The sequence below is a fragment of the Haemaphysalis longicornis genome, unplaced genomic scaffold, assembly GCF_048455015.1.
Source record: "Haemaphysalis longicornis isolate Haplotype H1 unplaced genomic scaffold, Haemaphysalis longicornis Haplotype H1 scaffold_2, whole genome shotgun sequence".
NCBI lineage: Eukaryota > Metazoa > Arthropoda > Arachnida > Ixodida > Ixodidae > Haemaphysalis > Haemaphysalis longicornis.
Window position 1 is genome coordinate 24334899 of NW_027526295.1, and position 144179 is coordinate 24479077.

At 46.7% G+C, this 144179-nt stretch overlaps 1 long non-coding RNA gene and 1 pseudogene across 1 annotated transcript; both read right to left on the reverse strand.

The window, feature by feature from the left end:
• Positions 1-23950: 23950 nt before the first annotated feature.
• On the reverse strand, positions 23951-27087 carry LOC144167019 (uncharacterized). The gene is made up of 3 exons (XR_013321818.1): positions 27041-27087; positions 25019-25140; positions 23951-24004 (listed from the first exon to the last, which is right to left on the reverse strand). It is a non-coding gene; the product is annotated as an uncharacterized LOC144167019 (long non-coding RNA).
• A 26038-nt stretch (positions 27088-53125) lies between these two features.
• Positions 53126-53264, reverse strand: LOC144171248 (small nucleolar RNA U3; annotated as a pseudogene).
• Between the last annotated feature and the right edge of the window lie 90915 nt (positions 53265-144179).

A 144179-nucleotide genomic window follows, 5' to 3' on the forward strand; every position in this document is an offset into this window, starting at 1 on the left:
AGCATCTTCCTCTTTAAAGCGATCAGCTGTAGTAAAAAACGCACAATGGTGATATCTGTAGAGAGGGGCATCCTTGAAGAACTATTTCCCGGCAAACTAGCTATTTGGTTTCGTTCTCAAATTGCAAGAAGAATTTTGGGTAATGTCCTAACTTTTAAAAAGATCGAAACATGAAATAAAATTGCTGGTCTACAAAATGTACATCAGGCTTATCAACGACCACGCATCTGTCGTCTCGGATCCGAGACCTAAAATGTTCATCGTGTAAGTAAGCGCGAAATGAACAAGGACGAACAAAGTGAACGGGACACGACGCTGTGTCCCGTTCACTTCGTTCGTTCTTGTTCATTTCGCGCTTACTTACACGATGAATGACCAACTCGCCTAAGAAACCACTCTGCTGAAATGTTCAACAGAAACCAGCAACATTCATGCACAAATGCTACAGCTGGAAAATATCTTGTAGTCCTTTTTTGCAAGGTGGTGAATTATACAGCCTTCAACTGAAACGATATCATGAGAGACATAAATAATTCTATTCATTGTAACATGGCAAAATAAAAGCCACCCAAAGCGAGGATTTTAGCACATCACGCGGTGATTCAGGTCCGCGCGCAGCAATCTAAAAAGAATGAGAGAATACTCGTGTGGAGGTGAGGCTTTAAAACATTGATTCTTTGGTTGATTGTGGGGTTTAACGCACCGACGCAACGCAGGCGATGAGGGGGGCTCCGGATGAATTTGGGCCAGCTGGGGATGTTTAACGTGCACTGAAATCTTGTACACACGGGCGTTTTTCCTTTCCGCCTGCATCAGAAAAGCGGCAAAAAAAAAAAACCATTTATTCTTGCTACGTACAATCCACGAATGAAATTGACTGCTTGCGGAGGTTGTGGAGCCTGATAATGTTGTTCTTTGGGACAATAATCAAGGGACACACGCAATCCGGCAGCCCCCCCTCGCCCCCCTTCCCCCTCAGTGGTTGTTACATCTTTCGTTCAGTGATTTGCAGTGTGTGCTAAATGACCGTGGCTTTTTAGTACGCAAGCGGCTGCTACGGTGGTATTGCGGCGGCGATGGTGAAGCCATCGTAACCAAGCGAGCGAAGGCAAAAAGAACACGGCGGAGGAAAGTGGGGCGAAAGGGTGAGGGAGAGGACAGTATGCTGAGCAATGGCTGAGCCCGCACGAGATGGTCGTTGGAGCGTGTGGCTAAATTGTCTGGGGGTGGACGGCAGGCGCTGCTGTATGGTCATCTCTTCGTTGCCCCCACTTAGTGACTCTCGTTCAGCAATCCTAAGCTACGCCAACAACAACGTGTCTGAGAGTGCTGTGAGGTTGTGCGGTGCCCTACCCCCCAGAACTGTGACCACAACGGTAAAATGGTTCCCAGCGCACATGGGACTTCTCCACTCAACCAAGGGACACAGCAACCGCAATGAGGAGGCGGACCAGGCGGCGCGTGCGCTAACCGGTCGAGACGCGTCGGGATGTCCGGATTCTCCATCTGCGGAACAGGAGCCCGACGAAGATTCAACGATCAACACGTACAGTGGGGTCCTCGAATGGTATCGATCCAGCCGTAGGACCATGCCCCCGCCACATCCAAGACTTACAAGACAAGAAGCAGTGACCTACAGACAACTGCAAACGAACTCGTTACTTACTCCAGTGCTCGCTAGACACATGTGTCCGAAAGTGTACGCAAGTGATAAGTGCAAGTGGTGTGCTAGTGAAAGAGCTACTACGGCTCATATCCTATGGGACTGTAGAACTCATCCAACCGAAGCAAAAGAAAAAGGGATCCCACCGCAGTTCATAACTGCTACTCGGAGTTGCGATTACAACACTCAACTCCTGCCGTCCAGCTGGTGACGGAGGCCCTGGATAACCAGAGGCCTGAAAGTGACCCATCAGATGGGTTACGAGTAAGCCCTGGCTAGGGCCGCTCGGTCACGACGTGAGAGGCCACGTCCCCAAACAGCCGGTGTCTAATAAAGTTGTTTCTCTCTCTCTCTTCCCCCTCTCTAACCCGCCAGACGCTACTCCACGGTGCATGGATCACTCGAACCATGTGATATTTGCGCGGGAGGTTCAAACACAATTTGAAACACGCTCGAAAGGGCCGGCGACGAACGGCGAGATGATGATGATGATGATGATGATGATTAGCGGCTATCCCTTTGATTCGGGGCGTCGGTTTCATCAACCTACTTGCCTGTTTTATTCCACTTACTTGCCCTACCCTTAGATAACCTAATAGAATTCTTTCCCCCCCCCCATCTTCCCCTCACACCTATTTTAAACTCTCATCGCTCCCACCCCCGTTTTTCTTTCCCCGCTGTTCTAAATTCTCATACGTATGATTACTCCGCCTGCATACCCATCTCTTCCCTACTTTTCCTCCGCCACCATTCCAGTCGCCTCTTCGTCACCTCTATGGCCTTGAATTTGAGGTTCCCCCTCGCCCCAAATCCCAAAGCCTCCTCCAACGTCGTTTCCCCCTTTCCCCGTGGTTTTCCTATCTCTGTGCAGCCCCTGACAATATGGTCTATAGTTTCCAGAGATACCCATGTATGCCCGGGTTCTCAGGCACTCCGCCCGTGCTTCGAAGAGCAATGCACTACCTCTCGTATAGTCATCGAAACTTTCCTTCCTAATTTGTAGTTTCTCTGTCGTATAAGTCTCCATTGTTTTTTTTTTTTCGTTTCCTTTCTCTGTGTCCACTTTGTCGCCTCTGCTGCCTTTCCCTGCTTTTTAACTGTTGTGTAAACCCCACTTTCCCCTGCCGACTTTCCGTACCGCTTGGTCGGCTGTCTGGTCCTCCGTCTCCACCGCGTGTCCACGCTCCTCGTATACAGGTACGTAAACACCCTCGCGGCCCATGTTTCGTCCTCCAGGTCGGGAATTCACTCCTCAAACTTTATCTTGCTCTGCGCCTTCCTCGCCTCGAAAGAGGACCAGCCCATATCCCCCGGTACCGTTTCCTTTGAGGAATCAGATAACAGCACAGTAACGGGCGCCCCCGTGCGTCCGCTGATCACGCGATAACTTCTTGAGGCTCAGCAGATAGGCGCCGTGACTGGGAATACTGCAGTTCGCTGTGCGCACAAATTTCGCGTTAGGGAGTATAGTAATTGTCAGTGAAATTTTCAGGTTCTTTGTTTCTTATTGCTTCGAGTGCTAATTTTGTGTCAAATTCTCTTCAAACATCAGCTTGTATGTATACTTTCTGTGACGTTTTAACAACTCGTACGGAGATTTTTTTCGTTTCCTTGCTGTTGATTGTGCGTTATGTATCTTGCTCGTTCTTTCGGACTACTGCTTTTCCATTTTTTCGTATCGATTTAGGCTGCCCAGTCCCGCCCAGGGCTTCCTAACTGTAGATGGCAGAAGTCTGTAAATAAATAAATAAATAAATAAATAAATAAATAAATAAATAAATAAATAAATAAATAAATAAAAAAATAAAAAAAAATAAATTAAATAAATACATAAATAAATATGCCACTGCTTGGAGTGCTCGTCTGTTTACTCCAGTGAGCAGGCGAGCATCGGCTTTCACAGTTGTTTTTTCTTTTCAGTTTTAAAATGCATGGAATATGTTTCCGGCAAGGAGACCAAATGAATAAAGAAAAAAAAACCTACAAACAAAAGTGTAGTTCATAATGAAGCTTTCAATTGCTGCTGACATGGTGCTCTTCCTCTTCGCATGGTAGCTTTCAACAAAAAAACAACCCGCCGTGGTGCCTCGGTGGCTAAGACGTTGTGTTGCTGAGCCCAGTGATGCGGGTTCAATCCCCGCCGCGTTGGCTCCTCTTCCGATGGAGGCGAAAAGCGGAAACGGCTGTGTCGAGATTTCGGCGCACATTAACGATCCCCAGGTAGTCAAAATTACTCAGGAACCCTCCACTACGGCGTTCTCATAGCCCAAGCGGGGCTTCGACGCGTTAAACTCTAGAATCAATAATCAACACAAAATAAAAAAAAACATCGCTGAAAACCTAGAACTGCGACCTTGTAATATTCCAGGAACCGTATAGTATCGTGCCGTGTTGTAAATTTTCGTGCGGCGCGGCATCGTTAACAATGCGGAAACCTGTGCATGCTTGGCGACGCCCCTGGCGCTGTCCGCATGCAAAGATAGCTTTTCACAGGGCAGCCATGTCGGCCAGGAGGTCTACATGCTTGAGGTCTTACTATTAATCGCAGAACACTCACCCAGATTTGGCGTGCATGGCGTGCGATGCCTTTGAGGACGCCACGGCACTCGTTCTTAGTGCAAGACAAGGACGTAACCGAATCACTTGCTTAGAAAACACTCCCATTCTGAAGAACATTGCACAGCCACGACAAATGTAAACCCCTTTCAGCAAAACGAATTTGATACCGTGAGTAACAGAAGGTGACCGTTTATTACCAAAAATCAGATTCACTGCACTCGAAGCTGGAAAAACCGATACAAAAGTGAACATATGCGTTATCTATAATAATTGATAAGTTTGAATTGAATTGAAACTAATTGAATTGAACTGCGAAGCCCAGCTATAGAGAGCCAGCCAGCGGTGATCAGAGCGTCGACCTTTCCCGGTCTGCTCCCATGGTGAAACGCTTAGAAGCCGTCGCTCGTGCTGTCGGCCGGCAGTAGACAGCTGGGTGGGGCGCACTTCCAGGCAAGCCTGAAGGGCCGCGAATTCCTTAAGGGCACATTCAGCCTGCGAAGAGAAGGATAGCACGATGGAGCAAATGCTGGACACGTCGTTCCTGTGTTTCTGGTAACGCGTTGCTCATGACTGCATTTCAAAGTCCAAGCCATGGAGGCCGGCGACCTAAAACACGGCAAAATACTGCTGCGTGTTAGGCATGTCGCATGACCAGTCGGGGTCCTACTACTAAAAGCAAGATTTATGCCTTCTCTTTACCCTACACATGTAGCGTGCATTTAGGTTCTGGCAGATAACTAAAAACACAGTTCCTTAGGTTTGCTATACAAGAAAATCAAAGGAGCAAGGCTGTACACTGGGGTAATGTAAAGATGTATATCTTTTCTTTACCAAGGCCTTGGCCGTATATAAACTACCGCATGGTGTCCAGGTTGTTTTTATTATTCGCACTAGTGAAAGCAGATCGGCAACCAATTTTGCGCCCTTACAAGCCTGTAAACACTTTTTGGTGGTTTCGCGTGCAGACTTAGTTCCGGCCGAATAGTGGTTGTGACATGGGAGTCGGTTGTGTGCTCTCGGCTAGCGGGAGAGTTTAAGGACACGGTTCGAGTAATCACGTTGTCTTACTGAACTCACATTCCGCATACCCGCATATCTTGCAATGCTAAAAAAGCTTTATTAGCACCGTTCCACTCAGGGCTGGAATGTAGACGAATGCCGGATCGTGCAGCATGTCAGGGCTCACCGAATAGCGGCCAAGAACCAATTTTTCTGGCGTCCTCCATTTGTTGCTGACGTCAACCGGCCACATTATCTATAGGCAGTTTTTGCATATAGTTACCGTGTTTGCGTTACCGTTTACCGTGTTACCGGAAGCCGCTGGCGACGGTGAAGCCTGTGCCCGTAAGTTACCGTTCGCGGTAACTCTCGCACTGCGCAGTCGACTCCCGCAAACACGGTAAACGGTAATGTAAACACGGTAACGATATGCTAAAACTCCCTTATATTTCTGTTAGGTATTTTGCGGCAGTTGCAAAGTTTGGCTGGGTGACTGTCAAAATGTTATCAATGCAAGATGTAAAATTTTGAATTCAATTGCGGCCGTTGAAACAATTGCATTTCACGGTGACATTTTCAAGGTTGCCTAGCTAAACTGACTCATTCACATGGCGCTGTAGTATCCTTTGTCGATGACAATTTTGCAGTGATTTTGTATGAGCAGTGGAGATGGAAGCGCTGCTTGGTTAACTGATGCTTTTTAAAATGCGTCTGAGACACTTCCATTTTGGTACGGCGTGACTATTTCTTGTTTTGCGATAACTGCCAGCATAGCAGGCCGTTAAGTACGCTGGCGCATCCCAGTATTGTTCACGGTGCCTGATTAGGCAGCGTCGCATTGTTTGTTGCTAAAACAAGGAAAGCGTTTTCACAAAAAGCGTGTTGTACGCATTGCCTGACGTATAATTGCATTTCGAAAGAATTTTAAATAAATTCTGCGTAATAGAAGAAGGCACAGGGTTGGAGTCGGCAAAAACCACTTAGCGGCAGGGAGGAACTCGGCTCGGCATTGTACGTCTACTGTGCGAATTTGGCAGCAAAGAATGCATGATAGGCTAATGTGCCAGCCGTGTTGGCGCCTCTGTTACCTGTATCGCGGCGGGCTGAAGAGGCGGCTGTCGATGGTGTGGCGCAAATGTTCGCTCCGCATCCATTCGCAACGACCCTAGGAGCGAAGAAACACAGAACAAACTGTAAATTAGCTGCTGCAAGAGCACCTGCCCTTATCTTTCTTGCTGCTATCTAAACAGTAAGTGGAGGAAGGTATGAGAGTATGTAGAGTTAGCCGAAAAACTTATAAAATGACTGGGAAGAACTTATACCAGAAAGAGGAAACGCCGTTTATATCTCTCGCTTTAAATGAAGTGGTATAGTGTTCCGTGAGCGCTGACGTCCCCGACATGTGAAATGTTCAATGAGAGTCATGGGTGCACGGAAGCTCGACGTGCTCGTTGCCTCCATGCACGAATGTGGCATTGGTGATCGCACAGACCTGTGTAACCCCACTGTAGGATGTGAATAAAAGACGATGGCGCTGCCTCCTAGCTAAAGACATCGAAACTGTCGGTGGCTGGGTGTCGTGGGAATTTCCAGTGTGTCAGCAAAAGCTCAGCGCCCACTCATTGCCGTCGTTCCAAGATCGTGCGTGCATAGTTATTCTCCGGTCTCCCAGGGTGGAGGGTAGGCGCGCATCTATGTAGTATAATAGTACAGGTAAAGCTGGATGTAAGGAACCTCTATGTCATGAATTCCTGGATTTAATGGCGTTTTTGTTCGGGACTTCTATTTACCGAAGGCGTCGCGACAGTTAACCTTGATGTCACGGATTCGCTACGGTCATGAGTCATTGTTTTTTGCACTTTTCCTGAAATATTGGCTGGAGAAATGCACTAATTTAGAGAACTTCGCCGGAACCGCAAACTACTGCGCGTTTCCTGCGTGAGTGCGGTGTCATTCGGCGCCTAGTCACGCGTCTCCACGCTATCGGTTCGTCGGTTATGAGTTCTGCTGCCACAAAAAGAAAAGTTCTGTTTCTTTTTTAAGACAAGTTCCCAATTTTAAATGCCATCTCCGCCGGCGAGAAAGAATAACGTCACCACCTGGTGCAGTATCCCAGCTAACACCGTTTCAACAATTTTGAGTGCGGAAAAGAGCATCAAGCTCGCGTAAAGGCGCCCTTAAAGCATATTGTTACGGAGACAAATACGTGAAAGTAAAGTTTTGTTTAATAAACGTATTTACAGGGAAGCGAGCACCGTGTTCGCCCTAGTACGAACCCCTTCATCTCCTTTGAACGACCCCTCGAAGCCCCAGCGTGCCTGGCGTCTTCTTCTTTTCAGCTGAGCGTTAGCACATGCCGGCAATGCTTGGGGCTATGTACTACATTGCCATTCTTCAGCTGCTGAGACACACTGTAGCAACAATTTTGGTCCTTGAAACGGGTAAGTGCCAGAAGTGAGTCTTAAGGTAAGTTTGTGCATACGGGGCTCAGTGACCTTGCTTCTTGGGAGTGCCGTGTAGTATTCAAACTCGTCGGAATGCAGCACGAGCAATTATTGCAGTTTTTCAATGTGAAATGAATTCTTGAAGGGTGACTTTACCATCACTGAAGTTTATCAATTTGGTTTCGCATCTTTTTCATTCACGTGAGTCTTAACTCGAAACCTGCGAGTAGCGAAAACCTGCACATACCATTCTTTATATCTGGTTTAACTGCAGTAGAGGAGGACGAATCAACTTTTACTGAGCCCAAAAAGGAATCGGTGGTGCACGCTGGCACCAGACGGGGTGGTGCCCTAGTTACGGCACCCATATGTTCCCAGCAGCTCCTGGCCCCTGTCTGTCAGTGCGAGCTGAGTCGGCAGGGCGGGGCTGGACAAGAAGGTCTCCCATCGCTCAAGGGGTTGTGGATTGGGGGTGTTGTGGGGGAGGGAAGGAGGGGGGGGGGGGGTCTTGAGTTCTGTGCACTCTGCCAAGATGTGCGGCAGGGTGCCCTTCTCTCTTTTGCAAAACGGACAGAACGTATCGTGTTCCGCAGTGTACATGCGGTTCATCAGTACGGGATGCGCAAGCGATCCCGCCTGCGCTTGACGCAGGATCATCTATTGTTGCCTAGTCAGTTGGGGGTGCGGTTTCAGCAGTCTGCACCTCTCCTCACGGCACATCCGGGTAATGTCCCGAAAGCTGGTAATCGGGTGCGGTAGCTCCTCCGGCTCCTGCTCGGCCCGGATTGACATTTCTCGGGCATGGTAGTCGGCGATGGTGTTTCCTGCTACCTGCGAGTGAGCCGGGACCAACGCGAGCTCTATGGCTCTTCCCGGTGGCTTGCACTTGGATAGAATGGCTCGGGCCGTGGAGAAGATTACCCCCCTGCGGAAGCTTCCGTACGCTGTCTTTGAGTCGGTGACCACGGGGTCCACGCACGGCTGTGCGAGTGCCAGGGCCATGGCTACTTCCTCAGCAACTGCGGGGTCTGTTGTCTTCAGGGACGCGCTGACGATGAGCCTGTCTCTGGACGTAACTACCGCCGCTGCAGGGTCGCTGTGTTTTCGGAGCGAGGCGTCCGCGTAGTTGACCCTGGGGTTCTCTTCCAGCTTCCGGGCCATTGATTTTGCCCGCGCGGTGCGCCTCTCGTCTTCCTTGCCCGGCGTCAAGTCCCGGGGAAGGGGTTTGGTCTGAATGCTCATCTTCCAGTCTTCCGGAAGGGCTGCCTTGATGGGTACTGGCTCGATCTGCCACCCTATCTTGCGTAGGACGGCTCGTCCGTGTTCTGTGTGACTGAGCCGGATTCTCTGATTCGAAAGGTGGGCTTCGATGAGCTCCTCCACTGTGTTGTGGGCGCCCATGTCTGGCAGTATTTGCGTGGACGAGTATATGGGAATGCCAAGTGCTTGCTTCGTTGCCTTGCGAAGCATCGTGTTTAGGGTGTCCCTATTCGCCTTCTTCATCTGGAGATACGGTGCTGAGTAGGTAACCCGCGACACGACGAACGCGCGTACCAGGCGTATGGCATCGTCCTCTTTCAGGCCTCGGTTTCTGTTAGATACCCTCGGCATCATACTGGGTATCTGTTCGGATGTAGTCTTGATCTTTGTGACGGCGGCGTGTGCCTTCCCGTCGCTCTGAATTAGTAGGCCGAGAATCCGAATCTGCTGAGTTGGCTTGATGGCCGTTCCGTCAATGGTGTAGAAAAACTTTTAGAAAATGCAAGGCGGAGAGTTTAGAAAGATTAGAGGGAGATTTCTGGCAGGGCCCCATATGCAGGTTCTCTAAGGTTAAGTAGGGTAGAACTGCATCCCGTGTATCTAGTAGGGCAGTGGGGTTTTTGTTTGGTAAAAATTTATTGTGGTAAAGGTTGGTGTTGGTTGTCTGGGTCTTATGGTTCGGCATTCCCAGGTGGCGTGAAAAAGCGAAGACTTTTTTTTACTGCTTAGTATTCTTCTCTGCAATTTGGAAATATTAGTGCTAATGATGACTTTAGAGTGAAGGTATTAGTTTACATTCGCAGTAGTGTCTGCGAATCGTTATTGTTGAGCTCCTTGTGAGGTGAGGAGATGGAAAAGACCGTCTGCACTGTCTGAGTATGGCGAGCTGTCCGCCGTATCGTTCTGGAAGTGGGGAGGGGTATGAATGGTCGTGTAGGGCGCGGTACGTTAGGTCTCTCGCAGCCCTGTTTGCCGCCTTGTACCATTCAGCCGCTCGTTGCCTGGACACCAGTTTACAATGTGGCTTTTAAGTGCGAATGCACTTCTTAAGCGAGCCTGAAGCGTCCGCCGCCGTCCGCATAGCAACAGCTGCGGGTGCGCGCGCTCCTCGTCTTCCTTGGCAACGGGGGGAGATGGGCGCGCGCTGCCTGGCCGCTGACATGGCACATACCCACGTGGGGGATTGGCAAAGAAGCGGGCGTGAGAAGAACTAATGCACCCGCTTAAAGGAGTACTGACACGAAATTTCAAAGCTGAGATCCGCTCTAGCAATCAAGTACAACGACAACACAAATAGGTGTCTGTGAATAAATGCATCTTTCTTTCTTTGTAGTTGTGTGTGTGTGTGTGATCTCTCTTTCGCGAACATTACCGAACCGCGCAAATTCAACTCGTGCATTCGCACTTTCACATTCTTCCCCTCGGGGAAATGCGGGGAATTTTTTTCGTAATCTTCGTGGGAAGAATGTATTTTAACTGCCTCACGATTCTTCCGGCCGTGATGTTTATATTTGCCCGCTTGGAGTCTGAAACGCTGTTCAGTCCTGGGTTATTCTTTTATACTAGCCTTATTGCTAGGAGAATGGCTCCGGTTTCAGCCTTCTCGATGCTCATTTTTCTCATTGTGAGGCAGTCCTGCAAGTCACCTCTGTAGTGTACTACAACCACTGTACTGTTGGAGTGGTCTCCCGGGCTTGCATCTGTGTATCTGGTGTTGGTATGGTGTTGTAATATCCTCCGCAGATAATTATTTCTCGCCTGTTTTCTGCAGTGGTGGAGCTTATGGTCCATGTTCTTGGGCAGTGGGAGCGTTTGATTTCGGTGCGTTTCTCTGGGAGGAGGTCGATCATTGCCTTTAGGATCTCCTTCTGCGGGCTTCCGGTTTTCCGCAAGATGTATTGTCCGGTATTGGTGCGGACAAGTCGTTCCTTTTGTGATGAGAGTAGGGTGTCCCTTCTCTCCTCGAAGGTGTTAAATATGCCCAATTTATAGGGTTCTTCGTTTGCGGTAGATATGGGCAGACCTAGAGCGGCTTTTTATACCGACCTGTGTATTTTTCTTACTGCTTGCATATTGAATGGTATGGCAAACAATGAGGCTCTGCTCATGATGAGTGCTTGCTTTATGCGTAAGGTTTCTCTCTCGCGCAGGCCTTTCTAGACTTTGGTGATCCTCCTCACTCTGCGAAAGAGTTGGTTTGCGGATTTGTTGATTTTATCAATTGTTTGTTCTGCTCGTCCGTGTGTCTGTACGCTCATTCATAGAATACCAACCTGACTTTGCTCTGGTATTTCATAGAATCCGATTTTTATACAGATCTTGTCGTTACTATTTCGTTGTGAGTGAACTCTACTGATTTCCGATTTCTCTGGTGCACACTTCAGTTCATTATATGCTGATAGTTTGGCTACCAAGTTGACTGCGTTTTGGAAGTAATGTTGCTTTTGGTAGGGTGTACCCTCTGCTGCCAATATTGTGATATCGTTTGCGTAGGTGACATGGCTGATAGCTGGGAGCTCGCTGGCTTTCTTCGCGATCTTTGATGTTGTGAGATTAAGTAACATCGGGGATTAGGCGAACCTTCAGGAGTTCTGGAGTTCGTCATTGTGAATATTTTTTATCGCAGTTCCCCTACGCCGACTATGGCAATTTGGTTCGTCAGGAAGGCTGCGAAGTAATTTTAAATGAGTTTCCCTCCTTCTATCTCCCTGAGAAAGTCCTGTATAGCTGTGTGCGACAGAGTCCAGTATAACTGTGTGCGACACAGTGTCAAACGCACCTTGGAGGTCTAGTGCTAGTATAAAGTGTTCTCCCTGTACCACTTTCATTAATACTTCTTTGAGGACGAGGGAGGCATCTTGTGTTTCGAGACCAGCTCTAAACCCTATTATGCTAAAAATAAGGCTGTTGTCATTATCGTTATCCCGGGCTCGCTACCCAACTCGCGCACCCATCTCTCAGTAAGCGACATTCGGTGGTCTTGCTACTCCTACAGACCCACTCACATCCAAACCCACTTGTCTTTATCCACTCTTATCCAAACCCACTCTTATCCAAACCCCCGGCGCTACTCACCCTAGTCTCATACATTGCAGGAACGACTGGAACTAGATCACATGTTATGGCAAGTCCGCAGCCGATCACGAATGGCTGCACAATCAGAGAGTAGTGGAAGAACGTGCTGCTCTGCTCCCGCCCGGAAGATCAACTCTGGGACCTCCAGCTGGCTGAGGGAGCTGCCAGAGCCCTAGGGCTCACGGCCGACGACTAAGCATCAGAGTTGGCAAAGTGAATAAAGTTTGTTCTCTTCATCTTTCTCTCTCTTTCTGTCCCCCTCTATGTAGTTTGTAAGTCTGTTGTTAACGTCATTACCTCTACTCCTCCCGCGGGACGACTGGAGGTGCTCTGCCTGAAGGCTCCGTCACCCGATTCTCTACCTTGTGTGATGCGTTCACTACCGAAGTTGAATGACGTTGAAGAATGAGTAGTCGCAGCATAACTTTCGTCTAGAGTTCCTGCTTTTGTTAAAAACTCTGTATCACCTTCGATTTCTTGGTCGATGAACTTTACAGAGCGAAATAGCTCATATTTTTTTTTCTCTCGTGGCTTTTTTCACACAGTGCAAAACTTAGTATGGTACACTGTCTTGTTGGTTTATGACTCTTTAGAAAAGCCGAGCGAATACCGGAAACAACAAACATAGCGCTGTCGTTTGTACAAAAGCTTAGCGAACGTGCAACACCTCGTAAACTCTGCGAACTTAAGACGCATGAACTGTGGCATTCTCTTCTTGGCGCTGTAGTGCACTGTCACTTAGAAGACAGCGTTCTGTGAGATGTCTCGTTTTCTATGTGCATTCTTTTTTAGTTCATCCTCTCAATACCGCTGAATATGTCTTGTATAGCATCGTGCCTTGATACTTGATTTACGCGACTGGCATTCAGATTTTCAAACTGACCTGGTATGCTAATCAAATTGAGGGATGTATTTGCTGACGCGCATTTCCACCAACCAACGAAATCGTAGATGTTATGATTAAGGGCAAATTTGTTAATACTGGCCTCCTATTCCGAAAATAAGGCATCTGCCTGCAAATACCTAGTTTAAAACGTGAGTGCACCAAATATAGTGTATTATATTGATTACGGCTCTTTTCTGGTGCGGCTAAAACACGTCAAATCGCCAATAATGTTCGCGGTCCAGATTTGGCCTCTTCTTTTTTTTTGTCTGGTGCAGTAAGAGTAAATATGTAGCCGCCGCGGTGGCTCAGTGGCTAAGGCGCTGGCTGCTGAGCTCAAAGACGCGGCTCAAAATTCCGGCCAAGGTGGCTTGTTTTCATATGAAAGCGAAAGGCAAAGAACCCACGTGTTGAGATTTTGGCGCATGTGAAACATCCCCAGGTGGTCAAAAGAATTCTGGAGCCCTTCATTACGGCGCGAGTCATGGCCCACGTGTAGTTTTGGTGAGTTAATCCCCATGTTATGGAACGGGACGCAGACGCGAAGCCATGGCTGAGCCGGACCGAGTATCTTAGCTTCTTTCTCCCCTCTCCGATAGTAATGATAGTTGGCGGTTAGCCGCCTTTGTCCTCTTCCTCTTCCTTACTAAATGTGCAACATACTCCCACCCCCGACGGTGACACTAGAGGGAAAGTGCAGAACACGTTAGTCTAATTTTCCTGGATGGGTAGTCCGATATCAATTCCGTTGTAGACGAGAGGTGGAAGATAAATCCTTCTTTATCCTCCATCTATGCTTTGCGGCACGATGCCTTCTTGCTACCTTCTTGGCTACGACGGGGCACGCTGTTTTGCTCGAACCGGAGTGCCTGACGCACGAGGCAAAATTAGTCCTCGAGTGAGCATGGATAAATCTTATTCTGGATGCAGCCTCAATCTTCTGGTCAGCGGTCCCTTTTCTCTTTTCTGTTCGCTTTCGATGTTCCGTTCTGAGTCCTGGGTGAGTTTTTCGCACTTTTGTCTGTATCGTCGTCATTGCCCTGGATTTCCTTGCTTCTAGTAGTCGAACGAACACTTAACTTTCACATGACTGAATCTGCGTGTTCCGAGACTTGCTGCCGAGCCACCCGTTTGGTACCTGCGTTGCACGATTTAATGCCTTGCTGTGGTTACACCCGGTACCACTGCTAGGCAGTTCATCCATTGTCTTCATCCGAGTATTTCCCATGCGCGGTGGCTTCTTGGTCTTGGCCCCGAGCGCATCCGAGTCTGGCATGGTATTGTCCTGGCTTCGGCGGGATGCCACGGAGTCGGCTGCTTGGCCGAACTCGGTCGTGCTGGTACGTCCCGCGGCCTGGTTTACCGACGACGTTGGAAATGTAGGGGCGCTGTGCTGCTCCGTGTTCTTTTCCGCTGAACTTGACGAACTCGCGGTTTCGGAAGCAGCCCTTGTTGCGAATGGTAGTGCTACAATGGCCGAGTCCCTTTTCAGGGAGGTGCCCCCTCTGAAAGGATCCGGCGTCGGTTGAGGTGGCGACAAAGTCTTCGTCGCGGTGAACGACGTCCTTAACGTTACCTGAGAAATTCGCTCCTTTAGCGAAACCGTAGCGTGACTGACCGTGTATGAGTACTCGTCGGCCTCATCTAAGTCCTTTACGAAGGTGTCAAAGTCGAGAAGGTTCTGAATCAGCCCGTCAAGCTTTCGAAGTTGATCCTGTTTTTGTTCTACATCACGGCACAAATCGCTAAGCATAGCGATATTCGGTGTTGACGATTGCAAGGCACGAACAGTTGTACTGGCTAATTCAGTTATGTCCGCCCGGAGGATGACCCGCGAAATTCAAAGTCTTTCGACGACCTGCGAGTCATCAGAACCAGGGAGCGCAGCGAAGCAAGGGTCGGGATTGTCCGATGTGTGAGGCTCATCTCCGGGTTCTAGGTGGGGGGTCTGTGTCCAGCACGCAGCCATGGCAGGCACCGTTCAAGGGTGAGGCCTCCGAAATGAGACGGTCCGACGTACCTGAGGCCACGCACACCTTGAAGGCGCTGCGCCGTGAAGTCCGCTGGTCCGTCGTTCCCGGGTTTCACGGCACCAGAAATGTTATGGAACGGGACGCAGACGCGAAGCATGGCTGAGCCGGACCGAGTTTCTTAGCTTCTTTCTCCCCTCTCCGATAGTAATGATAGTTGGCGGTTAGCCGCCTTTGTCCCCTTCCTCTTCCTTACTAAATCTGCAACACCCCATAATCACAATCTTGTCAAAGTACACGTCCCGCATATACACCTTTTCTGCATATAATTGATTGATTGTGGGGTTTAACGCGCCGACGCAACGCAGGCAATGAGGCGCGCCGTAGTGGAGGGCTCCGGATTAATTTTGACCACCTGGGGATCTTTATCGTGCGCCGAAATCTCGTACACACGGGCGTTTTTGCTTTTCGCCTCTATCAGAAAAGCGGCCGCCGCAGCCGGGAATCGAACCCGCGACCTTGTGCTCAGCAGCGCAACGCCTTAGCCACTGAGCCACCGCGGCGGGTCTTTTCTGCATATAAATACGCGGCTTCCGAGTACAGGGTACATTTTATAGCCTACCTTATCTGTGACGTTTCTGTTGCCGCGCACCCACACTTCTCAGATGTTCACAAAAAAACTTTTATATTCTTAAACCTCACTCCGTGCATGCCTTGGTTGGAATAAATAAAAAAAGTTGACAGTGAGCATAGCTTCTTCCTTTCTGAAAAAGAAAGGAAAAGAGGAAACAGTAGCTACTTTTGTTTTTGAAATACCCAGATGAAAGCGCGAACTGCTGAGGCTGGAGGAAATAACAGAAATGTTGTGTTTTCTGCGGAGAAAAGCCTAGCAAACCAACAAACTCTCCGGTAAGCCCTCGTGTAACTCTATTTCGCAATCCTAATCACCACTCTCTCACTGGTTTTTAGGGAAAGAAGAACCATTATGAAGTTTGATTCTCCCACCAAATATTCGTTATATATTTTAAGCTTTCCGCTTTTAATAGATCTAGCGCGAGGTGTACACTTTTCGTGTAATTTATAGATTACAAGTACAGTCGTAAGATCACTTACTAATCCGTGGTAAACGTAATATAGCTGCTCCGCTGTCAGCATGCCAGACATGACCGGTGTGTCGGATGGCACGGTCTGCAAGAAAGATGAACACACACAAGGTTCGTCAAGAGACCCTCAGCACGCCTACAGGTTTTCCGGGGAACTTCCGAAACTTTACATACGGGAACTTCCGAAACTTTACATACGATGAGAAACAAGGGAATAAGGAGAAACAGTGCATGAACATGAGGCCACTAATTTGGTGGCTGTGTCCGTAATTTGAGAAAACATCAGTAATAGAAAATCATGTGCAAAGGTAACCTCGAATTTCGAGAGCTCGTATTCAATACTTCCAATTTCGGTCGAAGAAACGTATAAAGGAACCAACCATTAGGTTAGCCGTTGCGTACTTTTCTTAAATATGTTTCCCCTGTAGTGTCTACAAAGACTCCAAAGCAATGAACGTGGCCAACTGAAATACCTGAGAAAGCAAATGAACTGAAACGACGTCATTTCGATAACTATTTGGAAGCAGCGAGTAATGTTGCGCCGCAAGCTTGTATAAAATGCGCAACACTAAGAACGAAAAGCCATGTGAAAAAACTGGGCGTGCCCCGAATATCGGGAAGCCATAGAGTATTTTGAAATATTTATTATTTGTTAAACGATCTTGAATAAAAATTATTTCTACAGAGCCGTAACGTAACTTTTTTACAGCAAAACATGTCGATGGAATGCAGCAAACATCAAAATTGTTTTTGTTTCCAAAATATTATCTGCGTGCTCGTAGCATGTAGCCACCGCAGATAAGTGCATTCTGCTCACTGATTACTTTCGCGCCATTTAGAAATAGACATAAACAAATAAGATATTTATTGATTACCGATGTGTAATTGTAATTAAACTAAATTTACAGATGTGATGTACATGCCGGTGGCCTCATTGTAGAATTACTTGAATTTATTTAGCTGAGGCAGCACGTTGTCTTCTGTACACTTGATACAACGCAATACGTCAGTAAACAACATTTGTTGGTTAGTGCTCAAGTACTGCGAGTATTGTGAAAATCACGCTGTAGCCTGCTGTTATTGCTACCGTAAGGTATCTCTGCCTTGTCCACCGACGACGATTTGGTTCCTAATTTGTTTCCTTTATAGTATATAGGTAAGCCATATATAGTAAGCCATATATAGTACCTTTAAACAGTGACTGTATCTGTAGAACAGATATTTCCAGTATTTTGTAATTATTTGAAAACAGCATTAAAGAACTTCGTATTCTTGTTTTTATTATAAATTTCAAAAAATCGTGCCCTAAAGCGCGACTGCAAATGTCTCTATATCAACATGAAGAACAGTTCAGAAGAGTTGGGATTTTGTAAATAGGCATTGTGCTTCCGTAACTATCGTTTCTATACTGTAGGCCCTTGAAACAGCTACAGATATTGTACTGCACTGGGGAGGGTAAATTCGTATAACGCCATGCAAAACCGCTCATTTCTGCAGCGGTCATATTTATGGGCATGCACTCTGTACGTATGGCTTTTCAGTCTGCATACAAAAAACCAGAAAGCGTTAATTCACCCTTTGAAGGAGATGGCTCCCACATCACTCAGCTCCAGCAGAGCTTTTTTGTTCATTGCACCTGACATAATCACTAAAAAACACGAAACTGTGGTGAAAACGATATAATTGGGAATTTCTATTAACCTTTTTATTAGTACTGCTTCAGGAGCGAGTTGATAGGGGCCACACGGAAAGAAGAAGATCGGAAAAGGGAAAAAAATCACGGCATAAACGCGAAGAACAGAAGCCCTAATTTAACGCTTTTAAGGGGCTTCCGGTGTCGTCTCGGTGTCCTTCGCCCCTATGCGTTTCGAGCAGTTATCATGAAAGCGATGCGCAATGGCGCAGTAAGGTTGTGCCCATGAAATCATCATCGCTGCTGTAATCTGCGTCTTCGTCGCATTCTTGAGCACAGGAGATAGTAGGCTACCACGTAAACTGGAGCCTCATTGTATACCCATCGCGACATGTGGACATGTCCTATCGACATAAATAGGCTACCGAATGAACAATTGTCACTGTAATTTTCTACAACGTGCGGAACACCAGTAGCCAAAACTGTGATCGCCTTGCCTACGTTTGTACTGCGCATTACATTGCTGAAGACGCCAGACGAAGGCCACCAAGACTGTCGCTCGGAGCCGTCTTCGGGCACGCGGGGACAGTGTGATGCCGGAACAGCCATCGTGATTGTTTGCATCGTGAAGTTTGCAAGCACACCTTCATAGGCATCTGCCCCACTAAGACCGCAGTTTCTTTCGTCAAACTCAACGGAAGCAGGACACCTGCAAGCACGCCGCACTAGATGCCTCAGAAGCGGAAACTCCTGTACTAAATTTCCAATAGCTAGCAGTACGAGTGAGCGACGAAGCAGAAGAGAAGCGGACCATCCAAAATAGGGGAAAAGGAAACCACGAGGACCACCCAAAAGTGATTCTGTGATAACCGGTAAGTTACCCCAGCTAGGTATGGGAGCGGCGGGTGATTTTGAAAGGTTCCATACTTGGTCTCAGGATCAAATCACACTGTCCTCTATCTGACTTTCTTTTCCGCATACCTGATAGCGTTGCGAATGAGCATTTCATGGCTGTGATTAGTACAAAATAAGAAGATTTTATTTGAAATATCCACTTCTGCGCGCTACACAAGTGCCTAATTTCGAGCCTGCAAGTACTAAATTTATTCAGTGTCTTGTTTCCGTGAGCTTGTGTGCTGAATACTTGAAAAAATTCAAACTTGAAGCTCGTTTACGTTAATATCAATCGCCCATTGAGATCAAAACTTGCATACTGACTCAGTACCTTTGCTTGAGCCTAAATGCATCGTTCCTTAGAAAATACACAACAGTGGGCAAGCGCCAAAGTTATTCGTTTTGGTAAATCGGTTGAGGATAAGTCGAATATGCATATTTTTATATTTTGTAATAAAATTAAGGAATCACCATTCGTAGCCATTCTAATATTTTCGTAGCGAAAAGCGCCTCCTGGCGTGGTAGGGGGTACAAAATCAGACCGCTTGATATGGGGCACTCCGTCAATAAATGCTGTGAAGTTTGAGTGGTTGCAATAATGGAGGCGCCTTGTCGTACAGCAGGCCTTTTCATCATCATCACCATCATCATCACCAGCCTATCTACGCCCACTGCAGGGGAAAAGCCTCTCCCATTTATATTCAATTATCCCGGTCCTGTGCTAACTGTGACCACTTTATCCCCGCAAACGTCTTGATCTCATCTACCCATCTAATTTTCTGCCGCACCCTGCCAGGCTAGCCTTCTCTAGGGATCCACTCAGTTACCCTTAATGACCATGTGTTATCTTGCCTTCGAATCACATGCCCTGCCACGTCTATTTCTTCTTCTTAATTTCTACTAATGTGTCCTTAACACACGTTTGTTCCCAGACCCACTCCGCTCTCTTCTTGTTCTTTAATGTTGCACCTATTATCTTCCGTTTCATTGCTCGCTGAGTCATCCTCAATTTAAGTTGAACGTTCTTAGTGAGCCTCCAAGTTTCTACCCCGTAGGCCCGTAGGTGAGTACCGGCAAGATGCAGCTGTCATACACTTTTTTCTTCAGGGACAATGGTAGGCTGCCATTAATTATCTGATAATGATTATCTGTACCTCATCGTTGGGATCCGGCGTCACAACTTTGCCTAAGTAGATATATTCACATACCACTATTACTGCCTCGCCACCTATCTCAAATCGCTGTGCTGTCCCGAGGTTATTGATCATTACTTTAGTTTTCTGCATACAAATTATCAGGCCCACGGTTGTGCTCTGTTTGTCCAGTGCGGTAAGCATGCTTTGTAATTCGTCCCCTAAGTTACTTAGCAAGGCAACGGCATCAGCAAATCAATCTGTGATTACTGAGGTATTCACCTTTAACCCTTACTCCCCCCTGCTCCCAATCCAATGTTCTGAATACTTCTTGTAAACATCCTGTGAATAACATTGGAGAGATTGTGTCTCCTTGTATGACGCCCTTCCTTATAGGTATTTTACTGCCCTCCTAATGGAGGATGATGGTAGTTGTGGACCCAATGTAAATATCCTCTAGTATTTTTACATAATGCTCGTCTATACTCTGGTTCCGTAATGCCTGAATGGCTGCTGAGTCTCATTATCTATGAAGGCTATATACAAAGGTTCAGTATACTCCGCGCACTTCTCTATCACCTGATTGATCGTGTGAATATGGTCCATTGTTGGAAAGCCTTTACGAAACCCTGCTTCTTTTTTAGGGCGACTGAAATCTAAGGTGGTAGAAATTCTGTTAGCGATTATCTTGGTAAGTACGTTGTAGACGACTGAGAGTAAGCTGATCGGCCTGTAATTTTGGAAGTCCTTTATATCCCCTTTCTTAAGGAGTAGGATGATGTTCGCGTTCTTCCAAGACCTAGTAGTACACTTACGGTCATTAGACATTGCGGGTGGAGGTTTGCCAGTTTTACTAGTACAATTTGCCCGCCATCCTTCAAGAGGTCTGCTGTTATCTTACTTTCACCAGGTGCTTTGCCCCCTTTCATTTCTTTCAAAGCCTTCATTACTTCTTCTGTCGTTACTGGGGGGATGTCTATCTCCTCTGAGCTGCTTTCTCGTTCGGCATTTATTTATTTATTTATTTATTTATTTATTTATTTATTTATTTATTTATTTATTTATTTATTTATTATCCTGGGTTTCCTGGATACTGCAGGGATCCCTATAGAACTCCTCGGCGACTATGACTATTTTATCCCTATTTGTGATGACATTGCCTTGTTTGTCTTTAATTGCATACATCTGATTTTTTCCCACGCCTAAACGCCTCTTCACTGCTTTCAGGCTGCCTCCATTCTTTACAGCATATTCGCTCCTCTCCATATTATACTTCCGTACGTCAGCTGTCTTACGCTTATTGATTAACTCTTAAACCTCCTCTAGTTCTATTCTGTTAGGTGTGGTGGAAAATGTCATGCTTTGGCGTTTGCTAATTACATATTTTGGCTCCTGGGAAAGTTTACCAGTATCCTAGCCATCGTGCCCCCGACTTCTACTGAACACTCCGTGATAATGCGTGAGATATTGTCACTGGTTTCCTGTGTCGTAAACTCTGCTTTCTCGGTTGGAGCTGAATATCAGTTCTGAAGCGCGATCGGGAATTCTGGAATTTTACGTCTTACTGTTAGCTCATTGATCGGCTTTTTACGTACTAGGTTGTGACGGTACCTCCTCAAATCTAGCCTAATTCGAGATCTTACCATACGGTGGTCACTACACCTTACCCTTCCGAGCACATCCACATCCTGCACGATGCCAGGGGTACCGCATAATATGAAGTCCATTTCATTTTTATTCTCCCCATTCGGGCTCCTCCACGTCCACTTCAGGCTCTCCCGTTTGCCGAAAAAGTTGTTCATGATGCGCAGATTATTGCGTTCTGCGAACCCGAATAGTAGGTTCCCCCTGCTATTTCTGCAGCCCAGGCCATAGTTACTAGTTGCCTTGTCTCGAGCCTGATTTTTACCTGCCTTACAGGCCTTTTACCCTTCACGAATTGACAGCGGCCAGGAAGGTTTTGACCGCCGTCAGATGTTCTCATTTGCTTTGTATTATATAGCGATAACCCCAAACTTAGAAAATCCCCATGGTGCATAAGAATCTCCGGTGCACAAATGTCTATTCCGACTTTTATAGGTGCTACTTCCCAACGATTGTAATGAAAGCACCCTAATGCTCCTGGGGGTGGAGTGGGGGTGTCCGTTTTCTCATCTGTCTTGTATCAATATCCTAACACTTTTCCGCTGAGTGCAGCCGAAGCTGAGTGCGGATTGTGGTAGCGGTTTATTGGTTTTGAAATCGCCTTTAAAGGCACAATTTAAAGTTTACAGGAGAGGAAGTATTTTCTTCTCTGTGACTCTCAAGCGCAGGGAATGGAAGGCTCATGCAAACTTTATCTTCATCTGTGACATTTAAGCATGTCTCATATCGATGCAATAGTTAAAAGTTATAGGAGTACTAATGCGCTTCGACAATGTATAGAGATAGTTAAAACAATGCATTAGTACTCCAGTTTAAAAATGGGCAATGAGATCATGACGGCTTAGCAAATGCGGCAGAGTTTTCATTTTTTATCTAGTAGTTTTTGATGCAACGTCATGCTGTCCGCCAATGAAATTATTATAGCTTCCGTATCGTACCAGGCTGTAAGCAGTAACTCAATCACCCGTTGGGTTTTTTGCACATTCGGTAGTGTCATTAAAACATTCTTGTATGCCATTATGGGACACCTGCATAACAACATTATTACGCGACGACGATTGGTCCGCTTTCTCATCCTGCACTCTCCAAGGAAGAAGAATCGCTACTCCGCAGCCTGCAAACTCATACCTTTCCTCACCCAGCGCGCCTGAATCGTATGGTTTTGAGTCAATACTCTGGTGAATGCCAGTTCTATTCAAAACTCTGAACTCTACCTCCCATGGAAGTCCAGCTCACCCTCTACAAGTGCCCTCCGTGCTTTGTGATTGTTTGGCCCGTGTAGTGTGAGAAAAGTATTCCGTATAAAAAAAAAACCACCTTTATATATTGGTTGAAGTTACTGTTTCACTCCCATGACAAGCATAAGAAATGTCAGACTTTAGCAAACATACCTCCACAAAACTGTATATGCGTTTTATGTACAAGAACCAGTGGAGATATACTCGTCTGCACGCGTTTAGAATGTCTCACTTAATTTCTTTTTCAACACAAATCAGTAGGAGTGATCCTGCCGCGTTAGCGACACCATTTGAGCTGCTACCCTATGTCCGCAATCCGCTGCCTCTATGCCCCTCCCTGACCATTGAAGAAGTCACATCCAGGTTCGCTGCTTACGCAAAAATATGCACCCTGACCACCCTATTGGCTGCCGACAAGCCCGAAGCCAAGCGCATGTGAATATTGCGGAAAAAGAACCAATGTCACCTATACGGATGCCAGTACCTATTCTAATGGTCAACAGAAAGAAGCCACTGTCATCACAAAGGGCGTCCTCATCACTTGTACATCAATGATGCCATTGTTAACGTGGGTTGTTGAAGAGCTAGATACCGCCTTATCCCTCTTTCATACGAAGCACCCAATCATTATCAGGCAATCTCGAGCTGTCTGCAGAAGCTACTTAGCAGTGAGGGTGGCACCTTCGTTAAAGTTACTCTTGCCACGTCAACCCTTCCAGAAACTCAACGTCATCTGGACTCTTGGCCATTCCTCACTGACGGGAAACAACTTTGCTCATCAGCAATCCTGCGCCCTCTATTTCCATGCTTCCAAGGAGACCACATCGTCCATCTCACTCGTAACATGTCAAGACCTAACGAGTATTATCGGTCCGACAAAAAACACTTTCCTCCGTCTCATCTTGCACTCTCCAAGGGAGGGAATCGCGACTCCGCAGACAACAAATTGATACTATTCCTCACCCAGTTCGCCTAAATCGCATATGTTTGAGTCAATACTCTGCTGAATGACAGTTCTATTGACAACATGGAACTCTACTTCATATTATAATACAGTGTGAGCACAATCCCAAACTTCCTCCTCTCCGATCCCCTCTTCCCCCCCCCCAACCCCCTGAGCTCTAGGAGAACCTGGTGACCAGCGGCCATCTGGACGTTCAGGAACTCCTGGCATCCAGAGCGAAGGCGTTGTGCTCATCTCATGGATTCCTGGACTAGGGAACCAGGACTAAGGTTCTTTAAGGACTAGGGAACCAATGAACCAGTACCAAGTCGCTCAGTTTGTCGCTCTTCTAAGGAACTACCCCCGCTTCAGCAAGCTCAAATAAGCGTTTCTCTCTCTCTCTCTCTCGCTCACATTATTATTACCAGAATAGGAGCGCGCAATTTAAATGTCTACTAAGGGCATTTTGAATGGCAACAAGGCGTACTAGTTACCGGAGGTGGAATGGTAACCGTGGCGAATATATCCTTGTTGTCATTGATGAAGGTGTCTTCTGAGTTGAGCTGCAAGCAAGAAGCGAAGTTAAATAACGTTCAGCTTGTAGTACAGAGGGCCCTCAGTATTTTCATCAAAGACTTCCTTCCAAGGAAGGGTTTCTCATTTCTAGGTTCATTTGAAATATTGAATTATCAATTTACTACTGCTGCTGTGTTTATTATTAACCGCGTAGCTGTTAAACTTGAGCTTTGTCCGGTGGGGCAGAATAAAGAGCAAGAAGACGACGCACGCGGTGCCTCCTGGCCTGGAGAGAGAGCACGAAAGCAGCGCGCGTAAGCAGCACGCAGGGCACGCGCTAGCCTCCCGGCCTAAGCTCCCACAAGGGTTCATCCCTACACGGGCCCAGCTTCAAGCAGACTCGAGAGCTAGTGTCGCAGTCAGGCTTAGCAGTACTAGGTGAACGAGCGGCATAAAGGAAGGTCGACTGGCGCAAGAGGAGAGATAGAGGGGCTCAGCCGGCGGAAGTCCCCGAGATTCTCTCTGCGACTTCCCACACACCCCTTTTCCTCCTTTCCCCACACCCACCTACTGGGAGCCGGCCCTGCGCAGCTCGACCCTGGAGACCCAGTGTACCGTCGTCTCCAGGGCCCAACAGGTCGCGGAGGCCCTCTATGTTCCCGCCACCCCCTCTCCGTGACGCAGCCGTGGTCCTCTCTCTCTCTCTCTCTCTCTCATAAGCAGGCCATGTGTACCTGCTCTTCGCCTCCATCTGAGAGGCAGCCACAGCGGCCGGGATCGAAACGGCGTCCTTGGGCTCAGCAGCACATTTTCCAAGCGCAAGCACGCATAAACTTAGCCAAACCCAGAATAAGCTAGGTGGGACCGCCAGCTTCAGTTTGCTTAGTCGTCGAGCCGCTAGTGCGAAGCTAGCCCAATTCTTTTATGGACATTTCGTATCAAATGCAAAATTGAAGGGCTTGATTAGCTGCGTTTATTACACGAACAAAAAACTGCCGCTGTCTGTTGCTCACGAAAGTGGCGATCACAGATTCTCACATATGGGGGACGTGAACACTCACCGGCAGCGAAACAATTTTGTCCACTTTTGATGCGTACTGGCGTTGAACGCAGCCTTTGTAGTCTTTAAAGGCGGTCATCAACTCAGTGGTTGTGTTTGCCACCGTCGACATTTCGGACCGAGCTGAAGACAAAGGGGAGAAAATTGTCTGGTGAATACTCAAACCGACACTGCGAAAAGTATGGGCAGGGGACTCAGATGTTGCGTAAAAATAAATGCTATGGCAGTGGGGTAATGGTGCGATTTGATTCAATGTTGCTACGAGACTGGGGTAAGGTTGAGAATATTATGTGATCGCTGATAAGAACTGACTTGTTCTACCTTGCATGACATTACAAGCCCTTCCACGAGAACGATGTTGCACCCTCTGCTTCTTTGCAGTAACTGCTCAGCGCTAAAAGTAGTAATAGCCCAGTAATGGGTGTTCTGTGAAAGAAGCTGGACATATTTACCAATCTTGTCAGGGGCTTTCATCTCGAATAACTGCGAATTCCTAGCTGTGGGTATAGACCACTGCAAAACACCAGTAAATAAGCATTCAACCCTGACGCCTGTTATCTCTCATAAGTTCCAGTTGTGGACATGGTCGACTAATGCTAAATGTCGTTAGCAAAATCCCTTAGACGGGGCACGCCGTCATGCCGTGCAGCGTTGGACTAAAGAGCGGGGTGGCTGTATAGCACTACCTCGCCAACGGCCCCAGAAAGAGTTGCGCTGTACGAAAGTGACGTTACACTTTGGGGCGCAAATAATTGCGATTCCGAACACCACACGTGGCGGGACGACGTTTACTCTTGCACGTGGCCTTAACAAATTTACCGCCTTTTTTTTATGGAACTAATTATTTATATATTTTTATTGATTCATTTATAATGGGCTGAGGGCCCACGGCATCATAGATGGAAGTGCTGCAATCGCGAACATAATTGCAAATGCGGGACGGAAGGGAATATAAACACAACAACGACCAGGTTACCGATATTGACTACACCGGTTAATAGTTTTCTCTCTACAACGGTTGCAACTGGCACTCAAATGTGGTTATAGTGTCATTATGTAAGCAATAAAAACGAGGGAAATAATGAAAGAAAAGTTCAGCACTATGCACCCGCGCCCCTCCACGTCATGGGCATTATTCAGACGTGATGAATAAAACGTGGTGGCTAAGGCGTTGCGCTGCTGAGCACGAGGTCGCGGGTTCGATTCCCGGCAGCGGCGGCCGCTTTTCTGATGGAGGCGAAAAGCAAAAATGCCCGTGTGTACGAGATTTCGGCGCACGTTAAAGATCCCCAGGTGGTCAAAATTAATCCGGAGCCCTCCACTACGGCGCGCCTCATCGCCTGCGTTGCGTCGGCGCGTTAAACCCCACAATCAATCAATCAATGAATAAAACGTGTTGCTGGGCTAGTTGTTACATTCTTAGTGGGAGGCTTAGCGCAAGGAAGACGATGACGGTGGCAGACGAGACAGGCGCCTGTCTCGTCTGCCACCGTCACCGTCTTCCTTGCGCCAAGCCTCCCATTAAGACGAGATGAAACCCCAAAAGAAGCCACAATGCGTTTTTTGCGTACGTTCGTGAGACGAAATATTTTTCCCAGTAACGAAAGGCAAAAGTTTTGTAATCGATCTAAAGATAGCGAAAAAGGTCGATTTATTTCCAGTTACAGGGATAGTTATATTATTGTTATAGAATATGAAACACACAAATTTTCTAACCATTCACTGTGAGGGAGGTCACGAGCTAAGGAAATCTTCTCCTTCACGTTGTTGTGCTTCTTCAGTTAAGCACAACAAAGATTAGGAATATCCCTAATGACTACGCGATCATGACACACAATAGCATAAAGCGTAGTGTGCGATGTATGACGATCCCCCTTTCACCAATATAATGCCCCACTAGAAGGCTAGCAAAGTAACCAACTTCTGCAACTTAGTCCAAAAAAAAAAAAAAAAAAAAAACCTTGCTGCAGACGAATTGGGCAGTGACAATCGTATTGTTATAGAGCCGTAAGACTGCACTTACCAAGCCTTGTGAAGAGTGGTGACAGTGCGTAATGAAACTTCCAGCCAATAAAGGCGGCATAAATTAGGCTGAAAACAAGAAAAATGATCTATTACATCACTGCCGCAAGCAAAATCCCAATGGCCGCGTTCTCTGCAGCCTTGTGTCAAACATATTCCTAACAGCCTTTGCTTTGAAGGCTAATTAAACATACTTTTTCTATATTCGTTAGTTCAAAAACGCATCGCGGTAAAAAAATAGTAAAAAACGCGTCGCGGCAAAAAATAGAAATCGGCGTTTATATTGAGAATAGTGTTTTACCTTGGGTGGATGTCAAATCGAATGGATGCAAATATGGTGCGCAATATGCAGAAACGGAAAGCAAAAAACACGCATGCATTTTTTTAAAATTCTTGCATTACCATAAATCCGTCTCGTAGGCCGCTTCAAAATTCACAATAGATTTGTAAACACTTCCTCAAGTGTATTCAAGGATGAAGTATACAGAAAGGCGGCCTCATTTCTTCGCATTCAGCTTTGTCCTAATAATCATCACTGCACAACTCATAGGGCTGGCCATCAAAATAGAACAGATTAGGGAAGATGCATCCTAAATGTATGCACGATATGAATCTGGTTCAACTATAATCGTGGTAGCGACGGAAGATTCAAAAGGACTCCAAAAAAGTTGTCCGCGTGTCTGCTTGCTTCGCTGCGAACGTCGCAGAAAGACGACAGTCTCCTGCCGCCCCTACCACGTGACTGCCTCTACTCCTGTCTTTCTCCTTCACATTTCACGGTGTTCCGCTCCTGTCTCAGTCCTCCCGTCACAAACACAACGAAAGCAACTTGAATTCAATACAACCATCCCGCGTTCGCGCTGCTGTTGCGACATGCGTTCGGGCCGTTCGTTACGGTTGCGGGCCAGGAGTCCAGTACTCCAATCAAAGCCATTTTTGTAAATTTGGTTAAAATATTTTTAACGCGTTCTTTTTGCTACCAAATACTTTCGCCCGCGTCCATTTTTAACTAAAAGAACATTGCTGGTACCACTTATGCAGTAATATTATGGCTCAAATATACGCAATGTATTCTTTTTGCTAAGCAGTGTTGGGAGTATAAAGTGTGGTGCCAGATTCAGTAGTTTGAGAATTATTTTGCCTCTTCTAATCGTTTCGTTCATGCGTTCTTTTGACTTTGGCCGCGCGGCTGAACCATGAAGCACTTTCGTAGGTAATTTTCGAAGTCCCTGTGAGGCGCAAGAGCCGGGTCCCCGACGAAGGCAGATGGGCCGCCAGCTTTGCTGTTTCTCCGGCCTTGCATCACTAGTACAAGCTACCGCAGTTTTTTTTTTTTGTAAAAACGAAGGAAACACATTATTTACTGCGCCACACGTACACGAAAAATAACAATAGGGGCCTAATGCTTTATTTGTTTTTTCATTTATTCGCTGCTACACGCAAAACTGTAATGCCATTTGCTAAATGTCATTTTTGGTTTAAGGACTTCCGTAGAACTCATTCTCCCTCACGAACGCCTTAAATCTGCCTACTCTCGAACGCGATGAGCACCAAATGAAACCAATGAAACTCTCCACCAGAGTGTTGGCGAGGAAACGTAAGTGAACTTCGAAATAAGACGATTTTCGGTGCACTCTTGGTGGCGAAGTTATGAAAAAGACGAAGTTCACTAAAACAGAGGCTAAAGGCAAAACGTCGTGTTACTCATCGTTTTTTGTTTTTCGGATTTGCCTACGCTGACAGGTGACAGCAGCTGCTGAAGCCACTTTTAGAAACAGCTCCCACCATTTTTTAGGAAAAGCTATTTTTCATAACGTTTTTATTTCATAGGACACATTTTTAACGTTAAAAACTTCGAAGATATGAGTGCATTTACTTTTTTGGTAATTATCACCATCAAGCCCCCCAAATTTACTGCCTTTGCGTGTTCGCGTGAAGCACGGCCTGCCTAAACAATGTCATTCGGTATCTTAAGGCCTCGAACACTTAATGTCATTTTTCGTGTATGTGCGGCACGGGTATATGACACTTGCACAACCAACGATCGCTCAAGGGAAAGCGATGCTTGAGAATCCGACGCGCGGTTCCCCACTTAACCACTGTTTTAGCAGTGCCTTGCCACATTGAGCTGCTTTCACATCATGACTCCACCCGCTGTGACAGGCGAAAGATACGCTGCGACGGTCCCGCATGTATTAATGCGTAGCATTCTTTCCCAGTAGCCCCCCCCCCCCCTCCCCACATTCCCAGCTAGGACCGTGTAGCGCCCTGCATTTCCACAGAAATTCAGATATCGCGGAAGTTCTACCTGTAACCGTTATAATAGCGTAAATGGAGCTAATATGTCGAACAAAATTTTAAGAAATACGAAGTAAAGAAAAATACTAGAAATGACGAAAAATGCCCAACCGTGTAACGTCCTCAATTTCCACAAAAATGTAGATTTGACGAAAGTTCGAAGTGTAATATTAGCGCAAATGGATATAACTGGTGAAATTTTTTTTTGAAAAAACAAAAATTACAAAAATATAAAAAAAATACGGAAAATAGCAAACTGTAAAACGCCATGCATTTCTAAATAATGCAGATTTTGCGTAAGTTCCCCCTGTAATTGTTAAGCTAGCGTCAGTGGAGATATTTGATCGAACGAACTTTCTAAACACTAAAAAATTAAAAGAAATATAAAAACATACGGAAAATGGTAAACCGCGTAACGTCCTGCCTTTACACAATAATGCAGGAGTAAAGGTTTGGTTCGTTGTTTCTTGCTTCGATGCGCCGATGTTGTGGCGTGTGGAAGTCTTCCGATGGTCTGCGTTGGTGCCTGGTGGTTGCGACACTGATGACAGGACGATGAGAGTTATTGAGGGTTTTTAAAACTGTATATTTAAGCGAGAGACATACAGGATATTTACAGACTGCAGTAGACAGAGTAAGAAATACAGTGGGTTCCTAGGTCAGCTAAGACTTTGTGCCCGCGGCACCCCCGTCAGCGACGGACCCTGACCTAAGACTACCAAAGTGATGAGATCCTCCCTAGCCTGACCTGGCTAGCCCGGCAATACGCCGGCCGTGCATAGCACATTAAAAGCCTGAGGATTCGACACCGAGGCCTCGTGTCTCGTGGTTTTGATGGGTTACTAAGGCTCCACCCCCGATACACGGGCCAATCAGTACTCCTGGTTACCTGATTGGATGTATCACCAAATCCGGGCCTAAACCATAGTGGGCAACGCCCCCCGTAACCCTGAAAGGTTGGTCACTCTCCCTCTCAAGACAAAAAGGAGAAGATCAAAGGCAACCAAAATGAGTATAACACACACTGAGAACCCCGCGAAAACACGTGCAAGCGCCCGGGGCAAGCTTTTACGCACGCGGCCTGCGTTGCCCGTTCCCACGCCCGCACTTTACGCGTATAACGCCTTGTCCAAAGTTGGACCGCCACCACAAACTCGGGGTGACCCGTATCCGTTCCTCTTAAAGGGACACTGAAGTGATATTTAAACATTGCGGGATTACTAGCGCAAATTGTAGTCCGGAGTCCCCAGGCCATGTTTCGACCACTCTAGGCGCGTTTACGCGATTTTATTTAGTAGAAAAACTAATTCGAAAATGCTGTCCTCCTCTCTTTACGCTCACCCATTTTCTGTGGCGTTTTCGTGTGACGTCAGGAGGGGATGAGCTGGCAATTGGCTGCGCCACGGCTGCGCTACTGCACGGCTCCCCGGCCGACAGAGTAAGTCCGTCAGTCGGCCCAGCGTTTCGTCCGCCGGCCGCCGGCGGGTCGTCGCAATCAAGGAGGTTAAAAAAAAATTGCTTGGTCGCAATTCGTTCGCTTAGTTGAAACGAAGCCCGGACACGTTTGTGAATGGAAGAATGTGCCTTTATTTACTTGGTTTGTTTGTACACTGTATCTAGCTCCAAGTCAAGGTCGCTTCACACAAGCGCTGCACAAGCGCACGTGCGACGCTTCGCTGACTGGTACGCCAGTAGGAAAATATAAGGCCTCTTGAAGGCGGGAGAAGAGTCAGCGAAGTCAATATAGGTACTAAGGAAATAAAATCAACTGATATTTTTATCGTACAGCGTAAAACTAGGGCGCGGGAAGCACTTTTTTGCGCTGGGCGAACAAGCACAGCGGTCAGCAGCACGACTACGCATCTGCGAACGCTTTTCCGTCTACGAAATGCAATTGCTAGACGTGAGCTACTGTGGAAACTCGGGCGACGCTTACTGCACGATCGCAGTACAACAAATAGTCACCTAAGCTGCTTGAAATGCCAAAACTAAATAAAAGTGTAAACCGGTTGTACAATATATACCCTATATTAGCAAGGCCTTCGTGTCCCGCTCCTTCCGGCCACAGCGGTGAACGGACGTGTGATGTCGGGCTCTGATAGAGCGGCTTCAGCGGGCCAGATGGCCCGCGGTAACAGGATTGAAGACAATGAAGATTACGCTGTCGTACTGCCAACTCTGCCAACCGGGTCAGTCGTTAATAATACTGTCTTTTTTCACTGTGATGTCAAGGGGCGGCCATACCGCGTCGAAGACTTACGAGACGCGCTACAGCAACCGAATGTTTTCGGCAGCGTCGTAGCGCTTGGTCCCTACCAGATGAACCATGTATGGGCTGCGACGTTTAACAACGCCGAAGCTGCGAAGAAGATTGTCGCCACTCAGGAGATAAAGGTGAAAGGACGGAAATGCCTCGTGATTGACCCGTGCAATCGGGACATCCGTGTCAAGTTGCATTGGGTGTTGCACAATGTGCCAGACGAAGAAATCAAGAAAGCGTTCCAACCCTACGGCCGGGTGACCGAGCTCACAAGGGAGAAGTGGCGCGTGCAGGGTTGCGACGCACAGTGCACCATGACACGCGTCATGGTGCACTGCGTTGCCGCAACGACGCCGTTTGGCTCGGAGAGATCCGAGCTGACGATGGACGAGGCGGAAGCGGAGGAAATCAACAAGGCAGCAGACGACGCCGGGAACGGCGAAAGCGGCCAGCCGACGCAAGATAACGAGAATCATCCGAAGGATATCGGCAGTGAGACGCAGGAAAGCGTGCCGTGCCAGCCTGAAGTCATCGTGAGTGGTAGCGGGAACGCGGGCTGTGTTGAACGCGCCGCGGCGTCTCCTAGCGAGGACGACGTCTCCAAGCCCGACATAATGGAGGTGGAAGCCAGCGGTGAGGCCTCTACGGCAGCCAAACGGTCGCGAGAAGAAAACGGCCCCGAGGAGCACGAATCCATCGAAGTCATCGGAGAGCCCCCGCGAAAGGCGGGACAAGGGAGGTGTGCGATACCCAAAGCCAAGCTTCATGTCCCGCCAGACCGAGCTCCGAGAAACGTCAAATGATAGCCACAACGGTACCGAACCAACGGCATTAGGGGACGAAGTATCGTCACCAATATCCATGTTGCTCGGAGTGTGTTGGAATGCTGTGATTTGATGTGCCGCCACGTTGCGATGATGCAGATTGACCTTGAAAAAGCCTTCGACAGAGTGTGTCACGAAGTGTTATTCTGTATTATGAAACAAGCAAATGTGGGGGAAGTGCTATACAATGGAGTGCATATGGCTTACCAGGGGTGTACCACGCAGTTAGTTATAAACAAAAAGGTCAGCAAATGCGTACCTGTGTTATCGTCAGTTAGGCAAGGTTGTCCGATGTCGCCACTCCTTTTTAGCGTGTTTTTAGAGCCTTTTTGTTTAAAAATAATCCAAAGTAATGAAGTTAGGGGATTTTGTTTGAACTCAAGTGAAGTGCGGCTGTTGACTTATGCGGACGACGTGGCAGTGTTTGTTACAGATAAAGAGAGCGTGCAAAAAGTGACAAAGATTACAAAAGATTTCTGCGCACAAACCTGTAGTGCTGTAAACTGGGAAAAATGTTCGGGTCTGTGGCACGGAGTATGGCCCACCAAACCAGAGTTTTTTGAAAACATCCAGTGGTTTCAGGTACCGAAAATATATCTTGGCGCTCCGCTGGAGTGCTACCAAGATAGTAACAAGCATTGGCAGGAAGAAGCAGTAAGATTGCGTGAAAAAGCAACGAGGTGGGGAGGCCGCAACCTATCGATGTTCGCTCGTGCCACTGTCTGCAACATGTTCTTCCTGGCAAAGCTATGGTATGTGATGCAAGTAATAAACTGTTCGCGAGTAAATGTGCAGAAAATGCACCGTATTTTTGCTGTATTCATCTGGGGTTCCCAATGGGAAAGAACCAGCCGTACGAATCTCTTTCGTAAAGTTCGAACGGGAGGGATGGGCTTATCACATCTGTTTTTGCGACAACTTGTCAGCAGATTTATGTTTCTTCACGATGCGAGTGATGTCTTTCTGCGCACATTTCTACAAAGTGTCTTGGTGGGTTCACTCCCGCAGTTTGTTGTTTCCAGTGTTGATGAACGTTACACATTGAAAGGTTACCTGAAGGAAACCGTTGAATCTTTAAGATTCCTCTGTGTAAGGTTTTCCCTTGAATACCTTTCAGTGTTTCAAGAAAACGTCTGTCAGAAGATCTTAGAGATGTTCTTTTTCCAGTACCGCTGTACAGAACTATGTACCGCATTGGGCCAGGGCAAGATGTATTGTGTCGCGTCAAAAAGATGGCAGTCCCAGCATGTATGAAAACATTCTTTTTTAAGCTTCATTCGGGAACTCTTCTAGTCAAAACATGGATGGCTGAAAAAGGGTTGTTTGTGCCATGGACAACAGTATGTCTTTTGTGTAAAAAACCCGAAACAATAGACCACGTTTTCCTAGACTGCTGGGATGCCGTCTTTTTTTGGGACGTTCTTCAGCGTACCCTGAAAAAAGACTTGCCTGTGACACCACATGGAATCCGTTTCATCCCCGTAGACAAACATGACAGTGTGCCGTACGACCTGATAATGCTTTTGGGCCTACACGCCATCTGGCTGAGTCGTATGGCGGTGCGCCACTCTGATGCTGACGCGAAGACTGTCAGCAAGTACTTTGCTCAGAATGTCAGTATGCTGAAGCAAGTCATTAATATGCAGTGCCCGGAGCTTACGTGGCTACCTATTTTGGAGGAATTGTCTTCTTTCGATGTTTATAATAGTTTTCGCCAACCGAAGTTCGGTGAGCGGGTTTTAAACCGACACTGATGCGTTTTAGAACAGCATTGTAGACATTGTAGGGACTGTGTGTTTAATGTGCAATAAAGAAAAAAAAAAAAAAAAGCTCCGTGGCTCAGTAGTCTGGGGCGCTGGGAATAACACCGCAAATGTTTTGCAAGTCACGAGTTCGAATCCCCGCGGGTACGTGCTTTTTTTTGTAAGTTAACTTTTTTGTTTTCCGCTGATGTTTTCTATATTGGGTTCACCTTTTTTTGGGCCGCAACGTTCATGGCTACACGAACTAGTTCACAAAACGCGCGCAGGCTGGCACTGGCGCGCTAGCGAGTTCTCGTTGGCGTGCTGTTGCCATAAGCACCGACTGCTTGCAGGCAGTGGGCACAGGCCAGAATGAACAGACCCTTGGCCTGGTGCGAACACGCTTTTTACGATACAGGCATGAGGGAGGCAAGCTCCAAATATGGGGGAAAAGCGCATGACATTTGGGCGTCTGCGGGTACGCGGAGGGCGTTCATGCACTGCGTAGGTCTCGGCTAGTGAATGCTACGACTACAAGCCGTCCTGGGAGGCTTATCTTGTGCATTTTACAGCCGACAACATGGCAGAAGCGCGGTACGATCATTACTGAGATATTGAGAATGCCCATCCAACAACGCCATTGGTTATGTTTTACAGAACCGAAACCGAAACCGAAACTTGTGTGATTGCTAACCTTGGGCATCGTCCAATCACGGCGCCCCTCCTCCCAACGTCACAGCCTTAGTTGGTGCGGCCGCCGCAAACCGCGCATGGTAGTTTTTCTTCTTTCGCGCTTTGTAAAATAATTACCGATTTGTCAACCGGATAAACGATGAAAAGTGTGCTAATTTGAGCCAGTCTACGCAGTGCAAGCAAAAACGGGAGCTTGACAAATTCACTTCAGTGTCCCTTTAACAAACGCAGCGCGCCCGCGAGGCTCCCCGCCATTGACAGGAGATCCTCGGCAGAAACCATATGGGACGCGCGGACCCCGCGGCGTCGCATTCCCAACGAAACATCTTCGCACTACCGTACGTACGCTCTAGCCAACAAAGGCAGAACCACCGCTTCAAATCGGCCGCCGTCCAAGCACCGTTGACAGCCCCTTGCTACCCCGTTATCAGAAGCGCGTCGGGCCAACTGGTTTTACAACCGTCCCTCTGGCAAGACGCGCGCGCAGGCGGCCCCCGAAGCAAGCGCTGCCACGTCCGCGGAAAGCTCATCGAACATCCGACCCACGCTTTCCCGCGCTGCTACTGTGCTTTGCAACACGCCGTTCAAAACAACGCCACAGCCCAGCTGAGGCTCAAGACAATTCGTCTCCACGCAGGCGGCATGATCCAAAGGCCGTTCGCTCTTAGCAAGCTAGCTGCTATAAAGCCCTTCATGCGCCCTTCAGGCAACCGCCGCTTCCCACGCGTTCGACTTTGCAGCGTCGCTGGCTCCTGGAACCCTTACAACAGGTTTCGCGAAACATCCTTATGTAGTCGTTACAATAGCGTAAATCGAGATATTTGATCGAAAGAAATTTTGAAAAACTAAAAAGTAAAAAAAACTCGAGCATTGGCGAACCGCGTAACTCGCTGCATTTCCACAATAATACAAATTTCGGCCGACACAGCCACACGCACTTCGTTTCGGCTCCCGCTTATCGCTTCGCCTCCCGCGGACGGGCACCTGCTGCCCACCTGATTTCGCCACCAATCGAACCGGTACGATGCACGGATTCTCCTGATACCACTTTCGTCGTGATCCACCCAACAGGCGAGTAACCCTGTCTATTGCAAAATTCATGACCGCCAACGGAGGGCTAACCCTAACGCCACAGCGAGGAACAGCATCGGCCTCGCCTCGCGCCGCAGCTGCCTTCAGCTGCCGGCTGCATCCCACGTGCGGAGCTCGTGACATCTCTACCATGGATTGCGGCGACGAGGAACGTGCAGCGCTCACAGCGCACAGCGAGCATTCTCCTCTACCGGCAAACCCTTGGATACAAGTTATCAGCAAGCGATCGCAACGCAAGGCCTCCAAACAACTCAAGACGGGCCAGAAAGCACCCCCTACGCAAGCGTCAAGACTTCCTACTCCGCGTATACCGGCCGACCAATTCGTCGCTGTAATACGACCGACCGGCAACGTGTGCGCCAAAAACTGGGCCAACTCTGAAATCACCAACAGCCTTGTCACCACCACCGGCTTCGGTCACACAGAATTCATACGCCAGGTAACTATCATAAATGAAGACACGACAAACGTGGTAGTAATCGGATCCAAGAATATCGATCTTATCGACCGCATATACCGAATCACGGACTTGACCATCCTCTCCACCACATACCAAGTTCGCGCCTACATGAAGCCTCCCCCGAGCACCTCGCGAGGCGTTATCAATGGCGTCTCGGAGGAAATTGACCTGCCGACTCGACATGAACTCCTCGCCCCCAATGGACTCTACCTGGTTCACGCCCGCTTTATGGGACAGACGAGGTCGGTTCTACTAACATTTGACGGCTATCGCGACCCATACTACGTCAAACTCGAATGTGAGCTCGTCAGGTGCCATCCTTATTGCCGGATGACGCAAGTCTGTACCAACTGTGGAGACACTGGACACCGAAGAGATGTGTGCCCCTCACTCCCTCAGACCATCTTTGGACAAAGTGCAACTGTGGACCCCTCTGCTACTCACCATTGTGTACCGAAATGCAAATTATGCGACGGTCCCCATCCAACTGCTAGCAAGGACTGTCCACAACGTTCACGCCCCCCGCCATGAGACCCCCGACTCGCACTTCTGATCAGACTTACACAAAAAACTCGCCCACTTCGACTCTGCCAATGGACAATTACAACTTCCCGGCTCTACCCAAGACCAACCAGCCAGCGCCCCACCACAAGGTGAGCTGGTCAGCTGTTCTTGCCCCCTCTTCCACTGCTCCACCCTTTCCCCCCCATGACAACCCCTCCCCTCAGTCAACCCCTCCCCAATCACAGTCAACACAACTGACACTCGAATATGTCTACGCACAGCACATGGAACTCCTGCAGCGGCACAACCGCCTTGCCGAAAAGGTTTCTGCCCTCGAAACACACCTCGTGACTGAGATTGACCTCAAGTTAAAGGCCGCGGTGACCACACTTACCAACATCATACACCAAGCGGTAGCACCTATACACGCCACATTATCCGTACCCAACGAAGAACAAGAATCCATGGATGCACAGCCTGTTCCGCACCAGCAACCCCAGTCCTCTCCTGCCACACCGATCATCAAAAAAGCCAAGCTCGTATTTCCGCCCTCACACACAATCCAACAAACACACACTTTCCAGGACACTAGGAAAACACCTGGACCATGAAGACACAACCCACCGTCCCGCTGCACATCCTTCAATGGAATTGCCGATCTTTCACAAGCAAGAAACATCAACTAGATCTCTTCCGCGCATCTGATCCTGCAGACGTAGTCGCCCTTCAAGAAACGAATGTCCCGCAACCTAAACTGATTGGCTACCAAACGTTCACAGCTGACCCGTACCACCGGACGGCTACTTTTGTACAAGCTCATCTCCCGGTGTTAACTCACATCATTGCCTCTGATACCCCCAACACGCTTGTAGAAATCCTGACGACAACAACAAATTCAACATCACTCTTCATTCTCAACGTGTATAGTCCACCTACCCACCAACTCAACGATGTCAACACCCTCATCCAAAAAGCTATTACAGTAGCAAGAGACGCCCCCTTCGTATTACTTGGTGACTTCAACACTCCACATATGGGATGGGGATACCACCAAAACTCCAAGAAAGGCACGCGCCTACAGAAAGCCATCCACGATCATAGACTTTGTCTCCAAAACGACCTTACTCAACCTACCCGCATCGGAAATAGCGTAACGCGTGACACTATTCCGGACCTCACCCTTACGAAGAACTGCCTGCTAATACAGTGGACGTGCCAAGCCAATCGCTTAGACAGTGATCATGCCATTATCTCCATCAGACTAATTTACCAAACTAATCCAATACGAATCGGGCAAGCTCGAATCACCGACTGGCAAAAATTCCACGAAAATAACGCCCCTCTCCCTTCCCCGCAAGACAATCTCGCCGCATGGATTGATGCACTCGAACAACGGCTGCGGAAGCACACGACAACGATATCATTGACGACGGAACACCCTGTAGCAGACCCACATCTCCTCCACATTTGGGAAGCCAGACAGTCTCACTGGACGGTGGCGTAAACAAAAGCACAATAAACGCTTAAAGCAGCGTATTGCTGTCTTAAACCAACAAGCCCGAGATTACTCCAAAATTTTTCAGAAACAAAACTGGGCATCTTTCTGCAACCAGCTTCAAGGTACGCTAAGCACGAAGAAAACATGGCACATAGTGCGTTCTCTCATCGACAAAGAAAAGACGCGCACCGTTACTTCAAACCAAATTCACCGCCTAGTACAAACCTCAGACTCATCACCCGAGGAACTCCTTCAATCAGTTCGACGGAAGATCTTTGGCCACGAATCCCAATACCCACCATCAAATGATTCCAGGCGATATACTGGAAATGACAATGCAGAGCTAAACTCCCCGTGCACCATGGAAGAACTCCATCAGGTGCTACAAATGTTAAAACGCAACAGTGCCCCTGGACACGATCGAATAACTAACCGACTACTCCGCAATATCGACGACGAAACCATACAAGCCCTTCTTGACCTTTTCAATCAACATTGGGAAACCGGAACTCTACCGGAACAGTGAAAAAGATCGGATATCATCCTCATACCGAAACCCCACAAATCCCTAGGACTCAACAATCTCCGACCTATCTCTCTTACGTCTTGTGTTGGCAAACGTTTTGAGCACTTGGTTCATATACGTCTAACCACGCATCTTGAAAAAACCGGACAGTATTCCAACACCATGTTTGGCTTTCGTACTGGACTATCGACTCAAGACGTGCTGCTACAACTCAAAGAGCATGTAATCCAAACCCTTAGCCGCAGCCATCCCAAAATGATCATGACTCTCGATGTGCAGGAGGCATTCGATAACGTTTACCATTCTGAAATTCTTGACAATCTTGCCACTACACACTGCGGCCATCGAACCTTCAACTACGTCAAGGCTTTCCTCCACAACCGAACGGCCACACTTCGACTCGGCCCGCACTAGACCCGCCTTTTTAACATGCCTGCGTGCGGCACACCCCAAGGCTCCGTCATTTCACCCCTCCACTTTAATATTGCTTTACTTCATCTACCCGTAGAGCTCGACCACATCCCGGACCTTCACCATGCTTTCTATGCCGACGACATCACGTTGTGGACAACTCAATGGTCAGTCGGAGCCCAACAAGACACCCTACAGCAAGCCATAAACATCATCAATACGTATCTCATACCACGAGGGCTTCGCTGTCAAGCCGAGAAGTCTGCAGTGCTGATGCTTCGCGCGCGAACACGAGGTAGACCTCCTGAACCCCCAATGAATCCTAATCTGAAAATCCAAAACACTTCTATACCCCAAGTGCCTACTCTACGTATTCTCGGCGTTCCTTTCCATCACGATGGCTCTGGTGCCACCCTTATCCCTCAACTGAACAAAACATGCGCCCAGCTTACCCATCTGATAAAACGTGTAAGCCACCAACATGCAGGGCTAAGGGAGAATGAATCCTGCAAGCTCATACAAGCTTAGCTACTTAGCCGCTTCACCTATGGGACGCCGTATGTTGCACTCAAACCCGCAGAATTGAGAAAACTTGATATATTAGTACGAAAAGCCTACAAAACGGGTTTTCATCTGCCCCCTTTACGCCCACACAAACACTCCTCGAATCGGGTACTCACAATACTATTTCGGAGTTTCTTGAAGCACAACGCACGACCCAAATCCATCGCCTTAAACTTACTTCAACAGGACGACACCTGCTCGGTCTTCTGGGACATGACACCCCAAGAGCTCAGGATACGCCCAATCCGATCCCCATTTCTTTGCGACAACGTATTCACATTGCTCCAATCCCGAGGCACATGTACCCAAGTCATAACAGGGGCAGAAGAATAGCTCGTGTCCGAATGCTACAAAGAAGACTGGACAAGGATCCACACGTCCGATATACAGATATTGCGTCTACTCACCATGACCGGCGTACCACAATTGTGGCTCTCGACTCTACGGGTACCACCATGACTGCTGCCACGTATCGTGGAATCTCCTCCACTACCATTGAATCGGTCGCAATAGCTCACGCCGCTACCACGCACCGCAGTGAACACCCCCTCACGATTGTTACGGACTCTCTCCAGGCATGCCTACGCTACCGTCGTGGACACGCTCCTGTCGCAGCTATTCTCCTTCTGCAAAAGCTTCCCCCTCAACTATTCATCACAATAATATGGACCCCTGCTCACACCGGCCTGCTGGGGAATGAAGCAGCCCATGCTGCAGCCCGCGAGATCCACAACCGGGTATCCTCAGCATCCGAATCGGCAGCCACGGAAGACATCACCACCGAACCTCTGACCACCACTGAAGCAATTTTCACCCACTACAGGCACCTCCGCTACAAATATCCTCCGCCGTAAACCTCCCTCACGCACCTGGCGACGCCTACAAACAGATGCCTATTACAACTGTACACGACTTCCCCACATTGCTCCTACGCTCTACCCGAAAACCTGTCAACCATGTAATACCCCACTAGACACTTTCCATCTTCTCATTGAATGCCCGCACTCTCCACCCTTCCCTCCCCGCCTGACCCCCACCCCTTCCCGTGAGCAGTGGGAGAGGTTGCTGACCAGCTCCGACCGTGAAGATCAAGCTATGCTGGTCGACCGGGCGGTGACGGCGGCGTCCTCTCGCGGCCTCCTCGGCATAGAAGTCTGACCACACCCCCTTCCCCCAACCCTTTGCTCTATAATAAAGGTCTGTTCATCATCATCATCGCGAAAGTTTCAAGTGCCACCGTTACAAGTAGATGGAGATAATTGGACGGACAGGATATAAAAAATAAATGTCCTTAAAGAACTCACACTCAAGACAAGCGGCATAAGAATGCTACGCAATAAAAGACAATGCTCTGAATTTATGCTGATTTTTTTTTGCGTGTGTGTAGGTGTGATTAGTACATCTTGCAGCTCAAAGAAAAATAGGCATACTTTAATACGTACACCTTCAATGTTGGAAACATCTCCAGAAGCGTGCGACGTCGGTTTCTTTACGGAGATATCCACAAGTGTCAGTACCGGATGGAGGGTGTCTATCTAAGTCTGTTTGAGCGGTGTTGTAACGTCAACTCTGTTTTTCGCTTTTTTTGTTATGCAGGTTTCAAGTTCTAAGCGGCAACAAGCATTGTGGAAGAGGGCAGTTAAACAGCTACGGGTAGTCATGGTGTCTCCCGAACAGTGTGGGGGATCATTGAGTGTCCCATAGGAGCGCACAACGCTTCTATACATTTTCATACGATCCCGACATTTTAAACAAGCTACTGTGGAGAGCCAGACCCGATATGTAATCATACTACACATTTATGCTGTAATGAATCATCTAAAGTGTGCTCCCGGTAATGCGATTTTGGTGGCTGCACATTTAAGCGTCACCCACTCTCTTAATAAGCATTTTATGCTCACCTTGTTTCGTTGCGAAAAGGTATCTTGTAAGGATCGTCAAAAGCGAAGATGCCCATAGGAACGTCTGCGAATAAAATTAGAACAACACTATTATGAACAAATTGCGCAAATGACATATCGATCACGTTTTGAGAAAAACTAAACCATGTGCTAAGCCCAGCTAATGCAGTGTCATCAGGAGGACTTACATAGAGATTCGTCTTCGCTGCGGTACCGGGGCATTGTGTGAAAAATACTTGCATCCCAACTGTAACGGTAGAGAGAAAAACGTGCAAACGCAGCTTAAAGTACGTTACCATGACTAAATTTGGCCTTAATGCGCTATAATTATTATTTATTTTTGCTTCCAGTATGGGTGTGCATCACGTCGGAATTCCGAATTTATCAAGCAGAAGTTAGAGCCCATGTGCCAGGAGCCTTATGAATATTTCGACCAATGTAGCTAACAAACTACCGGAGATATCCGGAATGAGATGAGTCTAATTCTCTGGGTGCTCAGGGCGGCCCTAGCGACACTGGGTTTTTTGCGCATTTGTGATAAAATTTGTGGTGGGGTACCCTTGAATCGGCCAGTTTGCAGTTGCGAAAATTGTATTTGGTGAATGGATGAAGAAGCCCCTTCAATGGTGGAAGTTCATCCAAAAATTTACCTTATTGCAATATTTCTCTTTCTCTGCTATTCGCTCTGCGAAAAACAAATTGAAATTTCTAGTTGTGGCACTTTTGAAACTAGAGTTCAACATTGAAAGTTCAACCCTTCATTCCGCAATTGATAGGTATGAGCCAGCAACGCGTGGAAAGGGTTCCGCGGACTGTGCTTATCGCGTGCGTTGTCCGATAAACGTGTATTCTTCAGTACATTACTCCCCCACTACGCTGTGTCCGCGTATACATGCTTTAATCGAATTAAGGCGCAGCTTCTAGTACACTCTATCGCAGCCAAATCTAGATTCACCCCTTGCTGGCCTAATGACTGTGGTAAGACTTCCGAGTGCAGCGCGCCGTTTACATGACGTCGACGTGGCAGAAACTGGGGCCGCTCGCTGCGCTGCAGCCATGCGAAGGAGGCCAGAGAGTGATACCGAGCACCTCTAAACAAATCATTTGCACGACCGCCAAAATCGTGGTGATGCATTATTTAGGACATCCGGCAGTTCAATTGGTTAAACCGGTGCTGATAGTCGCAACGCAGTAAGAAATTGTTCCTAGATTTTAAATATACTGTCAAGTGGATATTTATCAAGCAGCGGTCCCCTGCTTGTGGTGTGTGTGATCGCCGTGCAGTGTTCAATCCCAAGCTAGTATTACATTCCCTCTTCTTGCAGAGCCAGGTATTCGAAGACGACGACGAAAAGGTGTGGGTACTGCGCTGGCGGGCCAGACTGATTCGGCCATCTTCGCTGAGACTCGCCGTGCTGCCTTTACTCCTCGGTGTAGCGCTATGCCTAATAAATAGGTACATCGCCACCCTGCAGCTGTCTACACCTCCGTCTACAAAGACGCTACACTGGTGGAGGAGCCGGGTTTTCTGATGGCTGGATCCTTGTCCGGCGCCAGCCCAGAAACGCCGTGTCTCATCGACACCCCGGTGCATCGGAGCAGTCGGCGCCAGCTCGGTCTCTCTCCTGAATTACCGGGCCTTTCCAACGTCTGAACCCGTCGGGCCCCGCAAGCTCCCGTTATGGCCACACCTCAGGTGGTAATTCACCAGCCTCGCGACCCCAATAAATTCCACGGGATGTCTTCGAAGACGTGGAAGACTGGCTTCATCACTTCGAGCGTGTTGCCACTTTTAATGAGTGGGACGATGCGCTCAAACTGCGCCACGTCTACTACTCGTTGGAAGACGGCGCTCGTATTTGGTACGAGAACCATCAGGCTACATTCACGTCCTGGACCGACTTCCACTAGGAGCTTCAGGAAGCCTTTTCCGACCCGGACCGTCGTGAGCACGCGCTGCGGTTGCTCCTGTCCAGAATCCAGAAACCCAACGAGAGTGTCACCATGTTTGCCGAGGACATGGCACGCCTTTTTCGCCGCGCTGATCTTGCCATGTCGGACGCGAAGAAACTTCGCTACCTTATGCGCGGCGTCAAAGAGCAGCTTTTTGCCGGCCTTCTCCGAAACCCGCCACGCACTGTGCAAGAGTTCGTCAGGGAGGCGACGGCTATGTATTGAGCGGGCTGTGCAGGTGCGAAGTCGGCAGTATTCTCGGAGGTCCGCCAACGCTCCCGGAACCACTGCTAGCCTGACGAGCGAGGAAAGTTCTTTGTGGGAACTGATCAAGTCGGTCTTGGGCGAAGAGCTAGGCTAGCTTGGAATTGCGACTCCACAGCCGACACCATCCGTGGCCAGGATTGTGCGAGAGGAGCTGCGCTAAGCATTCTCGCCTTCCGACCCGCCCGTGCAAGAGAGCCCCGCAAGCTAAGCAGCAGCAATGCGCCAGCACCCACCAAACCTGCCGACTGTCCCACACCGTCAACCACTCCCGCCTTAGCAGTCATGGCCCACTTCGCAGCAAATATTCCCACACACTCGAGTTCGCAAAACGGATTTGTGGCGCACAGTTGAGTGGCAGCCCCTGTGCCATCACTGCGGGGAGCCTGGCCACGCCTACAGACGGTGCCCCGACCGCGAGATCGGACTCTATGGCTTCTCTCCGGCTGCTCCTCCTCCCCGTCTTGGCCAGCGGTGGACCGAAATCGCCGACTACCTCTCCGCACGCAACACCACGTCGCCTACTCGTCAATCCCGCTCACCTTCTCCGGCACCGCACCTCCCGCCGACCCGTCGCGCCCCTCGAGACGGCCACGACGTCCGGTTTTCCAGCCCCCGGCAGGGAAACTAGACGAAGCGATCTCGGGAGGCAAGGTTGCTGATTGCGGAAGCTCGGAAGTCCTTCCACCGCCGCCGACGTGAACCAACGGTTTTGCCGCGACCACTCGGCGAGAACAAAGCGCCCATAGAGTATTGCCGCTGTGTAAGCACACGACGACGACGACCCTTAACGCCGACGAAGGTGCTAGTGCTGAGAGCTCAGCGTTACTATCGACGGGCACTAGGTGACCGGTTTGCTGGACACCGGAGCAGACTATTCTATCGTGAGCCAGCAATTTAAAGACTCCGTGGGACGGGCCTCAGTTTCGGTCCGCCGAAGGCCACCTGATGACACCAGTCCGTAAATGCACGGCTAGGATTCGTCCAGGAGGCACTGACTTTGTTGGCACTTTCGTCATTCTACCTCGGTGCTGCAAAGACGTAATCTTCAGCATAGATTTCTGCCGTGAATACGACGCCGTTATAGACATAGGCGAGGGCAGGGTGAGCCTATCGACGCACCTGCCTCTAGTACAGCCTACCGAGAACCGACGTCGGCCGCTGCGAATCGCCGCTGACGACGTAAGTGTGCCGCCACGGACCTGCGCGTTTGTCGCAGTAGAGTGCAACGATCCTTGCACTGCCGATAGCGTTGCCGAGCTGCACACATTGCTCTTCCTCGACCACGGCTTTGCCATCGCGAGAGACCTCGTGCACCTGTCCTGTGGCCGCGGAAATCTCCTGCTCACCAATGAACACCAGTGCTGCCAATGAACGCCAGCACATCCTGAAAGGGACTACTGTAGCCTTCTTCGAAGGTGTCGACGACTTTGTGCTTCAAAGTAGTGCCACTGCAACAGCGATAGACGTCAGCACCAACCTGTCATACGAAAAACGCCGAGCGCTCCTTGACCTACTGGAACAATATGCGGACTGTTTTTCTTTCATGTCAAGTGTCCGCCAGACGCATCTGACAAAGCACAGAATAATTACCGAAGATACGTCCAGGCCCATCCGTCAGAATCCGTACGGTGTGGCCCCAAAGGAGCGCGATGCAATACGGCGGCAAGTACAGCAAATGCTGCAAGACGACGTCATCGAACCATCGAATAGTCCCTGGGCGTCGCCCGTCGTTGTAGTGAAAAAGAAAGATGGGACATTACGGTTTTGTGTGGACTACCGCAAACTCAACGCGGTTACCAAAAAATGTCTACCCGTTGCCTCGCATTGACGACTCCCTCGACAGACAACGACACGCCCGCTATTTTTCGTCTATGGACCTAAAAAGGGGGTATTGGCAGATCGAGGTCGATGAACGGGACCGCCAGAAAACCGCTTTTGTGACGCCCGATGGACTGTACCAATTTAAAGTGTTGCCGTTCGGGTTGTATTCCGCTCCAGCCACTTTTCGAAGACTGATGGACACCGTGCTGTCGGGCCTAAAGTGGCAAACTTGCTTGGTGTATCGGACGACGTGATCGTGTTTTCCACGACGTTTGAAGAACATCTCGAACGTCTCACGTCGGTCGTCAAGGCAATACGATGCGCCGGACTTACGCTAAAGCCTGAAAAGTGTCATTTCGGGTACGAGGAACTCCTGTTCCTCGGTCATGTAGTTAGCAGGGACGGAGTTCGACCTGATCCTACTAAGACTGAAGCGGTATCCCACTTCCCCGTGCCAACCAACTAGAAAGCCGTGAGGCGCTTTTTGGGGCTATGCTCCTATTACCGAAGATCTATACAGAACTTCACCCCCATTGCAGCTCCGCTGACCAACCTTACTCGGGATGATGTCGCGTTCCTTTGGAATGACGAGCAACACAGGGCATTCGACGAGCTGCGCCAACGGTTGCAAACACCTCCGGTCTTGGCCCATTTTGACGAAAACGCCAGCACCATGCTCCATACCGACGCCAGTAACGTTGGACTCGGAGCGGTTCTTCTGCAATTGCAAGACGGCGTCGAACGCCAGCCGAACGTTGTCCTCTTCGGAAGCCAACTACTCGGCCACCGAAAAGGAGTGCCTCACCGTCGTTTGGGCAGTACTTAAATTTTGACCCTACCTGTATGGCCGTCCATTTACAGTGGTCAGTGACCATCACTCATTCTGCTGGTTGATGAGCCTAAAAGACCCGTCTGGTCGATCAGCTCGGTGGAGTCTGCCGCTTCAAGAATTCGACGTCAAAGTCGTTTACAAGTCCGGCCAAGAGCATGCCGACGCCGATTGTCTCTAACGAGCACCAGCTTGACCTGCGTCGGCGAATGACTATACCGATTACGACGCTTTTCTTGGAGTGCTGGACACATCCTCCGTGTCGGAGCAGCAACGGGGAGACTCCTAGCTACGGCCGCTGATTGATTTCTTGGAGGGGCGTTTACCCACTGTGCCTCGAGTGTTTTCGAGAGGGCTGTCATCCTTCAGTCTCCGCGGTGGAGTCCTGTATAAAGCAAACTTTTCTCCGCGTGGCCGAAGCTACCTGCTTGTTGTTCCCGCAGTACTTCGTAACGAGGTTCTGCAGGCTTGCCACGATAAGCCGACGGCGGGTCTCCTCGGCTTCACCCGTACCCTGACTAGGATCCAGCAGTCATACTACTAGCCAAAGCTTTCTGCAGCCGTGCGGCATTACGTGCGCACCTGCCGTGAATGTCAATGACGGAAAGCGCCACCACTCCGGCCCGCGGGCCTCCTTCACCCTGTCCAAATCCCACAAAGCCGTTTGAACAGGTCGGGATTAACCTGTTGGGGCCATTTCCGACGTCGTCCGTGGGGAACAAGTGGAATGTAGTCGCCACCGACTACCTCACTCGGTATGCAGAAACAAAGCTCTCCAAAGAGGACCTGCATTCGAGGTTGCCAAGTTTTTTTCTTGACAACATTGTTCTCCGGCACGGTGCCCCGGCCATTGTTATTACGGACAGAGGCAAAGCATTTACTGCTGGGCTCGTCGACGCAGTGATGCAACTCAGCGGTACTTTACTTCGGACCTCAACAGCGTACCACCCGCAGACGAACGGGTTGAGTAAATGCTGAGTATGTACACCGACGCCGAGCACAAGACCTGGGACGCCGTATTGCCATATGTCAGATTCGCTTACAATACGGCTCAACAAGACACGATCCGGACGACGCCGTTCTTCTTTCTATATGGCCGGCCCGTGACCACTATGTTAGACGCAATGCTGCCTCATTACACCAGCAACGACAAAATGCAGCTAAATGAGTTTACGCAACGAGCGGAACAGGCGCCTCAACTGGCGCGCTTACGAACAAGGCAGCAACAGCGCTACGACACGCACCGTTACAACCTCCGTCACAGGACTGTCGTTTTCAAACCCGGCAAACGAGTCTAGGTATGGGCTCCTGTTCGACATCGAGGACTCTCTGAAAAGCTTGAAAGCTTTTGAAAGCTGAAAAGCTGAAAGCTGAAAAGCTGAAAAGCTTTGGTCCCTATAGAGTTTTGCGCCAACTTAGCGACGTAACCTATGCGGTTGTGGACGAATCGTTTCTCAACGCCGGCGTAACCGCCACCCTGACGTGGTTCATGTCGTGCGTATGAAGCCCTACCTGACAAGTTGAGGGACAATGCCTCGCGCGCCTTCATTTTTTTCGAGAAATTTGCACCTATCGGGACGATGCTCTCTCGAGGAGGGGGGGAATGTCACGTGGATATTTATCAAGCAGTGATCCCCTGCTTGCGGTGTGTGTGATCGCCGTGCAGTGTTCAATCCCCAGCGAGTGTTGCGTTCCCTCTTCTTGGCCAGCTACGTATTCGAAGACGACGACGAAAAGGTGTGGGTCCACTGTTCGCGGGCCAGACTGATTCAGCCATCTTTGCTGAGACTCGCCGTGCTGCCTCTACTCTTCGGTGTAGCGCTACGCCTAATAAATAAATACATTGCCACCCTGAAGCTGTCTACACCTCCGTCTACTAAGACGCTACAATATTTTACTAAAATAAATCAACCAAAATCCTTACTCATGAAGAAACGGACACTCCTATCTTAATGGCAAAAAATGTCCTATTTATACTACTGTTCGTTCATTTTCAGGGCTTCAGGCCATTCGCCTTGTGCATATTGCGTACTGGCAAAGTTTGATACACTTTGTATTCTGTCGCTGCGCAATTGGATCAAAACTGCAGTAACCTAATCAGTAAATGCTATGAATTCGTGCATTTTCACCGTTCAAACGTTTCTACGAAAGTCCTGTTCAGCCTCATCGAGTAGGCGTTGCTCTGGATGCGGAAGTATGTTGATAGGAAGTCGGTGTCTTGTACTCCTTGAAGAAGCTGTAAGAAAACGAAAAATAAAACGTGTTTAAAAATTACCGCCTGAACTTCTGCTTGCCTTATCATATTCTAAATTTTTTCACAACGATTCCTTTCCCATGTGAAAGCTATGACAGCAGATCAACAACTTCGAGAATATTTAGGCAGTCCCTACGATGGACTAGATGCCGAACGTGGTGTGCCACTATCATCCCCATAATCTTTTTACGTAAGGCGATGAAGCCTTAGCGTCGTGTAGCCGCAACACTGAGCCTAAGGAGTTGCTAAGCGATATCAAACTTATGTACATCAAGCTTGGCCCTCTGGTTGAGGACGTCAGAGGTCACAGCGTGGCGTGAGGACTCGCGGCGGAGGTCATTACCCTCCTTCGGACTGCTCGCTGGGCTCCTGTCGTGCCACGTGCGATAGTCGGCGATAGTGATGTTGGCAGCGAAATTAACAACGTCAGCGTCACTTTCAATGCTCTGTTTCCCGATGGGGGTGGTGTGGGTATGCGGTGGCAAAGATGAACAATAAACCACATAAAAAGAAATTTTAAAGAGTCCTCAATCTTGTTGGACAGCACAAGCGAGACCTTTGCTGAGCCCGCAACTTCACCCACACCAATCAACAATCCTGCCTCCCTAGAGCATCACCCAGACTGACACACAGTCTGCAAATGCTTCTCTCTATCCCTAAGTCCAAAACGTGGGGATAGATGCACCACCTGCTAACCTCTACATGAGCGAATGAGTTTTCATACTGCGTTGTGCTACGAAAACTGCGCAGGGGAATGCGCTGTTGGTCCGATTTAAGGTAGGGAATATTGAATTGTAAGAAACTATATTTGCGCTGGTTTCTTTGAGAAAGCATCATGAACTCAACATTCTGCCTTCCAAGAGCGTACAAGCGTTTCCCACGCAAGCCCTGGCCGCAGCTGCAAGGAATTACGCGCTGTATTGGTCTAAAGTCCGAAGTACAAGTAGTATGCACGTACCAACAGCACTGGGCTTCGCATATGATTAACGCATAACTGGGTTCTTGTATAGATTGCCGAAGCGCTTTAATGGATTGTCAGACAAAGTAAGGTAGTGCTGCTCACGGGACCATCACTGTGATAGGTGACTGAGCAGTTAAATCAAATGTCATAGATACCATGGTTTACACACGTACAGATAAATTGTTTACGACAGTTATGATGCTTTTTTCATCTCTCCGGTTTGAGGAGAAAGACGCTGGCCGTAATTGCTATAATCAATCAATCAATCAATCAATCAATCAATCAATCAATCAATCAATCAATCAATCAATCAATCAATCAATCAATCAATCAATCAATCAATCAATCAATCAATGTTTATTATAGTGCCCAGGAACAGCGGAGGCCTTCGTGCTGTAGCACTCAGAGGGGAAAATGCAGCTCTGTAGTACATCAACAATTTGCTAATAAACACTCAGTGAGCAAAAAAAAAACTACAAAAACGACAAAGAAGATTAGAAATAAAATAGTGCAATCCAACCGACTTTACACAATCAATTCGTGCTGGCGCACAGAAAAGGTATAAGACAGCAATGAAATACATCAACAGCTGGCAAATGAACAATAATAATAATCATAATAATAATAATATTAATAATATAATAATCATGTCGGTTGAGGGGAATGCTGTTCAAACATATCCAGAGTGCGTGAAATTGTTTTTCGTGCCTAAGAATGAACCTCTAGCATTTCAAAACGTCGCCGTCTACTGGGAAACTTCCGCAAGGCCTGGGATTTTTCCGACCTAGAAGGACTTGTTTAATACGACAACGGGCTGCTGCGTCGTCTGAAGAACGCCTAAAAGGTACTCTGGGCGTTGCAAAAGACGGCGAGAGATGCTCTTCACGCGTGTCTGATAGAGTGGTTCGTCACCTATGTGTCTCAAAAATTATGTCCTGGCTGCAGGCTCGATTTCATAACGCGTCCAAGCAGTGGAGGAAGTTACGGGAAGCGTTGAGGTAGAGGCGACTCCCGTAGCTGGCGTGGAATGTCGTCTCTCTGACAACGGCGCCAGTGTTTAAATGTCATCCCTCTCTACGTTCTCTCTCCACTCTATTTCCCTGTGCCTCGCTGTCGCTTGCTGCTTACGGAACGACGCGGGTAGGCGCAAAAATTTTGCCTACTTGCCCTATCTATTGCTACCGCAACAATTAATGTCATCGGGGACTCATTGCTCTTGATAGAGCACTTAAAAAAATACGTTATCGTGTCGCTAGCTCTCACCAGATTATTGAGCTCTTTCCTCTTTTCTGAGTCCAAGACCCATGGAGGGAGGTAGCTTCGCAGGGTTAGTGACTTGACCTGCGAAAAAGCACCGCCTTACTCATTCTATGGGAAAATTACGACAAACGTTGGCGCACTTTCTACGGACACAGAACTTTGTTACCGCAAAATTATCCCTCGGTAATGAAATGTCTATACTTTCATGTGCAGCTTACCCGCTCATGGCAGTCCTTTCAACAGTGATTACTCTGCAATTTTTTAGCGAAATGAAAAGGTCTTTCGCACAGCTAATATTTGGGGTGAATACTTGCTTTGTGCACAGTTTCAAGTCGCGCACGTTGCGCGACTGGGTTCCTGAGCCATGGGAACTATCCCATAGAAATGCATGGGGAGTTAGATTTGACAGCGAATTACACAAAAAATATTCAGAAACCTGAAATGTTCTTTTAGCGTTTTAATCTTCACGTTGACTTCTAGCTTTATGCCAAATATCATTTTCCTAAAGTGGTTTTTCTAGGTTCCTGAGAGGTTGTAATTTTGAGCGAGAAAGCTGGGTATGTAAAACAATTTGACGTAGTTTTTTCACCGTGCTCCTTGACTGACTTTCTTATATGAAACTTCGACACTCCTTTTTCGGTAATCTAATGATGTAGTCAAGAAATCATTAGGAGTTGAGCACGTGGGTCTAAAGCAAACAAACATTTTCTATATAAACGCATTAACTTATATACGACGTCATGAGCGCTGTCGCCTTGTTTGGATTGGGGGTTAATTCCAAACCCTAACGCTTATTTATAGTGAGTATTTATTAATTCGAAGTATTTAAGAGCTGAAACAGCGTCTAGTGCGGGATTGTTGGTACACACTGACATTAGAAATCAGCGCTCGGACGGGACAAAAGAAGTGACAGAGTGGGCGCTGACTAACACCAACGTAAATATTCCGGCCACTCAGTCTCTTACCATGCATATCAAACCATTCCAAACTCGTGAAGAGAGGTATTGCAATTTCGACGCCCAGAAACGCACTTTATCGGTCTTGTTCGCACAAAATGGGAGATGGCTTTTTCGCGCCGGTACAAAGGCTGATGACAAGAACAGGATTCCCCACACCGATGCTCTTGTGGTTGCGTGAGACATTATTGACGAAAATGCGCTGCCGAAAGCGAGTGAATGAACGCATAGGGACGGAAAAGAGGAAGCTAGGAGTCATCCCGTATGGTCATGGCGTTTCTCACCGACTGAAAAAAAAAAAAAAACTTGCAGCTCAAGCCAGAATCGCCGTTGTGTTTAGTGCTCCCACGCAATTAAGCGGGCTGTGCAGCATAGTCAACCGCCGTGAAATCTCGCCCAAAGAAACAAGAAAAATTCCGCCATTTGTTGAATCCGAGTCAGACATTTTCTATGGCAATCTGGAGACGTGTGGAATGTCCTACATGGGCCCAAAATGGTGTTCTTTCAATTACTGGCTGCGCGAACATGCAAACACATTAGGAAAACACAGGCAGCAATTTTGCTCTACATTGTGCGAAGTGCACGCTCAAATTAGACCAGACACGTGTGCTTCGAAAGGGCAAAGAACGGTGCCCCAGAGAGATCTTTGAAGCCAGCATAATCAACCAGCGAAAGGAATGCCATTTATTGACATGATACAAAAAGCACGAATATCTCCACCGATGACGATCCCTGTAGATATAAGTGCGTTTCGCATCTTGTCATCTTTATCTCAAGCTTTGCAATTCTGTGCTTCTTTCTGTGGGTGTATATTCCGACACGGCGAAATAACCTCGTATCTGTGAAGCAGCGTCCAGTGTGTCACTTCTTTTGTGCCGTCCAAGCGCTGTTGTTTAATATCTTCAAGAAGAATGCGAGCAACAACAATGGTTCCACAGAAACAGTTTAAGATGGTACAGAACCACAAAAAACCGTCAAAAAAGTTTGTTTTACAGGTGGTGTCAGAATAATTCACTCAGACTGCATCTCCGTCCTCCCATCGCACTGTTCAAGCTTGGGGAAACGGTCATCAATTGCAGGAACCTGGGCACGAGCTTAAGGCACCATCGCCAGCTTGGCGCTCAGGCAGAGACTCTCGACTCCTCACCGCGGTCGACAAGGTTCCAAAATCGTGGTTCCAAGTGGGTTCCAAATCACTTTCTCTTTTTCAAGCGCTGCTTAGGAGGCAGAGTTATTAAGTCGAGCTACCAAGTATACAAATGTCTGTCGGTTTCCAGCATCGAAATAAGTTGAAAATAGGTGCTAAAGAAAAACAACTATCATATTAACTGAAGGAATGTCATCCTTCAGTTGAAAAATGTTGATAGTTTTATGGATGCTTTGAACTACGGAGGCCACAACGGTGACGGAATACAAAATAATTTCGACCTCCTGGGGATCTTCAAATTGGGTTGACGTCTGACCACATGGGGTTTTTATTTGTTATCTCCATTAAAGAAACGATAGTTACGGCAGGGATCGAACTGAGGGCTAAGGAACCCAACGTCGGAGTCGCATAGTAACCGCTGCGGGGGGAATAAAATAGGGAAAACAGAGCTGTTTTAGCATTCCTTTCTGTTCTTGTAAAGGAATCACCTTGTAGAAACAAACCGCACTAGAAATCGGGGAAACAGACTTTTTTGATGGTGCCAACGTTGATTGATTTCAGGAAAAACAATGGAAGTAAACAATATTTATTACATTTAAAGGCCATTTAAGAAAGATTTTCAAACACTCGTGATTGCACCTGCCTTTCCTTCAGCCTTCCGGATCAGTAAGCACATAGACGGAACAACGTTTTCGAGCCCATTTCTTGCTTACTCTGAGTCATATTCCTGTCTTTGATATCACTTCAGCTATTCCGTTTAATGTAATCACCCTGTGTTTAAGTAGTAGAAAACACATAAGGCTGTAAATTATTTTTGTGCGCCTCTCCCAGTTTCGTGCTTCTCTATATAATCGTTTGCCCCAATTAATTACAAAATCGAGGTTGCTCACGTGGTGCTGCACTTTTTTGAGGTAGGCCGGCGTGAATCCCCACGGCGAGGTCTCCGCCGCCGAAAGAGCGCGTTGGACAAACCACTGCACTACGGCGTCTTTCTGCACGGAAGCAAGAAATTGCTAAAGTATGGTTCCTGCTTTTGAAGCACACATTTCAAGAAGTACTAAACAGAGGCAGTCATAACCCTTTCCTGCGCCTTGGACAACCATGCGATTTCGCGAATTAGTACGTGATATCATAAATTCACAGCACAGAGACCCTGGGCGTTTTGAACGTCCACTAACTGTATTGTTGTTCTTAGTTTACTCAGTCTGCCCCTAAAACAAGGGCGGGAAAGGAGACATTATTCGTTGAGAGTTTCTATTTTAAGGTGCCCACATTGCGCTGTCGCGTCGCTGTAGCCAAAAATACTAACAGATTGATACCGCCGTATCATGTCCCGCTTTGCATAGAATCAGAAACAAGGGGCTGGGAGTCGTGAGCTATAGTTGCACAAGTCTGATTTTTTTTTTCATCACGGATGAAAGTTGCAGTTTGCTGACTTGTTATTTTCTTATCCTGAAAAAAAAAACAGTTCGAAGTAATGATGCCTTGCTTGTTTACTCCTATTATGCGGTAAACACAGTTCCTATAATATGACTCGGCTCCTGAAATTCTCATAATGCAGGATCGGTAGTGGCGTGTACGGGTGCACGGCATGCCTTATTCACGTAATGACGCTGCAACTACCCGTAACTCAATGATCACGTTCCTCAATAACGGGCGAAAGCGAATTTGGGCCTCCTGAGATCGGTACGGAGGTCAGCAATGAAAGATTCCAAGGGTTTACGCTGTCTGAAGTGGACTGAGCCAGTGCCGGATGTCGGCTAGACATGTGTGGGCGGTGAGTGAATACGGAAAAGGCGTCCAAGTAATCCCTTCCTCAGGAGGAGGGTAGGAGGTTGGAGACACAGGGAGAGGAAACGCCTGGCTCTCGCCTCGCTTTCTGCTTAGCTCATCTTTGCTCAAAAAGAGTCGCATTCGTGAATACCCCTTTTAAACTACGAACTTGTTTTTGACGGTTCTCTACGGCGTACTTACCCCCACACTGTCTATACGCAAACGCATGTTAGCACTTCACAAAGTGGGCCCTCTACTCAGGAGCCGAGTGAGGTGACAACGTCAGTAGCAGTGCACTGCGACAAGTATGGTCTGACAATATTATGCCTGGAGCAAGGCTTGCCTCATGCCATGTTAATGCTAATTTTTCATAAGAAAGGGGCTACACAATATGCCGCGTTTTGTATAATTGCGAGGAGGGATAAGCAGTGCCTCATTGTCATTTCTATTTTATGTTGGAATAAAGGCGATAGACACCGACCAAAAGAAACTGATAAAACTTTAAAAAATTCTGGGAAGCTTGCACTCAAGCGCAAGATTTGAACGGCGACGTTGTTGTAGGTGATCATTCATGGTCACAAAATTTCAGTCAGTTTATTATCGTTCTGATGTCCTGGTTGCCGTCGGTGGCGTGACATTTCAATGACGTTATCTTAAGCTGTGCAGGACTGAGCCTGTCGATTTTGTCAAGGTTTTCGTACGCCACTCTGCAAGCGCGAATTATCGTCTCCAGCGCATACTTTCCACGCCGAGCCCATGAAGCGCGGCCTCTTCCTCGGCCGTGCGTTCGAGGCGCGCATGCACCAGCGCTCGGCATTTTCTTGGTTTTTTAAAAATACGAACACCATCCACGAACGATTTGCTCAACAGCTTCGCTGTTGAAAACAATCACCCAAATAACGTGTAGAATGCGCTACGGAAGCCTTGTTCACAATCTCAAGTAAACAAGGCTTTCGTAGAGACGCCGAACCGTCTTTTTAATGATGAATTTGTAAAGGTTTAGCAGTTTATTTTGGGTGCCGTCGGTCGTTTTTATTAAAGCGTGTTTTATGCAAACCATACGGCGTTAAGTCGAAACCCCGGTATCATTTTTGCCCACCTTCTAAAAAAAGGGTCTGATCACTCGCCGTCTCTCCGCGCCGGCCAAACTCACCGAGGAGAGCATTGACCTCGCAGCTCAGCGCTGATTGGCTCGTTTAGTTTTTCGCAAAGCGCCTTGCCGCGAAAATGGGTCTGGAGCCATCCTTGCGCGGCGGAGGAATCTTGCCGCGAAAGGGTGCTTTGCGGCGCGCGTTTTGGCACGCGCGGCGCCGCAAGTGAGGACGTACCTTTATACCCTCGTCGCCCTGTACCCATCCACGTGTTACCGGTACGGAAGAACAAACGCGGTCTAATGTTGCTTCAAGAAAACGAGATACCCGCGAAATTGGTTTCTTGTTGTGTTTCCAAGGAAGACCACAACATCAAACAGCGGGTCCTAACGTTACAGTAGTGCGTTCTTCTTGTAACAAAGTAGAAAATGGGAACCTGAAATGTTCTTCAGTTTTTTTGTGATCAGGGTAATTATCGGGTAAGGATGTCCAACCATCCGCGAACCGCTGAATGCAATGGGAGCTTTTAAAACTTGATGCGGAACTATATGTTACGATTATTGGGATTGTTGTGTGGACTATGTTCATGGAATTGTGCTGCACCTTTACAAGGACTGTGAGTACACAGGTGCGGATAATGCGTGTATCGAGAAAGCATGTCCCCAGCTTCACTGAAATTGCCATAAGCCTTGCCACTGACGTCAACCGATTTCCTCCGATGATGCACGCCAAGCTGTAGCAACTGCAACGGTGTTTTCACCTCAACGGGAGTAGAAATCAGATGGTTTGCGAAATCAAAACATGAAATAAACTGAAAGCCGTGGCAATAAATGCACCTAAACATCCGCTATTACATGTTAACCGACCCCCTTTAGAATTATTTAACTCGATAAACGTGTTGGAGAAACAAACTCGGGAGTTTGCTATGTAGCTAAGCCACTCTGGACATGTTCATTGGCAATAGAGAGTTATAGCAGATCGGAGAACGGGTACCGGTGCGGCACCCGGAGGCGACCGCCGTTACTGCGCACGCGTAGAGGCGGAAGAACTGATTGCGCACATGCGCAGGTGTACCGGGTACCGTACCGGGACCGGTTCTCCGATCTGCTATAACTCTCGAAAGATGCAAGTGCTGTGAAAATCAGGTGTGGCACACGAGTGGCCACGACTGCGTAATTAGGAGAACGGTGCCCACGAATTGCACACATTTTCAATCGGGTGTCAACAATGAGTCTCGGCTACGTGTTCACAAAACATGAGTATTTGATAGAGCCAACTGAAGTCACTTATTGCAGAGCGGGGGGGGGGGGGGGGCGATAAAAATACAAACGAAAAAAAAACCAGCACGACACGTAACGTCACCTCCGTAATAGAGCCTCGTCATAACTGCCCATGACAACACAATAGGGAGAAAAAAGGCAGTACACACAATGGAGACGCCCGAACCTCTGATTACTTATGCAAGTGATTATGATGCAAAAGTTATCTTGCGTTCCGACTCTTCTGATATAAGCGTATCTACTCTGAAACGTTCTATTGATCTGCCTAATCTGGATACCCAAAAAAAAAATTCCTGCTTGTCGTTTTTTCATTTCTTTAACTACTCTGAGACACCCTTCCTATAATTCGATATAATGGAGGTTCATCACATTTCCTGCCGGTCATGCGCACAAAGTACGACCGATTTTTGTTAGAACCAAAGAGTATCCGAGCTCCCCCTTGCTTTATCAGTACAGGAATGCAACTGGCTCCCTGCAAGAATCGTTCATCTAACAGAATCATGCTCCTTTTAGACCCAAAATATTGACCAGTGCGCCTTAGAAACTGCTTTTTTGAAAGAAGTGTTGTAAAATGTGCATTTGCGTTTGCAGTTTCGTTGTAAAGCGTAACCTTGTTATGAGCACACAGCTTGGAAATGTTTGGTTTTAGTTTGTATGCATGCTTTGAATGCTCACGGACGATTTTTATGTTGCACGCGTTGCTTTTGTTAGAACCTTATACGTACCCCTGTTGCAGTATCAACTTACTTGCATTGATACATGCTCTGTTCAACAGAAAAGACACGAGGGACAGAGATAAATGATCTATGTACCCTGTGTGCCACTCCTCGTTCAATTGTGATGGAGTGTTGTGTTTGTTCCACTCCCTCCCCCCCGCTTCATGTAAAGTCAATCATGGGCCCTTTGGGAAATAAAATAAATCTTCAGCGCTTCACGCCGTTTACATGCAACCTTCAACTTACAAAAGCCTTGTTCCGAGTTTTATGTTGAGCACATTTTGTTGAATTTTTTTTCTGGCGTTACATTAAAATTGTGATTTCGTCGCCGCCGTTGGACATCGCCGGTTATGCCTCTCCCCCATTACATACCGTTTTCGGCAAAAAAGCTTTCCCTGTCCATTCCCGCTATAAATTTAGGAAGAAGCTGTGCCATAATTTTAGAACGCCCAAATTCGATTCTTATTCCTTTGCGAACGATTGTAATGTTGGCAACACTTTATTTTAGTAATGTTGTTAGATCGCTGCACCCTAATTTGTTCAGTTAATAGTCTCAAGGCTTTCGTTATTTCTACCACGTAATTAGTTGCTTTGACGAAAAATAACTATAGCCTCAGCGCGCAAGTGAGTCACTTTGTGGTACTGAACAAGTGAAGTGAGACGGGCTAGTTGGTGCATGATGCTACTTAGAAAAAACAGGGCCAAAAAACGATACAACATGGAGCACACTGTTTGTCTTTACTCCATGTGCTGTCGTTTTTTGTCGCTGTTAGTGGTACTATTTGCATCGAAGTTGCGAATAAATTGGTATTTCTCGTGATAATTTTTTTTAGTTATTCATTTGCTTTCAGTGTACAGCCGCGCAACATGCATTCTTGAAATCCCATGTTTTCTACAGTCCGAAAAATAGATTTCTTGAAAACGGATGTAGGCGTACCAATGAGCGGCCATTGGTCGAGTAGTTACAGTCCCTGCTCTTAAAAGCTTTTTTAGGCTCGGTTATGCACACACTGGCGTAAAGGTGTCCCTTTTAACATTGAAGCTGTGTAGCAAATAGCGTGTGGTGTCCCCGGTTAAAAATACCGCGATAATGCGGGGCGCATGAGAGCGCATCGCTCGCGGCGACCATCCAGCGTCCCCGGAGCACGTTCGTCAAGCCAATACTTGTGCAGATTGGCCAAGACTGCGGCGACGGCCCGGCAGCTAAAAAAAACAAGAAAATGTAGAGTGCGCATGCTCAAGTGCGCATACCAGCGTCCACGGCGCATTTTTGTCAAGCCAAAAATACCCACTAAGGGGGATCGGCTAAGATTGGCAAAAAAAAAAAACTGCAGGATTCGTCATGATCTCGGCAACACTTCCTGGGAGCAAGAAAGACCCGTCATGGCGTACGCACCCCCAAGGTGATGTCCGGTGACTATCACTAGCAGAAAAATGAAGGAAGCTCACACTCATAGCAACAATGAGGCTGCAAAGGGCGTTGCGGCCGCGAAGAATAAGCAAATGGGCTGCAATCGTAAACTTAAACCGTCGCGATGGTCGTGAAGGCTGCGTACAGGGGCCCAATTCTCCAAAAAAGGGGTGTCATTTTGAAATGATGAGGTAGCGCCACGCGAATGCATGCGTTGTCGGGCCGACCGCGTTTCGTGGCAACGAATGGGTTAAAACCTTTGGGAGGAGCACTGTAACAAGCGCGCAAAGCGACGCGCACTGCACCCCGTAGTTTCGCTTGTCGCTTTGCACCCTTGTTACAGCGCGTCCTTGTTACGGACGGTTTGCACCCGTCCATTGCCCCTCAAAGCGGTGCTATAGTGCCTAGAATAGTATATTCTAGGCACTCTAGCGGTGCCTCGGGGCGAGAACACATACATCTGCATGACGGTGCCGCATATTTCAAAACGGCGCCCCTTTTCTGTAGAATTGGGCCCCAGCTTCGCTAACTTCAAGTGCTACGCGTAAGTGTGAGCTTCATCAGCGCAGTGTTTGTCTTTACTCCCTGTCGCATCGTTCTTGGCGCTGTTTTTTCTAAATAACCTAAACATTGCGCGCAGCAGAGCTGGCCAAGCCAACACTTACGGGGCACCGCTCCTTCGAAAGAGACAGAACATGTGCAGGCATTTCAACTCAACAGAAACTAGCGGCAAATGCGATCGCTTGCACCTGGTTTGAGGAGCCGCCAGGAGAAGTGGGGTGCCGCAGCAGGTTTGATACATTTGAACTACCCCGTTTCCAAATGATTAAAATAATGTATATTGAATAATTTCTTTTTTCCTATTTACGGTGCTCGAAGGAAGTATTCAAAGTGATATTTTGTTTATTTGTTTATTTGTTTATTGGGTGGTGCCCACCAACAGCACTAGGCCTTCTTGGGTGGTGCACACAAAAAGGACAGGGCGACACACCGATAAACAAACGGTAAAACATGGAGACTGGTTATGAAGTGCAGGGGTCACAAAGTACATAGTACCACCGCACACGCGCGTGCTCGCAGGCACGCACACGCACTCACACACACGTAAGCACGCACGCATGCGCGCACGCGCGCGCGCATACACACACACACACACACACACACACACACGCACACACACACACACACACACACACACACACACTCAATTTATACATTTAAGGAATTAAGATTAGTCAGGTACATTAACACGCACTGAGACAGGGCTTGTGACAAGGTATACTACAAAGTACATTGGCATACACGCAAGTTCAGTACAATCCGCCGTCGTAACTTACTGGGGAACATGGATACTGGAAATAAGTACATATAAAGCAAAATTTATATGTATGCACGGCACATACGCTCGTGAGTGCAAACAAAACATACATACACGCATGCCCACGCGGGTGCATGTGAAGGTGAACAAGTGCAGGCAAATGCGCACGTGCATGCATGCACACACACGTGCGGACACACATACATAGGTACACGGGAGTATGTGTACGGCAAACGGTGCAAGTGTAGAAAATGGGAAGGGAACGGAAAACACGAACACGAGATAACTTCTATACCATACTGAATGGGCAACAGCGGCTTCAAATGCACGCATTTTTCAGGGCGCGTTTAAAAGAGTTAACATTGCCGGAAAAGACGTCCAAAGATGCACGAAAGTCATCATTAAACACACGTTGCACACGGCACACTGGAGACATCATCTCTGAGGTGGTCACATCAAAGCAAAGGTGGGGGCGGAGAGCTCGAATTGGTGCCCTCAGCCGAACAGAGCTTACTAATTTCGGGCTGTCGAATCTGGAATGGATACACTTGAACAAAAACACTAAATCGCGGTTTGTGCGTCTAGATTGCAGTTCTTCGAGCTTCAGCCGCTTGATGACATCCTTGTAAGCGTATTTCTCGTGTAGGGTGTAGCGGCGAGAGAAGATGCGCGTAAACCTTTTCTGAACCCTTTCCAAGCGCAAAGACGATGACGCACTCATGCAGTTCCAGACTGCCGATGCAAACTCCAGCTTTGGGAGTACAAGGGCTTTGTACAGAGCAAGGAAACACGAACCTCCTGAGAAGTCCCTTGTTGCACGAGAGATAGCGCCCAAAGTCCGAAGAGAAGAGCGTGCGAGGTAGTTAACATGCGGTGTGAATCGTAGTTTCGAACCCATCAGAACGCCCAAATCACGTGTTTCGCTTACTCTTCTTATCGTCAGAGAGTCGAGGTGGTATGGGAAGGTTAAAGGAGAGGTTTTTCGAGTGTATGTAATTGTAACGGTCTTCAATGGATTCAAATCTAAGTAGTTAGTTTTGCACCAGAGGGAGATTGCTTGTACATCGCGTTGAAGCTGGGCGCAGTCCGCCTGTGATCCCACTGCGCGATAGAGTTTCATGTCGTCTGCAAACTGCAATAGAGATGAATGCTTTATAATTAACTGCACATCATTCACAAATAAGTTAAACAATAAAGGACCGAGAATAGAGCCCTGGGGAACCCCGGACGGTACAGTGAAGCTGCGAGACTTAGCACCAGCGTACTGAACAAAGTTTGTTCTCTGTTTGAGGTAGGTTGCAAACCACTCGCAGAAAGCAGGAGCCAAGCCATAAGCAGACAGTTTGCGAAGGAACAAATCATGGTTTACGCGTTCGAAGGCCTTGCTTCAGTCGAAGTAGATGGCATCCATTGGAAGACCGTATCCATTGGAAGCCCCTGGTTGCTTAGGCACGATATAGAGATTTAGAAATCAATGTTTGAGTGCTTTGGATGTCTTTCATTAAAAATTTTTCGTGAGGTATCCCTACGTGCAATTTGTTTCCTAATCTAAATGTTCTCCGATCGGTGTTCGAGTACAACAACAAGAAACGGTGCAACGCGTTTGTTGCAGTTAGTGATGTGATTTGTGTAGTACTACGACATTATAACTGCTGCGTAAAACCAATAGGTATAGCGAGAACTTTCACGGCTCTTTCCGCTATTTTTCATCATTCCTAGGGGTTTTGGCACGGTATTTTCTATGTGAGCACTAGTTTGTTTCGTAATGGCATTAACTGGGCTTTGTTGCGGGTTTGGACTTTGCCCTAAAACAACGTATTTAACTATTGTATGCGGAAAATGAAATAGTGGTTGTTTAAGCATGGTCAGATACGGTCTTCCAAATTGGTTCGTACGCAAATTTTGAGATTTGCCATTTAGCTCGTAGACGTTCTCTCGCCCCTTTTATTCACAAATATTATAGCCGGATCAGGCTATGAGTAGCAAATATGGCTATTTCGTAGTTTTATGCGCTATTCAGCATCAGAATCAGGATCAGAAAAGGATTTTAATAGGCAATCGACACATTACAAAATTTTTGTATACAGATTTACTATTGATTTACAGTGCGCTTTAGTGGACATTATTTGGCGACTTTCGGTTTTGTCTGTTTTGTTTCTCTAAATTATTTAGACTTGCTTCGTAATAACGAGCAAATACTGTAACTTTGCCATTTATACTTTTTCTCGAAGTAAGGCGTTACACAGCTACGGCCTTTTGCCCGATTGTTATCTTCTGTTCTTGTTTTTTGTCTGAAACATTTTATGGTATTTTTGGTAAGGGAGGTGGATTACATAGACATTTCTTATTTTATTATTGTTACTTTGTTTAATCACCCTTGAATCTGTTTTTTCCTTATACAAATATACACATTACACTATCCCAACAATTAAATCTGTGACATTCACTTATTATGCAGCTCTGTACAGGCACGCGTCCAATTGCCTGAGTCGCTGGCGAAGAACATTTGCGCTTTCATACAAAGCGCGTTATTTTCAGCCGTTCTGCCCATTTACCTTTCATCACTGTCGAGATAATGACGCAAACACCCACTTTATTCGCTTTGACATTCATGCGGAGAGGGGACCTTACCCCAAAACAATGGAGCCAGTGGTTATACAGCCTTTTAGTCGGACTGAGCTCAAGTATTAACTTCGGAAGTTCCCTAAATTGAGGTGAGATTAGGTGAGTCTAAAAAATTGAGTAATGCTTGTTGAACCGCTTTTGTTGTGCAATACTCGCGACAATTGCTAAGAATATCTTTTGTCTAGAATAAGGTGCACCCAAACATGCAGCGTTGCTACGAAACACACATTATACACAAGACAAACTATCCCGCCTATCTGCAGTTCACGAAACATTTATTTCATAAGCCCGATAGAAATTTCACAGGCACAAGAAGAAACTGCAAGGTAACTCAGGGGGACTGCGCCTACCTGTTTGGTGATATTAGCTGAGCAAGGAAAGAAATGACGAAAACTAGGGGAAGAGTTATTATTGACTCCATATTTTTTTCTGCAATATCCCCGACTCTCTGCATTAAAAGTGAGAAAGCTGGCGCCGACTCATGGGCTGAAGCTATGTCCTTTTGTAATATGACCAGCAGTTTAAAGCAGGTTACAGCAGGTTACAGAGGCCTTTGTTAAGCAAGGAACTCTGGAAGTGAACGTCGTGTATACGTGTTTCGCTGATTGGTCGCCGTGCAACGTAAACTCAGCTGCCTTGTCGGTGCCCTACTGATGCGTGCTGTTTGGTCGACTACTGTTCCGTCAAGGCGCTATTTTAGTTCACCAGTGTTGGTAATGGATACGAATCCTAGTGAAACTTCTTTCGTGTTCATCATATTTGGTCAGCTTGACTCTGGTTGAAAAACATCATCGCCATGTTGTTGCTCCAGTTTCAAATAGCAAACTAAATGCGTCGTCTCTCATTTCAAATGCCTTCAAGGCATTCCGAATTTTTGCAGCCAAATTTCAGCTGCGAAAGAAATCCACGAGGAAGGGTTTTTTTAAGAAAGAAATCTTTCAACACACCTCAAAGGTTTTCTTTTCCCCCACCGCAAACAAAACTTGATTTAAGGATCAATGGTAAATTCGTGTCTTATGTACATTACTCACGTCTGCAATCGTCGTACCATTGAAGTGTCGCGTGTAGTACTCGTGCAAAAACAGCTCGGGCACGAGGTCCTCAGCGACCCTCAGGCAGACGGTGTGTCTCGGCCAGCGGTACTGGGAGCGTCCCGTCAACTCCTGCAAGCGGGCCTCGACCAAGCTCTCGCGGCTGGGGATTGCAGCGGACAGGTGCACGATGGCGAGGAATCCGAGGTAGTTCATAACCGATGCACTGCAAGCAACGGGATGACCACGGGCCACTGGGGTAAAAATCGCAGTACTACTAGGGGTCGTGAGTTCTATTAGGCATCACATTTTTTTAGCGTGCATAAATGCTTTTATTTGAGAGTATGTGGAACAGAGAGGCGATAACACACGTTTTGGAAGGTGTTTTAAAAGTGGAAGCCTTAAGTACCCCGTGTGTGCGAAAAACTTCCGTTGCTATTGTTGGTGGTGTCAGGTACAGAAAATTGGGCGCGAAGGTAAACAAAAATCAGGGGATGAACGAACGAAGTGGACAGCACGATTGAGGACTTTGTCGGTGCATGTTGAAGAAACCGAGGCGGGGACCGCGGGACTTGAATAACCTCTTTAATGGCGGATGAAACTGCACAATGATGGCGATAGTTGAGGGCAGCGTCTAATAGCTACCTCTTCCTCTTTTAATATTTTTAACATCATCCCGGCCGCGCGAATAGCCCAGGGAGATGCTGAAACTAGAGTTTTCTGCGGTCGTTTAGCGTCGTTTCCTTCGTTGCACCAAACTGCAAAAGCTCAACTTCATTAATCATTCCATGATACGTGGTAGCTGCACCGGAGCAGTCCATACTGCTCGGTCCATACCGAGCAGTCCATACAGCGTCGGTGCCGCAGCCGCTCTGTGGGATCAGACCGTCGTAAGCGGTTCTTCTGGAGCGTCGGTCGTCCTCGATAACGACGCAGACATTCTCGCGGAAGTATATTGGTGAATGCGCATCGGACAGCCTGTCGTGTGTTGGAAGAAATTCTGTGCCCTTTGGGTCATTTTGTCCGGATGTTCATCGCACCCCTTTCCTTTGTCGTATTTTCGATCAGCCGCCAGTTGCTCAGGTAGTTGCGCATGCACATAGTAGGGCCTCTGTGTTTCGCCGTTTTTGTGGCTTTCGTTTGAACGTCGGCGTCGTCATACTTCTGCGTTTTACCTTGGCCAGTAAACTCCTTTTCAAACCTTTGCTGCAGCAAAGGCGACATCTATACGGCGTCTCTATGGGTGAGCCAGAGTTTCTTTTGTGGTGTCTATAACTCTTCTGTGCCTCTTTGTGAACCTGTGGTTTTTGTGGGCCTTCATTAGGTTGTTTCGTGCGCATTGATCTTGTTTTCTTACCAGTAAAACCTTGCAAACAAGACGGCTCTGCAGGTTCTTGCAAGGTCTACCGTCCACCGGCGGTCCGTGGTCAGCGGTGACAGTTTAGTCACATCGTTGTGGTCACTCACGTCGTCGTTGTGGGGCGGTGCGCAACCAGCTTTTCAACTGTATTATCTATTGATCCTGGTCACACCACCATTTTGTTGAAGAAACCAAGGCGGGGAGCATGAATGACCTCTTTAATGGTGGATGGAACTGCGCAATGAGGGATGGTTGAGGGCAGCTGCTAGTAGCCACCTCTTCGTTTTTAGTATTTGTAACAGTGCATATGGAGCCGTAAAATTTAAAAATCAGCGTGAAATCACCTCATGAAGCTTCTGGAAATCTATTTAGGCTGAGGCTACGTAGATTACAAAAGCGCGGTATTCAAACAAGTCGCTGGGATATGTATTGCGTCATAATTGTCGCCTACACTGTCAGATATGTTTTCGCCGATAAGTAGGAAATCGGATTATTGATCAACAGTTCAAGGGAGCCCCGTGGTGAAATGCTTTATGTATGTCGACGACTACCTGGTATGTTTCAGCTGCGCGACCCTGCTGAAGTAGAGAAGATAATAAAAGGTTAGGGACGTGCACGAAGACGTAGAATTTACATGCGAAATCTCTAACAAAAGCACTCTACAGTACTTACACCTGAGCGTAAACGTAGAAAAAGCCATACTTGCTTAGCAAATCTGTTGGGCAAGTTGGTGCGTTATGATTCAAAAAATAGATCGCGACTTGGACAACGACGGTACAAAAGGACGACGGGACAAGCGCTTACTTGCAACTAACATTTATTGAGGCATCGTCTCATAGTATTCATGAATCATCAGGAGCATGCGCACGCGCACTTCGGTACACTACATGGAACGCATCAACCAGATAACATGATCAAAATGACGTTTTCAAAAATTCACTCGCTGGCACGCAAAGACACACAAGTCTGGTTGACGCACTTGTCCCCTTTCTGCTTAATATAAAACGCTTCCAAGAGCTCCCTCGCCACTGTATTATCACTCCTGCCGAGAGTTCTAATCTGCTCAAAGAAAGGTCTACATTTTTCCAAAGGGCTGACAGGCCTGCAATCTTGGCAATGCGTGGGTAAATGCGCGCGCGTATCATTGTTAAGAGAAGAACTATGCTCGCGTGCCCGGTCATTCACACATCTGCCCGTCTGGGCGATGTAGGCCTCCCCGCATAAAAGCGGTATCTCGTAGACTACCCCGACGTCACAGGGCAGAAAGCGCTTGGCATGCTTCTTTTCGCACTTCTTCGGTTTGGGCTTGCTGGAAATTTGCGCACACAGGCGGCCAAGTTTTTGTGGAGCAGAAAACACCACCGGCACTTGGTACCGTTCTGTCACTTTCTTAAGGTTGTGCGTAACTCTATGTATATAAGGCAGAACAGGCTTCGCCTTAGGTTGTTCTGGCCGCTTCGCACCTACTTGGCCTGTGGCTTTCCGCAGCAAGGCTTCGGGCAGCACCCACCAAGACATAGCTCGGGTAACTGACCGACAGAAGTTTCTTAAGTTGAGAGTCAAAGCTCTCTTGAACAGCATGTGCACAGGACTTCTTTAGTGCAGATTCTAAAACCAGAGACGCTATGGCCCTTTTAACAGTCTTTGAATAAGATGATGAAAATGGCAGAAGCTGTTTACGGGCACGCGGGCGAGAGACCCAACAAACATGGTCGGATGAAAACTTAAAATTAATATCTAAAAACTGCAGGGTGTCATCGCTGGGAACCTCGTGTGTAAATGCTAAAATTCTCTAAAATCCCTTCTGCGGTTGGTTGCAATGCAGTTAGGTGAACACTGTTTTCTTAAAACCACTAAAAAATCGTCGACATATCTAAACACACGCGGAACAACGTCCTTGTCAAAACTTAAAAGCAAGTCCCGGTCGACACTAGCGAGAAAAATATTGCATAAGACTGGCGCAACGCATGACCCGATACAAATACCTAGTTTCTGAATATACGTGCGTCCTTCGAAAGAAACAAATGTTGCGTCCAGATAAAACTCCAACAAACGCATAAAACAGTCCACCGACATACCATAAGAATTTTAGTTGCCACAACAATACCACAACAATGTTAGCTGCAAGTGAGCGCTTGTCCCGTCGTCCTTCTTTGCCGTCGTTGCCCAAGTCGCGCTCTATTTTTTGAGTCACACTTGCTACATACACCGAACCATAGGAGAAAAGGGACTCCTGCGTTACCCTACGGCGCACACTAAGCTAGTAAAGGAGGCCCTCGGATTATGCGCGCATGACGCCAGCAATCCGACGGTCGTGTACCCACAGGTGCGAGGAATGCTTTAAACTCATGACTAAAGGTCCAGGAAAAAGCAGCTACCCAGATAAAATGCTGGTTCAAGTTACCGAAAAAAAATTTGAATATGAAAAAAAAAACAGCCAGAACGCAGGAGCCTTAGTACAAACCACTTTCTGGTACCATGCCTACCACAAATTAATGAAGACAGGCGCCCTACATGATCATAATGTTGTGGTTTCCGCAACCATATAATTAAACGGAATGTGCCAAAAAGTGAACGATGAGCAGGAAACCACGACAAAATTGTGAGTGCAGTCTATTTTATAACAAAAAAACTGCAGATTTTAAAAATTATACAAGACCACCGTGAAATCGGATGGGCTTTCACATATAAACCCTGCAGATTGAATGCTCTAAAATAACGTTTCTCGCTTTTGTGTATGATTGAAAAGTTTATTGTTCACTGTTCTCTCCATTTGTATCTTGTAACCCGTTCTGCGTGTTTTGATCACCGAACAAATATTGCACTGCTAGAAATCAGTTGTTACTTTGCGCTCATGCTGTCCACTTCCTTCATTCGTCCCCTTTAATTTATGCATTTTGTAACCTAAAGCACAGTCAACAACAAGGCGAAACTAACTAGCGCACTTCTTTACCGCACCGAGTAAATAAATATTCGCCTGAGTTTGCTTTTTGAACGCAAGGGTCCGCAGTAGGAGCCAAGTATGCTACCACCCCGCTAAAAGTTAAACTACTGCGTGCCATGGTACAAATGAACGTGACGGTGCGTGATTAAAACTGGTGCCCCCCAGTCACGGTGCTGGAGAAGCTGTACCGCGAAGAGTCGCAGTCTGCTTGTTGAAGTATTTCGCGAAAAAATGAAACAGCAGCGAATATTGAGTCCAAACACGGTGCTGCACTAAAGAAGCCTGACGAGTGCTTCACTCCGAAAGACGGAGACGATAGCTAAGAAACAGAGGCAGACATGAAGCAGCAACAAAGAAGTCTTTAAGGAGTATTACCAGGCTTTCGCTTTCAAATCACATAACCAACCTTGAGCGCGCCGAGAATGTGTTGCTTCCTTTTTTGGACAGCTTCATTTTCTCCTAACTTACACTACCATTTTTGTGTCGTGTTTTGACTCAGCTACAGCACTGGCCCTCGTTACGACCACGCCACAAACACCCACTCTGGGGCTGTTGGGTCAAAGTAACTATGGTTCTGTTATGCAGCATGTACAAATAGACCCTTAGTAAATGCGTCATGTCATAGAGGACTATATTAATGATGTCAGTCAGCTGCAGTTTATTCTTCTATTCAGTGATTATAAAATATTTCGCGCGCACATGTTTCGCGTAGCGGGATACGAAATGGGATGTTCATTAAAAGCCGGCTGTTCGTTGGAACCGAAACATTGGCTTCAATCCACGCTCTGAAGGTGGTTGCTGTGAACGACCCTCACAACAATTCCACATGCGACGTGATTTGAATTCACGCACGTGACCCTAGAAAAAGTGAAACCAGAGATTCTGCCAGCCGTTACCTGGGATTCGCGGGGGCGCCCTTCGGAACGCAACAGCGCCGGCCACGGCCGGGCTCGAGCGGCGGACGTCGCCGCTGTAGCCCGGCCGTGCTTCCGAAGAATGAAAACGGAGAGGAGCGTGTTTCAAAGTGTAAGACAGCGGAACCTAGCCATCCTGATGTGCTAGCTCGGGGCTACTCCGCCGCGCGACACAAGCGCGGACACCGAAACAATTCGGCATATGAGCTTAGTGGTTCCCATTTATACCGATTTAAACTAGTTAGTTTAGTACGTTTGAGAATTGCGCGAAAGCTGAGGGAACTTTTATAACCGCTCTTTATCAGGACCAGTCGCTCCTTTCGCCTTTTGTGTTATACCTGTACAACACAACCGAATCGGTATTCACCAGCTTAGAAAACGGAGTCCCATTCATGGCAAGCAGTGCACAAAATATACCGTTTCTCTAGCGGATAGATGTCTGTATGTCGTCTCTACGCTTTGTTTTCCCGCCCTGAAAACCAATCCTTAACGTACCTTTGCCGTACGACCACTTAATTCCGTTGGGTCCGGGATACCCAGGAGGTGCTGTCGAACAAGTTAAGCCGCGCGAAAGAAGCTCGCAATGGATGGGAAGCTGCGTTAAAACATGGCCAAAGTGCTAAAGCTGACGACAAAGCTGACAGAAGGGTCCTGCCGACGCGCCCGCTGGGGTGAGCACGTGGGACGCTGGGTAATAGCTGCCTATTCCACCCCCGGCCGCGTTGTGAATTCCTTGTCCCGCACGCCACAAAAGAACCGTTGCCAGGTAAAGATAGAAAGCTTTGCTGTAATGATGTTACGGGACTAAGGTGGGCAATGCCTCACAGCCCCTTGACCGAACAACGATTACGACGACGACGACGTCACTGGCGCGCATCTTGCGCGAGGTCGGTGTCATGGCCGCTATGCCCATTCTGTAAATAGGTCGCTTCACCCCATCCCATCGTTTGTTTAATCTGTGTCCTGCCGCCACGTAACAATATCAACGAAATACCCGCCCATTGCCCGTACGTGAAGGCGTTGTGCAGCGCTGCACTATTTTGGTTCCCGACTGCGGCCGCTGCATTTTTGGTGGTAGAAAAATACAAACAGCCGTGTGGTTTATGGTGACACATAAGAGTTAGTAACGTCTTCTCGCGGTCTACATTAACTCGTGCGCACCACTATGATGCACTGCACAGCCCAAGTGTACCTTCAGATCATATAGACCCCTGATAATTTGTTCCAAGTAAATAACAAACATCTTACAGACACGCGGAAAAACTCCTACTAGCATATGGAAAAAAATACACTTACCAAAAGAATAGTTGGAACAACTCAACGCAGGTAATAATGCGCAAAGTTATCATGCGGTGCTGCCTACAAGGTGAGGAAAGTGTTTTTCGCAGTCACCATTGAACACTGTTTTACTCCTTTTTCTATCTTCAGAAACAACGGCCCGCACCTTTCCTCGTGTGTAGCAGTGTACCCATCTCTCTTCCGAGAATTCCGTCTCCTTTGCAGCACACTTAGCACCGACTCAGCTCAAATTCGTCGTTTGCTTTATAAGTACCGGGTAAGACTCGTACTATTAAAGTAGAGCCCCATCGCACACTGATTTCCCACGAACGCCCCTTCCATTACGTAAGCGAAACTGCTTTTCATTCCACCGGGGCTTCATAACAATCGGACTAAGAGGCGCGTAATGAACCCGATCCAGTCAATGTGGGGTGGTGATTTTTTAAACAGCGGAGTTGTTTTTCTTTATTTAAATACCCTAATGGCCCTTGAGGGCCTTTAGGGTAGCAAAGTGGAGAGGAAACAACTGCTAGGCCAAGAAGAGAGGAGATGTGACGAGGTGCAAGGAGCCAATAAGCAGGTGAGGGAAGTGCGCGTCGCGGCGCAGATGTTAGGATGGGAAGCCGTGTCAGGCGTCACTCAAAACTCAAAGCAACAAAGTGGAGAGGAGGGAAATGCTAGGCGACGATGTTTTAGAGGACGTGACGAGGAGGGAAGGAGACGATGAGCAGGTGTGGGGAGTGTGCATCACGATGACGTTGTTCGAGTGGGAAGGAGCGCGTCCGAGATTGACTGCACTTAATTGTGATATAAGCTCTCACGTACGTGTAGGTGCTTTCCTAGTTGAGAGCGACGGTAACCAGCTCCGCGGTTCCCTGTCTTCGCATCGGAATGGCAATGTCTGAATTTTCTGGAACGTAATATCGGCCGATTTATGAAACCTTTGTGACACACTATTAATTTAACAGGTACTTTCGTTGTCTTCAAAGCGCGGGATGTGAACTCGGTGTCGAAGGAGAATGCTGTGCGTTCCTTACTAGAAGCGCTTTTAGTGGCCACTGAATAAGAAAGCTTGCGGGCGTAATGGGGCCACCGCTACTACATAGTTGCACGAACCAATTTTGTGGACACTCGTCATCGATTATGGTCACAGCAGAAATGAGTTCGTATAATTCTGTGATTTCTTAGCAGACGCTTGCACTCTCTTACTTCTTTTTGCGCACTATTTTTATGTTGTTCTTTATCATAGAAGATTTATGCATTACGATTTTTTATTTGTGCAAATGTTATAGGGTATGTGCAATCAAGTTTAGACGAGTTGCGGGTTCCCTAATTTCGTGTGCGCTCGAGACATGCGCTAACTTGAGCAGCAGCTTCACGAGCGTTAACATGTTCGACCCTATGGCCAGAAATGCTTTCTTGATTTTAGATGGATGTACAATGTTTGGCACGAGAAGGAAGACGCCACTGGCACACTGTGCTATGATTACCGAACTCCGAAGAAGGAGATGAACCGGATGGCACATATCCGGGTGTGTGCGCACTCGCGGCCGTCCAATAAATCAACGCCTTATCCATCATGGTTCATGTCTTTCGTTTTTCTGAGACGTAACAGTGGCTTTCTTCTGGCGCTTTTCTTGGTGCAGTTCTTATCTGCTGGCTTAGGTCCCGCCCCCCTTGCTTATTTCCGTTGCTTTTATTGGCGCTATTCAGACGTGCAAGAGTTTTTTGTTCTCTAGCGAAGGCCATACAAGCAACATTTGGTCCATGCTAAGAAAACAACTTTCCAGTGGAAATACTTAATTTTTCTTCCCCAATTTACACTACTACGCTAAAACGCAGTCATTATTCAATTGTTTTAATGCATTGAAAAATTTGCAAGAGCGCTAAATAGTGATAGGCTAGCCTCATGTCGGTGAGTATTTTGTTTCATAACATTTGTGGTAAGTGAATGGTATGAAACAAAACATTCGGACATGCATATGCCCTGCCTTAGGTGGTGATGACCCGCTTATTAGGCGGGCAACACTTCAGTACCCGCAGCAACACCTTGGGATGTAGGCGATGATGGCTATATGCGCTTAGCTTGCTGAGTTTTAGCAACGCTGTCTCTGCCCACTACGATTGTCGATTTCAATGCTCTCAATTGAGTAGAAAAAAACGGGAGAATAATTGATTGAGAGGGTGGGAATTCCAGCTTTGCGACAATGGTATAGAACTGTGATAACGTGAAAAAAAATTCAGGAAATGTTGGCTGAATAGAATAGTAGACAAATGCGGTGTCGACAACTGCTGTGCACATCTACATGGCTGAGGGACCAAGCTACACCATTATCAAGTATTCGGCGCTTCACTGAAGCATAGCTTACAGCTGTTTACACAGAATATTTTTTGGCATTATTTCGAAGACGCATTCAACAAAATAACTGCCTTGAAACCACGAGAATGATTCCGCAGGCACAGCCACCCAGGTCACTTAGAGATATTTAGAACCTCATTACAATACCACCTAAGCTTGACGCCTAGCAAGAAATAAAGCATTTACCGTCAAGAGTAATTGAGTAGTCCTGAAGATTACAGATATTTATCACAAAAATATTTCGATGTCCGTAATGTTGGGCATATTTCGTAGCATATGCATCACTTCCACGCAACAGCAGCCGCAGCATGACACGCTTTCGTTTGGGCAAGAATAGGCCGACAGTTTGCAATCATGTGCTGGAAAGTGCCAAGAATTTTAATTTTAGGAAACTGAAATTTTCTGCTTCAGTCAAAGCCGTCCGCTGTGGTGTCAATACCCATTGCTCATTTAAATGCCTGCTCGTCTTTTTTTTTTTTTCAATGAGACGCACTTATGCAGGGACAAAAAGGATGAAGTTTGGATGTTAGTGGCGCAAGGCCAAATAGGGAAAGGAGTGCCAAACGGATGAAAACGCTTCTGCGGTTCGTTTAGTAAAGCCTACTGCCCTTTTTGAGCGTTGAGAGCATGAAACAGCGAAAACACCGAAAACAGCGTAGCACCGAGAGAACACAGGCCTTGTTTCTGTAAGAGTGCTCTCGTGGTGGGACTCACCGGTTTTCGGGCTTCAGAAGAGCTTCCAAGTGTTCGAGAAAAGCCCGGCACCGGATGGCCACGTTGGTCTCAGATTGGCCAGCCACGTCGACGATAGCTGTGTGGACCACGAGAGGTAGGCTACCGGTGCCCACCAAAACTACGGCTTCGGACCACTGGCCGTCGTCGCATTTCGGAAGAACCTGCACAAGGTGGTCACTCCGCATTAACATACAACGGAAGAACGTGTTTTTGCTGAATTTGTAGAGTTCCTAGTACGTAGCTGCAGCTGTCAGCAGAATGGGAATAAATGGATGGCGGTATACATTTTCTGCCTGTGCGCGTCTACAAAGCGTGCGATGTTGCCGAGAACATGAAGGTGCATGCATCGAAGAGCATAGCGTGTACATGCGATAAAAATATAGGATCCATTCCACTCTGTGAACGTGGATGACCGCAGAGCTTTTTATCACATGGCATAGAGGCGACACACAGTTTAAGCGAAAGGTATTCGCAATTTTCTTTCTGTCAATCGTGTACGGTTGTAGTCACTACAAAAAGTTTTGCGTCTCGGACAGATGCATGAATGCAGTCCTAGCCATAGACTTCGCTCTGGTTGAACGTGGAAAAGATGATATTTTCGTGCGGAAGGTTGGTTTCGGGGTGGAGCGCGCAGTGAACGCGCACAGAATTGCACGACAGGAGAGGCAGAACACCGACCGATGCAGGGGCGAATGCAAAGTAAAGTTTGAAGCGGCCAGCGCCTTTTCTCGTATCGTTTTGCGATGGCAGTGCGCTTCCGTTTACACGCCTCTTCGCAAGCCATAGACGGTTTTACTGCAGAAGCCGTCGCCTGCGCGAATTGGTTGGCTACGTGGCCCAAGGGTGGGTGACGCTTCCGCCGGCGCGGGGAACAGCACGTGCGCTTGCTTGACGTTGAGCGCACGAGACGCCTGCTTGAAGGCCAGAGGAACGCTACCATGCGTTTTCTGGGTTTATGCATGGAGTAATAAGCTTTGCTTAAAACAATTCGAGGACGACATGTTCGACTCCATTTTCTAAATCATTTTCATTTTCAATCTCCATTTTCAAGACAGAATAAGTTATGTTTCTTAAAAGGACTGATTTGTCCCAATAAAAATGATATAAATTTTATCGCGATCTTCGTACATAATCGTTATAATAAAAAACAAACGAAGTATGAAAATGATCCAGCCATTTTATAGCGATTTTATTATGATGTCACGGACTTGTTTGTACAATTGGAGGCCGCTCGCCTAAGTCACCACAAAAAAATGCGGCTGGGCGATTGTAGTGGGGCCCGCAGTCCCATCTGATTCCGAATTGGAAGGCCAACGTGAGGTTATCACGCTCATCAATTTCTTTTCAGTGTTCGCCCTTAGTCCATCAATAGTCCCCGTGTTACATTACTGTAGAGCGAATTTTCAATTTTTTTAATGTTTCTAATTTTTTCCCGGCTAGAAGGTGTCTTGAACAAATTTGCAGTTCGCTGGAAAAACAGCGCGCAAAACTGGATCGAAGTAGAAGAGAACCACAAGCTCGTGGTTGTCCTCCACTTCGTCGCAGTTTCCCGCGCTGTTTTTCCAGCAGTGAGTACCCAACTAGCCAAAAGTCGAGCTTTAACGTTGTAGTTTGTCATCATGATCTCTTTGAAGGCGTTGGCAACAACTACTGCAGTGGCGGGATCCACGCGCAATGTGTCCCTAAAAAGTGAAACGAAAGAAAAGCACCGCACATTTGAAGGGATTCTATCGTATAACTGTTCGCTTCCCTCTCATGCGGCCGCATGTTTCTACGTCGGCCTTAGTAAATCGAACAAACGTGGATGAAAAATTGTGCCTGCAAACGCAGATACGTGAAAGGAAATGGCATGTACCCAGCAAACCACTAACATCTCTACGACGTCCCAAAAAGATCCGAACGTCTATGTTCCAGCAGTATCTCTATTAGACATCCGTACAACGTGCAATATTTTAATGAACATTTTTGGATGTTGACATAACGTTGCTGGTACCTTAATGTCGGACGTTCTTTCAACTTTGCTAAAGACGTACTCTCGATGTTGCTGCTGCTTCATTTGGGGACGGTATTTAGACATATTTTGCTGACGTTGTTCAGATGTTTCTGGTGTGTCCGTTTTTTTTACTTCGAACTTGTCTATCGCAGTTAAATTATTTTAGCTACATCTGCTACACTTTATTTTCAAACTTTCCGCAGCCGTACTGTACTGAAGTTACCGAGGGGTTTTGAATGTGTTTTGTAAGGGTTTTGTACCGAGGGGTTTTGTGCAAGTATTGTAATCCACCACTATTGCTTTTAACCTTTGACCTTCAAAACATTTGCCCAATACCGAACCTCACGGAGAGAAGCAGGGACTTAGTGCAGAATTCGTTTAGAAGCGACGTTGCCAACGAGCCTTGTAAGGTTTTTTTCGATGGGTGGAGGGGGGGGGGGAGGAGGAGGGGCGGGGGTCATTGCCGTCAAATATGAACAAAATAAGATAGGATGATGAACGAAGACTCAATTAGCACAACTTTACTTGCTACTTGATTTAACCTTGATGTTACGTACCGACTGCAGCTTCATGCATTCAAAGTGTGAGCAAAGCAGATTTCGGGGCTGCCTTGATACTGAGCTTACCGTCAAACGTTACTTGTACGTTAAACGGCAAGGTACTCTGCCTTTTTTTGCCTTAAAAAAAAGTCGATGACACCCTCATTGCAAAAAAAAAAAACAAAAAAAATTCGTGAGACTTCGCTAAGATTCGAACCGTAGACTTTCAAAACAACACAAGCACCTAAGCTCCAATCTACTCGACCATGCCAGGAAACAATGCGTGTACCCAAGAATTTGGTACCTTAACAGAGGCTGCCAACGAATATTGTCGGGTGATTCGTTTTGGTCGTATTTGACAAATTTCGGTAGTGCTAACGCTTGTTTCTTCCGCACCGATCTTGGAGGCGAGGTCAATTATGCTAATACTGCAAGTGATGTAACCAAAGCTCTCTTATTTAAGCCAAGAAAAGCTGTCGCGCTTCATCGTTCCCCCTATGCAAGCTACGGTAGCCGCGAATGAAATTGAATGCACCGCTAGATTTCTGGCGTTGATAAACTTTGTTCGTTGCGCACCGATCTTGCGGACAAGCCCTCCATGCCAACACTACAAGCGATGTAGCCAGAGCTCCCGTATTTAACTGGCAAAAAGCTCTCTCAATCCCCCGATCTCCCCGATTAAAGCCAAGCTAGCCACGGAGGATTGCGCAGTTTCGACCAGAAATAGCTTGTAATTTGCCTGAAGGCACCAAATTACCGCACGTTAAAAAAAATGATTGTTTTCTGCGAACGTAATCACCCCAAACCAGGAGATGAACATGGAATCCGGACGATGTCGCGTGCTTTCGGATGCTTTCTGGCGCTGCGTCGACGCTGATATCTGGCGAGCAGCATAGACATCGGCGTAGCTACATAGGAGCAGTCGGAGAGTGAACTTGCCAGCTCGGACCTAAGTAAGCAGCTTTAACTAGCTGAAAGGGCGAAGACGGCAGGCCGCACCAACGGAGTGCTGGACTGAGGACCCCGCCCACTTCTAAGCTGGATCTACCTGTTCGTTCAAAGTTTTCTTCCCCTCCTCCTCCTCCCGCGTCAGCTCACGGCGCCGTGCATTTTGCCGACGCCGTCAACGCGGGGCGATGTCGACGCGCGAAAGCGCAGAAAATACTCTGCAAGTGGTTGCAGCCTCAGAACAAACCGTAAAATTAAGGCGCCCACAAACACGGCAGCTGCATTTCCACCGCATACCCTGAAATTGCCTTAAATGCCGTAATCTAGATTGTAGGTACAATTACTATTTTCTTCAAAAAATACTCACGCCCAAGCTTTTCTTGTACATAAATGGCAATTAATATCTTTATTTACCAATAACTTGGCCATATATTTCGCAACACGTTTTTATCAAGGTGGGTGTCTTTCAGGAACTAGTTTTTCCCTCTACGAACACAGACAGGAAGTCGCTGCGCGCAAAGTCCGATCGTCCGACAGTGTATTAACTGCACTCCGAATCGATACGCGTGCTACAGGCCGGTGACGGCACGGGCGTGCACGCCTTCAACTTTCGTTATTTCGGTGACTTGACTACCATGGATTTATCTACCGGACGAAGAAATACTGCCAAGTAGTGGAGGTAAGCGAGTACTAGTGAACCTTGTTTTCTTGTGATATGTATTTAACGTAGCAGAGTTGCTCTCGAACTTCGGTACGCGTAAGCGGTTAGCCCTAACGATTTGAGGGACTCGCTTTGTGCGTTGCAGAGATTTGTCGGTATACCTTTGTACCTGGCTGCTGCGTTTGTAAACAGAATCAGTTCTCGCGCAGTTTCTAGCCCTGTGTTAGGTGAAGTGTTTGTGTTCTGTCCTGTTTTGCTAGGCGAATGTTTTGATATGAAATGAAATAAGGGAAGCCGGAGAGTGCGAATATAAGTGCGTGTGCGAATGCGTTACACGCACATCGTGTACTGTTAGCGTGATGTTGGTTTTTGTTTCGTTTCTGCAGATGCCGTTTTTTTTCGTCATAATAGTTTTCGGTTAGAAAACGTGCACAATACATTGAGTGATTGCCGTTCGTGTAGCATTACAATAAAATATTAATCCAGGGAATTCCGAGAGTACAGCATTAGATTAAAATGCAATCTTGATGCTGTTTTCGCGTTCCCATTGAGTGTTCAATGTTTTCGAACGCTCAGTTTGGTCGTGAAATGTCGGAATGAACAACGTGTATGCAACCCGAATCTATTTGTAACGTCAGAACTACACGCATGTCGTAACTGGTACAGTAGTATGAGCAGCGCTGGTTGTGCTTCGTAATCTTACTGCAGCATCGCAAACGTAAATTAACCTTTCAGAACCTAGTAAAAATATTCAAAAATGGCTGTTAAATTTCTGTCACTTATGGAATTTTCAGCTTAATGAATTTAGTGTGTAACACACCTTGGTGATCAGAGTAACACAGCATTTGAGATTTCGCAGGTTTAAGGCACAGTATGATTCTGGTGTCTGGCCTGTCGTTTGCTAATACCTTAGATGTTGCACGCTGCTGTCTGGTGCAACTTAGACTATGTGTGAATGTGATTGTGCTGTAAAAATTTCTTGCACTACTTTGATGCTTCCCGCTGTACAACGTATTTCAACTAAAAATGTACGCCTAGCAGGACAGGCGAACAGGACAACATGACGAGTGTTTCAGTGATGTGCTTTTTGAAGGTTTAGTTATGCATATATACCAACTAGCCCACCTCGCCATTCTGCTGCACGAAGTATACGTCCATGGCAGTGACGCTGTCCGGGTTTGTTCATGTTTCCTTTTGCCACATTTTGTGGACATGGCTTCATCCGTGTATATATTTTCACTTCAATCCACCAAGCGGTTTGGATAGACACAGAAAAATATTTTGCAAGTTCAGATGGGACCTGTAGCTGGGCTAAAATGTCCTCAAAATCCCCATTCACGAAATGTAGTTCTTATATTTAGTGGTACCTCACATTAGCTGAAATAGTGTTAAGGTTGTCTTAGTAGTGCCAATGCTGGCATTAAAGTATATCCACTCCGCTCTCTTCCTGTCCCTTAATGTTACACCCATCCTCTAGCGTTCTATTGCCTGCTAAGTCGTCCTTCATTTATGTTAGACCCTTTTAGTTAGCCTGGAAGTTTCTGCCCCGTAGGCGAGTACCGGTAGCATGCAGCTGTCATGCACTCTCTTTTTCAGGGACAATGTAAGCGGCCATTCCGTATTATACGAGTCTTAAAAATCTGTATTACAGCACAGACTTTCCTGTACCCATGCCTAGATTGATGAACTGACTTGCAAGGGAGGTGCTACTGCAACTGTCTGCACAATGCGCCTGCTCAAGCTACTGTTGACGGTCAACTTGGCGCAGGACTTCTCCTGGTTTGGAAAACAGGGAACACGCTTTTTTCCACCTGCGAGTGGCATCCTGCATTGTGTGTAACTAGATATCTTCATGTTGTTACAGACATCAAATTCTTTCACCAGGCAATGTATACGGCCCAGATTTTTATTTTCAGTTCATCCTGCGCAAATATCAGCTTTGTCGACAACCTGCGGCTTCTTAGTTTTTATTGCTGGAAGCGGTATTAAATTTCTTTCAGCCTTTGGACCATGAAATTTTTACTCCCTTTGCCAGCAATCCGGTCTGCTGAAACTATTTTGGCAGTTTCTGGCGCACCACAACGAAGAACGCAAACTGTTCAAGACTCCCTACCATAACTGATGATGGTGGCATGCACCATTGAACCACGATTGTATCATTTCCGTGCTTCCGTGCGTTTTTATTTTGTGTGATTGTTCTTTGAGCGTATCACTTGGTGTGAATCACGTAGTCAAGTAAATCTGGCTTCTTGTAACTAATATTCAATCATTTCCGTGTTCCCCGTTTTTTCGTTTGTTCCCAAAATCATATCACTTTGTGTGAAATATTGAAATAGTGTAACGTTTTGTTTTCCTAACCAGAATTGAATAAGTTGTTTCTAAAGTTTTTTGTTGTTTTATTGTCCTGCCATTTCGCTAAGTGTGAATCATTTCATCACGTAAATTTCTACTGCTCTTGTAACCGCCGTACAGTCATTTCTTTATACACACCTTTTCTATAGATCATAACATGCATTTCCCTAGATGTTGGTTTGTTTAAAGTAGCTTAAATTTGTATGGCACTCACAACCACCACTCAACAACACCACTTCTGTGTTTCCTAGGTGCTTTTGTTTTATTGTTCCACAAACTTTTCACTAGATGTGAACTATTTAGTTCCGTAAATTTGCTGTGTTTTTATAACCACCATTCAATAATTTCTTTGTTTTCACACTTTTCTTGCGTTGTTTTTCACCCAATTATTTTAATGTGCGATATTTCAAGTTGGATAGCTATCTTGTGCTTGTACCCTGGGTTTACATGTTTGCTTTTTTCCCTATTTTTTGTCAACCTTTCTGTGTGTGACTTGTTTATTGTCATGAATATCTGTTCTATTCTTGTAATTGTACAATGTGTACCCTGTGGTCCAGGGCAGATAGGAATGAAAAAAAGTGGTTGTGTTGCGAAAGCATGTTATATATTTTGGAAGTCAATATAAACTGTTTTACCCGAACTCTTTTGTGTTTTATGTGTGCTTTGAAAGCGTTCTTACTACCCAGCTGCAGGTACTTACAGATAGGATGGGAGACTGTCATTTTAATTAGATTAATTTTTGAATTGTTTCTGTGATAGTTTATTTGCAGAAGGTCTGTACAGCCGTGCTGTATGATACAATTCGATGACGCCACTGTGGTTGCCTTAGTGTCCAGGGCGCTTGTGCTGATCAGGACTGGTTTGCTGTTACTCACTGCCTCTTGTTTTCGATGCGACATTTCTTGTTTAGAGCTGTGCTTCGTGTGCTTCTGCGAGAGTGTGTGGTCAGCTTGGCACTTCACATATGAGACTTCATGCAGTATGCAGCACTTCAAAAGTGGAAACACATTAATCTAGAAACTAGGTGACAAGTAACAGCAAACAGTGCTGAATAGCTAGTAAGACATGTATTTGAGATATAAATGCCCACAACACGCAGGCAACCTTGGAAAGGGGGCTGGCCAAACTTTGAAATAATGTATAAAGAATGTAAATTTCAGGCATACATGTTCATATCAACAATATCATACTAACGTACACAAGTCATGAATATAAAAAACTAATGCTTGTACCAAAGACAGAAAACCAATGTAGAACAGACATCTATATACGTCTTGCATGCGTACCACGACAACATCCATAAGATGTACCACTAAAGTAACATCCCGTAAACAGCGTATAAAAGTACCAGGAGACGTCTACTGGACGTTATCCTTCGCGTTATTTGGATGGGTTTTTTGCGGTTGTAGCAACGTTGAGTATATGTAACTCCGACCCCAACGGTACGTCTCCTGGACATCTGCAATGTCGATTGCTGACGTCTCCGGGATATCTGCACGACGTAACGTGGTTTGCTGGGTAGTTCTCGGTTCTGCAAGTGGACGATCTAGAATCGGTATATTACAGCGTCGTTTCATACTACTATCTCAGTGACCTGCAAGCAACTGGTTCATTTATGCAGATGCTTTTGAAGTGTTAGCACGCCGATCTTAATAACTATAAAGAATTTCGGATATGTAATAATTGCAGTGTAACCCAAGGACACATCACTAATTTTAATTTGTTACATCTTTATACTGTTGCATAAAGAAATATCATCACTACGTTCACAGAATGGCAGATGCCAGAAACCTTACCCGGAATTCTTAGAAATGCACGCTTATAAATTCAAGTACTTCTGGTCTTTGGCGGGACTCCTTCCATAAGCCTAGAATTAAAGGTTACATCTTGAGGCGACAAGGAGTAATGCAGCGATTGATAAAACACTGGGTACGCTGTCGGCCTAAAGAAAAAAATTAAATATTTTTTCGGTGACAACACGTTTCGGTTCAAAGAGAACACCATTCGTGAGCGCAAAAAAGTTGTAGCTTTTCGGCTACCTTTGCTAGGTGCTGCATGTATACAATTTATCTTCAAATATACCTTGCATATGTCAACCTGGAACAAATTGTATCTTCCTAATCGTATATACTTAACCACCATTACGACTATGGTTCCACTCCCGCGCTTATCCCGAATTCAACGCGTGAAACGACGTTGATTTTTTCACGGAAGGAGGCTGGGCTTCTAGAGAACTGCCTCAGGTGCACTTTGTTGTTCCAGGTTGCGCGTTATACATTACTGCCGCCAGGGAAACGTTTGCAGTTGATGATTTCAAAATGCAAGTGTTTAGTTTCTCGCCCCACTACGGGCCCTTGCATGCTGACATGCCTTTGTCAACGAGCAGGCAATGCGAAAGGCGCTGTTTTCAGCATCCAGGGCATGCGGTGAGTTCGGTGCCATGAGCAGGACCGCTTCATTGACCAGAGTCCGGAGTCTGTTTACCGGGACAGACCGAGGGCTGCTCAGGTCACACCGGGGCTCCACCAGAGTGGGCTCTTCCACCTGCAGTACCCCCGACCCCACAAGAACACGGCTTTGGCAGGAGTTAGAAAAGAGCACCCTCTAGTTCTCAGCAGCACAATTATTGTCGCTGAACGGAATGCAGGTTTGAGGTATGACTTTGGGCGTGAACTGCACTTTTTCTACAAGCTTGTGTGATGCGTGGGCAACTATGGAAACTGAAATGAGAGGCTAATTTCCTGTGGTTTTTACTAGCCATGGCTAAATATAAACTACTAACAGAGCACAGTGCCTTACAATATTCTTGACCACGTTATCAGAAATATAAAGGAAATATTGAGAGAAGTACCGTGGTTATTTACTGGAAGGGCATGGACTTGACAGAGATTGGTTCAGTTAGAAACATCACTTAAAAATCGAGCGTTTAGGTGTTTCTGTCACAAATAAAAAGGTGTACCATGGGAAGGAGAATGCAGTTTTTAAGAATTGAATTTGCGTTACATTGATCGCTTTGAACGTGCAGAGTAACGCTGCAAAGGTATAAATTAAATTACCTGCTCGGCTTCGTTTTCCCACAGCAAGTACACAGACTGATTGATTGATTGATTGATTGATTGATTGATTGATTGATTGATTGATTGATTGATTGATTGAGTGAGTGAGTGAGTGAGTGAGTGAGTGAGCGAGTGAGTGAGTGAGTGAGTGAGTGAGTGAGTGAGTGAGTGAGTGAGTGAGTGAGTGAGTGAGTGAGTGAGCGAGTGAGTGACCGACTGACTGACTGACTGACCGACTGACTGACTGACCGACTGACCGACTGACTGACTGACTGACTGACTGACTGACTGACTGACTGACTGACTGATTGATTGATTGAATATGGGGTTTAACGCGCCGACGCTGCAAAGGCGGTTAGGCGCGCCGTAGTGTAGGACTCAGAATGAATTTTCATCACCTGGGGATCTTTAACGTGCGCCGAAATCTCGCACACACGGGCGTTTTCGGTTTCGCCTGAATAGGAAAAGCATCCGCCACCGCAGGGAATCGAGCCTGCGTCCTTGGGCTCAGCTTCAGGTACCTAGGTGCTTTTTATGTAGGTGCTTTAGGTGGTTAGGTGCTTTTTTTACGCATGGGCATTCATGTAGCCCGTAATGGCGAAATATATTTCTCTGCCTGCCACGCTTCAGTCTCATCCATACGTAAATACGTCAAGACGCATAGTCATGACCTTGACCACTCTAAAAAGACCCGAATAATTTCATAAGCAAAATCTCCCTCCTGTCAATACTTAACAGCGGGGCGCAGTCGTATAAATCACAAAACACCCTGAAAGGGCGTAGTAATATGTTTCCGTGTAGCAGAAACTACAACCAACTTGTGTTCTTGTGTTCGTGTACTATCGCCCTAATCATCTGTCATAGCATGTGTCCTTAACACATTGTTGCAAAAAAAGATTTATCTTCAGTTTTTCTTCATTTTATTGAAAAAAAAACAGTTGGGATATTTAGCACAAATAAGCAGCAAAACTCAAAATTCTATTACACAGGAATTGAATTTCATATGCCTTGGACGCCTTTGGGTGTCCAAGTCAAAACGACACTGCTATAAAAACGACTTCTGACGCACTACGACCTGGCGGGAAGCTTTATTTTCTGTAATGTGGATACATTTGCCGACAAAGGGTGCCGCCCTAAAGCGATAACGCCTTTTGAATAGAATAAAAAGCCGGAACAAATACCCAGGAAGGAAACCTTTTGCTCTGCACCCGACTAACGTTTATTTCTTTCACCTCATCTCAATGCATTTCTGCAGAGTAAGAGGCTAGCAATAATTTTCACGGGAAAAGCACTTCCCCAAACGTACAAACAAGTACTACAGTCAACCGAATGCATCTCATTTATTTAATAGTTCTGCTCACACTGTCTGTGCTTTCCAGGCTAACCAAAAGGGTCCCTAGCTTGAAGACGCAGCGGTTTCAGCCCAAACACCCACCGGAACACTTCTGTTTCAAATAAAAAATGCATTGCACGCGGACTCCCCCCTTGCACAGAACCATGGAAAGAATTTAACCAGCTTGACCAGAAAAATATCTGGGGAGATGGGCTCGTATGAACTGTCTCACGGGCATTCTGAACACCTTAAACCATGGAATAGTTTATGGCACTTTGTTGTCTCACTTCGGGTCAGCATTGTCATGTGTATAACATCTATTATTGACAGAAAGATGCTAATTTGTGTAACTCTTAGCAAATGAACACATATGTATTGTAGTGTCTAATATTATCTGCAGTGTCTAGTATTATCCTTTTGGTGTTTTCATTGTGTATAACGATGCATTTCTTTCTGAAAATTTCTTGTCCGATGTATATTTTTGTTTTACTTGGATCATATTTGCAATGAATGCCAAGAATTGTCACGCATGAAAACCTCAGCCGCAGTTTTCAAGTCGCAACAGGAAGATTGCAACCTTATTTACCAGTATAACTTTGTTTTGTAGAGGTTATAACTAGTTCTGTTCTGCTGTTTGTACTGCAGGTGCCTCATTTGTTGTATTATATGTACCCACTCCCATCTTCAATGCAAATGCCTTGAGGGTACTCAAAAAATTATTTGCATCTAGAACCTATGCGGTTTGTAGGGGCCATACCAAAGCAGCAAAGCTTTGGGCTAAGCGCGCAAGTATCTCCGCGTCACCACGACCGGGCTCAGACGCAGCCCGGGCCCGCCCTTGCAAGACGCACAGCCCTTCGTACGGGCGCCGATCCGGAAGAGACGACTTCAGTTGCTCCAGGGTATCCTCACTGTAATTCCGGAGAGTGGAGTCTCTTGGAAGTATGCAGTGAGTATGCGGGGCGTAACGTTCGGCTTGGGGCGAAAACGTCTACAGGCACGCCATATTAAAAAGTATCTCAAAATAAGAGTGCCGTTTACCCTGTAGATGTGACGTTTTCGTCCTTCCAGGAACACAGGCACGATGGTGAGCCGGAAGAGCGCCTCCAGGCCCAGATAACGGCTCAGTGACATTGCGGTTTCAGCCACGGTCCGCTCTTCGACGTGATGCTGTTCGGGCAGCGGCCATGCCTCTAGTCCCAGTTGAGAGAAGCAGTGACGCATTTGGGACACCACTTGCGTGCCGTCGGGCTGGCCTGCGTTATGGTGGCGAATGGTTCGTTTAACTAGCCAGAGAACTGCTGCGTGGGTGACAACGGCTTATCGCGGTTTAATAGGGCAGAACTTTCATTGTTCGTAGAATGCAAACAAAAGTATAGGGTGAAGAAATGCAGGAAAAATGTGTTCATATATTTCTTCCGGCGAGTTTCTACAATTGCAGTAGTTCTAAAACATCAGTCTCTACCAAAGAGTTTCATTGCCAAAAATATTTATTAGGTACAACATGATCTAAGATATAAAAAAATGCGTCTCTTATCCAGAGGACATCCTCCTTCAAGTTTTCGTATCCTCTGAGCTCTCCTTAGAACGAGCCTACAAAAAGTCTCCGCGGCACTCTTCTTCGCAATGTTGTCCAGGGTAATGCCAGCATATTTTGATAGGGAACAGCACTGCAGGGTGATCTAACACGTGTAAGCTACAGCGTAGGTTGTCCCCATTGCATATGGCGGAGAAATTATTGCATCGTACCGCGCCCTGACGGAGGCATTTTACCAGAAGAAAATGGTTCGGGCACGTCGTGATAACTGCAAGCCATGAACGGGGGCTCAGTTTTCTATGCTCAAACACGACGTCTAGAGAAATGGTGCGTGCGCAACCGAAACTGTAGCTGAAAGTACCACGGGTACCGGAAATGTTTGGACAAATATTATTGGTTGCATGTACCTTTACCTACCGTTAACTTAACCAACCTCAACTATTTTAGCAGCTTTGATCCGCTTAATGTTGCGGTGACGAATCATTGCAATCCGGTGTATAGTGAAGCCTCAGAATGAAGCCTATTTACGCAAATTTGTGGGCTCGTTTTTATTGTAATTCGCGTTCAGTGCTTGATTGCTATGCCCGTACACTCAACGCAAAGGGCACTGAAGATGTTCGAAACCTGGTTAGCTTATGCTTGAAACCGATACTTAATTGATTTTGTCACTAACTCCGTTGCTTTAGTTCATTTTTAAAATGCTTTCGATAAAGGAAACTAGCGGGTGGTACGCCGTGTGGCTTTACAAATTACACGTAAATGTACAAGATTACACTATCGTAAGAGGCTATTTCATTAACAAAGATTGGAACTGCGTGTGCAAGACTGAGGCCCAGTCTGTTCGTGCACCCGCCGCGGTGGCTCAGTGGCTAAGGCATTGTGTTGCTGAGCACGAGGTCGCGGGTTTGATTCCGTGCTGCGGCGGCCGCTTTTCAGATGGAGTCGAAAAGCAAAAACACACGTGTGTACGAGGTTTCGGTGCACGTTAAAGGTCCCCAGGTGGAGAAATTTAATCCGGAGCCATTCACTACGGCGCGCATTATCGCCTGCGCTGCGCCGGCGCGTTAAACCATACAATCAATCAATCAGTCTGTTGGTGCCGGCACAATTAACGGGGAATAGGAGCTTGCATCGTGAACACCGCACTTAAAGGGCTGCTCATAAACAATATGACTGAAAAAATCTTCTCGCTCCTAGCCCTGATGGCGCTTCCTTAATTGAAGCGGACATCTTAATTCGTTTTTAAAGAAGGCAGATATCACCGTACGCTTTAATATTTTATTTAGATGAAGGGAAAAGGCAATATTTATAGGTGTAAGCTAATAAAGGAATGAAAGTTACAGCATACTAAATGAACAGTGAGCAGAATGAAGGACACAAACACTTTACGTAGAAAAGGGCAACGACATGCGTCAGCTTCTAGCCTTATCAGAACGAACATAAAGAAGGGGAACCGTGCGGAGTACATGAACAAATTAGCCTAAACGTAAAATCAGGGCATCACAGGATGCAAAACTGCGACCCAGAATCACCGAAAAGAGGGAAAGTTGGACCTGGAAAATACAGGCTCCGGAGAATACACGTATTTAGAGCAAAAAACAAATACGGCCTAAACGTACGAGCACAAAGGCTGGGTACCCGGCGTAAACAAGTGCTGCTCGTAATATTTATTCACTTTGAAATCTTGGACATGCTCCGAAGTTTCGGCCCACAAGCGTGTTTTTTTGTCAGCATCGAAAAAACAACCGCTAATAAACAAGTGCACATATATACCCTGTCCCCAGTTGAGCAATGCTGAACTACTGCACCGGATTACTCGAACAATATTGCCAGACTACAGTTCGAACAATGTTCAAAGATTGTACAGGTTCACAGATTAATTGCACATTTTAGCTTAACTTTATTAAAAAGTATTGCTATATTTGTTTTATAATGCCGCCGAAAAGTTTTGTTTACTTCCATCACAATACGTCTATACGTGTATACTAAAACCGATGAGCTAACTCACCGTGTGTATGACATAGATGAGCGTCTTGACGACCTCTAGAACCATTCCCGGTGTGACAATCTAATATTTACCAATCTCCCTGACACTAATCCGAAGGAAACGTACGCTCAGTCAGAATAAATAATAATCCAGCCCTGCCTTGAAAGACTTCAACTAACAATCAAACCAAAAGACATAGAGCGTGCACACCGCCTAGGGCAGCACACCAATATCCATAAACGGCCTATAATAGTGAAACTCTCATCTTTCAAAACTAAAGAATCCATCCTTTCGAACGGCCCAAAACTAAACGGTGCAAAATTTAGCATTGGCGAAGATTTCACACACCCTGTTCGAATAGCCCGAAAATAGCTCGTTGCTTTCGCTAGGAGCAAATCTGTGCCATTTTCACAGCGTTTTCTAACTTTGCACATTGGATTTAAGCGATACATTTTCGACCATGAAGCAGGAATTGTCAAGGAAAAAACATAGGGATCAGTACGCCGTCGGCAAGTGCGCCAACAGCCACGTGCAAGCACTTACGCTAAGCTTTTGTTTTCTGTAATTTATACTATAATCCGTAGTTTTCTTCCTAAGCGCGTGGCCCTGTCTAATCTACTAAAATCATCTGGAAGTAGTATACTTATATTGACCGAAACGTGGCTTACTGATGACATTTCAGATACAGAGGCTCTGGCTGACTTGCCGCACTTTAACCTTTTTCGTCACGACCGTAAAGAACGCACGTGGTGGGGGCGTACTCATGTTGATCCCTTATCAACATCACCTCGCAACTTGAAATATTATGGGTAATGTGCCGTGCCCCACCCGAAACAGTAATACTGGGCGTATGCTACAGGCCCCCTCGCACTGATCCAAATTTCGCCCGCGAACTAAATGAAATGCTATCTACGCTTACTAATAAACACCCCACCGCACATATCCTCCTTTATGGCAACTTTATTTTCCCGAATATTGACTGGCTGAACCAAACACATCTATTTATTAATTTATTTATTTATTTATTTATTTATTTATTTCTGTTACCCTCAGGGCCCGAGGGCGTTACAGAGGGGAGTGGGAAATACACAATATTACAGACAAAAGCAGCAAAACAACAAAAAATTCCCCCGCATTTCCCCGAGGGGGAGAATGTGAAAGTGCGAATGCACGGTTGTCGGCCCGCTTGCGGCGCTTGCGCTCGGCCCCCGCAGCCCACCGCCTCGCCGCCTTCTCTTCCATCTCTTCCATCGGGTTTGTAGTTTCACGTGTACACCAGGCAGTTATCAAGCCGCTATAACGCCGCTGAGTCGCCAATGCACGCCGCTGACGACGTAGTTTGAATGCGTTAAAGATATAAGGCGCGTCACTAACACTGATATCAGTGTCGCGTCCGTGGCTTGGTCGGTAGAGCGTCGCGCTGCGGCCGCAAAGTCCTCGGATCGAAACCTGGCGCCGGATGCTGTTTCTTTTTTAAATATAGAGGAGCACTGCGGACTCCGCTGCCGCCGCCGCCGGCGGTGGATGGTTTGGGGTCGCTTATAAAGTGCATTCGCGCTTAAAAAATGCGCGAAGAAACATACGAAGCACTTAATAAACATTACAAATAACAGCTTGTTATGAAAACAGGTTGGTTATGGCTGAGCGAAAAGCAATCACACTGCCGATTTCAGCTACGGACCGAGGAAGGCGATTCCAACTTGCACAAGTGCTGGGGACAAAGGAATCCTGAAACAGGTTTGTGCGACCCGATGGAACGTGTACTTTGTGCTGATGATCGATCCGGGACGACGTGTAAGATGGACTGGACAATAGCCTGCTTCTGAGGATGGGATTGCAATGATAAATCTTGTGGAACAAGCATAAACGAAACACTCTTCTGCGATTTTCAAGAAGAGGCAAAGATAGGCTTGCTTTCATAGATGTAACACTGGATATGCGGTGATAATTTGAAAGTATGAAACGCGAATGTCGATTTTGTACGCTTTCTAACTCAGAACAGAGGGACGCAGTGTTCGGATCCCAAACAGTGGTAATACAGGAAATACCGAAGTAAGAGAATTTGTCGATGTTTGTCTGAACTTTAACCTTACGCAACTGTATCCGAACCAACACATGTAAAGCCCGTTCTACATGGGGCGAATTTCGCTTGCGAATTCGCAGCTGCGGCGCCGCTCGTGCACCAAAACGATCTATTCCCACTGCTATGGCGAATTTACAAATGTTTGGAAGAGTCGAACTTCTCTTGTGAACGCCGCTTAGCATTTGGCAATATGTCGCAGCAGTGGAAATAGGAAAATAAATCGTTTTGCTGTACGGGCGGCAACGCAACTGCGAATTCGTAAGCGAAATTCGCCCCATGTAGAACGGGCTTGACTAGTGAATCTTGGAATATTTTAGATCTGATACTAAAAAACCCCTGAAAGCTTAGAATCTATCTCGTACTTACGTGAAATCAGTGATCACAAAGTTATTCATAGTACACTAAACTTCATCCCTAAAACACGCCACATTTCCAGAAAAACAATTCATATGTACAATAAGGGTGATTATGAAGCAATTAATAGTGAACTGCTAGATTTCCTGCCTCCTGCCTGCGTTCGAATCTAGTTTCGATTCCCGACCTCTTAGCATTAACTGGTTAGTCTTTAGGGACAAAGTAATCGAGTTAGCTAATAAATATATCCCCAAGATGAACTTTCCCACCAATCAAAATAAACCATGGTTTTCAAAACGTTTAAACAGGCAAGGAAATAAAAAGAAACGTCTCTTTCGTACTGCGAAACCTAATGGTACTGCGTGCGCATGGGACCAGTACTATGCTGCAGAAGACGCATATTATGCTGCAATTCGAATTGCAAAACAGACGTTTTATCGCATTGACTTACCTAAAATTCTAACAAATAACCCTAGAAAGTTCTGGGAAGTTATAAACCCGCAACCGATACGCGAAATAACGCTTACTGACCATAATGGAAAGGAAGTTAGCGATGCTGATTGTGCCGACGTGTTTAACATCGCGTTCTGCTCTGTGTTCACTACACAAGCAGATTCGCCCCTTCCCTCGCCACCTACTACGACATTACTGATGATGGCTCCAGTGGAATTTTCTGTTACCCGCCGCGGTGGCTCAGTGGCTAAGGCGTTGCGCTGCTGAGCACGAGGTCGCGGGTTCGATTCCCGGCCGCGGCGGCCGCTTTTCTGATGGAGGCGAAAAGCAAAAACGCCCGTGTGTACGAGATTTCGGCGCACGTTAAAGATCCCCAGGTGGTCAAAATTAATCCGGAGCCCTCCACTACGGCGCGCCTCATCGCCTGCGTTGCGTCGGCGCGTTAAACCCCACAATCAATCAATCAATTTTCTGTTGCTGGCATTTCGTCCCTTATCGGCAGACTTAAACTTTCATCATCGGCTGGCGTAGACAACATTAACTCCAAACTGTTAAAAAACACTAAACAAATTATTGCAGTGTATTTTTTTATGCTGTTCTCATTGTCGCTTGAAACAGGAATGTTACCAGACGACTGGAAAGTGGGAAAGGTCATTCCGGTCCACAAATAAGGTAACAAATAGTCACCCCGAAATTACAGTACCATTTCACTAACCAGCGTCTCATGCAAAATCATGGAACACGTCATATACACTCACATGATGCACTTCCTGGACGCTAACAATTTCTTTCATTCTTCCCAGCATGGCTTTCGTAAATCTTTATCTTGTGTAACACAACTAGCGATATTTACTCATGATTTGCATGCCAATCTTGACCGTAACCTCCTGACTGATGCAATCTTTCTAGACTTCGCTAAAGCTTTTGACAAACAAAAGCCTCTTACTAAAACGTGCCAAGTGGAATCTGCACCCCAAAATTCTCGCAAGGATTTCAGAATTTCTTGCTAACCGTTCCTAGTTTGTGAATATTAAAAATAACCATTCTAGCTCCCTCTCGGTAACATCGGGCGTACCCCAAGGGTCTGTCCTCGGACCTCTTCTGTTTCTAATATATATTAACGATCTACCCAGGCATGCATCTTCTCACATCCGCATGTTTGCCGACGATTGTGTTCTATACCGCAAAATTACTAACCCTTCGGATCAAACTGCGCTTCAAAATTACCTTAACCGTGTACAGCAATGGTGCGACCTGTGGTTAATGGAGCTTAATCCCACTAAATTCAAACTCGTTTCTTTTCGACGCCAGCGTAATCCCTTGTATTTTTCTCACGTGATAGCTAACTCGACTCTTGAATAAGTTCAATCCTATAAATACCTAGGCGTCACCTTAACCAGTAATCTTTCATGGCGCACGCATATCACGAACGTCATATCATCAGCAAACCGATCTTTGGGTTTTTTGAAGCGCCATTTGCGTCATGCCCCACTGGACGTCAAACGTCCGGCCTATAAATCTTTAATCCGAACTAAACTAGAATATGCGGCTCCCATATGGAGTCCGCACCAGGTATACTTGATCAATGAATTAGAATCGGTGCAAAACCGCGCAACTAGTTTCATTCATTAGTCATATTCATATGACATAAGCATACCATCCCTTAAACGCGAAACTGGTCTTTCAAATCTTTCAGTGCGCCGCCGCATCACCACCCTTTGTTTGCTACACAGGTTTTTCTACAGCCCCATTAAGCACCCTACATCGTCCCACTGACGCGCATATCTCACCGCAATGCCCACCCGAATCAAATTGCCCGTCCACATGCTCGCACTACTACTTTTTCTGCCTCTTTTTCCCCCGTGTAGCAGTGGACAGGAATCCATTTGACGACCTGTGTACATTTATCTGTAACCCACCCTTTATGTAATACCCCCTACATGGGGTCTTTAAGGTATTAACGTGATGATGTGATGTGATGTGATGAAACAGAAAAGTTATATAAGGGAAATTACAAAAAAAGTGTTAGGGCTGTGAAAGCCGGAGGTTCGATACAATCTCAGTCTGCGCGGGGCTTGAAACAACTATGCAATCAACTGCAGCAACCAAAGAAGCCCGTATTCATTGCCGATAGGGGCGAGCCTTGTATCCGGTCAGAGGGTAAGTAACGAGTCACTCCTTCGAGTACCTGTGTGTGCGCCTTAGGAAAAGTGGGATTTTGATGCGGCGTGCGACGCGGTTGCAAGTACAGCACGACTGGCAGCTGACAAGAAAAAAAGGGTAATAATTCAGGTGTGCCCATTCTCGTTATGCGGAGTTCGGGAACTGTGGTGAACATGTGGAGCCCCTATGCAAGAACGGCGGATAGATGTCGAGCAATAGTTATACAAATTTTAAATAATGTTTTGTAGGAAAAATGGGGCAAAGGAGATAACGGAGCCTATTCTGGAAGCCTTGAAGAGAGGCGTCTTTTGCACACCAGAACTAAGCGCGCTCACCACGTGTTTTCTAAGTGCTATTCTTCCCGCAATTTAACCACAGGGGCAATAACTTACAAAAGTTGTCGAGTAAGGTGGTAACTGCTTTAAATGCAGCGTAGGCGGAGGGCGGAAAGTGACGGGGTCCAAATACAAGAAAATACAAACAAAAGTACCATAAAAGACATACAAAAAACGAAAACCAGGCACACATGGGTATGGATATTTTATAGCGAAGCTGTGTACGTCAAATTCCCGAAGCTCTCGCGTCTGTGTGGAGGGAAATGCTCCGGGAATTGGCTCGCCGTCTGGTGGGAATCGCGATGAATCTTCCTGGCGACCTACGCTACTCGTCGGTAGGGGACGGCTCCGTATTGCGCGCACCTCAGTTGACTAGCCGGCGTGCGTTCACCGTGTGAAAAATTTCCTAGAAAGGGTCTTCTGGCTTCCATATTTTATTATGCCCGATGTTGTACGTAAAACATGTCTTCCCATCAATGTATTTTGGTTTAGAGGTGAAGTACACTTAAAGAGGTCGGTGTAAAACCGGTTCTACAGGGTGCAATTTTACCTGCGAATTCACTGCTGGAGCGCCGCTTGTGCGGCAAAAAGACCGACTTTTGTATTTTTGTAGCTGGCACCCTGTTGTCGCACGAACGGTGCCGCAGCAGCGAATTTGCCAGTCAATTCACACTTTCTAGAACAAGCTGAATGTTAGTCTTGGTACGCTAGCTTTCCCCCATTATGGGCTCTGCAGTGAACCATGGCCATCAACCGGAGGTACAATGGTTAGAGCCTAACTCGTCTCCACCACCGCCGCCTCTTTCCCGTGTCTGAACACTGCTGGCCACGCACCGCGTCTATATTCCTTGCCATTCTACAATGCTACGCTTCTCGGTGGCCATCTCTGCGACGCGCACAACAGCCTGAGCGGTGGTTGCGTTATGGTAAATTTCATTCTCTTCACTCAACCATCATGTGTGCTCTTAGTCTGTGACGTAGAATGTGGACCACTGTCCTTATAGTTCAGTGTAGCAAGCCCCAATAAAGCTAAACCTCAACATAGCAAATACAAGCCACCAGCTTCGCTCAGCTGGTGGTCTTCCCTGTGTAAAAGGGTCTGATTTTTGTTTGGCAAAAATAACTATTGGCCGTGAGATGTTTGAGCAGCGCCCCAGAGCTCTGACGTCGGGGCAGCAGTGCCTGTGCTAGAAATCGCCCGCTTTGATGCTTGAGTGCCTCAAAAAGGTCATTTCGAGTAATTCAGGCGTTTTTACCAGCCTCTGACACATGAATAATTTCAAGCGGTATTCCCCACAAGTTTGCAACACACGATGAGAGAGAGAATAACTTTCTTCAGAGCATCGCTCAGATAATCGTGTGTAAGTCGTCCTTTCTAGCTTATATGCGAGGTTCAGCGCTCAGAGCTCCTGGATAAGTATTAAAAATGCGTAGGCTTCCATACAGTATTTTTGGGATGCTCTTTTGAAGACTCAACAGTCTAATGCTACGCGCCAAGCAGAGAGCCCCTACAGGCGCATTGCATTGCAGGAAATAAAGCGTCTATTTCTTTCGTTGTTGACCTGTATCAGGTTGATGTTTTTTTACTGTACCTGACGCAATAACTTTTCCGCACCGTCACAAACGTTTATTTGTAGGTTTTGGGATGCTGGGGAGGATTACAAAGATCGTGTGGATATTTTCTTCAGGCAGTAGGCATACATTCCCTTCACAAATTCGCTTTCGTTATGGCTGCGTGCAAGAACATGCATATTCTCTCCGTGCGTTGTTTATTTACATGCAAATAGAATGAGAAAGTTTGTGCTACGCCACCGCGATCGCGCTCCAGACAACGTACGTCGTCCAGAGTACTCGAAGGCGGCTTTTGTGCTCCGAATTTGTACCGTAACCATCGTTATCATAATGAGCTAACTGTCAACTAAAAAAATTATGACATGATTACGGTGTTAAGTTATGATATACTGCTAACCAACGCAATAAATAGTATACGTGCATATATTACAAGAATGGAAACCGATGAATATTTCCAAAAGTCTCTTTATTGCTTGCCACCACTTCCAGACGTAAGAAGCAAATCCTAGTCTACTTGGGATGGCGTTCTATGAATCGAAGAAAATTACTCTTACTTGTCCTGGACTGCGAACCCGGCCCACTAATCAGTTCGATCTTACTGTTAAATTAAGTTTTTTCCTCCCCCTTCTCCTCGTCCTCCTCCTCTTGAGCGCAGTTTTCCTATGACGCATATCTCAATATTGCGGAGATAAGGCTGTGAGAAATGTAGCAAATTTCCCTCCAGGTCTGAACAAACATAGTGTTACTGTATCTTTACAGTAGACGTTACTCGTTTTGCTCAATAAACCTTTATACAGGTTAGATGCCTAGTATAAAACCAACACACAGTGGGTTATCTGTAACTCAACCTGAATGTTTTGCTGCCCACAGTGCACGTCGGCATACTTTCATGCTATTACAACGTAAAGTGATGAAATGTAATACTTTCGATCGTTGGGCGAGGTTGCAAAAACTGTTTTTTTCTTTCATATGAATACCGGCAATCGTAATGACTTCTGCCAAATCCGACAACCCCCGAAGGCCTGGTATTTGTTTCGGTCTTGCATTTTCGCTGTTGTCGGTCGGCTTCGCAAAAACTGGGGCGGCGCCGGCAATGTTTCTTCCGGAGCGGTATCAAAAACTATACTTTAAATAGCGCCTTCAGCTGGTGTATGCGATTCAAAGTATTTTATTATGACAAGAAGTTACGCACGCGCAAAATCTGGTGCGAACAAGCATCAGACCCCATGCTGTTTTTTGCGCTCAGTTGACGTCTGATGCGTGTCGCGCTCACCGCCAATAACAGGGAAGAAACTGCCTGACTTCCACATACATAAGCCTAAATGTAGACCCAACCAGACAACAAATCTCCTAGTACACCTTCTGATACAAAATTGATGTAAAAACAAGTTAAAAACTGTCTAAACATCACTAGGCCCGACACAAGGCAGCACTAAATTTCTCAAGACCTGCAAACGTTCGGCCTTAGCTCCCTGCATGAATGTGTAAATCACGTCTACTTTTCGCAACACAGCATTGCCCGAGGAAACCGCCCAAACTGGAACCCCTCGTTAAGGCTATCGAGTGGAGAAGGGCAAGGGAAAGCCAGAGGAGATTGGCAGATTCCCTGCTTCGGATAGATGCAAAAATACGTCTGGGCGGGTGATGGCCTCTCTTAACTCAAGCTGCTTTTCGCTAGACGGACTAAGGGTGAAGCCGCAGCCAATAAAAATTGGCACATTCACCAAGCAGACCATAAGAAGCTGCAGTAGCAGCTTGCCACAATTAGTGCAGAGTTAGAACCTATTTATAACGATTACCACCTTTACAGACATGCGGTGTAAAATTAGCCACGCAGCCAAATCATCCTAAACATTGGCAAAAAAATACACTCGCCAAATCTGGCTACGAAGAGCCAGACCTGGCAATCTGAGGTTAAACGAGAAGATTTAGGGGAAACCCCAAGGTGGAGGAAGTTTCTGTGAAAGAGAGTTTGACACCCACCTCAATGCAACCGTACGGCTACAAATGACAGCTCTACAAATTTCTCAGAAACTTCGCCGTTGAAGAAAAATTCGTCCTGGTCCACAAACTTCGTCCTGCTCCAATGTGAAGCTGCATGGTCATGGCCTGTGGCACGCTAGAGTCACGTACGATCATTTAAGAAGGATTTCAAGTCCCTGTTTTGAGTCTCTGGAGCGAAACTCAAGGTTTAGAAGCGTCTTCAAACGCGGCACCATTGTCAGGGGGCCATCAGAAAACACGACCTTAGTTGCGACATTTACCTTCGACGCATCTTTTCCAGACAAAGTGGTGAGCCCAGGATAAATCCAATTTTTCTGTAAAACAAAAAAAAACCAAAGATGAAACTCCAGTTTTTGGCGCTTCTGTAATAAAAGTCAGCCAAAATAGGTGCCTATTCAGCTGGCTACATCTGTACTTATTTGACAATGAGCACATCCGCCTCTCCCGCGTGGTGCCCATATAATGAAGGAAACACAAAGCCACTGCTATGAGGTGTGTAGTGAAAACAAGCACGCCGTGAGACACTCGCATTTTTGGAGAGTGGTATTTACACACATTTACAAATGATACACATCTCGGTGTGCTGACGTGCCGTAAGTACATTTCGGAAGAACAATCTCGTTAACTAAGCAAAACAGAATATCGAAAGGAAACAAAAAAAAACGAACAACGTTTCCTAAGAACACCCTCACTAGTAATAAAAAGCAGCCTCCCTAGTTACCACAGGCGGGCGCATCCATTGGGATCGCACAGGATGTTTCTTTGGCTATTTGCTTTCAGTCTGTGCATTTATCACGCCTCTTTTTGTAGTTTAAATATTTCATGAAGAACGAAGAAAACGAGCCGCAAACTAGACGTGGGCGAAGGGGAGATGATAAGACAGATACAGGCGTCTGTATTTGTCGTATCTTGTCTCCTTCGTCCACGTCTAGTTTGCGCCACGTTTTCTTTTTTCTAAGTATGTACGAAGTAGCGCAGCAACACGCTTTGTTCAATTTTATTTCGTTTGCGCGCTTGCTTTTAGATGGCCTGTCTTCCATACATGTTATGACGTGTTTTCATTTTATGGGGTAAAGACCAATCCAACATGTACTCATAATCAAAAGAAAGCTGGTGGACTCGGTAATGTGTTTGTATTTTGCCTCAAATGCGTCAAAGGTCACCTTTGCAGTAAGTAGTGTGGGCACGTATTAGCCGTGACACAGTTCATTTGTAGGGACGCAAGCAGATACTGGGCCATTGTGCTGGCCTAGCAGGAAGTATCTGAACTAACACATACATCATACATACGTACATACACACACACACATACATACATACATACATACATACATACATACATACATGCATACATACATACATACATACACACACACATACACACATACACACACATACATACATACATACATACATACATACATACATACATACATACATACATACATACATACATACATACATATATACATACATAGTATGCGGGTTTAGGTAGACCAAGAGAAACTATCGTCCTGAAATAACCCCGTTCCGAAATAACAATTGAGTCAGGCTTCTCATTTCCGTCAAAGCGTTTCGTAGCCCAAACGACTGGACTTGTTTCCATCACAAGGCACATTTAGCTGGCAAGGCAGAGATGGCATGTAGTTTTATAACAGCAACTGCATAAAAAACAACCACATAACATGCATTTCCCATCAGCAACGACAGCATCTATGGCCGCAAAAAGAACGGGCGTATGATTTCTCGCAACCTTGCTGGTTTCTTCATACTGATTTGAAGTACATAAGATGTCTGCGTACAGAAGTTGCGTGGGGTGCTGCGCAACCAAGAACTAGAGGGGGTGATTCAACGTGTTCACCGACCTGTACCCGATAAAGGCTCAGTCAGGCCGTGCTATATCCGCTGCCTCGCTAACGTTGCATGTAGCCGGGCTAGCCGTAACACAAATAACATACCAATGCTTTCTATACAGACTGATTAGGATTTAGAGGATATACGTGTCTTATACTTGCCCTCCAATACGCGTAGCATTTTGCGTTCCACGCTGTCTGCTACCAGGGTGTGCTGTGATACGGGCGACCAGGAGGCTGAAGACTTGAGCTCCCGCTCGAGGCGACCGCACACGAACTCGTAGAAATCGTTGCACGGTGGCTTCGTTGTGCTCAGCAGCCGCCGCAGACGCTGCTCTGCAGAGTGAAAACAACGGGCCAGAACAGGGTGCACTCTATTCATTCGATTATTATGAACGTTTGGAGCAGTTTTCATTGACTGATGTCCACAGTAATGTTTAGACGGTCAACCGTAAGCATGCCCACAGATTGAGTTGAAGGTGAAAATCAGAGATGGTTAAAGGAAGCGCCAAGCTACGACTCGTGCCTAAGCTCTCTGGGCATTTTTCATACTGTCCTTAAAGCCGGTTAATCTAGGAGATCCGAATTTTATTTATCGTGTAGAGTCTTTTGACTCTGCAGAAGCTATTGGCCTGCCATGGAGTAATGAGATTCTAGGTAATTGTATTTGTCTCCCACTTTAAATCTTGACGCCAACTCAGCTAACAATGAATAACCTGGCAGAACCGGCCAGTTAGCCGATAGTATAACATTTCTTATCGGATAGAAGCACTACCAATACAGCCTAAATTGCCCTTTTTTACTCGTAATACGACCATGAACCTGCAGATCCGGTAAAGATTTTCAAGCGCTCGATAAGGTAGGTGTTCGCATCATACATTTATCATAGGAACGGGGTCAGCCGAGTGGTTTTCAGATTTTTCCTACGAGGCTCTCCACATTGCTTATTTGCTCTTGAAATTTTTCTACCAATCAACCCACATCAGCTTCAGCCCAGGCTCAAAATAAAAAAAAAAGCTGTGTTTGTTTTAGCTAGCGCAGCCTACAATGGTACATGTTAACGATTAAGATATATTGTTCTGTCCAATAGATGCCGAATGTAGGTTTTGAAGAAATTTCGTGCGGAGAAAGCCGGACTAAAATCTGTTTCCAAACAAATACTACGCACTCCCCTGAATACCAGGGGCGGGAAACCATGACGCAGATACCACTCAGAATAAAAACAACACGTAATTGCCCCCTGCACTATGTTGTCACACCAGACAGTTTCATTGACCCGTTTTGCTAGATAGTTATGACATTTACGGTCTTCAAGGGCCTGTGCATCCTCCAATCCTCCTTTCAGTTTTTTATGTCTGTAATATAGCACTGCTTGCCTAACCTAACCTAACCTAAATTGCTTTCTGCTGATTTTTACACCATCGGATAGCACACCGCACCATATTTTACCCTCAGCGAAAAATACATATACTAATATATTCATTTGGTGTCTTATTACGTTCGCGCAAGGGCTTCGCTTGCGAACAACAGGCGCTGCGCTGGGTACGGTAGCACAGGCTGATCCTTACCTTCAGCTTCACACACGTTGCAAGATTCTCCGGTTGGCAGAGCTGGGAGATGTGAGGATTCATCAACGAGCATATGTTCATGAGAAAAAATTTTAATACAGGCACGTAGCACACAGCGAGGCAGATGAACCATTTGAACGCTTAGTTTATGAGGGCAAATAATCACTGCTTAAAGGTACACTGAAGTGATTTGTAAACATTGCGGGATTACTAGAGCAAATTGTAGTCCGGACACCATAGGTCATGTTTCGACCATTCCGAGCGCGTTTACGCGAATTTAATTAGTAGAAAAATCAATTCGGAAATGCTGTCCTCCTCTCTGCACCCTCGACCATTTTCTGTGGCGTTTTCGTGTGACGTCAGGAGGAGATGACTTGGCAATTGGTTGCGCTACCAGCGCTACTGCACGGCTCGCCGACCTTCCGAACGAGTCAGTCGGCCCAGCGTTTAGTCCGCCGGCCGCCGGCGGGTCGTTGCAATTCGCTCGCTGCAGTTCAAACTAAGCCACAACACGTTTGTGAATGGAAGAATGTCCCTTTCTTTGCTTTGTTAGTTTGTATACTGTATCAAGATCCGAGTCCGGGTCGCTCCACAAAAGCGCTGCACAAGTGCACATGCGACGCTTCGCTAAATGGTGCGCTAGTAGCAAAATCTAAGGCCACTTGAAGGCGGCAGAAGAGTCGGCGAAGTAAATATAGGTACTAGGCAAAAAAAAAGCAAATGATACTTTTACCGTACAGCGTAAAACTAGAGTGCAGGAAGCACTATTTTCCGCTGGGAGAACAAGCACAGTGGTAAGCAGCACGACCACACATCTGCAAACGCTTTTCCGCCTAAGAAATGCAATTGCTAGACGTGAGATACTTTAAAAATTTGGGGGACGCTTACTGCACGAGAGCTATACAACAAATAGTCACCTAAGCAGTTTGAAATGCTAAAACTAAATAAAAGTGTAAGCTGGTTATACATTATATACCTTGTACTTGCAATGCTGGCAGAGCTGGCCCGTGGCCGAGTGGTCTGGAGCGCTAAGGATATTATTTTGCAAGTCAAAGTTCGAATCCCCAAGGGTACATTGTTTTTTTTTTTGTTTTTTTGTAAGTTGACGTTTTCTTTTTCGGCCGATATTTTCCATACTGAGTTCACCATTTTTGGGCCGTAATGTTCACTGCTCCACGAACTAGTTCACAGAACACGCGGAGGCTGACACTGACGCGCTAGCGAGTTCTCGTTGGCGTGCTGTTGCCACAAGGACCGACTGCTTGCGGGCAGTGGGCACAAGCCGGAATCAACAGACCCTTGGCCTGGTGCGAACACGCTTTCTACAATACAGGCATGAGTGAGGCAAATTCCAAATATGGGGGGAAAGCGCAGGGCATTTGAGCCTCTGCGGTGACGCAGAGGGCGTTCATCCACTGCGTGGGCCTCAGCTATGGATTTCTACGATTCCAAGCCGTCCTGGAAAGCTTATGTTATGCATTTTACAGCCGACAACATGGCAGAAGCGTGGTACGACGATTACTGAGATATCGAGAATGCCCATCCAACGATGCCGTCGGATGTCAAGCATGTTGTTTTACAGGACCGAAACCGAAACTTGTTTGAATGCTAACCTGGGACATAGTCCAATCAAGGTGCATATCCTCCTGTCGTCACAGCCTTTAGTTGGTGCGGCCGCCGCAAACCACGCATGATAGTTTTTCTTCTTTCGCGCTTTATGAAATAATGACCGACTTATCAACCGGACAAACGATGAAAAGTGCGTTAATTTGAGCCAGTCTACGCAGTGCAAGCAAAACCGCGAGCTTGACGAATTCACATCTGTGTCCCTTTAATGTAAGACAACTCAGTAGAGCTGTCAGATTTGAGCCGTTGGGAGTCCACATTCGCACCGTTCGAACCTTAAATTTCTGGATTCTCTAGCTGCGCTTGCACCAAAATTAACCAGAATTTCAAGCCATAAATCAGGCAAGATGTAAAAAAGATATATTACTTCAGGGCATGTCTTCTCACACGGCCCGACAGAACTTTCAACTCCTGAGTAGGTATTTCTTAGCTCATCGAAGCGTTATTTTGTGTAAACGTACGGTCCAGCACAAAATAACACGATTACGCGTTGTGTCGTCGTATATGCGACAGGAAGCACCGAAATAACAGGTGTCCCAGCGGTAAAATTGACCAGGTGGGTATATTTGCACCGGTAATGATCAAGAACGTTTTGCGGCTATATCAATGTCATCGCATTTCGGCAACGCAAATTCCAACTGCAAAATATATTGGTCAAGAGAGTCTGCAGCTCCTCGAGCTTTCTTTTTGCCTGCGGGCGGGAGTCCACCTGAGACGTGTTCCGCCACTGTAAGCACTTCAATCTCCAGTTACTTGGTTTCTGAAAACCTGCGTACATGGAATGGTATATGAGAGTAGCGTCTTGGTATATCTTATAGCCCAGCGGAAACAACTATGCTTGTTTGGCCGGAAAATAAGCATTAGTGGTTTTATTTCGGCATAAAGAATATTATTTTTTATTTTACACGACCTGACAAGGACAGCGCTGTATTTACCTATTGTGTCATTTGGGCAGTACAGTGCTGTAATACCCAGCAGGCAAAGCAAAAGTAACATAATCAACGGAGCATGTTTTTTTTTCTCCAGAGCTATTTAGGCTTGAGCTTGGCCCGGTGGGCCCGCAAAAAAATACGGAGAAAAATACCGAGCGCACGTGAGCGTGCGCCTCGGGAGGGGCGGCCGGCTTCGGCCAGCTCGACCTTTGAAAACACTCTGGCCGGCATTCGTGGAGTTATTTCTCGCTTGCTCTGCTCGTCTCCCGTTCATGTGCGTTTGCGCCTGAAGTGGGAAGCACAGATGCCGAGTTCACGCAACAGACGCCCATTCGCGAAGCCGGTTGCCGCAGGCTCTATCGCGTGTAAACGTCGTCCACTTCGGGAGAGATGGGAAAGCGTTCGGACAAAACTATGCGCGGCTCTCCGAAGGAGGGTACGAGGTTGCCAGCTCTGCTGTTTCTCGAGCCTTGCACAAGTGAAATCTGCGCCAATTTGTAATGCGTTCTTTGCCGAGTATCCCCACAGCCAGGACCATGCGACGAGTGGCGTTTCCACAAAATTGTATATTTGGGAGAGAATTTTGAAAAATGAAAAAATAACAAATTAAAAAATACAGTTTTCAAAAATATTCATACTAAATTGCGCTGCGTATACAGACAAATATGGCAATAACAGGACCAGGACGAGGCCCTGTTAGCGTCCTATTTTCTGTATGCGTAGCGCAATTTAATATGAAGCATCACCAACAAGCTCCATTCTATGTCCTATGAACTTCACGAAAATGATCTCCAAAATTAAAAATATGATCTTATGTATATCGGCAATATTCCGAAGGCTATACACAAAAAGCCCGCAAAGGAACGTTGAAAATGCGACTGAAACTAGTGTAAGCTGACCAACTCAGTAGTATGCCTTGCATCTTCGAATAAAAAGCATAATTAGACAAGTAAAGGCATTTCATCGCTTTAATGGTATAAATTTACATCATTGACGAAACGAAACAAAAGAAAACCAAAGGAATAAAATAAACCAACGTATTTCGCTACTCAAAGCCATATTTGGCTGTAACGAACGCATACTCGGTACAAGCGGAATTACAATGCTACGCATTGTTAGGCAATTCTGTGAATTCCTGCAGATTTTGTGCTCATAAGATTCGTAGTTACCAATTGCTAGTCCACTGATGCAGATTCCAAAAGCATATTTTTGATTAAGCGTATATGCTAAGCCAAGAGACAGTAGTGCGACTGCAAATGTTGCTTCCGAGGTCCCACAAGCTGTAAAGATATGGAAGCAAGGATGCTGAATGGCACGAAGAGAGCAAAAGCTGCAAGAAATGACCACGTAATTCTTTAAAAAGGGAGGAGGCACGTCCCTAGAAAGGCTTGAAAATTTTTTTTCTTAATGCATCAGAACTTTGAGTGCCCGTAGTCCAGAAAAATGCCAATATATTTTTTCTTTACATGAACAATGTGAAAAAGTACAAATTACACACCCGCCAGCCCACTCTCGACTGTATACAAGGCATTTACAGAAGTACCTAGCCCCACAAGGCATTTACCTAGCTCCACTGACATATGTTTGATTTCCAATATGCTGAAGTCAAGTGTCATTTAGCAAAAACTCGGCTGAAAGTATCATAGTTTCAATTACAAAAACATGGACTTGGGCTGGGCATGTAATCAGACTACCACTCAAACACAGAGTTACCCGAAGGAGTACCGAGCAAAGAAACTAGGAGAAAAAGACCATTGCAAATGTTGAACGGCGAAAACAGTGAACAGGGGCCGCTGGGACGAGCTGTTGAGACCTATGGCAAAGGCGTTCCCCCTTCAATGTAGTCAGATAGGCTGATGAGCTTTCTGCGGCAAAGCAGTGTTATATTGAACAGTTTGTATTTTTCCAAACTGATGTAAACAAAAGTTCCCAGTCAGAGTTGCAGCGACTCGTTTCATCCTAAAACCCTGAGTCCCTGCAGAAGTATCCTACTGGCGTGCCATAAACAAATAAGTTTATGTCGACGTGCTCATTGAAAATCCGCGTAGTCGCGTCGTCATATTACAAAAGTACTTACCGATGGTGAAGGGTGGTGATGCTGCAGAATCTGCAAAGCATTAATTATTTTAAATGTAATACAACTACACCTTTACCCCAAGGTGTACTTCGGCCGCCACCACCACCGCTAGTACCACGTTCCTAGCCATGCACGCCGCGCATAATGTGGAATACCACACTCGTTGAATAAAGAAAGCAAATTGATCAGTTCAAAGCGCCACGAAGGGACAGTTGAGCAGTTCGCCCCTTTTTCGCGCGAAGATAATAAATTAGAACAGTTGGGCAGAAGGAACATTACATTGATTTATTGCTACCCCTGGGGGAATATTCTGGGAAAACAAGGTATAAATGCTCACCATTCACCATAGCCGTGGCGTTCTCCACGGTAGTACCATGGGGCTCCTCTTCTTTAAAGGCAACCGCATCCGACTGTGCCAGTGCAGGTTCGCTCCCATCTGGGGCAGTAAATATGCCTCTTATTGCTCGGGCCTAACAGTGCGAGGATAGCCCAACCTAAAGTACTCAGACTTAGGGTTATTAAAAGCAAGGAAAAAGGAAATAGAACGCATGTGGCAAGTAAAAGGCTTCTTTCTCTGCAGATTTCTTGGTCATTGTTGATTAACACATTAGCTAGAACAATCGCGCTTTCTGGTGTATGGTTGTTTGCGGCAAAACATCGTTTCGTACGTATGTCATAAAATCTTCCCACCAAAACTCCATCAGGTTCATGCACTTATTTTGGTGGCGAATTGTCGAGGTGCTAAATTAACCTCCGCAACGTTCATGCGTTGCTGGGCTGGGCACCCACTCGTGGGTTTATTTTTATGCGCATTCGTACTGAATCTGCAGGCGGTGATTTCCTTCAACCGATTATTAAGTCTTAGTTTTCATGGTACTTCCGTTAAAATCACCAGACCTGGGATGTACTGGTGCGGCGCGGGAATTCTACATATTACATATGTACGGATAACGACGTCATATTGTAGAAAATAAGGTGCACGTTATTTGTAATTGCAAAAGAGTTTTAACGGCGAAGATGTTTAGCAAACTGTAAATGTTCGTGTCCGCAGGTAAAAATACAGAGACATTGCCAAGAGCGGGATTTAAGTGGACCAGTCGGCAGTAACCAGTCGGCAGAAAATGCTAAGCGCTCATCTGTGGTGCCTCGCGACGACCACCCAGCGTATCCTGTGCGTTTGTCAAGCTGAGCATACCCACTTAGGGACACGGATTGTAGGCGGCCAGTTGGTACAGAACTGGGTTACCAACAGCGCAGGAACAGGACAATAAGAGAATCACACAAACACGGCCCTGACTAACAACTGAGGTTTATTGTCGCGAAGAGGCAATAAATATGAAAAGACAGAAAACACCTGGAATACTGATCCAGGAATGACAAATACAAAACTAATAATAACCGTCAAAAATTACAAAAAAAATCTTCTATGGCACACTAATCTGGACTACTGTTAAATCTGTTCCTGTGCTGTTTGTAACCCACTTAGGGACATTGGCCAAGAGTTGCCAAGACAAATTCGAGCGTTTGCCGTAATTGTGGCAACACTCGCTCCGAACGACGAACACTTCAGCGTTCGCCGTAATCATAGCAACAGTTGCTCGGAACGAGAAAGACACGTCATAGCGTACGCCCCACCAAAGTGATGTGTAATGATTATCACTTCCAAAAAAAGAAATGAAGGACGCTCACACTTGTAGCAACAATGTTGGAGTGAAGGTCGTTGCGGCATCGAAGAAGAAGCAAATCGGCTGCAAGTGTGCACTTAAACATTCGTGATGGTCGTGAGGGTTGCGTGCAGCTTCGCTACCTTCAAGTCTTACTCGTTAGTGTGAGCTTCCTTCTTTCATGGTAGATGCCTGCAATTTTTCCCACTTCCATTATCGCTTTTGCAGACAGGACTTGCGTGGATTTTTTTGTATTATTATATTTGTGTATATGTCCGTGTATATTTATATATGTGTGCTGGTATAGGGATATATAAACATACATTCTTTTTCATTAGTACGTTCATTTATGATTTTTTGTTGTAACCTTTGTTTTGTCGTCCACGTTATTTTTCAGATGCGTTTTCGCCGGTCTTTCGCATCTATGCACGCGCACATCACGGATTTCCGGTATATGCGTGCCCGGGTGCGTGCATGTCCTCACCGAGGAGACGCCCGTTGTGCTGTTGGGAGATTGCCACGTGGAAGCCTCACGGCCTGATGGGACCTGACTGCTATCCTGCCTGGTGGAGCTGTTCGGGTTGGTGTGTTACGTAGACAGCACGATGCCTACGGCGCGGGCGGGAGACGGGTAGCCCCGTATTTGTTGGCTAGAACAAAACACGAAGCGCTCCAAGTTTCATTTATATAATTGGCTAGAAAGTTTCTTCCATCAATGGCAAAATACAAAAAAAAACGTCTTTTCTTTCGGGTCCTCATGGGACTGCGCCAAGCTTCGATGGTCATCTTCCTTCATAGAGTAAAAGGGAACTGTTTTTCCTTTCTTCAAACTTCGAAGAACCATGTTCTGAACTACGGTGTTCTGGGGCTGCATCTTTGCTTGCTTAGAAAATTTCACCATGAAAGCCATGAGCAGTGAGTATTTAGTGGCAGGTGTGGATGCACCTTACAGTGTTTTAAAAGTATTTATTACCTCAAAGTAAATATAAAGTAACGTTAAAGTAAACCTTGGAGTTTATTATTAGGCAATGCGTTCAATAGGTAAGTTTTAATTGAAGCTCACCATGTCAATATTTCAGAAACCCCGCTGTGTCTATTACAAATCTACTACTTTCGAAAGCCCTTTCTAAAGCTTTAACTTTATGTGCCAAATACTTTAGCCGCTAAAATGATCACCTGTTCGGTGGTAGTTGTAAAGAAATCACTCGAAGGTTGCTGCCCTATGCCGTTTAGAAGCGCGTTACGGCAAATGAAAAAAATACCATTAAATCGTTTCTCGCAACCAGTTTTGCCCACGTTTCTTACTTGACATGTCTAAGGCCTTGAGGGCATCACGGTGCGTGCTATCTGAAATAGAACAGTGGGGTGAGTTCCCGCTCAGCACCGCAAAGAGTTTTGTTATATTTGTCAAAGGGCGCATTCCTCACCGGCAGAACTCGCGCAAACACTTGGTGATCCAAGCTTCTCTCGAGAAATTCTCCAGAAAAAAAAACAACTAAAGAGAGGAAAGGTCGAACACCGGAACCTTGGAAACCCTATATAACATTAATCAGCAAAGGTGGAAGTTTTGCTGTTAGGGAAACGCTCCACTGCCGTCCAGTGCTCGGGGATGCGTGAATGTTACTGAACCAGTTATGATAAGCTCGTAACCTTACACTTACAGTCTTAAACGGCGTTTGGGAAAAAGAGTTTCCTCACCTTCGTTATTCTTGAAAAAGCCCGGATTGCTGTCATCGAATACTGAAAGAGAAAGAAACGGTGGGAAAGTAACGCTCACTTTCATTCAGGTGATTGATAACTACTGGAGAAAGGCTCTACTACAGGGCCGCAAAGCACGTGTTTTGTTTTCAATGCTGGAGCATGGAAACCTCGTCTACATTGAGCATAAGTTTTATGAATTGCTCCTCATAAATATTTTTGTAGACAGACGCCCCTGAATTTGCCCGAGGTGCATGGGATAATACTGGTGAATCTGGGCATTAGAATAATTAGGGCACAATAAAAAACTCTAGCTAATTGAAGAGGTCGACCAGCCAACCCTTGTCCGATCTTACCTGAAATCACCCTTTTAAGTAATAACAATTCATGGACAATTTGAAATGAACAATTTCATGCAGCGAAGCTGCCACAGAATCCCATGCATAAAAAGCCCCTTATTCAAGTGTGAGTGGGCTCCCTCAAAGATAATTTGAACTATGTGCCCCCTCGCTAGCAGTTTGGTGCCGGAAGCGCAGCAACATTAACGTAGCCCAAAGACGCGCAATCCATTCCCGGCCGCGGCGGCCGCTTTTCTGATGAAGGTGACTAGGGAAAAGCGCCATGTGTTCGAGATTTCGGTGCAATTTAAAGAACACCAGGTGCTTAAATTTAATTCGTAGCTCTCCACATAGGCGCGCCTCATAGCATCTGTAGTTTCGGTGCGTTAAACCCTATAATCAATCATTCAATCAACATTGACGCACCCGCTGCCAACACACCACGGTGTGTTGCCTCCGGAATGTAGTAAAAAACAAAAAGAGAAAGTAAGAATGGGCGAAACCAATTCGAACTTCCATGGCGGACGCTCTAAAGAACGTCTTCTCGGACTACAACGATATGAACGAGAGTGCAGTCTTCGATGGCAGATGGGGACGCAATTGCTTAGTTCCGAAACGCGAAACCCGTCCCTGCCCCTGCCGACGAAGAATACGAGGACTCAGCACTAGTCCGACCGTACGCTGGAATGTCGTGGTCGGATGGAACACCGCCCCTTCCTTCTTTAGTTTTAAAAAAACACAAATTCGCGGCTTACCACGATACCCGCTACATAGAGGAAATAGTGCTCGCCACCGCCTTATAGGGCAAACGTCAGGTGACAGTTACTGAGTTTTTCAACAAATAAATTATTCCCATGTCGCTCTGCTTCCCTGTCACCCTGTACTGACGTTATTTTTCACTTTTTTTTGTTCAAATGTTCATTAATTGGTACTGAGGCAGCGCCCCCTTACGGTTCGAATTAACGAGCTTCTACTGTACTGTACAGCGTAGTGATGCAGAGTTGTTATCCACGTTTACTCGAGCGAAGACTGAAATCACTGAATTAGACGTGCGATGTGAGTATGCTAAACGCAGTACAGTGAACTAAGCCCAACTTAAAAGGACCCTGAAGTGGTTTGTAAACATTCCGGGATTCCTTTCGCAAATTTGTGTCCGGAGTCCCTATGGTATGTTTCGACCACTATCGGTGCGTTTCCGCAACTTTATTCAGTATAACAACCAACTCCAGACTGCTGTCCTCATCTCTACATCCTCTTTTTCGATTTCCTGTGGCGTTTTCCCGATGCTCACTCGCGCAGGCTTGACTTCACGGGGGTACGGGGGGACCCTCCCACACAGTAGGTCGGCCGGCCACCGGCGGTATTCGCAATTATTTCGCTCCATTAAAACTAAGCCACGAAACGATTTGTGCAGGCTTTAGTCTCTTAGTTTGTAGACTGTTTGAAGCTTAGCAAGTGTTATGGAGTCAATGTAGCACCAGGCAGGCGCTCATGCGGCACTTCGCTGACTAGTACGCACGTTAGGCGGACATCCAGGGTTAATAAAGGCGGAAGTCAAGTAAAGTGAAGTCAAGTAAGTTTTATGTGCACCACTGTTTGCGGGCAGGCTCGGGCAAAAAGTGAGAAGTTTCCACTTCGAAGAAACCCAAGAGTCAGTGAAATTAATATACGTACTAAGAAATTGAAATCGACTGAAACTTCCATTGTAAAGCGTAAAACCAAACTACGGGAAGCACTCTTTGTGCTGGGTAACTAGTAGAACGGTTTTTGATGAAGGAATGCAAGGACGCCAACCACAAGTTAGTTCGTTTGAAAAGGAAGTAACGTTTGGCTCCTACATAGACGCTATCCTTGGTCATTGTGATCAAAGCTACCGAAAGGTAGCCGTATACCATTTACTCCTTTTAAAACCAACAAACTTGTGGCCGATGTCCTTGCCTTCGTCAAAATGCATCTCGAGCAGTCGGGGTTCCGTCCCATTTTTTACTTCTAGCACAGCTGTGAGTGCACGAACACATTTGCGGTCGTTTTTCCTACCTAAGAACTGCAGTCGCTAGAGATAACATATTCGTGGAAATGTGAAATTTGGGGAACGCTCACTGCATAAGCGTTAGTCAAGAAATAGTCCTCTCAGCTGTTGGGAATACCCCAGCTAAAAAAATAAATAGGCTTTACTATGCATACCTTACACTTACTCCCCCGGGATTGATGTGGCTATTGCCGAACGGTCTGAAGCACTGAGTTCAGTGTGTCGCAGTTAGCAAGTTCGAAATCCTGCTAGGACCTGTTTTTTGTTTTTTTTTTTTTAACTTGGGTAACGTCTTCTATACTGAACTCACTATTTGGCGCTGCAGCCTTCATTGCTCAATGAGCGAGTTGCAAGGCTGCGTGCAGACTGAACCTGGCACGCTGGGGAGTTCTCGTTGGTGTGGTGTTGACCTAAGCACCGATTTCTTGCGGTCACAGTGCCGAATCAGCCGACTCTCCGCACGGTGCAAACACGGCTCTTACGACACAGGGGCGAGACAGGCAATCTCGAAAGTTGGATCCGAACTGCCTCGCAGTTGAGCGTGTCCAATTACGCAGAGACCGTTCAGTCACAGGCACAGCGTATGCCTCGTCTAGTGAACGTCACGATTATACGCGACGCTGGCAGGCTTGTCTGACGCATTATACAGCCGGCAACATTGCAGAAGTGCTGTATGCCGATTTCTATGATATTGAGAATGCCGAAGCTATGATAACGGCAGGTGCCACGCATGTTGTTGGACGGAAATGGAACCGAAACTAGTTTGAACTGCAATCCTGAGCATCGTTCAATCAGATCGCAACTCGAATACGCATCAGTGCTGTTAGCTGTTGCTGCTGCCGTAAATTTCGCGGGGTAGTTTTTTTCTTTTTCAGGCTTTATAAAGTAAATAGTGTTTTGCAGACCGGATAAACAATAAAAGGTGTGCTTACATGAGCCAGTCTATGCAATGCAAAGAAAAACAGAAGTTTGAGAAATTCACTTCAGGGTCCCTTTATTGACCTTAATTTACGTTCGGATGTTTATGGTTAGGCCACGGGTGGTTCGTTCGGCCGAAGAGCGGGCGGCTATGCGGGCATGCGTTTGTGGTAGTAGAAGGACGAGGAACATTTCGTTATGTCACAGATTTAGAGTTGTGGGCGGCCGCCTAAGTCCCGGTAGCCGCGTGCTGTTGCTGCTCGGTGGCCGCTGGATCAGGTTTTGCTGGTCCTGCAGGTTCGACCTGGTCAGCGCGCATTCTCACTGCTCGGGAGTAGGTGCGGGGAGTGGGGAGGGCTGGTGTGGCCGGAAGAGTACGAGGGGCTGAGGTATGAGACAGGATGGTGCTGTTGTGGAATGTGTTTGGAGATGTCGCCAGATGGAGGATTCTTTGTTGGGGAGTATAGGGTGTGGAGGAGGCTATTCTCTGCGGGTGTGGCGATAGTGCGCTAAGATATCGGAGTAGGTGACTGGTAGTAGGTGTAGCCTGTATGGTGTCCAAGTCGCCCGGCCTAGTCGGGAGTGCCCGGTACTGGACTTCACGGGCAGCAGCGTGGGCTGCTTCGTTCCCGGGGAGGGAGCCGTGATCTAAGGTTCAGATGGTGGTTACGTTAGAAGGTGATACTAGGGCTTGTAGAAGCTTGAGGGAAGGTAGAGGAATTCTTCTAAGGAGGTATGTTCAAAACGCTTACTCCCAGGCAGTGATAATCGTTCGGTAGTCGGACGTCGCTGTATGCACTGCTAGGGCTATTGGCGTAGCTTCCGCTGCAGGCGGCGATAGGTGGTGGTAAGTGGCCGCAGTGGAGATGGTGTCGTTGGTGTCGGTGACCACTTGGGTTGTATAAGAAGGCGAGTGAGTGATGTCGGCGTAGCGGGTGTCGTTGTCCGATGAGTACTTCTTACACAGGGAGCGAACACGAGCGTTGCTACGTCCTTTGTTGCACTTGGGATGAATATGCGTGGGATTGGGGGGACTGTGATTGTGGCCCGTATATGATGTCGTGTCGGATGTATTGCGTCATGGGGTTTTGGTATAGGACGGCCTAAATTTTGAAGAACTGTGTGGCCTGTATGGGTGAGCGTCGTGGTAGTAAAAAACTTAAAAATAGACAGCAGGTGACAATAAAAATAAATAAGAGCAAATTAGAAAAAAAAACAGTCATATAAATGAAACGAGGATTGGATGTTTCAGCTAAAATAACTTCAAGCTTAAATTTCGACACAAAATGTCAAAAAACAACGTATAAAAACAGAAGCAACAACAAGCACAGATGTACTTTTAAGGTGCGTTGATGAAGCCCTTTCTCAGTTGTTTTTCATCCCGTATTAAGCTTGAAGGTTCGCGTGTTTTGGCGATCTTTTTGGCGATCTTCTTTAGGAAAGGGACGTTTGCCTTTTGTAAGATCATTCGTGTTCCTAGTTGCTGCACGTTTTTTTCTGGTTTACACATGTACTTTTTATAGCAGGTGCTGATATTGATACAGTAAGGTAAATATCGAACAGTGAGAATCATATGAACATGTGCATTTAAGTAACGGGCTATGATACACATAGGCTCGCGCTTCGCCCGATGGCGCCCGCCGTCTGCTGCCGCCAGGAAGACTTACATCCCCTGAAATAGGCAATAGTACCGCCCGTTCCCCGGAAATGTGCGAGCTGCCATATCCAGCTCATGCCAGCTCAGCCCTGATAACACGATTTCCCATATCATTGTTAAGCAGATCTTTAATCATCCGTAGGTACAGTGGCATCAGGCCTGTCTTGTTCCTCGAGTAGGGAGGAAGTGCTGATCCCACAGGTAAACTTGATTTCGCAATGTGCGCACACGGAGCCCACGTTTATGCTGAAAATAATGCGGGGAATCACCAGGAGAGAGATTTGGCCGAACTGTACAGACATTTCACGTCGGAAATTTTAGAACCAAATGCACTCAGTGATCTTTCAGAGGTCATAGCTGCAAATAAATTTTTTTTTTTACATTAAGAGACGCTATTAGAAAAACTGGAAGCGTCGTACATAAATGACACCTTCAGAGTTCAACAAGACATTTTGCTTCTGGATTTTGCATATTGAACCTTCACATCACAACGGACCTTTTTACGCTTAAAATATATCCTGAGTTTTACTACCGAATGGCGCAATTCAAAAATGTTTTTGGTAGCCGCTGAAAGACGAACACCTTTCACTTGCCGAGCCTTGTAGACTCTAGGCACTGTTGCGTTACACTCCAAGGAATTACTAGTCAGGAAAAAAAAATTATCACTGTTACAGACAGGCTGTCACGGTACCGTGGCATTTTTGTGCCCGTCAGCAAAAACGCCCTCCGCTATACATCTAAAATCGGGTCACCGTTCTTACTTAAGGATCATTCATGAAGCAGTCTACAGCTGTCAGCGCTCTACGCGCGTCGGGATAGTGAATGGTCATCGTGGTGTCAATTACGATGCACTATGCCGTCTTAAAAGACACACCTGTGCAGTGCCTCGCAGAAACGTGGTGAGATGCACTATTTCAAGTTGATGGTTGCAATGAGATTGTTTGTGGCAAGCGCGTGGACTCGCGAGTGGGTGGCGTTGCGGTATTGGAAAAGAACAGGTGGCGTAAGTGCTCGCATGTCCCGGACTTGAAAGAGGACTTAGAGGTTGACGGTGGAGATATTTCCAGGCGGCCGTCTATTGTTGAAATTGCGTACATTCGTAGGTCCCCGTTGTACATGTCATCCGACATGTCCATGGGCGTGCTTGGTATGTTGATGACGGCAACAATTTGAACATGAACAATATTACCTATCAATATGAACGACCAATACGAACGATTCGATACGCCCAAAATTATCGCGGTTTTACGAACCGGCGTCGGCACCCCGTACCTACACGGAAAAATCGTTAGCGCCGCCGGGACTCAGCGAAAAATCGTAGTCAAATCCCTCCAGCCCCCAAAGTAGCATAATACTCTTCTGCCTACATTTTCGCTGTATTCCTGACATCAACTGAACTTGAAAAATAAAAAATTCTGAACCTTTGCAACCCTTTACTTTGTCCCTCTCCTTCATTGAGCTCCCCGCATGTACATACAATCAGCCAAAGCTAAAAGACCGTTATAAATGTCCCCAAGCAGTTTGATCACTAACGTATACGCAGGGCCAGCGCTTGGTTTTCGCTTCCTTGGTCATGGGCTTTCATAGCCGGGTGAACCAACATCGACACAGTATTTTGCGGGATGGTTCAAAGAAAAGTTTTCGTTGTTTTGTTTGCCGACGCAATGTAATTTTTGCTGTATCATTCATTTTTAGTTATGTAGAACCACTTTGCAGGACCCTGTAAAGAGGCCATCCTGACTAAAACCTTTGAGGAGGCTCCTAGAACCTTCCGGCCAGGTTGTTTTCCCATCGTAATCGAAAGTTGCTTCATAAAAAACAGTTACCCAATACCAGCCACCTTTTTGGGGAGAGTAGGTGCGGTTTGAGTTATACTTAGAATTTTTTTCATTCCCTCTTTCTCCGCTCTGCCAAAGATGAAAACCTGCACAAGCTGGTGCTGTGAAAGCATGCAGTAGATGAATCACGACCACAAAAATGTGGCAGAAAACACGGCTCTGATCAAAGGGCAAGTTTAATAACTGCGAGAGATGCCAGTTTCCTTAAGATCATATATTTACCTCAATCGCCCTCCTCACTAACACCTTGATGATGATGACTGCGCTCCACAACTCAGCAGGAACAAATCGGAATTGCATGAACTCTCTTCCTTTGCATGAACTTGAATTGCATGAAATTCACACCCGACGATGATTATAATTACTCAGCGATGTCTATCTCACTGTACATGATCGACAATTTTTTGCCATAAATGTATGGTTGATCTTGGTTTGCCTTCAAAAAACAGCAAATATTTACAGACAAACAGCATATAAATTGTCCTGTCTGAAACTATTTTTTTCATTATCAGGAGAATGCTTGATGTCCTGGTACCCCTAAAACTATGACAGAACTGTTTTTGCATACGGGTATGCAAAAATATATTAATAAAGGAACACGAAAGCATATCTATTCAACAAACAACCTCTATAGGAGTCATAATATCTGTTCACAACCTAATCGCCCTATTTACGCCATACCTCACGATAATGTAACTGTCCCAGTTGTTGAACGAATGGTCACATGTGTTCTGAACGACCAATATTTGCACTTACAAAATACACTGGTCAATTTTATGTCTCAAGAGCAGTAACGTTTACGGATTTTATTTCCCCGCTTTTACTCGCAGTCTTATTCATAAGTTGAAACTATATTTTCACCATACAGGGACTCAGTGGCACATCCGCTTTTAGAAGCGGATATAGGTGTTTTAGGTGAGTTTCATTTAATGATCGTCCATAGTCTGTATTCAAATAGTTGATGCCCAGATTATAAACTTATTCTTTGATTTCCTTTTCTGGAAAAGTTCCTTGGCCACTCCAATAGTTGCACAGTTAAACGTAACATGACTGCATGTCGTTCAGCTCGTACTTACCGCTTCCCTCGCGAAATATTGCTCCGACTGCAGGGAAAAAGTTACAAAAAAGATTGATTGCATTGCCAGCTTCCTACTTTCGTGAGCGTACCGTCGCCAGAAAAGGTACTCGAGCAATAAATTAAACAGAGGATATTAATATATTCCGCGAGACGGTACAGTTATATTTCAGTGCAGTTTCAGTTTATTTTATTACTAATTGTAAAAAAAGTAGTGCAGTAATAATAACATACAGACGAGGGTCCCAAAGTTTCCAACTGCACCATCGATGAATACTCACAAACAATAAAAAAGATCAAGCAAACAAGCAACACATAATTCGAGTGTATGGCAAGTGAATACGAGTGTATACCACTTCATTTTAACGATTTCATTCATCCGGGAGTTCAGATGTATAAACTGCTTTATAGCCCTCTGACAGGATATTTTACTGCAGACAAATATATTTTAGCGAGTGAGCAAGGTCTTTCACTGCAAAGCGTATAAAATGTTCGCCTGGACACTGCTGCTTACCTTTCCCGCATCAGATACTCCAAAATTGCTTGTCCGTAAACATCGCTACTCTACTGCGAAATAGTCGTTTTATGCTATCTCCTGGACTGCACACAGTTTTGGTGTCTGTTTTTCGCCGCATTACCAAAACTGATTTATTTAAAATTAAGCATTTTTGATTAAATTTTCGCTATGTAGTTTGTTTTTGTTTCCATACACCATTGCCCGTTTTTAAGGTTCATTCAAGGCGTGGTTGCCCACTTTGTACAAATGGCGTCGCCAGAGGGACGCAGCCGCGGCCCGCCTGGCCTAACCGCTTTATTGGAGCCGAATCGAACAGCAATGCAGGGTGATGACGCATACGCGGCGTGTGCCAGAGGACATGTGTTTGTCTACAAATTGGTCGTACAACAAAGCATTTTGGTGGGAGCTATTGCTAATCGAAGTGGATGAGTCGTTTTAGAAACACGGAAATACAGTAAGTGCGCCGCTACCTGCGACTCGCATCTCCGAACCGCAGATGCGAGCTACTGAAGTTTGATATGAAAATTGAAATTTGCACAGTGATGTGTACTCTAACTCAAAGGGGAAGAGAGACTATAAAAAACGAGAAGTATTTAAATTCTCTGAATGAAGTAGACATTAATAACTAGATGAAACTCATTCCGTGTCGGAAAAGGTGTTTCAAATACAGAAAGGTAAGAAACATTTACAATTTTCAACTTTCGCGCCGCTAGAGGCCAGCAGCGAAACTCTAGGTCAGCATTGCGGTTTTAAAAAAGATGCGACAACTGGAGTATGAGTGCATATACTTTATGAAACCATTCAAGTAGGGCCATCAAAAAATATCGAGAGGCACCGCTAAAGTCTCATAGTATTGTTTCCTGGCCCCTTTATGAGCAGACTAATCACTCAGAAAAGTGCAAGCGAAGTCTCACAGTGAATGCGAGAAAGTGCTTTGTGAGGCGCCCTTGATTTGTTGTTCTTATTGTCCTCAACATTTTTCATGTTTGTGGGAGAGCTTGTGCGATTGTCATTCTCAGGCTGCAACAAGTGCCTTTACGTCGTTACTCGTGGTTACAACGTATATACCAAGGTGTTTTCTTTTGTAAAGATGACAAAACGGGAACAAATTTCTTAAATATGTTAAAGCACCCTTGTTCTAATCTTCCAGTTTCCTTTCTAGACAGGAGATCAACAACTTATAGCATTGATTGAGGCTGTAGTAGACATTTTTCAAACGTAGAAAACTAGCTGTATTAGGCCGACAGACCCTGGCTGCGGTTCATGGGGCTGCAGCGATGCCGGTCACTTCAGCCTCACCCTCAATACAGTCGATCCGAGAAAAAAGAAAACAACGTGATGTATGTCACGCATCAGAAATTATGCCTCGAACTTTTAAAATATTCACTGCAAGACTTAGGCCTCTTTATACTAACTGAACCCCAGACTGGTCGTGGTTAACACAGGGTGGGCTGCTACCGTACCGGAAAAGAGAGGACGACTGGAACGTCACAGGCAGGAGAAGATCAAGGCCAAGCTCGGTCCTGAGAATAGTAATCCGGTGCACTTTCCGTCGGAACAGAAGTCATGGCTATGCCACTAATAAGACTGCAGGAGATCCACGAGGATAGGGCCTGCATGGCTGCCTCCAAGTAAGAGAGCATTGCCAGCACTGTGGCGGTAGCAATCGCCAAAGAGCAGGTGTTGACAAGTGCGTAGGCAAACTGCAAAAGACCCGAGAAAGGCAGGATTGGGAGCGGTAGCCACGGCATCCTGTCTGCCCGGAAGAATCAGGGTTATCACACAACAAGCAGGTTGCAAGCATGCCGGCGATCAACTCGTGCTGCGTGTTCCGAAAGGAGCTGCAGCTGCTCGGGGACAAACGACCCGCAGAAGGAGGCCACCAGACTAGTGTTGGGGTGTGCCTACTGTGTGGAGGTAATGTAATAGTAGTGTGATAAACGGCAACGAAGAACAGCCTTTTCAAGTCATTTTCCAAGTAACAGGCGTAGAAAAGAAGGATAAGCTCATCATGACCTACAAAGAAACCGTCACATTCTACAGCGATAACAAGCAGCTGACGCCACCGCACCTTAAGTTAGCGTGAAAGCCGCAGGTTCGCTAGACGCAGGCTTAATCACCTTCTCTCTTCTATTCGTTTTGTTCAGTTCGAATGAATGAAAAATGCCAGCGTGGCATTGTTCCTTTAAATTTTTTTCTCCCCTACCTTTATTTTTTTTTTTCTCCTAACACTTCCCGCTATCCCCTCCTTTACGTCCCCTTCCCATCCCGCCACGGGACTGATAAGGTGTCGGCACCCCACGCCAGATAGTTTTGGGCCCTTTTCTCCCCCGCTTACCCCCCTCCCCCTTAAAACCTCATCGCATCGCATCGCCTCGCAAGAGGCAGGAACCCCATCACATAATAGTGGAGTTCAGACTCCATCAAGAACGCCTATCACCCTAATTCTCCTTCAGAGCTATGTGAGAACTTGCTGGCAAGTCCTGCTCTTGAGGAACAGCTACGGTTAACCCCAAGTGCTAGGCGGCTAAGGCTGCCAATGGGATCTCGCGAGGAGGAAGCCACTTCTATCTAACGCGGAACATAGGAGGTGAAGATGCTGTCAATTACAATTTATTTTCTGTCGATCTCTCTCTTTCTCTCTCTCTCAACGTTTTCTACAGTATCCAAAACTTCCTTCACTCTCCTTACTTTGACTAGGCAATCTTAATCCTGCAAACAAAGAACGATGAAACTTCGTTTGGTTCACAGAACGATTCCGTGGTCGTGACAGCAGTGGAGCCGAAACGCGCGACCACTTTGATACAACCGAGATGTCTGGTTCTATTCCTTCAAATAAAATACGAAAATGCAATACTTGCCCAAAGTTTGCTGCGTACTATTGGGGTCTGCAAAGACAAGCAAGTCGTAAAAATTATCCTTTCGGCGAAAACCTACAGTTTATGCTATTGAGACTGCAATTGCAAGCTCCTCCTTTCCCTACACATAAACACGTCCGGAACGAAATCCAAAGACCCCTGCAACGCCGCATGTGCAAGGTTCTCTTTTTGAGAGTTTTATAAAGGTTTCGCCGACAAAAGATGAATTGCACAATACCTTCGCTTGAACTTGATCGTGTGTGAGCGATTGTGAATCTGAGCTATGCTGTTTCGAAAATTGAAAATTGGGGTGGTTAACGCGACGCAGCTAAATGACCTATGACTCGGACCGCATTGGGAGGCTCCGCACTAGTATTGGTCCCACGGGAACTTTTAAAGTGCTCTAAAATATCGACACGCCGGCATTTTTTTTGCTTTTTGCCTCATGTGGAAAGCTGCCATCGTGGTCAGGATCGGACCCGTGTTCTTGTGTTCAGCAGTGCAACGCCTTATCCACACCGCCGCCGCTGTAAGGTACTTGTCCCTTCGTATCACAAAATTAACAAAATAAACAACACGAGCTTACACACAACGACAAAATACACAACAAAAAAATTGGCCGCGTATTTGCTCCTCTCGTTGCAAATTCCGTCAAAAGACGACAGTCTTTATCGGCTTTTGCGAAGTAAATACCTCCCTTCGCTTTCCCGCTAACGACTCATGTTGTTCCTCTTGCGTCGCGCTCCTCCCAAGGTAAAGACGCCAAAGGTTTGCTCATTTTAAATTTCCCGCGTTCCACTGCTCCAAACCGGGCGTCTCGATGCGAACGCTGCCGTACGGCGAAGACGCGCGTTAATCGAGGCGCCCTACTTCAACATTTATAGAACCGCGTTTCCCTATTCTACGTGCGTGGCAAGCAGAACGTGGAACCTATCTAGTGGAACCGTGCGTAACTGCTGCCGGTTGATTTCTTAAAATAGCGCCAGAAGCTGTAGTGGCGCGGGCGACAGCAGGCGACGGCGGAGTGAATTCTTTTTCTGCAGTTGATGAAGTATTTAATTTCACAAAAGTCAAGCATGTTTGAGTTCTTTATAAAGGAACACTGCAAATATCACTTCTGTATTGATTTTTTGTCTCATATTTGCGTAAAGTCTTGTTCTTCTTCAACAATGTTGATAAGTATGAACATTACACCGGACATAGACGGGTAGATTTGGCTGTGACTATACAGGGTGCTGCAACGATAACTGGAACACTTTAAAAATTTTTCCTGAGCGAACCGCCGCTCTGTTCGCGCTCAAACTTGCCACGAAGGTCGCATTTTGTGGTCTATTTTGTTTGACACCGGGAACAACGACGGTACTTACCTGGTCTTTCTGAAAATGAATAAAAACGATTTTCGCCTATGGGAAAATGGCGGCTGATTTGGACGTTTGAGCAAGCGCAAGTTGATCTTGGAACGACGGCGCCACCTGGGATATGCAGGGCGAAACCCATGTTTCGGATTCACGGTAGGAAGGCGCCAAATGGTTAGCAGACGATCAGAAAATCTTTTTGGTCACCAGTTCACGATGATCACAAATACGTGCGTAACAGCTGCTGCCAATCATAATAAAATATTCCCACGGTTCATCGTTGCCAATAAACGTTGGGTTTGTTTCCTCACCTACTGTTACATCGCATGAAAAATGTGTAGTGTGTCAATAATAATTTTTCAGTTACGCCGGTTTTTCTTTAAAGTTTGCTGCGTTAAGAATTCGAGAGAGGACATTGGGGGGCGAACAAGTTCAGATGCTTTCGCTACGCAGCATTTGTTGGCCCTAACAAGGACTTATTTTCCGGCAATTCAGGCCGTCGTCCGAGTAAAAAAAACAATGTTCTCATTTCAACGGTTCACGTAGTCGTCAAAGTAAACAAGAAGAAAAAAAAACGAAGTGCTCGAGTCCTCATTTCTCGAAGTGACCGCCGTCAGCGTCGATGCACTTTTGCAGCCTGTGAACGTAGGCGTCAAAGACTGCTGCCCTCATCTCGTCGTCGATGGCGGTGAAGGCGTCCTGGGGCCGAATTCTCTAAAAAACAGGCGTCGCTTTGAAACGACGGGGTAGCGCCATGCAAATGCATGTGTTCTGGGGTTGGGGCCGTCGCTTTGGGGCGGCCGGCTGGGGCAATCACCGCAGAAAAGCGCCGTTGCAAGGGCGCGAAGCGACAAGTGAAGCGACGGGGGGGCAGTGGGTGTCACTTCGCGCCCTTGCCACAGCGCTTTTCTGCGGTGATTGCCCCAGCCGGCCGCCCCAAAGCGACGGCCCCAACCCCAGAACACATGCATTTGCATGGCGCTACCCCGTCGTTTCAAAGCGACGCCTCGTCGTTTTAGAGAATTCGGCCCCTGGATGCGTCTTGCGAGGGTCGAGACATTTGCCACTGGGCCGCTGCGGTACACTAGGGATTTCACGTAACCCCACACAAAAAAGTCGCAGGGTGTGAGGTCGGGAGAGCGCGCAGGCCAGGGCATCGACGCCGAACCTCGCCCCATCCAGCGGTCGGGAAAGTTGGCGTCAAGCCAGCGGCGGACTTTTGCGGCGAAGTGGGCGGGCGCTCCATCTTGCTGCAGAACGCAAACTTCTTTCTGCGTGTGGCATTGAACCAGTTCGGGCAAAAAGTCTTCTTTGAGGAGGTTCAGGTATGAATCGGCTGTGACAGTGCCGTCGAAAAAAAACGGTCCTATCACGCCCTCCCGCCAGATTCCGCACCAGACGGTGACGCCGGGGGAATTTACTGCTCGTGTGGTCACAAAATTGGGATTTGTTTTCGCCCAAAAACGCGTACATTGGCGGTTCACACGCCCGTCCAAATGAAAAGCTGCCTCGTCGCTAAATACGAGGAACGACAGGTGGCCAGGGTCTGTCGCGATTCGATTGAGCTCGAGGCGGCAAAAGCTCAACCGACGCCCCTTGTCTTCGTCCGTCAGTCTCTGGTGGACTTGTAGCTTGTAAGGCCTGAAGCCTTTTGTCTTCAAGGCATGACTGACTGTTGACGCCGACGTCCCGAACATTAGCCCAGCAGGCCTGCATGATAAGCGCGGGTTGGCTTCAAACGCTCCGACAATGGCCTCGGCAAGAACCGAACGCCGGCACCCTTTTTCTTTCCGCACTTTACGCTGCAAGTATCCGTTAGCTTCAAGTGCGGCCCTCCACCGAAGCAGAGAGGGGTAGCTCGGGGGTCGCTTGCCGAATTTTTTCTTGAAGAGGGTGCGTACTCGGTGGTACGCTTTCGTCGTTGCCAAGAAACATACCGCAGCTGCCTTTTCTTCGCCAGAAAAAACTCGCATCTCACCGCTTCGCGATGACAGACAGACAGGCACACACAAACAGGCACACAAAACTTCACAAATCAAACGAGAACGAACAAACAAGGACAACGCAAGAATCGTGAGGCGGATTTCGCAGGGCCGGATAATCTGGTAATGCTAGCAGACGATCAGAAAATGTAACAGTAGGTGAGGAAACAAACCCAACGTTTATTGGCAACGATGAACCGTGGGAATATTTTATTATGATTGGCAGCAGCTGTTACGCACGTATTTGTGATCATCGTGAACTGGGGACCACAAAGATTTTCTGATCGTCTGCTACACCATTTGGCGCCTTCCTACCGTGAATCCGAAACATGGGTTTCGCCCTGCATATCCCAGGTGGCGCAGTCGTTCCAAGATCAACTTGCGCTTGCTCAAACGTCCAAATCAGCGGCCATTTTCCCATAGGCGAAAATCGTTTTTATTAATTTTCAGAAAGACCAGGTAAGTACCGTCGTTGTTCCCGGTGTCAAACAAAATAGACCACAAAATGCGACCTTCGTGGCAAGTTTGAGCGCAAACAGAGCGGCGGTTCGCTCAGGAAATTTTTTTAAAGTGTTCCAGTTATCGTTGCAACACCCTGTATAAGACTATTGCGCAGGCATTGTTTTGCTTTGGCCGGGTGGCTGAATCGAGTCACAGACAGACAGACGGACAGACAGACAGACATACAGACAGACAGACCAAAATTTCTGAGTTTAAGTAGCCCAAGAAAGACTATCGTCTTTAATATGGAACCCAATGCGCCCTGAAGGAACGACTAACAACAGCAAAAACTGTAGCTCCGTTCTATTAGGCAGCGGTGCATGGTGCGGGTGCAGCGAGATTTCTTTGGTGTCACTGCAGTGCACAGGCGCGGTTCCGCCGTGCCATGCAACACATCTGCCGCTTCAGCTGCGCCTCCGTGCGTTTACAATCGAGCGAGGTGCAGGCGTGGTCGTCTGCCAATCGTCGTCGCCTGACGTGTTGTGAAGTGGGCTGCCGTCTCGGTTCCACCGAACGCACCAGCGAAAGCGTGAAGTTCGGTCAGCGTATCTTCGAGCTCTACGAATATTTGCACGTGGTCACCGTAACTACCGGCAGCCGATTGCAAACTCGCAACAACCGAAGCACGGCGTGCGCACGCACCGGCCAGCTGCACCAACTCCGTAGCAGGTGATAGAGCAGTGCACGGGCCGCAATTTCTACGCCTGGCCCGACCCGGCCCGATAGATAGAGACACGGCCCAGGCCCCGCCCGGGCCCGAGAAATTTATAAAAATTGAGCCCGAGCCCGACAAATTTTTAAAATCTGAACCCGAGCCGGCCCGAGCCCGACAAACTTCTAAAATATGAGCCCGGCCCGAGCCCGCCAGGGTGTTGTTAAATATCATCCCTAGTCCGACAGGATATTAACATGAACTCGAAGAAGTTTGCTGTTACGCTAAAAAGCGTAAGCACAAAGCGAATGCGACCACTTTAGATTTAAATTTCCTTTAAACTTGGACCGAACTTTGTACAACTTATCCTCACTTAAAAGCTGTATTTTCGGTAATCGTGTAACTTCATTTGCCACTTCATTTGCCAGTCTTCGAAATCAAGGCACACCCGAGGATACTTAGGGCCCTAATGTCGACTGCACAAATTCCCGGGAAATTCGGCATGTTTTTTGCGTAAGCGCAATGTAAGCAATCAGTGACGTGATGCACGTATGGCTCCTCTGACGACATGCAGTGTAATTTGACGCTTCACTCAAAGATCTCAACTAAGGTATTGCCGCGAACCATGTATAGGCTTGCTTATTTATTGTTTGTTTTTACTGCCGGGCCACCCCCGGCTGTGTTATCTGCGTTCCAAGCAAAGCGCGTCTTCCAATCTTTATTTTTATGCCACACGGGCTATCACATTCAGATAAGCAAACTCTTTCGCCCTAACGTCGCTAGCCCAGAATAATCGTCTGTGATCTACAATGTTCTCGATGTGAATCGACGGTTCCAGAAACACTCGCGCAGAAAGATAAAAAGCCTGCAGAGCAGGCGCCTCGGCATTCGATTCTGCGACGCTCGCCGACGCAAGTCACTTTGTTGACCGCTGCTTCGCCGCCTCTGTATTCTTTTGAGTTGTTATGGGAGCACAAGTTCGCTCCAATAAACTTGTTTCTCCTTCAAGACAACTGCGTCGTCCTTGGCTTCATGACATCTGGTGGAGGTGCTGGGTACTCACCCTTTATGCTCTCTACGACATCTGGAAGCCGCCAAGCCAGCCCAACCAGAGAAAGCCGCCGACTGTAAGGATTGCTACCCGAGTTCGGTTTGATGCCAGAAGGGCCCAAGAGAAGGAACGCTGCAACCAACACCATGGTGCAAGAAACAACGTCGCCACTCATCCTGCACCAGCCCCGGGAACCGCCATCGTTCCGGGGAGCCCCCGCTGAAGACCCCGAAGAATGGTTGGAGAAGCTGGAGCGCGTCCGCATCTTCAACAGGTGGGACGACGAAGAAACTTTCAGGCATGTCTTCTTTTACTTAGAAGATGCTGCTCGCACTTGTTTCGAGAACCATGAGAGTTCTTTGACCGACTGGACTAAATTCAAAAGGGAGTTCCTTAAGACCTTCACTACCGTTGTGAGAAAAGAGCGAGCTGCGCTTTTGCTTGAAACTCGAACGCAGCATCCCAACGAAGGTGTCGTGATCTTCGTTGAGGAGATGAAGCGACTTTCCCGCCGTGCGGACCCCGAAATGACCGAAGAAAAGAAGCTCAGGTTTCTAATGCGAGGAGTGAAGCAAGAGCTTTTTGCTTGTCTAGTCCGTAACCCGCCGAAGACGGTGGCTGAATTCGCGTCTGAGGCGGCCGCGATGGAGAAGACGCTAGAAATTCGAACGAGGCAATACGACCGCCCTTTCAACGCGCTGTTCGCGGAGACCATCGGTGCCACAACTGGAAGCTCCGATACATTGCGCGAGACCATTCGAGCAGTGGTGAAGGAGGAGCTTCAGAAGCTTTTTCCAACAACGCCGCAACCTCAAGTGGGTTCTCTGACTGACGTCATCCGTGAAGAGGTTAAACAGGCGCTCGGAACTTCTATGCCCTTAGAAGCACCCCGTCAGCCCCAAGCGATGACCTACTCCGCAGCTCTTCGTCAACCCCGCTCTGCTCCAACCCGTCGTCAAGAGGCCCAGCCATACCGCCGTCCAATGCCGCCCGCCCGACGCCCTGTAGACCAATACCAGACGCCAAGGAAGACCGACGTGTGGCGAACGCCCGATAATCGCCCGCTGTGCTACCACTGCGGAGAGGCCGACCACATCTACCGTCGCTGCCCTTACAAGAGGCTTGGTCTGCGAGGATTCTCTGTCGACGCACCACGCCCCCGACCCGGCCAGCGCCCTACTGAGATCGACGAATACCTGTCCAACACGAACCGAGGACCTGCCCGCTTCAACCGTTCGCCGTCGCCATACCGGTACCAGTCGCCAAACCGCCATAACACCGCTGACTTCTCACGTGGAAGGTCCCCCAGCCCACGCGGGGGAAACTAAAAGCAGCAACTTCTGGAGGGGAAGTTGCAGAACGGCGAAAAAACGAAAACCCTCCAACCACGCATGGCCGCACCGAACACCGTACCTGCAGCCCAACGACTCGATCTAACCCGGACGTGACCCCCGAACCCGACGACGACACGACGCGACGCATACCCGAAACGACAGAGCCTGCCGCTGAGAAGATGACGAGAATGACGACGCATGGTGCCCGACCGTCAACACGTACAAGCCGAGATACAACGACCCGACGCACCAAAAACTCCAGGAAAGCGGCGTCCGACGTCCAGTTGTCCATCGACGGCTTTGAGGTAGTCGCCCTCATCGACACGGGAGCCGACTACTCGGTAATGAGCGGCTCATTCGCGTCGAAGCTGAAGAAAGTTACGACAAGATGGGACGGTCCACATATACGCACAGCAGGAGGCCACCTCGTGACGCCAAGTGGAACGTGCACATCGCGCGTCACCATAGGCGGCACCACGTACCCTGCTGAGTTCGTTATTTTGCCTAACTGCTCCCGCGACGTAATTCTCGGGATGGAGTTTTTGACGGACAACGGCGCAATAATTGATCTGCAGACCAAGTCGGTAACTTTTTCCTCCGATCACTCCACGACGCCGCAGCCGAACCCCGATCACCGTGCTGCTGTCAGGATCGCTGCTTCTGACGTCGACGCTATCGTAGAGAGTGATCGAAGGTTGCTTCTCGAGCGCGGTGTATCCGTCGCAAGAGGCATTGCGCACTTTAAGCAACGCCAATCTCACGTTTTGGTCACTAATTTCACCGAAGAGTACCAGCATTTAAACAAGGGAGCTGCAATTGCATTCCTCGAAGAAACGCAAGAAGCAAGTGACGTGATCGCGGTCGCCGACTTTGAACGCACACCCGATGACACCTTCAAGCTTCCGCACCCCTTTGACGTGAATCCGGCGCTACAGCAAGAACAGCGGAACAAATTATTGGCTTTGCTGCGTCGCTACAGCGAGTGTTTTTCGTCGAGCTCAAAATTACGTCAGACACCCCTAGCGAAGTACCGTATTATAACTGAAGATGGAGCCCGACCTACCCGACAGTCACCGTATCGTGTCCCTTCACACGAGCGGGCAGCCATCCGGACTCAATGACGACATTATACAGCCATCGAAAAGCCCCTGGGCTGCACCGGTTGTACTCGTAAAGAAAAAACACGGCACATTAAGGTTATGCGTTGACTACCGGCGACTAAACAAAATCGCCAAAAAGGACGTGTACCCCCTGCCACGAATCGACGAAGCCCTTGACCACCTCTGCCATGCGAAGAACTTCTCATTGATGGATTTGAAGACCGGCTACTGGCAAATTGAAGTGGACGATAGAGACCGAGAGAAGACTGCGTTTATAACCCCGGACGGCCTATACGAGTTCAAGGTGATGCCTTTTGGGCTGTGCACGGCGCCAGTAACGTTTCAGAGAGTCATGGACACTGTGCTAGCTGGCCTGAAGTGGCACACTTGCCTCGTATACCTCGACGACGTTGTGGTATCCGCCCGGAAATTCGACGAACACCTTGCAAGGTTGGAGTCTGTACTCGAGGCCATTCGTACATCGGGGTTAACGCTGAAGCCTGAAAAGTGTCGTTTCGCGTATGAGGAGCTGAAGTTCTTGGGCCACGTCGTCAACGCCGCGGGAGTCCTACCTGACCCGGAAAAAACTTCGGCCATTGCGAACTTCCCAAGGCCGAAAGACAAGAAGGGCGTGCGAAGATTTCTCGGACTGTGCGCATACTACCGGCGCTTCGTCGCAAACTTCGCCCGCATTGCAGAGCCACTCACACGGTTGACGAAAGATAGCACGCCTTTTAGCTGGGAAAACGACCAAGAAAAGGCATTCTGCGAGCTGCAAAAACGCCTGCAAAGCCCTCCCGTGCTAGCTCATTTCGACGAAAACGCCGAAACAGAAATGCACACTGACGCCAGCGATATAGGCCTGGGTGCCGTTCTCGTCCAAAAGCAAAGCGCTGGCAAAAAAGTAATCGCCTTTGCAAGCCGTGGTCTGTCGAAGGAGGAGAAAAATTACTCAGCCTCTGAAAAAGAGTGCCTCGCAATTATATGGGCCATTTCAAAATTTCGCCCATAGGTATATGGTAGACCATTCAAGGTTGTCACAGACCACCATGCGCTGTGTCGGCTCGCCAATTTGAAGGACCCCTCTGACCGTCTTGGGCGGTGGAGCTTGTGGGCATAATGGGCCTAGCTACGGGATAACAAACGACCCCGGCTAGCTTCGTTAGAGACGTCAAGCGCCAAAGTGGGCTCGTTGGTCCCCTGCGGGCTAAGTGGGGTTCAGGGTGTTCCCCCTTCGCCCGGAAATGACCCATCCAAAATGCCCCAGAGAGGTCCGCGGCGTCCACAAGGGAGACGCCGCGACGGGTTCGACTCACCGACACAGGCGACGACAGGCTCCAAAGGGCCAGGACGAACCACGGGGTTTATTGGCCGAGTCGTACAGTGCATAATAACGCCAAGACCGGGTTAAGAACTACACTGTAACGACGCGCGTCCTACGGCGTCGCCCAAACAGGCGACCATGGCCGAGGTTGCACGCGGGCCGCTCGCAAGGTGACCAGAGGCCTACCCTGCGCGTCCGATCAGGGCCAAACAGCGCCCGACCGGCCGGCGCGGCGGGGAGGAGACGAGCCAGCCGGGACAAGGAACGCCCCGGTATCCGACTCCCATCTCCTCCATTCCCCTATCTACCCTATCCATGGGGCCAGAGCCGGAGCAAGAGCCGAGAGAGAGAGGGAGTGCGAAGCGCGCGCGTCGTGCTTATTAGGAGAGGGGGAGAGGAGGCAGGTTCCCGGGCGAGGAGGAGCGACAGCGGCGGCAGGACAGTCGGTGCCCGCCGGCGCGTCGGCCCGCGAGGTGACGTCACGTGCGCGGGAAAGCGCGCTCGTTCGAACATCGCGCTCGCGGGAGGAGGAAAGGGGATCAAACGGATCCCCACAAGCTTGCGCCTGCAAGAGTTCGACGTTACAATCCTCTACAAATCCGGCAGGAAACACTCCAGCGCCCACTGCCTGTCCCACGCCCCCGTCGACCTGCCACCACTAGACTGCGATGAAGACGGCGCATTCTTCGGAGTCGTTACGGAGAGCGACCTGGCCGCCCAGCAGCGTGCCGACCCCGACTTGCGCGTCATGATCGACTACCTCGAAGGACGAAATGTCGCCGTGCCTAGGTCGTTCAAGCGGAACTTGCCAGCATTCATCCTCAAAAACTCAGTCGTCGTGAAGAAGAATTTCAGCCCCGGAACGAGAACGCATTACCTACATGTGATCCCTGCAGAGCTCCGTGACGAAATTTTGGAAGCGTGCCATGACGACCCGTCTTCCGGACATCTCGGCACAGCTCGCACTATTGCAAAAATCAAGGCGAAGTACTTTTGGCCCCGCCTTACAACCGACGTCACCCACTACGTTCGGAGTTGCCGTGACTGCCAGCGACAAAAAACGCCGCTGACATGACCCGCCGGCTTTCTGCAACCGATCGCCGTCCCGTCGAGGCCCTTTCAACAGATTGGAATGGACCTTCTAGCCCGTTCCCTACGTCACAATCACAGAACAAGTGGATTGTCGTGGCGACAGACTACATAACGCGCTACGCAGAGACCGCCGCTCTTCGGAGGGGCACTGCACAGGAAGTCGCAAAGTTCTTCATAAGCAAAGTTGTGCTGCGACATGGAGCCCCGGAAGTCCTAATCACGGACGGCGGAACGGCCTTTACTGCGGAGCTGATGCAAGGAATATTACGCTACAGCAACACGGATCACAGATGAACGACGGCGTACCACCCCCAAACGAACGGACTAACAGAACGTCTGAACAAGACAATCGCAGATATGCTGTCAATGTACGTTGATGTTGAACATAAGACTTGGGACGAAGTGCTCCCGTATGTCACGTTTGCGTACAACACGGCTATCCAGGAGACGACGCAGCCGACGCCGTTCAAGCTTGTCTGCGGAAGACGGCCAACTACGATGCTCGACGCCATGCTTCCGCACGTAGAAGACGACGACCTCAACACCGACGTCCAAGGATACCTTCAGCGTGCGGAGGAGGCCCGCCAGCTGGCTCGAGTTCGTACAACGCGCCAGCAGCTCGTGGATGCCGGGCGCTACAACCTCCGACGCGGAGACGCCGAGTACCACCCAGGGGACCGTGTTTGGGTTTGGACTCCCATCCAACGACGCGGACTCAGTGAGAAGCTTCTGCGACGATATTTTGGACCCTACCAAATTCTACGACGTGTCGGCCAACTTACCTACGAGGTGATCCCCGATGGTGATTCCGGAACATCACGACGACGCACGCGGCCCGAAGTCGTCCACGTGGTTCGCTTGAAACCTTACTATGAAAGATGACGGACTTTTTATGTTGTTGTTGTTTGTTCGGACTGTCTTTTATTTTAGCATCGGGTCGATGCACTCTTAGAGGGGGGTAGTGCCGCGAACCATGTATGGGCTTGCTTATTTATTGTTTGTTTTTACTGCCGGGCCACTCCCGGCTGTGTTATCTGCGTTCCAAGCAAAGCGCGTCTTCCATTCTTTATTTTTTGCCGCAGGGGCTATCACATTCAGATAAGCAAACTGTTTCGCCCTAACGTCACTAGCCCAGAATAATCGTCTGTGAACTACAATTTTCTGGATGTGAATCGACGGTTCCAGAAACACTCGCGCCGAAAGATAAAAAGCCTGCAGAGCAGACGCCTCGGCATTCGATTCTGCGACGCTCGCCGACGCAAGTCACTTTGTTGACCGCTGCTTCGCCGCCTCTGTATTCTTTTGAGTTGTTAGGGGAGAACAAGTTCGCTCCAATAAACTTGTTTCTCCTTCAAGACAACTGCGTCGTCCATGGCTTCGTGACAGTATCATATAATGCTCATAAAAGATAAAAAACCCTTGACATGTATAACAAAAATTTACACGGTAGCTGAGGTTGGCAAGGAAAACACATTTCTGCAGGTCAAAATTGGCGTCAACACCACAAGACGATCGAGTAACATTGATCCAAAAGCGATCGAAAGGGGGATGTGGAGTTAAAGAAAATCCCACAATCTTTTTTATCGTATCTGTTTATTTCTTTCAATCGCTTTTAGTAACATAGTAAAGCTATCTTCTTCAATGCAAGCTTTGTTGCGTTATCGCCTTCCTGGCCGCCACCACCGCCATGCTATCGTCTGCTGCTATGTTACAAGTTTATGGCGTGATCACAGAAAAAGACGACCGCGACCATCGCTTGTATGACACATAAGAGCAGCGAAGCGCTACGCCAAATAACCGCGGAGCGCACCGATGTCGCCGATTCACTCATTCGTCAAGCTCGACTTCAATCAGCGCTGTAATGAACAAAATAGTCACTTTCTTTGTTATTTTCCCCTTGAGTTCGATCATGCGACCAAGAAGCTAACTGGGAGGAGCATAGACAAATACCATGCATTGGGTTCTCTTTGTCATGGAAAGACTTGTACTGCCCTCTTATGTTGCGGTTACGCCAAACAAATAATTTTTATTTTATTGCCAAACATAAAAGCAAACTACGGCACAATATTTGTAGGCTCCCTGATCGGTGACTTGGAAACAGTCGAAACTATTATTTCTTTCGGTAGAAAACATGCTTTAAACCGCGCGTCATGCGAAACTGCGGCTGCTGCAAATTCGCGGACATTTGGCAGCGCCGTATGTGGGGGACATTTTTGCCCTATTTCGCGGCAAAAGCAGCCAGCATTTTCAAGCTGTTACGTAACATTACGTCACTTTCACGCAGGCTGAAGTTGCCAGTGTGTGACGTGAGCGCACCCGCCAACTGTATAAGTTACGTCACGCCTTCTCAGCCAATCAGAGACAGGGCGTGTATTGCAAGCAGTATTGTTGTTGAACAGCAAAGACAGACCTGCGTTGTCATGTCCTGCGCATTTAGTCTAGTTTTTTATTGCCGGCCAATAATTATGCGCTTGCCGCAAAGAGAAATAATCTAAACTTTAGAACTGGTGCCCGTAAACGTCATGAAACGTCGAAATGAGGAAGGCACACACAACCGCTTTATCAACCGGAAACGTGACTAAAATTGAAAGCCAATCCGAAAAGACTTCCGGCAAATTCAGAGAATTCCCGGGAATTGGTGCAGTCGAGAATAGGGCCCCTTAAATGATTCCAAGTGGATTTTTTATTATTGCAATTATTCAACAGATATTACACCTTTTGTTCTTTCATTCCTCGCTGAAACTTGATCAGACGATGCTTCCGGTTTCACCATTTCATTTTTTGTTTCCTCTAGTTACGTTGGAAGCATGATTTTATCTGTGCTTCTGTTCTTTCTTGCTTTATTCATGGCTCTAAAAAATTCTTGCGCGAAAAAATCATAGGCTCTGCTTACAAAATTGCTTCTTTAAACTCTGCACACACTGCGAAATCCAGGTCACGTTTGTTCTGTTTGTTTTAGGTTGAAAAGGAGAGAGAAAATGCAATAATGTTGTAGTCTGTGGCTGGAGTGCCCTTGTTTTCTGGCCCGCTCTTTCCCAGTAAACTGATGGGACCCAGACTTTTCTTTTATTGATGTGAAGGCTTTCTGTGTGCAATCGTTGTTTTGTCATATCTTTTAACGGCGCGGTAGTGAATTAGCACTTCCTTTTTTTGTTTTCACTTTACCTGAAATATCAACAAGAAACCTTTCTCTGGCCAACAATTTAGAATTTGCGGCACAGGATAGCCAGGGCTCAGGAACTTCCCGGGCCGGATCGAACCGGCATGGCCCGACAAAATTTTGGTTGAAGCACGAGTCCGGCCCGCGCTCGAGAAAATGCGTGCTACCCGACCCGAGCCCGGCCCGAGCCGGGCTCGAGCTTTTGGGCCGGCCCGGGCCCGTGCACTACACTAGCAGATGCCGCGGTTCTCTTCATTGCGGCGGCACCGCGGCTGCACCATGAGCAATCGAGGAACGCGGTTCAATGCACTATACCCGAAGCGGCGAATTGAGCGCTTCGGTGCAGTGCAGCGTGTAACGGTGCAGTCGTTGCAGTAAGACGCGTCTGCATGGAATGGAGCTTGTTTTTACCACTTACAACGTCACGTGTCTTGTGTGCGAAAAAGGTAATGAAGAAAAAGAAGTTCGGGATATCGCAGCGGTAGCGCACCGGGATGCATCTGTGAAGGCAGGGCTTCAAGTTTCATTAGATCTGTGATATGGTTTTCTTTACAGTTATAGCGGGCGGCATTTTTTGTGACCGAGGAATGGCAACAACAATGACAGTTTTTCACCGAAGGGGGCACTTAGGCTGTAGGCGAAAATATTCCCTTCACACTTCCCCTCAAAATTGTTGCAGTGTGTATAACTAGCTGAGCCTAACAAACGGCAGCTAGTACACTTATTAATTTTAAACATTTTTGAACAATATAAAAGTTGCTAGTATGAGTATAACTCTTCGCTCCCGCGATTTATGCCACGTAGGGCGCTGAAAAGCAAGCGACCCATTGAGATGCGACCGGAGCATGAAAAGCGACCGGAGGCAGCAGCTACTTAAGGGCGACGGAGGACGACGGTGCACCACAGCAGCGGGCGACTCAGGCACGGTCACTGCCGAACACGCACTGAATGCGTCCTGTGTGATTGCTACAGGTACGTCGATTTTAATTTCGGTTTCTAAGTGCACTGAGTCGTCCGCTGCTGCTTTGGGGGACAATTGCCGATAAACCGCCTTCTACCGTCAAAGAGCTGGCAAAAGTACTTCAGGATATGAGTTATAAGATGGAAACTTTAGGCAGGCTAGAACTTGACATAGGAGCCGTAAAGGAGTCTTTTAAGTGTGTGCGCGACACTTTTAACGACATACAGCGTAGCTTGGACACTGGCTGCTCGGAGAGGAAGGAGCTGCGGTCGGACCACGAGGTTCTTAAGTAGGAAAACAAGAAACTTAAAGAGGAACTAGCAGCCACGAAAGCTGAGGTCATAGAACTCAAACAGTACAGCCGGCTAAACAACCTTGAAATTAAAGGTATTCCGTTTGTTGCAAACGAGAATTTAGAAGAACACGTGCAGACGTTGACAGCTAAGCTGGGTATCAGTTTGGAAAAGTCGGACATCGATCTGATGCACCGGGTGCCTTCCAAGGACAAAGCTAAGCCAAACATTTTGATTAAGTTCGTGTCTCGCTCGTCGCGTAACAAAGTTCTTCAAACGTCTAAGAAGAACAGGGTTACTGCGTCAGACTTCAGCTTCCAGGAGACTGAAGCTGTGTACATAAATGAGCATTTGTGCCCAGAAAAAAAGTTCTGTTTGGAAAGGCAACAAGTTTGCGCAAAGAAAAACAGTGGAAGTTCTCTTGGGTACAGCAAGGAAGGATTCTTGCGCGAAAAACTGAAAACTCGCCTATCGTTCACATAGCCTCTGAGGATGACTTGGCAAAGATTGTGTAGGCGTAGCGCCTGTCAAACCGAGAAATGACGACCTCACTTGAACACTTAAACGATAAATACAGTACTAGCTACAACGTAGCAATTCTGCATTGCGATATCCGCAACGTTAATAAAAATATGAATAGCGCATAGGTGCTTCTACGGGAACACAAATTTGCTTATGATGTGATTGCGCTGACAGAAACATGGCTTCAACCTGGCCAGGTTCTAAATATTCCAGGATATAATGTAGCGTCTCTTTCCAGGCCAACACAAACGAGGGGAGGTGGTGTAATAATATATATAAAAGAAAACTTGGAATTCAACACATGTACCCGCCTAACCAACCAAGTACCCTCTGATTATGACATGCTGTTCGTTGAGCTAGGCATAGGGCTAACAATTGGCGTGTTATATCGTTCACCAAAATCTCGGCTTCCTTCTTTCTTGGAAAAATTAGAAATAATCCTAGATAACTTGGCTGCTAATAATAAAAAAAACAGTTCTGTGCGGAGATTTTAACCTTGATTTGTTTGGAAATTCCAACCTTGTGTACAGAACGATGTATGAATCTTACGGATTCAGAAACACCATCACGCACGCAACAAGCATTACCGATCATTCCTCGACTCTTATCGACCACATGCTGTGCAACTACGATGCCGGCGATACTTTTTCTGGCGTCTAGGCACAGATCACTTTCCTATTTTCTTCCTTACGTCATTTCGCTGTGACATGCCCGTACCAACTTCTGTTCAGTTTGCCAATCAGATTGATAGCGGTCGACTGCGAGATAGTTTACACGCTTTACGGATGAAATTTTCAATGGCACAGACATGAACAAAATGTACGAACGATTTCGGGACGTGCTCGATGATAGCACAATAATAACTCCTGCTCACCCGCGTAAGAACGAGCGACCAAGCCACCCTTGGATAACACAGAGCATCCTTACCCTCTCTCGTACTAAAGAGTATTGGTACCGAAAACACAAGCGAAATAAAGAAAATGAATATTATCGCTGGCAGTACAAATCTACTAGAAACAAGTTAACAGCTTTACTGTGCCGCAGTAAAAAGGCATACTATTGTAGCATTATCGCAGCAAACCAAAGAAATTCAAGAAAACTTTGGCAGGTAATAAATTCTGTAATAAAGGGAAGCACGTGCTCTTCACCACTTCCGGATTTATCTTTGTTTGGTGGATCAAATGCAGAACTGTCTTCCAGCTTTAATGAGTACTTTACCAACGTTAGCCGCAATCTTGCATTACAGCTACCCCCTCTGAGCAGCTTCAGAATGCCTTCTGGCATTGTAAATTCTTTTGTGTTCTTGAAATTACTTCAGGAGAGATAATGTCTACTATAAACGCTATGCGTACTGGCAAATCATCGGGGTATGATGGCATAACCACGCGAATTTTGAAACTTAATAAGGCACTCTATGATAAGGCACCCCGACATGCTTAAAATTGCAAAAATAACGACTGTATATAAAAATGGTGATGCCAATCTAATTGAAAACTATAGACCCATTTCTGTACTTTCTGCAACAAATACATTATTTGAAAAGCTGATAGCAACGCGCATTCTTAAATTTTTAGTTAGATATAATGTTATAGCCCCCAGCAGCATGGATTTTGTCCAAACAAATCAACATCCACAGCTGTTATTAAAGTTGCGAATATCATTAATACCGCTCTAAACGAAGGAAAAATGGCTGTCGGTATATTTTTAGATATGCGAAAAGCTTTTGACACTGTAGATTATGATATACTTCTCAAAAAAACTTCATTGTTATGGTTTCCGGGATTCTTCTCTAAATTTGATTCAAAGTATTTTGTCCCAACGCAAACAATGTGTTTCCATAAATGGTACTTGTTCATATTTTCTAGCCATAGCAGGTGGAGTGCCTCAGGGTTCCGTCTTGGGACCTATACTATTTTCTCTTTATGTAAACGATTGGCCGAATTGCTTAGTAAAAGGGGAAGCCATGATGTACGCTGATGACACGGTTATTTTATTCGTAGGAAATAGGATTGCGCAGCTAGAAATAGAAGCAAATAGTGACATAAAAAATATCGCGAAATGGTTTGATGAAAACAGGCTGACGCTAAATGTAACTAAAACAAAAGTATTCAAAATGTTTTTATCTTTAGGTGCAAAGAGCAATAATTCAATAAACCTGAAACTGGGAACTGATTAGATTCAAAAAGTAGATACATATAAATATCTCGGCATAGTCCTTGACGAGGCCATGAATTATAAACAGCATATTAGTGACCTGTGTAAAAAAATAAGTTTTGCTTGTTTCACGTTATACCAGGCACGACAGCATTTCCCCTTGCTCGCTGTCTTTCACTGTCACTTAATATACTGCATTGAAACTTGGGGCAGCACATATTTATCGTATCTTTCCCCAGTTATAAAATTACAAAAACGAGCACTCCGCATTATAACCGTTTCAAAATGTACCGACCACGCAGCTCCTTTATTCAGTAAGCTAGAAATAATGCCTTTTTTGGTCGCCCGAGATTACAAAATAGCCTGCGTCACTCATGATATTCTGTCAGAAAACAGCCATTTGCCATCAAATATCTTCATAAAATCAGGTCGAGTAACACGCAGTCACGCAATCATCAATTTTAGCATAGCGCTTGTACACAACGTGCATGGCAGACGTACAATACAGTATCTTGGTACTAAGATATGGAACGCTATTTCTGTTGACGTTAAAGAAAGCCGCAATTTTTCTCGAGCGTTGAAAAACACTATCAAAGGTAACAATTTCGGATCGCTAGCTTGACCTCCATATAACTAAGTTTACCACCTGTAAAACATATATGTTCTTTTTTTAAATGATTGGCCCTGGACAAATTGTGGGCTACATTCCGTTGCGAGGCTAGATTTGCCGTTGCTTCTCTTTCACGTGAGCATATATATGTCTATGTATGAGTATGTGCACTTGTAAGCATGCGCATGTATGATTGTATATGTGCTATGTTTAAGTACATTGATGTGTACGGTGTGTTACGGTTCTGAAGACCGCTTTTTTTTTGTGGTCCGTACTGAATTGAAGTATTGAAGCCTTAATGAATTACTTTAAAGGCTGAGTTGCTACAATATGATGTATTTATTGCATGGGCCCGCAACTAGCAAGGTTGCTATGGGCCCAGATGATGTTGTATTACAAATCAAAATGTATTCCCTTCTTGGTAAATAAAGTGGAATTGAATTGAAATGAAACGAATAAAAAAACAGATTCGCAAGTGTCGTGAAAAATGTAGATGTTTATCTGAAGGATTTAAAGCGCCAAGTATCTTACGAATCTCAAAAAATAAACCTTTCCTTGGCGTTTTGACTGTACAAGACTTGTGTTCACAGTCATCGGCACGTTCGGGGGGCGATAATTTTCAGCGGTTCAATTTGTGTTTTTTTATTTGCTACGATAGATTATCGACATTCAGAGGCTAAGAGGGACACGGTCCGCCAGACTATCCCAGCAAACCACTAACATCTCTGCGACGTCCCACAAAGATCCGAACGCCTATGTCCCAGCAGTACCTCTATTAGACATCCGTACAACGTGCAATATATTAATAAAAATTTTTGGATGTTGAGATAACCTTGCTGGTACCTTAATGTCGGACGTTCTTTTAACTTTGCTAAAGCCGTACTCTCGATGTTGCTGCTGCTTCATTTGGGGACGGTATATAGACATATTTTGCTGACGTCGTTCAGATGTTGCTGGTATGTCCGTTTTTTACTTCAAACATGTCTATCGCAGTTACATTTATTTTAGCTATATCTGTGATACTTTATTTTCAAACTCTCCGCAGGCGTACTGTATTGAAGTTACCCAGGGGTTTTGTATGTGTTTTGTAAGGGTTTTGTACCGAGGGGTTTTGTGCAAGTATTGTAATCCACCACTATTGCTTTGAACCTTTGACCTTCAAAACAGTAGCCCAATACCGAACCTCACGCAAAGAGGCAGGTACTTAGTGCAGAATTCGTTTACAAGCGACGTTGCCAACGAGCCTTGTAAGGTTTTTTTTTTTTTTTTGGGGGGGGGTGTCATTGCCGTCAAATCTTAACAAAATAGGATAGGATAATGAACGACGACGCAATTAGCACAACTTTACTTGCTACTTGATTTAACCTTGATGTTACGACCCGACTGCACCTTCATGAATTTTAAAGTGTGAGCAAACACATTTTGGGGCTGCCTTGATACTGAGGTTACCGTCAAACGTCACTTGTAGGTTAAACGAAAAGGTACTCTGCCCTTTTTTGCATTGAAAAAAAAAACGAAGACGCCCTCATTGCAAAAAAAAAAACTAAAAAAATCTGTGAGGTTTTGCCAAGATTCAAGCCATAGACTTTCAAAACACAGCACCAGCACCTAAGCTCCAATCCACTCGACGACGCTGGAAAACAATGCGTGGACCCAAGCATTTGATACCCTAAAAGAGGCTGCCAACGAATATTGTATGGTGATTCATTTTGGTCCTATTTGACAAATTTCGGCAGTGCTAACGCTTGTTTCTTCCGCACCGATCTTGGAGGCGAGGTCAATTCTGCTAATACTGCAAGTGATCTAACCAAAGCTCCCTTATTTAAGCCAAGAAAAGCTATCGCGCTTCATCGTTCCCCCTATGCAAGCTACGGTAGCCGCGAATGAAATTGAATGCACCGCAAGATTTCTGGCGTCGATAAACTGTTTTCGTTTCGCACCGATCTTGCAGACAAGCCCATCATGCTAACACTACAAGCGATGTAGCCAGAGCTCCCGTATTTAACTCGCAAAAAGCTATCCCAAACACGCGATCTCCCCGATGAAAGCCAAGCTAGCCACGGAGGAATGCGCACTTTCGAACAGAAATAGCTTGTAATTCAACGCACCAAATTACCGCACGTTAAAAAAATCATTGTTTTCTGCGAACGGAATGACCCCAAACCAGAAGATGGACATGGAATCCGGACGATGTCGCCTGCTTTCGGATGCTTTCTGGCCCTGCGTCGACGCTGATATCTGGCGAGCAGCATAGACATCGGCGGAGCTACATAGGAGCAGTGGGAGAGTGAACTTGCCAGCTCGGACCTAAGCAAGCAGCTTTGGCTCGCTGAAAGGGTGAAGACGGCAGGCCGCACCAACAGAGTCCTGGACTGAGGACCCCTGCCACGTCGAAGCTCGATCTACTTGTTCAATAAAGTTTTCTCCTTCTCCTCCTCCTCCCACGTCAGCTCACGTCACCGTACATTTTGCCGACGCCGTCAACGCGGGGCGATGTCGACGCGCGAAAGCGCGGAAAATACGCTGCAAGTGGTTTCGGCCTCACAACAAACCGTAAAATTACGGCGCCCACAACCCCACGGCAGCTGTATTTGCACCGCAGACCCTGAAATTGCCTTAAATGCCGTAATTCAGATTGTCGGTACAATTACTGTTTTCCTTAAAAAATGCCAACGTCAAGCTTTTCTTGTATATAATCGGCAACTAATATTTGTATTTAACAATAACTTGGGCATCTATTTCGCAACGCGTTTTTATCAAGGTGGATGTCTTTCACGAACTAGTCTTTCCCTCGCACGAACACGAGACAGGAAGTCGCTGCACGGCGAGTCCGATCGTCCGACACCGTGGTCCGACAGTTGTATTAACTGCACTCTGTATCGATAAGCGTGCTACAGGCCGGGGAAGGCACGGGTGTGCTCGCCTTCAACTTTCGTTATTTCGGTAATTTGACTACCATGGATTTATCTACCGGACGAAGAAATACGGCCAAGTAGTGGAGGTAAGTTACTACTAGTGAACCTTGTTTTCTTGTCATATGTATTTAACGTAGCAGAGTTGCTCTCGAACTTCGGTATGCGTAAGCGGTTAGCCCTAACGATTTGAGGGACTCGCTTTGTGCGTTGCGCAGTTTTGTCGGTAGGCGTTTGTACCTGGCTGCTGCGTTTGTAAAGAGATTCAATTCTACCGCAATTTCTATTCCTGTGTTTGGTAAAGTGTTTGTGTTCTGTCCGGTTTTGCTAGGCGAATATGTTGATATGAAAAGAAATAAGGGAAGCTGGAGAGTGCAAATATAAGTGCGTGTGCGAATATAAGCTTGTATGCGTCACACGCACATCGTTTACTTTTAGCGTGATATTGCTTTCTGTTTAGTTTCTGCAGATGCCGTTTTTTTCGTCATAATAGTATTCGGTTAAACAATGTGCACAATAAATTGAATTATTGCCGTGCGTGGAGCATTAAAATAAAATAATAAATCGAGTGAATTCCGAGAGTACAGCATTAGATTAAAATGCAATCTGGATGCTTTTTTCACGTTTCGATTGAGTGTTCAATCTTTTCGAACGGTCACTTTGGTCGTGAAATGTTGGAATGAACAAGGTGTATGCAACCCGAATTTATTTGTAACGTCAGAACTACACATGTCGTAACTGGTACAGTAGTAGGAGCAGCGCTGATTGTACTTCATACTCTTACTGCAGCATCGCAAACGTAAATTAACATTTCAGAACCTAGTAAAAATATTCAAGAATGGCTGTTAAATTTCTGTCACTTATGGAATTTTCAGCGTAATAAATGCAGTGTGTAACACACCTTGGTGATCAGAGTAACACATCATTTGTGATTTCACAAGTTTAAGGCAGAGTATGATTCTGGTGTCTGGCATGTCGTTTGCTAATAACTTACATGTTGCAGGCTGCTGACTGGTGCAACTTAGACTATGTGTGAATGTGATTGTGCTGTAAAAATTTCTTGCACTACTTTGATGCTTCCTGCTGTACAACGTATACTTCAACTAAAAATGTAGGCCTAGCAGGACAAGCGAACAGTACAATATGACGAGTTTTTCAGTGATGTGCTTTTTGAAGGTTTAGTTATGCATATATACCAACTAGCCCACTTGGCCATTCTGCTGCAGGAAGTATACGTCCATGGCAGTGACGCTGTCCGGGTTTGTGCATGTTTCCTTTTTCCACATTTTGTGGACATGGCTTCATCCGTGTATATATTGTCACTTCAATACACCAAGCGGTTAGGATAGACAAAGAAAAATATTTTGCTTAATCAGATGGGACCTGTAGCTGGGCTAAAATGTCCTCAGAGTCCCCATTCACGAAATATAGTTGTTATATATAGTGCTACCTCACATTTCCTGTCATAGTTAGTGTTAAGGTTTCCTTAGTAGTGCCAATGCTGACATTAAATTATATCCACTCCGCTCTCGTCCTGTCCCTTAAAGTTACACCTATCTTCTAGCGTTCTAATGCCTGCTAAGTTGTCCTTAATTTAAGTTAGACCCTTTTAGTTAGCCTCGAAGTTTCTGCCCCGTAGGTGAGTACCGGTAGGATGCAGCTGTCATACACTGTCTTTTTCAGGGACAATTGTAGGCGGTCATTCTGTATTATACCAGTCTTAAAAAGCTGTATTAACAACACAGATTTTCCTGTACCCATGCCTAGATTGATGAACTGGCTTGCAAGGGAGGTGCTTCTGCAACAGTCTGCACAAGGCGCCTGCTCGAGCTACTGTTGACGGTCAACTTGGCGCAGGACTTCTCCTTGTTTGGGAAACAGGGAACACGCTTTTTTCCACCTGTGAGTGGCATCCTGTATTGTGTGTAACTAGATATCTTCGTGTAGTTGCAGACATCAAATTCTTTCACCACACAATGTATAGGGCCAGTCACATCCTGCGCAAATATCAGCTTTGTGGACAACCTGCGGCTTCTCAGTTTTTATTGCTAGAAGCGGTATTAAATTTCTTTCAGCATTCGGACCATAAAATTTTTACTTCCTTTCCAACCAATCCGGTCTGCAACTACTTTGGCAGTTTCTGGCACCACAACGAAGAACGCAAACTGTTCAGGAATCCCTACCATAACTGATGATGGAGGCATGCACCATTGAACAACCATTGAACAAAGCCAGTATTGAGTCATACAGACCACTCACAGTAACGTCGGTGGTGTATAGATTCGTAATGCAGGCGATAAAATCAGAAATTCAAGCATGGATGGAAGAAAATGAAATACTTGGGGAACTGCAGAATGGATTTAGACAAGACAGGCGACTGGATGACAATCTGTTCATGATAACGCAATGCATTGAAATTGCGAAAGCACAGAATAGACCACTATGGATTACGTTCTTGGACATTAAAGGGGCATATGACAACGTAAACAGAGAACGGCTGTGGAGAATGTTGAAACTCCAGGGATTAGATGACGAGTTAGTACAGTTCCTTATAGCAATCTATAAAGACAATAGAGTGCACCTTACTTGGGAAGGACAGAAATGCGCCCGGCAGGTCAACATCCATCGGGGACTGAAACAGGGATGCCCTTTGAGCCCAATACTGTTCATGCTTTACATGGCAGGGTTAGAAAAGAAACTGGAAGAAAGTCAAGTAGGGTTTAGCCTAACCCATATGCTGCAAGCCGAAGTGGTACAACAGCATATTCCGGGAATGTTATACGCAGACGACATTGTTCTTTTAGCTGATAACCAAACCGATATGCAGCGGCTAATAAATATTTGCGGCCAGGAAGCCACTGACCTCGGGTTAAATTTCGGTGCAGAAAAATCAGGAATAATGGTTTTCAATGACGCTACCACCGACGTAGTGTCTATCCAGCAAGGCGAATTACCTAGAGTCAAGGAATATAAATATTTGGGAGTGTGGATAAACGAAGGGGATAGCTACTTAAGTACTCACGAGGAGCAACTTAAGGTTAAGGGAAAGCGAAACGCAGCTAT